The following is a 137,167-nucleotide window of genomic DNA, read 5'->3' as shown; positions in this document are numbered from 1 at the left end:
ATAATTTAATTTATAACTTTGAAAAATTCAGTCGCGACACGCATTCAGATTGTCACTCATAATTAACTGCGGTCAATTCATCGTCAGACGGAACGCATTAACATCGGAATCAAGTTCTAGAATTAACACACGTAAGGGAAATATATTATGCTTATTGATTTCATGATTTACAAAATCCTCACATGTGTAAATCTTACGTTTTTTCCGTAGATTAATTGCCGATGTGCACCGAATTCTTTCAATAGGTCCATTGAGTGTTAACCCAGGAATGGCCATCGATGGGTCTAAGACATTCTCACGTGGGAATTAATCACAAGGACTTAGATGTTTATTCTACGTTGTAAATAAATAGATAGATAGGTATGCTGTTGAAGTTAATGGTAGGAAAGGTATGGAAATCTAACTATGAGTGGAAAACTGAGTGGGTATCTCCAACTGTACAGAAATCCAAACGTAGATATATAAAAATGAAAGGGAACACGTCCGCACATTTACATATATCACGGTGTTATCAAGGAGTCTCTTTATCTGCATTTCATCCACATTTTCATATGAAACAGTTTTGTTTTCACAATAAGATTTGATACGGTGTCTCTGGAACGGTCATAATGATTTTTTTAAAATCTCTAATAAGGATTTTGGATGTTTAACAAAGTAATGATATCATATGAGATAGTCTATACATACTTTACATACCAAAGTCTAGAATTAAAGAAGGTCTTTTAGTTTCCATTATACAATACTGATAAACGTGAAGGAATCACTCCCTTATGCTGCCGATTGAGGAAACTGTCCTCGCATTGATAAATCATGAAACATAAAAATACCACGGCTAAATAGTAACCGTAGTACTAGGAATTCATGAGAAAATTAATTCAACATTTAAGTTCCTAACATCAATTAAACATTCCTAACATCAATTAAACATTCCGAACATCAATTTAAGTTCCTAACACCAATTAAACATTCCTAACATCAATTAAACATTCCTAACATCAATTAAACATTCCTAACATCAATTTAAGTTCCTAACACCAATTAAACATTCCTTACATCAATTAAACATTCCTAACATCAATTTAAGTTCCTAACACCAATTAAACATTCCTAACATCAATTAAACATTCCTAACATCAATTAAACATTCCTAACATCAATTTAAGTTCCTAACACCAATTAAACATTCCTAACATCAATTAAACATTCCTAACATCAATTAAACATTCCTAACATCAATTAAACTTCCTAATCAATTAAACATTCCTAATATCAATTTAAGTTGCTAACACCAATTTAACATTCCTAACATCAATTAAACATTCCTAAAATCAATTAAACATTCTTTACGTCAATTAAACATTCCTAACATCAATTAAACATTCTTTCATGACTTCGGCATAGATAAATTCTGTGGGAGATCAAACTGAACTTTGTAGGAATTAACCACTTGATAGAGAAATAAGACATATTTCACTGAAAAATCTCGTTCAACGATAATTTTTAATCGTAACTAATTTCATCGTTACATGTATAGTAACATCTCATCATGAAAGATGCCTTTCGCCTAGATTAAGCACATCCACCGAAATTTTCTATCTCAAATGTCTTAGAGATTTTTTTCTGTCTGTTAATTTCGTTTTGCTTAACAATAGGTAACTGAGATAATACAATGATAATTTCTGATGCTTTCAGTATTACCAGTTATACCAAATACTCAATCTACAGGGTTCATATTCCACTCAAACAAAATACATAACACAATACATTTATCCTTATACGGATTAAGATTTCACAAAAACGATTTGTATTTTAAGTGAAAGATCTAATCTGCCAAGAAATAGGTGTATATTTTGCGCTAGTTTTATTGAATTTGAGTTTTGGTTATGACAATGGCGATATGTTGGTATTTTCTTGTTGTTTTAATAGATGGTAGCTCTCATCAGATCTCATCCGTAGCAAATGTTTGTCAATTCCCTGTCTAATTTCAGTGACGGAGAAATATAATTATCCATTAGTAAACAATTTCTCTTTGTATTGAACATTTTCAGATCACTGACTTAATAATTATACAAAGCACTTTCTAACCTCGGTATATTTTACCTCTTCACCAAGACAGTATATGGATAAAGATGGGCGGAAGTTCGCTGTTTACTTTGGTTTCAAGGGTAATATTGGTTAATAGAAAAACAACGTAATGGGTTACGGTCTTTTTCCCATACCTTCCCTATAGAATCGCAATAGTGAGCTGGCATATGCATACTCTAGAACAGACCTATATTACGTACTAAGGCTTTTAATAGCATTACCATTCATAAACTATCCCTCTTTTCCACGTTTCATTGCCCCGCCAGGAGTACTTTCTGGATCGTAATTAAGAGATAAATATCTACTACGCTAATGCGATGGGTTGATGTAGATAAGGTTTGTGTTTTTTAATTACTAGACCGATAAACGTAGAGAGAGCGCAGTGACCACAGCAGATACAACCTTTACACATTAACCTATATATGATCATTGTCATTTCAGCAGAAATCGGCGCAGTGTTGTCATTATATGGGGTATCACGATGAGACGAAAGTTTTCTATACTGTAACTGCTAAATATCTGATACTAAGGGCAAATAGAACAACCATGTTTACAAAACAAAAAATTAAAATGAAAAGAAAAACATAGAAATATTTGGTAAATAATAATACTTATAATGAATACGAGAAAGTTATTTGCTTGTACATTATAGGTTTTAGATAAAAGATTGTACAGAAGACAGAAGTGAATAACATCTGTCAATAATGTAAAGTTAGATACAGTAAAGCCAAGCAATGAAGTAAATTGCATCATACAGCTGTTCCGGCCTTCTAGGACTCGTCAGTGATGCCAAGAGCCTTAATTTTGAAGAGAGGCAACTAAGGAAAATCCAAAGAAATCGAAATAAAGAGTGCAAACCAAGTTCTAAACTTCAATAAGAATTTACTCTCGATAGATCTTCGAGTGGAATCCACCAATAAATTGCACACCTGTAATATGTTGAGAACACTCTCTCTGAATGGAAGACCTGATAGTAAATAGATACAACACAGACGCTATCTCATTCCATTTTTTCCTTCAGAAACCGTAAGAAAAATGTGATATGTTGTAGTTTTCACAGATAAATTTACGAGTTTCTCATTCATTAGGTAGATGATATAATCTATATATACTTTTGCATCGCTTCAATATAAACATACTGAAACTTTTCATTATTTCAAGCACAAGAAATGACACGCACAGAGAGACATCATATCTTGCGTATGAATACACATTAAACGGACCTCCATCTATCTAATTTAATCAAACATGACACCTATATAAAGTTCTATGGTATACAAGGTACCCTGAAAGTTTGACAAATCGTGATCAAATGTTGCCTTAGTTTATCAAAGGAAACTCATGATCAGAAAACAAACAGGTATGGTGGCTTATACCTGACATTTTGTTTTTTGTTATTTCGTCTTTCCGCCGTTTTTTTTTTTTTTTTTTTGGCAACAAGTCGAAAATACTTAATGTCAGGTTTAAGCCAGCATAAACATAACGAGGTAATTAAATCGTTATAAACCATATTGCTACTTGTACAGTATATCCACAGACATTTTGCCTGTGAATAGTGAAAATCTTTGCGTTGCAATCGAGCAGCATTACGGGAAAGTATCGATGAAGAAGAAGACGCTAAGCTTACTCTTCTGGAACCCATGGTCTTTTTAGCCCTGTACTTTTCGAGAGTTTCCTTGTATATTGGTCATCGTGTTAGAGTTTAAATTAGAGATTCTGTGAAAATGTCGTCATTTTCTTTAATGTTTCGTCTACATTGTATATATATAGATTTGTATTAAAGGTTCTAACCACAAGCTCGTCGTTTGTACAAATATGGATTCAGATTTGTCGACATTGAGAAAGAAAAATATGTATCTTTCTCAGGATATTTTCAATTTGAAATTAATTTGGTTTCGATTGAATGTCAATCTCTCCACTCCAGGATTTCTTTAAGAATATCAGTATATTCTATATCTACCAGGCTACTTTATATTAGGGTTTAGTAATTTATTTCTGTTTACTCAGTAATAATGCAATAAGGACGTAAACGTATTCTACATCAATGTATTACAAAAAGTGTGATACAAAATGTAGCATTATTTTTACTTTCAGATTTAAAGTGATAAAACACACAATGCATTGAAAGCAAAGAAAATAAATCCAGACATAGAAATGTCAAGAGAGTCCCAAATATTTAGCGTCTCGTTTGAGTATCTAGAGATCTGATTATCTATTCAAAATTTAAAAAAAAACACCATCATAAAATGTGACACGGCATAGCAGACAGACATATGGCGTACTGAAACTATGTATCATCATAAAAATAAATAGGAATTAAGTACCTTTCTTTTTTGCCGTGGAGCCTGTCATATTATCACTGGTCGTTATATAAAATCGTGACACTGGAGTTGTATTATCACTGTTAGATTATACCCTTTGAACAATCTTCAGTCTCTGGACTGCCTTAAATAAAGTAATACTTCACTGGTATATGTTCTTCTTTATATAACAACTGAGACATTTATATATGCTACCTTATATTAAAAAAGTCCTGTCTATGTACTACATTATATAAAATCAGACCAGTCTTGTCTGTGTACATTATATGAAATCAGACCAGTCTTGTCTATGTACATTATATAAGAACAGGTCTGTCTTGTCTATGTACTACATTATATAAAACCAGACCAGTCTTGTCTGTGTACTACATTATATAACATCAGACCAGTCTTGTAAATTTTCTACATTATATAAAATCAGACCAGTCTTGTCTGTGTACATTATATAAAATCAGACCAATCTTGTCTGTGTACTACATTATATAAAATCAGACCAGTCTTGTCTGTGTACATTATATAAAAACAGATCAGTTTTGTCTGTGTACATTATATAAAATCAGACCAGTCTTGTCTGTGTACATTATATAAAATCAGACCAGTCTTGTCTGTGTACATTATATAAATCAGATCAGTCTTGTCTATGTACTACATTATATAAAATCAGACCAGTCTTGTCTGTGTACATTATATAAAATCAGACCAGTCTTGTCTATGTACGTTATATAAAATCAGACCAGTCTTGTCTATGTACTACATTATATAAAATCAGACCAGTCTTGTCTGTGTACATTATATAAAATCAGACCAGTCTTGTTTGTGTACATTATATAAATCAGATCAGTCTTGTCTGTGTACATTATATAAAATCAGACCAGTCTTGTCTATGTACGTTATATAAAATCAGACCAGTCTTGTCTGTGTACATTATATAAAATCAGACCAGTCTTGTTTGTGTACATTATATAAAATCAGACCAGTCTTGTCTGTGTACATTATATAAAATCAGGCCAGTCTTGTCTATGTACGTTATATAAAATCAGACCAGTCTTGTCTATGTACTACATTATATAAAATCAGACCAGTCTTGTCTGTGTACATTATATAAAATCAGACCAGTCTTGTCTGTGTACATTATATAAATCAGATCAGTCTTGTCTATGTACTACATTATATATAATCAGACCAGTCTTGTCTGTGTACATTATATAAAATCAGACCAGTCTTGTCTATGTACGTTATATAAAATCAGACCAGTCTTGTCTATGTACTACATTATATAAAATCAGACCAGTCTTGTCTGTGTACATTATATAAAATCAGACCAGTCTTGTTTGTGTACATTATATAAAATCAGACCAGTCTTGTCTGTGTACATTATATAAAATCAGACCAGTCTTGTCTGTGTACTACATTATATAAAATCAGACCAGTCTTGTCTGTGTACATTATATAAAATCAGATCAGTCTTGTCTGTGTACATTATATAAAATCAGATCAGTCTTGTCTGTGTACTACATTATATAAAATCAGACCAGTCTTGTCTGTGTACTACATTATACAAAATCAGACCAGTCTTGTCTGTGTACTACATTATATAAAATCAGACCAGTCTTGTCTGTGTACTACATTATATAAAATCAGACTAGTCTTGTTTGTGTACATTATATAAAATCAGACCAGTCTTGTTTGTGTACATTATATAAAATCAGACTAGTCTTGTCTGTGTACATTATATAAAATCAGACCAGTCTTTTCTGTGTACATTATATAAAATCAGACCAGTCTTGTCTGTGTACTACATTATATAAAATCAGACCAGTCTTGTCTGTGTACTACATTATATAAAATCAGACCAGTCTTGTCTGTGTACTACATTATATAAAATCAGACCAGTCTTGTCTGTGTACTACATTATACAAAATCAGACCAGTCTTGTCTGTGTACTACATTATACAAAATCAGACCAGTCTTGTCTGTGTACTACATTATACAAAATCAGACCAGTCTTGTCTATGTACTACATTATATAAAATCAGACCAGTCTTGTCTGTGTACTACATTATATAAAATCAGACCAGTCTTGTCTGTGTACTACATTATATAAAATCAGACCAGTCTTGTCTGTGTACTACATTATACAAAATCAGACCAGTCTTGTCTGTGTACTACATTATACAAAATCAGACCAGTCTTGTCTGTGTACTACATTATATAAAATCAGACCAGTCTTGTCTGTGTACTACATTATATAAAATCAGACCAGTCTTGTCTATGTACTACATTATATAAAATCAGACCAGTCTTGTCTGTGTACTACATTATATAAAATCAGACCAGTCTTGTCTGTGTACTACATTATATAAAATCAGACCAGTCTTGTCTGTGTACTACATTATATAAAATCAGACCAGTCTTGTCTGTGTACTACATTATATAAAATCAGACCAGTCTTGTCTATGTACTACATTATATAAAATCAGACCAGTCTTGTCTGTGTACATTATATAAAATCAGACCAGTCTTGTCTGTGTACCACATTATATAAAATCAGACCAGTCTTGTCTGTGTACTACATTATATAAAATCAGACCAGTCTTGTCTGTGTACTACATTATATAAAATCAGACCAGTCTTGTCTGTGTACTACATTATATAAAATCAGACCAGTCTTGTCTGTGTACTACATTATATAAAATCAGACCAGTCTTGTCTATGTACTACATTATATAAAATCAGACCAGTCTTGTCTGTGTACATTATATAAAATCAGACCAGTCTTGTCTGTGTACATTATATAAAATCAGACCAATCTTGTCTGTGTACATTATATAAAATCAGACCAGTCTTGTCTATGTACATTATATACAATCAGACCAGTCTTGTCTGTGTACATTATATAAAATCAGACCAGTCTTGTCTATGTACATTATATACAATCAGACCAGTCTTGTCTGTGTACTACATTATATAAAATCAGACCAGTCTTGTATGTGTACATTATATAAAATCAGACCAGTCTTGTCTGTGTACATTATATAAAATCAGACCAGTCTTGTCTGTGTACTACATTATATAAAATCAGACCAGTCTTGTCTGTGTACTACATTATATAAAATCAGACCAGTCTTGTCTATGTACTACATTATATAAAATCAGACCAGTCTTGTCTGTGTACATTATATAAAATCAGACCAGTCTTGTCTGTGTACCACATTATATAAAATCAGACCAATCTTGTCTGTGTACATTATATAAAATCAGACCAGTCTTGTCTATGTACATTATATACAATCAGACCAGTCTTGTCTGTGTACTACATTATATAAAATCAGACCAGTCTTGTCTATGTACTACATTATATAAAATCAGACCAGTCTTGTCTGTGTACTACATTATATAAAATCAGACCAGTGTTGTATGTGTACATTATATAAAATCAGACCAGTCTTGTCTGTGTACATTATATAAAATCAGACCAGTCTTGTCTGTGTACATTATATAAAATCAGACCAGTCTTGTCTGTGTACATTATATAAAATCAGACCAGTCTTGTCTATGTACTACATTATATAAAATCAGACCAGTCTTGTCTCTGACTACGTCTTTAAAACCATGCCACACTGGTTTATAATCCACTTATATAAAATCGAACAGCATTTGTAGACATCATTCCGTTAACATTGTACCTCCTTTGCCATTGAGTTTCATGAGCTACCTACAATAAAATTGAGCCACGTAGTCAGACAATACTTCACGTTAGGTGATATCTCATCACATTGACCAAATAGGTATGACGTTGAGACTCCATCAGTCCAATAAAGTCGGGCGACTTTCCTTTACACTGACACCACTGTAAATTACAAGTTCTAGGTGGAATATAAGCACTTTCACTTCATTGAATTACACACAAGTCATTAGATTAAACAGACAGTTCCCGATATTCTGAAAAAACGAGGGAAATTGCAATTTTCCCTTCATAAGTTATTGATACAGTTTCCAATAAAAAGGGATACTGTTAACGCAGAAGTTATCGTTAAATATACCAACTTTAATGTTGCAATGGAGGGTCATGGAGTAAAACGCGGTAAAACATAATTAGGAAAAGCAATCAAGATTTAATTAATAACCTGGTTAAATCCGGATATTATGTAGACGTGTACTGTTCAATATCAGAATTATTATTAAAGATTGTAGATCATGTAATGACCAGACCAGACATATTATCTAAAAAGCCAATAATGTTTTACACGGTGGACAAGCTAGAGTAAAAACAAACATCGTTTTAAGAATGGAACAATCTGGCAACAAAAACACGATCTTCAAAACAATGGAATAATCTAGTGCTATGAAAATCACAGGAAAGATCTTCTTCAGAACAAGCAAGTTAGCACTACGTGAGTACAAAAAGTTCTTCTTCAGAACAAGCAAGTTAGCACTACGTGAGTACAAAAAGTTCTTCTTCAGAACAAGCAAGTTAGCACTACGTGAGTACAAAAAGTTCTTCTTCAGAACAAGCAAGTTAGCACTACGTGAGTACAAAAAGTTCTTCTTCAGAACAAGCAAGTTAGCACTACGTGAGTACAAAAAGTTCTTCTTCAGAACAAACAAGTTAGCACTACGTGAGTACAAAAAGTTCTTCTTCAGAACAAACAAGTTAGCACTACGTGAGTACAAAAAGTTCTTCTTCAGAACAAACAAGTTAGCACTACGTGAGTACAAAAAGTTCTTCTTCAGAACAAACAAGTTAGCACTACGTGAGTACAAAAAGTTCTTCTTCAGAACAAACAAGTTAGCACTACGTGAGTACAAAAAGTTCTTCTTCAGAACAAACAAGTTAGCACTATGAAAGTACAAAAACTATCCTCTAAATATATTAACAATCTAGGGCTAAGAAATTAAAAATAAAGATCTTCTTTGGAATGGAACAAGCTAGTGCCATAATTATTGTTTTTCGGATCATTTCATGATATTACATGTATCAAGGTTTCTTAAGAATAAATAACATATTTTTTGCACTAATTTTGCCCCGTCTCGTGAGCCTAAAAATTGTGGACACCGCAATTTTGCACTTTTGATGTGCCTTGAGTATTGATGTTAGAGACCATGTTTGAATCGGTCCAGCGGTTCTTGAGAATAAGGCGATGATGATAGGTCACCTTGAGACTTTGGGTCCGGCCAACTAAATGCTTGAGGTCTCTCTTAAACAACCACTACCTTCTGTCAATATATGAGAGCAATCATCGTCTACAAGCAAAAGTGAAGTCTTTCCAAATATTCCTTAAACAACAGCGATGGAGTACTTCTCGTGTCGTCATACAAATCGTTCGCTATCTAGCACTTTTTTATACTAATATCGCTCTGCTTAAACTCACCTAAAGCTAAAAAACGACCGGTCTTTAACGAAAAGGTAGGCCACTTTCACAGTTTCATATAATAGTTATAATACTATATTCAATCCAATAAGTCAATGAAAACATTAAGCTTCTCCTTCAAAAAATTTGGCCTTGAATTTTGGTTTCATTAAAACATCTGCAGGTTGAAACACTTTGGAAGTAAACATCACAATCAACTGAGAAATTCTCTACAAAGTAAAATTGATGACAGAAGTATACCTTATATAAATATTGTCAAACAAAGAGAAGGCATAACCATTTACTTAAGTGGCACAAGAAGACTATAACCACGTGTTTTGGGAGGTTAAGTGATTTCGTAAGCGAAGGATAAACGATCCTCGTCCTGACAATCTGGCCAACCCAAATGAATTCAAAGTCACGCTTTGAATTAGGTGATCGTTATTGATTTGCGATTGCACAAAAGACACACAAATGAGTAGCACATTTCAATGCAATTTAAAATAAGATACGTTAGTGCTTAATGATGAAGTAAACTACATCATACAAATGTTTCGTCCTTCTACGACTCGGCAGCGATGCCATTGGACTATTTTTTTCAGCCTAGGAGGCGACTGAGGAAAATCCGGAGTAACCGAAAAAAGAATGTCAAAATCTAAATGGGGAAGTGCACTAGCCCCTAATTCAATAAATCTAGTAATGTTCATATGTCTGAAAATTTCAAAAGAAAGTCAAAACTTCTAGCGCATGCGTATAGTTTGAAAGGTTCTTCTAACTGAAACTTGATATGCAGGCTATAGCAAAACTCGAGAACTAAAAGACCACCAGCAGTGTCTATCTCAAAGATTTTACAAAGGACACACACGTGAGTAACACCATTTGAAATTATAACGAATTAGTTACGCTGGCGCCAAATAATGAATAGTTACATTGGTGCTAAATAATAAAATTACATTGGCGCCAAATAATGAATAGTTACGTTGGCGCCAAATAATGAATAGTTACATTGGTGCTAAATAATAAAATTACATTGGCGCCAAATAATGAATAGTTGAGTTGGCGCCAAATAATGAATAGTTACATTGGTGCTAAATAATGAATAGTTACATTGGCGCCAAATAATGAATAGTTACGTTGGCGCCAAATAATGAATAGTTACATCGGCGCCAAATAATGAATAGTTACATTGGCGCCAAATAATAAATAGTTACATTGGCGCCAAATAATGAATAGTTACATTGGCGCCAAATAATGAATAGTTACGTTGGCGCCAAATAATGAATAGTTACATTGGCGTCAAATAATGAATAGTTACATTGGCGCCAAATAATAAATAGTTACATTGGCGCCAAATAATGAATAGTTACGTTGGCGCCAAATAATGAATAGTTACATTGGTGCTAAATAATAAAATTACATTGGCGCCAAATAATGAATAGTTGAGTTGGCGCCAAATAATGAATAGTTACATCGGTGCTAAATAATAAATAGTTACATTGGCGCCAAATAATGAATAGTTACGTTGGCGCCAAATAATGAATAGTTACGTTGGCGCCAAATAATGAATAGTTACATTGGTGCTAAATAATAAAATTACATTGGCGCCAAATAATGAATAGTTGAGTTGGCGCCAAATAATGAATAGTTACATCGGTGCTAAATAATAAATAGTTACATTGGCGCCAAATAATGAATAGTTACGTTGGCGCCAAATAATGAATAGTTACATCGGCGCCAAATAATGAATAGTTACATTGGTGCCACATAATTAAACTGCATCATACAGATGTTTCTTCTAAGACTCGACAGTGATGCTAAGGTCCTATTTTTTCAAACCTATCAGGCGACTGAGGAAAATCCAAAGTGATCAAAAAAGGCAAATGCTAAATGGGAAGGTACATCAGAATTTGTCTGTTTGTTTGTTTGTTTTTGGGGTTTTTTTTTTCTTTTTTCTTTTACTAAAAACATGTTTATCCCATTTCAATAGGCAATTGATAATATTCCAAATGTGTATTACTTCGCTTGTAAATAGTCCTAACGGAAGGCAGGGAAAAATAGTTTACACAGCTGTATGATGTAGTATCATTGACAAGTCCTCGGAGGACGAAACAGCTGTATGGTGTAATATCACTGACAAGTCCTCGGAGGACGAAACAGCTGTATGATGTAATACCACTGACATGTCCTCGGAGGACGAAACAGCTGTACGATGTAGTATCACTAAAGAGTCCTAGGAGAACGAAACGGCTGTATGATGTAGTATTACTGACAAGTCCTCGGAGGAAGAAACAGTTGTATGATGTAATATCACTGAAGAATCCTCGGAGGAAGAAACAGCTGTATGATGTAATATCACTGACAAGTCCTCGGAGGACGAAAGAGCTGTATGATGTAGTATCACTGACAAGTCCTCGGAGGAAGAAACAACTGTATGATGTAGTATCACTGAAGAGTCCTCTGAGGACGAAACAGCTGTATGATGTAGTATCACTAAAGAGTCCTAGGAGAACGAAACGGCTGTTTGATGTAGTATCACTGACAAGTCCTTGGAGGAGGAAACAGTTGTATGATGTAATATCACTGACAAGTCCTCGGAGGACGAAACAGCTGTATGATGTAGCATCACTGACAAGTCCTCGGAGGAAGAAACAGCTGTATGATGTAATATCACTGACAAGTCCTCGGAGGAGGAAACAGCTGTATGATGTAATACCACTGACAAGTCCTCGGAGGAGGAAACAGCTGTATGATGTAATACCACTGACAAGTCCTCGGAGGAGGAAACAGCTATATGATGTAATACCACTGACAAGTCCTCGGAGGAGGAAACAGCTATATGATGTAGTATCACTGACAAGTCCTCGGGGGACGAAACAGCTGTATGATGTAGTATTACTGACAAGTCCTCGGAGGACGAAACAGCTATATGATGTAATACCACTGACAAGTCCTCGGAGGAGGAAACAGCTGTATGATGTAATACCACTGACATGTCCTTGGAGGACGAAACAGCTGTATGATGTAATACCACTGACAAGTCCTCGGGGGACGAAACAGCTGTATGATGTAGTATTACTGACAAGTCCTCGGAGGACGAAACAGCTATATGATGTAATACCACTGACAAGTCCTCGGAGGAGGAAACAGCTGTATGATGTAATACCACTGACATGTCCTTGGAGGACGAAACAGCTGTATGATGTAATACCACTGACAAGTCCTCGGGGGACGAAACAGCTGTATGATGTAGTATCACTGACAAGTCCTTGGAGGAGGAAACAGCTATATGATGTAGTATCACTGACAAGTCCTCGGAGGAAGAAACAGTTGTATGATGTAATATCACTGACAAGTCCTCGGAGGACGAAACAGCTGTATGATATAGTATCACTGACAAGTCCTCGGAGGAGGAAACAGCTGTAAGATGTAGCATCACTGGCAAGTCCTCGGAGGAAGAAACAGTTGTATGATGTAATATCACTGACAAGTCCTCGGAGGAGGAAACAGCTGTATGATGTAATATCACTGACAAGTCCTCGGAGGACGAAACAGCTGTATGATGTAGCATCACTGACAAGTCCTCGGAGGACGAAACAGTTGTATGATGTAATATCACTGAAGAGTCCTCTGAGGACGAAACAGCTGTATGATGTAGTATCATTAAAGAGTCCTAGGAGAACGAAACGGCTGTTTGATGTAGTATCACTGACAAGTTCTCGGAGGAGGAAACAGCTGTATGATGTAATACCACTGACAAGTCCTCGGAGGAGGAAACAGCTATATGATGTAATACCACTGACAAGTCCTCGGAGGAGGAAACAGCTATATGATGTAATACCACTGACAAGTCCTCGGAGGAGGAAACAGCTATATGATGTAATACCACTGACAAGTCCTCGGGGGACGAAACAGCTGTATGGATACAATCTGTTTCATTGTTTCATTACTTCTAAATTTGTTATGTTCTTTTCATTTCTGTATATTTTGTTCTATTCTTGGTACTAAAAATATCAAACTATCCTTTTAATAATTCCATTCCGATAAAACTTCGGCAAAATATGAACAAAAGAAAACTTACGCGGAGACTAATAGAAAAATACAAGAATAGTAAGACAATGTATTCATCAACAACTCTCGCTATGTAAAGTCATACCCCAAGTAAGCAATGTCTCGTTCCCAAGTGAGAACAATGTAAACAGTAGAGGAATAATCGGGCATCCAACCCCATATTGTACACGGATATAGAAAATTCCCAATGTGATCATAATGACAACCAGTTAGACTTTCCTGTAATCTCCATCGACTCGCATCTTTCGGAACTCCGTGTTGTGAGTTTATCTGTTTGTTACAGAAATCTTGCACGTAAATCGTGGGATTTGTTGCAATCTGTTAAAAAAGTAATAGTATCTAAATTATTGGAAACCTATTCCACAACACGTGAAGGTTGTTTTTGTTACAAGAGGCTTTAAGCAAAAGCGATTATTTTTCGCATGGTCTTGTAATGAACTATTTTTTTTTAAGATGTCTTGTCTAGTTTTTGAGTTCATTAGTCGCATTGCTATATATCACCTCTTCAATATCTAAACAGTCCAATGCTTTCATTTGTATTTCACAGAGTCAGAAGGACGAAACAAATGAGTCACACGCCTCATGACAAATTCTCATTAAATTCAGACTGGTCGTTTTCAAGAAACGTGTCTGTAACCTCACTAAACAGTGTCAAAACAATACGATCCTAATTGCAGGGTGTATTTCTGTTGCTGGCCATGTGTTGACACACTAAAATTAGTCGTTTTCCAGTGGGCAGTGAATGACATCCCTAATGATGTTATATACGTGATCAGTCGAATGGAAGTCCCAGGTAAAACACATAATTTTCTTGTGGCAAAATTAGGTTACACATATTTTGTGGCGTTGAACAGATTGGTCAGCTTTTTAACCATTTTATCCATATTTTTAAATTATTAGTTTGAACGTTGCTTCTCGTCCCACAGTCAGGTTCTATATATATTGTTAGATGTAAATTTAATGCAGACATTTGATAAGTTGTATAAGCGAGTAAGCAATTGATAAAAACTAACATAAAACAAAATACGCAAGATACATACAAATGACATGTAGGTAAGTATACATTGTATATTGAAGCTGGCGATAAAGAGCCATTGATGTATTTTGGTTTAAGTCTTACGTTTGTTTTTCAGTGAATTTCTGTACATCCCAACGAGAAGATAATATCTTTTTATAGTATTCCAGTCCGTTGAGAGTATTTGAAACATTCGTTAATGGATGCCGTAAAATGTCCGACAATTCATTTGTCGTGTCAATATCCAGAATATTTACAAAAATGATAGTTATTGTATAGTAGCACATGGCAATAACCTTCCTTTTAATTAATAGATTCGTGAGTTAGACCCCTTGTCCTCGTGCTTCTTCTCCTTAATTAGTAACAGGAGAGAGAGTGCGGTAAAACCGATCTATAACCGTAAACCGCCAGCTGACAAACAAATCTTTTTTAAGAAAGTAATGCCCTCCCCAGTTATTTGACTGATACCCGCTCAGACGTTCGGGATAGACGAAAAGTTTCAGCTGTTTCATACAATTTTGGTTTGAAATGTGTTGGGGTTGTCGATGAAGCAGAAGACGCTAACTCCGGAACACCTGGTCTTATTCTCCTTATACTTTTTCAGGATTCTCCGTGTAAATATTTCTTTTGTTCATATTTTGCCCAAGTTTTATTGAAATTGAGTTTAGATTATGTTTATATTGATATGTTAGTTTTTGTATAATTTCGTCAGGAAGTTCGATCAATAATTTCTGGATATGGTTTAGGAAAATAATCACTGCAGAATCCAAGCAACACGGCAAATTCGAAATCCAGCGAATGTTAAATCCAGAACTAAAAGATTCGTCAATTATCGAAAAGTTCAACATCTTTGTTTGTGATACAAGATCAATCACTGAAGACACAGCAAAACAGAAACAGAAAATGCCATGAACCAGCACAAACAAGGAAGCTAATATTTGTGAAAACAACAAGAACCACTTCATCTTGGATAAATATGGAAATGTTTTTATTTAACAAAACACATCAATATCATAGAAAACGGTAGATAATTGTTAAGTTAGAATGTACGCTACACATCACACAATCGATATCAAGTTCCACATACCCAAGTGCCTAACAAACGTCTGTGACGTACATTGCATCCTTGTCATACTTCCCTTACAGGATTCAGAACAATTAAACCTTAATTGTCTTCCCGTGTCTTCAACAATTTATCAATAATATCAAGTATAATTTTTGTCAATGAAGCAAATTTGGGAACTCCATTTAGCTGAGAGAAAGCGAAAGACACAATAGGGTGTATTTTTTATTATGCTTGCCATTGATTGAGAATGTAATCCATCAAGTATACATTGTACAGGTGTATATAACAGATATAGTAAACAGCCATTTTACAGAAAACATTTCACATGTACAGAAGTCGACACCAGAGGCCAAACACAAAAAAGTCCATAAATACAATTTATACATTAAAATTGCAGTAAAAAAAGTCACAAAGGAAGCATTATGATATATTGTGTCTAAAGGCAATTCAATGGAACAAGCAACAACTAAGAGGAGAAACACTTTTTTTTTAATCTTGAATTGTAATCACGGTGTAAAAATCCTAATTTTAGAGGCTACATACTTCTCGTTTTATAACATTTTACCAACAAATCAATAGTTTTGTTACTATCTAGTGAAGACTGTACCTGGTGTGACCATTGTGTTATTCTCGTATATATTCTTGTATATTTTGTAGATTTTATCGAATTCCCATTTATAAATTGTGGCGTACATGTAACACAATCTCTTGTTAACTCTATATACAGCTTCATTACACCGTTACATCGACAGTAAAAACTCTGATGTGCTACCACTCAATGTTTTAACTTATTCATAGCTTTGTCTTTACAGTTTAACAATACTGTTCCTCTTTTAAAGATACCACTAATAAAATACCTGTTATACAATGAAATTTATATACATCATCCATTTCCCAACCAAATTCCAACACTACATATCCCCATATATATGTTGATGCTTTTTAACTTCAACAAGTTATAACCACTTAATTTTAACGAGCAATTTCTATATATGGTTTCAAAAATCCATTTATCAAATACCAAAATCTGCAATTCATTCAAATTTTTATCCAGATGGTAAAACATTAGCTAATTTATTGATGTGTTTTCCAAATAAGTAAGTATTGGTAAATACATGAATCTGATTACATGACAAAAAGGAAACAGTGAAAGATAAATGTGCATTAACAGAACAAATTGCTTCCATTTCCAGAATCTACTGCTGCTTTTCATTTTTATTGGTATTTCATTTTAGCTGTATAGAACACCGTTCTATTTAAAATTCGATTTTGAATGACATTCAATTCTGAATCTAGTTCCTCTTAATGATAATTTAACAATCCTTTAATTTGATTACTTGAATTTTCCTTAAACTCTTTTAGAAAATTGAATCACTATGATTAGATTTTTCCGCTATTGTTAACTGTATAGATTGTCTTCACTACCAAAACAAAATAACAATTCTTAGTTTTGCTTTTAAAATAAATACGATTGTCAAACTACTGATGATAAACCTGAAACTTCGGAGTCAAATCGAAATAAAAATAGAACATTCTAACATCAAAACAATTAAGTAACTTCCAAGTATATTATATTATATTATATTATATTATATTATATTATATTATACAATATTATATTAACATATCTATCATACTATTTACATTACGTAACACAAATTAAGCTGAAATTCCTACCTTACTCTAATAACGTGTAAAATAAATGCATGTCTCTGGTCATCTGACAACATCCAAGTTGTATGTCATAATTCACCTGGGTTCAATATTGCGCTTTCATTTGGGCAAATTACCTTAAACATTTAGAACCGGTTTTGCAATTTCAATGTAAAATAACAACTTTAGAACCTCAATGAAATTAATAACAATCAATAATATTAAAAATAAATCCAGTTAGGAAATAAATGGGATTAGTTCAGTTAATAAACAAAAGGGATGAGAGATAATGAACTCAACCCTATATCTACCATCTCTATCACCCTGTCCATCACCAGTATAAATATTCAGTATAAGTACGGAGGGAATGATTTCTGTTGATAGATCATGTATGTATTCACAGTCTGGAATTTGTTCTGCTTGTGTAATAAACTAAGGTTTGGAAGAAAAGATTAATGGTGTTATGATTTTGTATTTTGATCATGATTTTTTTTACCATTAAATACAAAAAAAATAAATTCTGGACTGAATGCAAATGTCCGGTAAAACCACAGAAAAACAATAATATGCACAATCCTAAACAAACTGTGATATAAATTATAACATAATATCTCTGTTCCCAGCCATTATAAAATAGCCTATGAAGAACATATACACCAACATCCATTCACATATCAATATTGAGTTATGAACACATGGAAACACATCGAATACTTGTGTACACAACATGAGGAGTAGTTTTTTAAGATCAATCGGCCATATATATGTACGGAGGACAAATTTAAACATTTCGTTTCTAAATTAGATATGTAACAAAGGATAAACAATTTGCGTCATACCCCGATATCATGGATTAAATACATTACGTCAGGAAAGGATTACATCAAAACTCTGATAATGATAAACTACCTATAAGTGGATTGTGTGTAAATCGGATAGGAAGATATATCCTTAATAAGACATTCAGGAGCTCAGGTCATTAAAAAGGGATCTTTTACAAAGATAATGTTGTGACAGACGCTGACAATTACTGCAAGGTCAGAGCATCTGTTTTGAAGGTTGTAAAAAGAATTGTGGACATCTAAGGCAGGAGTCAAAACTGTCTTCCTCATGGTACCCATCTTACTTTATCAGACCATCAGACTCTCAAATAACTTCCATGTAAACACTTAAAATGTTATAACAGACATATTTTGTGTGAGGAACACATGATTTCCTATGATTTTCATACAGACATGAATATACCAAAAACATTTAACAAGGAAATTCAGGAAGAGATGTTCCATCAAATAATACAAATCCGATGCATGTAGAACACGTAAAATGTAGTGTGGAAGGAATTAAGCACATTTTACAACACAGAATATACGTGGCTCAAAATGCATGCCATTATAAAACTGAAACCTAGTGATTACAGCTGTTAAATTTCGCGTTTTTACCACATAAGATTTTAAACTCGCGAATACCATGAAAATAAACAGCACGCTAATGTTTCTAGTATGGATACCCTCTCTATCATTCCAATCTGTTTACATCTTGTATATAAAAGTACTTTTAATATGCACTTAAACTATCACTACCTCTTTTATAAATATTTACATAATTCAATAATACATATTTTGTCTATAAATAAGTATGCTATATTTGTATCTATTTACTGATCCATATATGAATATTTAGATTTTATTTTTAATACGTAGTTCTTCGTCCTCAATTCATTATCGACATAAGCACATAGAATTTTAGGGTACTACAGTTTCCTTCAGTATTTTTCTTACTAACAGTACATACAAATTTACTGTCGAATCATAAATTTTCGCGGGATATTTATTTTCACTGATTTTTGTGCTTCATCTTTATCCATCATTTCATTTGTCCACAAATTGTTAAGAAAATTAAGTTCATATATATATATATATATATATATATATATATATATATAAGTAGATTTATCAAGCTGAATTCATCCACGGAATCATGTGTCTACAAAATGATTTTGTTTTGAAAAACCACGAAAATTGAGTCCCACCAAAATAATTGGTCACATATACTAACTACATCGTACCATATAAGTACAAATATGTATGTAGGTATCTTGAACTGATACATTCACCATTATCAAACGTAAATATCATAAATACGTATCAACATTCTTCTAATGTAAATATCATAAATACGTATCAACATTCTTCTAACGTAAATATCATAAATACGTATCAACATTCTTCTAACGTAAATATCTTAAATACGTATTAACATTCTTCTACTGTAAACATCCTCTTTTCGTTTCTAACAGACCAGTATAAACATTATACTTAGTTCTACTATAGGCCAGTAATACAGTGCATCAAACAGTATCATCCGAAACTCTATTGCATGTCAAACTAAAGACCATATATATATTAACAAATTGCATGGCGTTCTACTGGAGACATTGATAGGTATGAACATTCATTGGTGATGTATAATAACATATATAAAAAAGTATATCTACCTTAAAATTCATTGTTGTATGACAAAATAAGTAACTTTCCATTCTAAAACACAGAGGTAACTAGAGAGGGCAGATAAACAATGTAACGAGATTGGAAATAATATTTGCATTTGAACTCCACAAACAACATCTGGCTGATTACACTCTAAATTACTCACTCCACAAACAACATCTGGCTGATAACACTCTAAATTTTCATTCCGCAAACATCATCTGGCTGATTACACTCTAAATTACTCACTCCACAAACAACATCATCTGGCTGATTACACTCTAAATTACTCACTCCACAAACATCATCTGCCTGATTACACTCTAAATTACTCACTCCACAAACATCACCAACATCTGCCTGATTACACTCTAAATTATTCATTCCGCAAACATCATCTGGCTGATTACTCTCTAAATTACTCACTCCACAAACATCACCAACATCTGCCTGATTACACTCTAAATTACTCACTCCACAAACAACATCTGGCTGATTACACTCTAAATTACTCACTCCACAAACATCATCTGGCTGATTACACTCTAAATTACTCACTCCACAAACATCATCTGGCTGATTACACTCTAAATTACTCACTCCACAAACATCATCTGGCTGATTACACTCTAAATTACTCACTCCACAAACATCATCTGGCTGATTACACTCTAAATTACTCACTCCACAAACATCATCTGACTGATTACACTCTAAATTACTCACTCCACAAACATCATCTGGCTGATTACACTCTAAATTACTCACTCCACAAACATCATCTGGCTGATTACACTCTAAATTACTCACTCTACAAACATCATCTGGCTGATTACACTCTAAATTACTCACTCCACAAACATCATCTGGCTGATTACACTCTAAATTACTCACTCCACAAACATCATCTGGCTGATTGCACTCTAAATTACTCACTCCACAAACATCATCTGGCTGATTACACTCTAAATTACTCACTCCACAAACATCATCTGCCTGATTACACTCTAAATTACTCACTCCACAAACATCATCTGCCTGATTACACTCTAAATTACTCACTCCACAAACATCATCTGGCTGATTACACTCTAAATTACTCACTCTACAAACATCACCAACATCTGCCTGATTACACTCTAAATTACTCACTCCACAAACATCATCTGGCTGATTACACTCTAAATTACTCACTCCACAAACAATACTGGTATCAGAAATGACACTACAAAGTTCATTTTTACAAATGCGACAGCTGAGTGAACATGAAAAAATTGCGAGAAAGAAGTTCAGCTGAAATCTTTAATTTCATATATAATATATTTTCTAACCACTTTTTTCAATTATCGATTTTGTTATTTAAGCCTTTTCCTAAACCCTTTTGGGAAAAAACACATTAAATTTTACAGGTCTTTAAACTCACTTTTAATCCCTATTACAGTACACAGTTTATCTAACCTTAGGTTATACTAGGTATAAATTTTCTACCATATATTGTAACAATTTTAATCATATTACTTATATATATATCCAGTGTTCAATGATAGCAGAAGTAGTATAAAAAAAATGACAGACATCAAACTAATGTACACAACAAAATATTTATGAAATTTGCTTAGGTAAACATTTTAGAAGAGGTACAACAGTAAAAGTCCATAGTTTAGTCATCAAGACTGAGAGAAATAAAAAGTATTACAAACCACCGGAATGTTAAAGCTAATACTGTAGTTATATACAACTTACAAAAAGTAGTTACACATATTTTACAATACTATATTGTATGTAACTTTCTTAAGTATGAGAAATTCAATTCAGTTTTGTTTCATTTACAATTAGATTAAATACTTCAGCAATTTGCAATTGAAATTAAAATTTCTTGTTTTTTTTTTTTTTTGTTTTTTTTTTTTTGTCTTTAAAGAGTATTAGTTTATGCTTTTGTTTGATACTGGCCCATATCCAAAGTCAGCACAAAACACCTTTTTCAGGCCCAAGACTTTGTGAGATATAAGGGAGGTAATCCTTATTGAATGATGGGTCCAAACGGTAAAATAACAGAATTTCTAATGTTCTATTGCTTTTCTGAGTCTGTAACCATAGAATTTTCATCCCTTTAACCGGGAATCCACAACTCTGAATGGAAAATGATTTCAACCCACCTTCCATTCCATTTCGTTGCTTAATTTTTATTGTACATGGGAAATATTCATGGTCCTACTTCACACGGAAATATTCATCCAAGGTTTCCTCACAAGGTAATATTCACCATGCTTCTTCATTGCGAAATATTCACTCAGGGTTTCTTCTCAATTAAACATTCACCCAAGATTTCCTCACAGGGAAATATTCACCGTTTCTTCTTGGGTAAATATTCACTAAGTTTCTTCTTGGGTAATATTATTCACCAGGTGTTTCTTTGCAGAATAATAGTCACTGCAGGCTTCTTCACCCTTAAGCTGACAAATATCATTTTTGTACACCAGTTTATATTTGCTATATTGAACGAAGGTTAAAAAGGGTTGATGTTCTACTGCAGTGTCTCAATATACTGTTCATGAAATATTCATAAATATTAATATATTAAAAAAATGATAAACAATTGGAGTTAAATTTAACAAGACATACATTAAGTTATAAGTTAGAAATATAGAGTAAGATATAAGCTGTTAAATGATCACTTAAAGACTTCATTTGGTCCAACATTTTAGAAAGACATTGTTATTTACGATCAGGAGAATACTATACCATTGTTCTCTGCTCAAAAGATGAGATCAATATATGGGTTATAAAATACATAAACATAGCTATAATGAAAAAGTATTAAAATATTTGTAAATGTTTGAATACTTCTGAGTTTGCTTATGGAAAAAATCAATATCTAATGAAATATGGCCGATACATGGGACGTTATCGACAGTGAAAACATTGAAGAACAAATAATACTTAACATTGTACAATCATGAAATCCAATTCATGCTAAAACAATGGTGGCTTATTAAACTTATTCAGTGATTTTAGAGTTTCATGATAATAGATGTAGTATATATTATGTACTGTAGTTATCCAACAAGACGTCCATGCCTGGTAATATCTATTGACCTTAAGTAGACTAACAAACTTACAGGTTATTGGCTGGTAAAAAGCTAACCTCTGACTCTGACACACAACCTGTGTGTTGGCCTCTTGGACTTACAGCAGGATAAAAACAGCAACAAATTTTATGTATTTCATTAAAAATCAAAACAAAGCCTTCTTTGCATTAAAAATTACTCCATTAAAATTAATGATTATCGAAATGATTTCATTTTTTAACGATAGATAAATTCAATATTACACATTCTACTAAATATGTGAATTCAAGTTGATCTACATCTTGTGTGTATGTATATATAGCACATTTAATAAACTGGGGTATTTTTTGCAAAAAAAAAAAAAAAAACATCTCTCCATCATTTCATTATTTACAAGTGATGCCAAAAAACCAATAATATTGTGTGATGCCACCAACTACTGAATCTACAAATTATGCCACCAAAAATGCATAATGAATTGCTGATGCCATCAAAAATATTGAATGTACAAGGGATCAATGATTTCAAAGATACTGAGTGTACAAAATACGAACCTGGGATTCAGACGTGGCTGCACCGAAGAAGCAACTTGCAATAAAAAGGGGCTGTACATTGGGTACCACCAAAGATAAAGACATTACAAGGGGTACCACCAAAGATAAAGACTTTACAAGGGAAGCCACCACAGATAAAGACATTACAAGCAGTGCCACCAAAGATAAAGACTTTACAAAGGGTGCAACAAAGGAAACAGACTGTACAAGGTGTGCCACAAAAGATACAGACTTTACAAGGTGTGCCACCAAAGATACAGACTGTACAAGAGGTGCCACCAAAGATACAGACTTTACAAAGTGCCACCAAAGATACATACTTTACAAGGTGTGCCACCAAAGATACAGACTGTACATGGGGTGCCACCAAAGATACAGACTTTACAAGGGGTGTCATCAAAGATTCATACTCTACAATGGGTGCCACCAAAGATACAGACTGTACAAGGGGTGCCACCAAAGATAAAGATAAAGACATTACAAGGTGTGCCACCAAAGATAAAGACTTTACAAGGGGTGCCACCAAGGATACAGACTGTACAAGAGGTGCCACCAAAGATACAGATTTTACAATGTGTGCCACCAAAGATACAGACTGTACAAGGGGTGCCACCAAAGATACAGACTTTATGAAGTGCCACCAAAGATACAGACTTTACAAGGGATGCCACCAAAGATTGATAATCTACAAGGGGTGCCACCAAAGATACAGACTGTACAAGGGGTGCCACCAAAGATTCATACTCTACAAGGGGTGCCACCAAAGATACAGACTTTACAAGGTGTGCCACCAAAGATACAGACTTTACAAGGTGTGCCACTAAAAAACCAGATTACATATATGTCTATAATCAGGATAATGATGGTAACCAGAATTGTGGTCTTTTTATTATCACGCTTTTTCATAAAGAGTTATAATAAAACAAACTTATGTAAACAAATAAAAAATCTTAACAAATTGAACAAAACAGCTGATTACTTCAGCATGAAATTCTTTTTTACCAATTGTTTCAGTATGAAACTCATGAATTCTTTTCGTTTACCCTCACTTCAATTAAGTAAGACATAGTTCCTTGTAAACTTATTATCATGATTGTTCTTTACCAATGTAAATAAAAATAACATCCAAACAAACATCCAATAAAGACAAGTAATATCTATTAACTACATTGATTCCAGTAGTCGGACATATGGCATAACAATGTCACCGTGGAGACGAATGCATCAACCACGACAGAAGACCAGTAGTAATCACCTGAAGCTTGAATTCCTAAAAGTGAGTTCTATAACCTTCACCTGGTTGCATACATGCTTTCCTTGTTCAGTAGGAGGCCATCAGGACATTTCATAAAGCAAGTTATTGGATTAGAGTGTGACAATACAGTTCCACATCACTGAAGGTGTTTAAAGAACAGTACACTGCTTTTGAAAACTTGCTTCAGGAGTCGTTAATCTTTTTATATTCTTTATTTTTTCTAGTTTTTGATGTGATCACAATTTTGATATAAAGATAAAGCAGTCAAATATTACATAGCTAAAATAACACAGATATATGTATAACAAAAAACAGAATGTTATTATGAAGCTTTACCCGAAAAATTCCTTAACAATATAGATAGCAATGTATATAAGATACTCACCATAAAAAATATACAAAAATAGTTTTAAACTGTAAACAGTTCAACAATAACATACACAGAGTAAGTGTTTTCATATACAACATGGCACCATCTGATATTTTCAAATAAAAAAGAGGTTGACGAATTGATGTCTTAGTATTAAAAGTAAATAATTCTTATCATGTACAAGTAAACATTTTTTGATAAAGTTACTATTTCTACATTTTAATAAGCCCATAACTCTACATAACTACATAACTCCACAGTCTCTAACTTAGAATCAATTTTGGCTTTATATGAGCCAATGAAAATGCAGTTGTTGGCAATTCTGCAGAACTGTGTTTAAATACAGCTGGGCTTACAACCATAGAGATATGGACTTAATGCCAAGTAAATACAATTATAAGATATGGTTTTTTAAAAAAATATTTCATAACACTTCCTACTATTCATAGTTATAGTTATTTCCAATCAACAGAAAACACAAAATGGCTGTTTCTGTGATGCGTGTTAGTGATACCCATCCATATAGCATAGTTATTGAAAATCTATATTGTAATTCATATAATGTCAATTAACAGCATTAAGAAGGAAAAAAAAAAATTCTTTGAAAATGGAATGCAACATGTAGACCTTATCATACTCTAAGCAATAAGCAATAAGAACTACAAGGATTTCTCTCTATTTTGTAAATATATAGTATTCTTTACAGTAAGTATACAACAACAGTATTTACTATACTCTATAAATCAAACAGAACAGTAACTTAAAATTTGAATATGGCAGTATTATAGGAAAAAACTCATTTCTACAGACATTCCTGCTACCTATCCTAAACTGACTCACTATAAACTTTGTCTTAACAATTTTTTAAACTTTTTTATAATGAATTATCAAATTAACATGAAATACCAAAATGCTAGTTTCAACCACAAAAACAAGTATAAAATAAGGTCAAAATATTTTAAAATCCATACCTACAAGAACCTAAAATCTAAGTTTGGTATTTAATTTCTTATTTTGATTAGAATTTTTCATATTAGCATTAGCACCTAGGTAAGAAAAGTGTTCTTATCTTGTTCAATCTAAGGAGCGATGTCGTTTAAGTTCACCAACAGGCTGTAGAGCTATATCATCTGTAGCCACAGCCCCCTGTCTAGTCAGCTGGCCATGCCGGTCAACAGACTCGCTTTTTGGCAACGTATCTGAGTTTTCTCTCTTAGAATCATTCTTTTGTATTTCCTCACTATTTTCATCCATAAGTGGCTCATTTTCTGTGCCTTCAAAGTGAGTGTTTTCATCTACCTCAATCACAGTGTTATGAGACTCTTTGTACATTTTATTCAATGGCGCGACAGCTGACCCGTCGTTATTCATCGTCATGGCACGTTGTCGAGGAGCTTGCCTGTGCTGCTCTCGGAACTGCACCTCCTCTGTATTCTCCTCAGACCAAGACATGGCTCGTTCTGGCATTTTACGAATTGTCTTCAAGCGCTCAAGCTGAAGGTTATTGTTGCGCTTGTTACTCCATTGCTCACGAATTGAGAACATCCTGGTTAGTTTACGATTCTTTATTCTGTCAGGATCCTGAAGTCCCTTCGAGAACCCGTAAACATTCTGTAAAATAATAAACAGTGTAAATAAGTCCTCTCTCTTCCCGACCACTGATACCCAATGATATGCCATGTTTAACACAATTGGACTTCAATTCAAACATCAGTGAGAACCTGGTAAAACTACATGACATCATGGAAGGAAACAAAACAAAATGTACCAACATATATTTTAGTTATATGAAATTCCGTCTTGGATTTTCAAACTTGATGGCATAATCAATTACACCTTGCACTAAAATTTGATAATATCTTAAAGGATTTTGTTAAACATTGTATACATAGGTAAGGAACAAAAACAAACTGTATCTTGATTTTACAAGCTATATGACATTGTAGCCTTATAACTTTGACCTTCAGCTAAAGAGACCTTCTCAGTAAGGCTGTGTTAACCCATAGTTTTATGCTGGCAATTATAGTCTATAGTGACCAGTAAGATGTTATATTTTCACAGAACAACAAGAACAAGCACTGGGCCATCATGAAAACTTAGAGAAAATAGCTGACCAAAACAGGAGGTTTTTTTTTTATATTTGAGCAAGATGTATAAAGAATATTAGCTTTGTTTCTTTAGAAATAACTTGGTACTGACCATATGGCTGACTGGCCTCTGGATGTGTTTATCGAAAAAGTGTCTTGCTTCAGCAGGTGTATTTGGTGTGTCTTCCAAACTAAATGTCACTTTTAATGCATCTATAATAAAACAGCATAACCATAATATTTCACAGAAATGCATTAATTTACAGTAAATGATATATTTTGATCTTAGTTGCATTAATTTGCACCTATTGACCTTGACAGTATAAACATGTAAGTACGGTGTGATGACACTAAAATCCTTGATCAATAAAGGTAGGTATCACATATCAATGACACAATTTGTTTCTAGTTCTGATTGATGAATTAATCTCAATAGAAAAAAACTGAAAATGTCTCACTCCTGTTCTAACACCTAAATCCCCTACCCATGCACACTGGATAATTTTCTATAAATAGCAAGAGTGACCTTTGAACCAAGAAACATAGTCTCATCCTAGGTTTTCTCAAAGATGCCCTCTGAAATCATTAGAGTGATGTTACTGAATTAGTTCATGATATCCTATAAATAGTAACGATGACCTAGATCTTTACTTATTTGGAACAATGTAACATGGACGTATCACATGTATTAGAAGGGTTTAATTTACCTGCTACAGGAGAATCATCATCATGTTCAGGCAAATGCATGTCATAGTCATTATCTTTTCCTGATGTGCTGCTTTTAATCTGTTGTATCAAGGCACGACTGTCAATGTTTCTCCTGTCATATAGAAACAAGACACATACAGTAAATGACAATCCCAAGAACAAGTAAACATTGATCATTGAAGGAGGCTGAGACATAAGTGTACTTGATAATGTCATCTGGGACTTTGAGACATACGTGTACTTAACAATGTCGTTTGGAACTTTCAGACATATGTGTACTTGATAATGTCATCTGGGACTTTGAGACATATGTGTACTTAACAATGTCGTTTGGAACTTTCAGACATATGTGTACTTGATAATGTCATCTGGGACTTTGAGACATATGTGTACTTAACAATGTCGTTTGGAACTTTCAGACATATGTGTACTTGATAATGTCATCTGGGACTTTGAGACATATGTGTACTTAACAATGTCGTTTGGAACTTTCAGACATATGTGTACTTAATAATGTCATTTGGCTTTGCAATCATGTACTTACAGTCTGTTTGCATCTTCGGGAAGTTGGCTTGCTCCACACAAGTGAAGGTTTTTGTAATGTTCCCTAAAATGAATGAACACCAGTTTATTAAACCTACTCAACGAAAAAACTTAAATTAATTGCAGACCTATTTACTAATTACAAAGCATAGCTAATTAAAAATTAGCAGATTACTTCATTCTAATTGTAATTAAGTCCAGACCTAGTGTGTCCAGAACTAGTGAGGATAATGTTACTCACTTCATCATGAACCAGACAGTTCTAATCGTAATTATGTCCAGAACTAGTGAGGATAGTGTTTGCTCACTTTATCATGAACCAGACAGTTCTAATCATAATTATGTCCAGAACTAGTGAGGACAACGCTACTCACTTCATCATGAGCTTCTCATAGCACTGAAGGATCTCATATTGCTCTTCATTTAAGTTGTGGTCACGTAACAAAAATCTGCGGATATATTTCTCATCCATATGGTAAAACCACTCCTGTAATCATAATCATAGGTCACATCAGATTCCTTATAAAATACATTGTAATCCAATGGTATACATTATTTACAGGTTGATAAAAAAAAATTCACCAATGAAACTAGATTTATCTCAGCTGTTACCAAGGAACTACCAGAGTGGGTTAAGTCCATTTCTTGATAAATACAAACGAAAGAACTACCAGTAACTTAGTGGAATCTGTTTAATTATCTGTAACAACTGCCAATCGGGAATCTGACACAGAGCCGACTTACCCTCATTGAATTTTTCCCCTCCTTGCCAATTAGATCTTCCATCCCTGCCATCAAGTGGTCAGTTACCTTAAAAACAAATTGTTGTTAAGAAAAATAAAAATAAATCAAAGATATGTATACAAAACAACCATCATTAAATCGTAAATATATTGACCAGCAAATAAAGATTACAGATAAACTAAAACCATATGGTAACTGTCACGCGGATGATGTAACCTGGTAACTGTCACGCGGATGATGTAACCGGTAACTGTCACGCGGATGATGTAACCAGTAACTGTCATGCTGATGATGTAATCGGTAACTGTCACGTAACTGTAACGCAGATGATGTAACCGGTAACTGCCACGCGGATGATGTAACCGGTAACTGTCAAGCCGATGATGTAACCGTTATCTGTCACGCAGATGATGAAAATGGTATCTGTCACGCGGATGATATAACTGGTAACTGTCACGCGGATGATATAACTGGTAACTGCCACGCGGATGATATAACTGGTAACTGTCACACGGATGATGTAACTGGTATCTGTCACGCGGATGATGTAACCGGTAACTGTCAAGCAGATGATGTAACCGGTATCTGTCACGCGGATGATGTAACTGGTATCTGTCACGCGGATGATATAACTGGTAACTGTCACGCGGATGATCTAACTGGTAACAGTCACACGGATGATATAACTGGTAACTGTCACGTGGATGATATTTACACTATTTTGTAATACATCAATGTGATCAGGAAAATCTAATTCATGAAATAACAAGATACATGTGTATTAGATGTTTTTTAACATCTATATCATGAAATTTAAATCTGTTGGTATATTTTGGTCGTTTTAAAAGAAAAAAAAATTCTATCAAATTACCAGCTGTACAGCATTTAATGTAATTTATATCAATATAGATTTACGAAGGTATTATTTTAGATCCTCTGATATATTGATCTTCTTTCAGACATGACACTATTTCCTTTAGAAGCCAGGTTTTTGTATGGACATTGTGAATAGGGTTTCTAGAGAATTAAGTTACTTACATGTTCTGTGAGTTCAACATACATAGACGTTTCCTTTGTCTTGGCAGCTAGCTTCACTTGTAGTAGGCGGACAAGGGGCTTGATAGTTGATCCCTGTACAAAATTAGAAGTTTCATTCACGATTCTCAAACACTGATGTCTCATAACAAAAATAAATGGTTTGGAACTAATTAATACTTTGAAACTTATTAAAACAACGTTATGAAATTCAATACCTACATATATTTATATTGTACCAACAAAATTTTGATTTGTAACAAAATATTTACCTGAATGAAAACGGTGAAGAAGATAACAAAGAGGGTTGATGTGATGAAGATGTCCTTCATTGGGAATGCTTCAATGTCCAGTAAGGCAACGAGAGAGAAACACACAGCCCCTCGAATACCACCGTAACTCTAACAGTACATAAAAGATTAAATTAATATCTAACACAACTACAATGACACAGAGAATACAAATAATGTAGCTGGCACCAGTCTGACTGGAGTCTACAATAAGCATTTCCCTGGACTCTGTATAAATGCGAGATACCATATCTGTCCTCTTGACTATAAGCCTCGGGCAGATACGGGAGTTCCAGGTTGCTACAGAGTAGATTATGGAAATGATCCTACAATCTTTCTATTATTTTATACTGTAATTTTTCAGCTCAATAAAGACAGTATTCACTAAAAAAGTTGTCACTTTTTATGTCATTCAAAACAAGTAGCCAAATTCACATACAGAACAGGATTGCCTTATCAATAATATTTCTGTGAAGGTTGATGCTCTTCTAAAAATATATCAACACACTTGCTGAAATTGTAAGAAAGCCTAGGTTTCTGGTCCAAAAGAGCTAAGTGATGTTAGAAATCTATTTTCATTCACCATCAGACTTTAACTAACAATAGTAACCAAAAGGGTTTTAACTTTAACTTTATAAATAGATTTGCACGGGACCCTTGTAAGGGCATGGCAGTGCACATGACAGGAATGTTTAAAGAAATACTTGATAACAGTTATCATATTACTGAAGTATGTAAATAATTTACAATGAATATACAAGGGACCGTTACTATTTATAGGTTGGTGAATCAATCTGCCTACCTTAAGGCATGATAAAATGTGAACAAGAGGCCCATTTGGCCTGCATCAATAACCAGATACTATTCTTATCTCAGTGAACCTCACATTGGATTCAACATATTTAGGAAAGCATACCATTCATCTTCAGATAAGGTTACATACAGGTTTTGTAGTTTTCAATTATTTAAAAATTGACAAGACTATTCCTATATACATACATGTATATGGATTCAATAATTGTAATAATAAAAATTGTGTGGTTATTCAGCAAAAGTTGATATGAGGCATTAATGCATTTGATCTATGACCTTAAAAGCTGACCAAGGTCAACAAAGGTCAAGGTCACTCATAAGAACAAAGTTGAAACTCCTTCTTCCTAACATGCTCCTGGAATAGTATAATGACTCCAGGCCTCTGGATAACTAAGAAGTTGTTTTATTACTTCATGAATTTCTATGATTCTAGTTCCAGACAAACAGATGTACGGATCTTCCAGTGAACTAAATCCCACTGATACATTACTAGAAATCATCACACTTACCACAATGAACATTTCATCATAACGGATCTTTCTCACTCTGTACTTGTCAAACCGGTTTATCAATGAAGAGGCCAAAAATGTAACTGGCAAAGAAAATAAAAAAATATCAATTGTTTTCAAAATAAAAGTCTATGTAATTTTTATAAGAAATATGTATTTAGATTCAAAACAAAGTATTGCATATAAAAATCACCTTGTACACCACTGGCATCTCCTTTAATTCAATTAGTTCATCCAATTTACACAAATAAATTCTTTGTTCAATTCTTCATTAAATATTAAATTATCTGTAAAATTTCAATTATGATAATGATAAACATGATAAATCTTTGATAAATAAAGATAAATTCTCTATTTCATTCACTTGATGCTTCATATTTGAAAACACTGACTTTATATTAAAGAAACTTTTTATTTTTAGTTTTGCTCACATGTGACAATTTTTAATGAAATAAGTTTTAGTGTTACAGTGGTGATAAAGTATACTTAAGTGTATAAAAAGTAAAACATTTGCACATTTTTTGCATTAAAAAGATTCAGACAAAACAAATCCAAAACTGTTTAAAACAAAACATGGCACTGACAGAGTTAATATTTAACAAGTCATAAACACCACACACAACACATACTAACTCCATACTCAGGGATGTCTTTTTCTCTCCATGTTTTTAACATCTGTTGAAAGGAAATTATGTTGTGTATTGCATTTTGAAATTACTGTAATTGTTTCACAATAAGCCCAGTTGACCAAAATACGAATTCTGACTGAATGTCAGGCGTTGTGTTGACTTCTGGCAGGAAAATGAATTGCTAATTTGTAATTTTACTTAACATCAACAAATATGGATGGGCTTAATACCAGACATGTGATTATGACTTGTAAACTACCATAAGGACATAAGATTCTGAACTGTGGCATGTAACATTTGTATCTCCTTTGAAAAAGAGTTCCTATTCAATCTGTTTGACAATTTTGTTATCAGAGATGTTTTTGAGGCTAGGAAAATTTTTTTATAAAATTTGAAAAGCACACCTTTGAAAGCACATCCCAGCATGCAACTCTGAATCAACATATAGCAAGTAAAGATCTGTATGAAACCAGATATATATAATGTAATAGGGATTTGTGATGTGTGTACGTACCTCCAAACCTGTACACAGTGATAAAGAGTACAGTCCACAAAGACAGTGCGGTGTTCCAGCTATGTTCTTGTACAAAAAATAAACCCAGAAACAGAAAGATGATGATCTCACTGATGGTACTGTAAAAAATATATCATCAAAATATCATTTCTTTCAAACATTCAAGCAATCAACTGAATTTTCAAAAAAATTAATTCTAAATGTTTTTCATTTTTTATCTGAATAGAAAGTAACAGATTCTTCTTATTCATTTGGAGAGAATAAGAAATTAATTGTGATGAAGGTTTAATGAAAATGTTATCATTTTTCTGAATGAATTTCTTTCTTTAATGATATACTTTAAAATCATTTCTTTAATTTTCTTGGGGGATCTATTTTCACTGATTTCATGAGGTTTCAAATTCCAAGAATTCATGTGTTCATCAACTGTTATATGAAATAGGAGAAATCTTATTGAGCTACATTTATCTACAAAATACATTATCACAAAATAGCAATTTTTTTTAAAAAACCATGAAAATTTACTCCCACAAAAATATATAATTTTACAGAAGCCATACCTGAGGACCTTGGTGAAGAATTTCACTGTAACTCTAGACTTCTTTGTGATATTGGCAAAGGCATAGGCAACTTGAACAATACCACAGGCAATGATACTGGAGAAGATAAGGATAGTAGAATTACATAAAATTTATACCTTAATAAGCCCACCCATATATGTTAAGAGTTCTGTAAAAATTCAAATAAAAATCATTTCTTTTTCCTGTATTTAGTCTATTTTATATCACCACACTGAGAGTCAGAAAATATTGTAGCTGGTATTGTCTTAGGAGTTATATATTTTGTATATTTTTTGGTACATGTACACCTACTTTAGGTTATGAACAAAATTTGAAAAATATGTCTATATATCATTTCAAATGTAACAGGATTTTAAATCCTATCCTTATCTAAATTATGTTTCGAAACATTTTTTCATACATTTTGATACAGACTGAATGAAAACATTAATAGAAACACATAATGCACTAGGATAAATCTTATGTTATCAATGATAAAACACCTACCTGATAATTCCTGAGAAGGCAAACATTTCTGCCAGCAGAAATGCTATGTAGGCTGTCCCAAATATAACCACAGGCTCAATCACTGAAATATCATACAGCTTTCATTTAATCACTCAGAAAATCATAATTTTACTATTTTTATGTAATGTGCACTTCCTCAACTTAAAGACAGCAAATTTTAACAAGTTAGGCTTGTGTCATCAGAGTTTTACCTCAAGAGACTTTTCAATTCATCATGTCACATGGTGTAATGTATTCTGTATATTTCTTTACAAGGAAGAGGTCTCCTAGTAAAATTGTTGGTATAAAGGGGTCGGTCTCTCTAGTCAGGTTTCTCAAATAAAGACACTGGAAAAGGGTCGGTCTCTCTAGTCAGGTTTCTCAATTAAAGAAACTGGAAAGGGGTCGGTCTCTCTAGTCAGGTTTCTCAAATAAAGAAACTGGAAAAGGGTGTGCTCTATCTAATCAGGTTTCTCAAGTCAGGTTTCTCAATTAAAGAAACTGGAAAGGGGTCGGTCTCTCTAGTCAGGTTTCTCAATTAAAGAAACTGGAAAGGGGGTAGTCTATTTAATCAGGTTTCTCTAATAAAGTTGGTCTCCCTAGTCAAGTTTCTCTAATAAAAGGGTTAATATCTCTAGTCAGGTTTCTCTCATAAAGCAACTGGAAAGGGGGTGGTTGCTTTAGTCAGGTTTCTCTAATAAAGTTGGTCTTCCTAGTCAAGTTTCTCTATTAAAAGGGTTAATATCTGGAAAAGCAACTGGAAAGCGGGTGTTTGATTTAATCAGGTTTCTCTAATAAAGTTGGTCTTCCTAGTCAAGTTTCTCTATTAAAAGGGTTAATGTCTCTAATCAGTTTTCTTTATCAAAGACGCCTCTCCCTCCTAACAGGTTCCATATAAAAGTTTTCCTGTGAGTCTAGTGTAACCTACCTTTAACATTATTGGTATACTTGGTGAGAATGGAGGACAGGGCTCCTATAATTACTCCGATAAACAGCCCACCAAAACACACCAAGAAGAACTTCACAAAACCAAGCACGATCTACAAAACAGTATATACATGTCACAGAGGTTTGAGGAAACTTCATATATATTTTATTTTCTCACTATAGCCAATTTCTATGGCAAAAATCTATAGATATCCAAATTTTAAAGTAAAGGTGAGCTAATTTCTACTTTGGCATTTCCCTCTGCCCCGAAATCTCTTTCTGTCCTCAGGGGTCAAATTATCTTCTTTTGTTGAAGCTTTCAGGTTAAGATCCAGGATTTGCATTTTATATCCAAATATTAGAATTTTCCCTATGAGGCCCCTCCAGGTCAAATGACCTAAGGATTCATTGTACTGGTTTGATCACACCAATTTTTCTGAACAACATCTTACATTTACTGGATACACTAAAGCAATTTATTTCACTAACAATAAAACTTTACATCAGACAAACACATAATTGATACTGATGCTATTTTTCATCTTTTTTTTTTGTTCTATATTTATCTAGTCTTTATTGTCTTTCTGTGTGACCATATTTTGTAACATTTTAAGTTTAAATGATACAAACTGATACTCAAAATCAAAATGGCTTACATCTTCTGCTGTAATATCTCGTTCCTGTAGGATCAGGTTGTAGGATTGCAGGACATGATATAGGACAACTGTTACACCATCTGGAAACAAAAGGTCAATCAAGGTCAAACATGTGATATTCAAACAACTGTTAAATAATGAGACACGAGTCTACCAAGGTGACACATTATGACTGCTAGTCAGCTTGGAAACTGTGTGCTGACACAAGATCAACCAATATTAAATACCTAATTTCTAACCAGCTGGTAAACTGTCTGTTGACACAAGATTAGCCAATGTTTAATAAATTAATTTCTAACCAGCTGGCAAGCTGTTTGCAAGACTTGAGGTCAAAAAGGTCAAACATTACCATCTCAAAACCAGCTGGTATACCATCTGTTAGAAGCAAGGTCACTCAAGGTCATATATCATGATCTTTAACCAGCTCTGTAAGACATGAAGTCTGTAAAGGTCCAACTAGATGACTGAGCTATTTTATAATTACTGACAACATGACTTCTTCTGGTCAGTCAAAATTACTCAGTGATTTAGATATATCTGTCTCGTCTAGCAAGCTCATAACGCCATCTGGTGAGTCACTGTACTTTAAAAGCAAAATTGAGTGACCCGGTAAAGAAAGGTCAATGTGCCAAGTTACATCAGAATAAGGAAAGGAAGAGCAGTCAGTTATGATAACTCACCATTGAGCAGTGACTCTCCAAAGACAAGAAAGTATAAAACTCTATTAACTCCTACTTCATTAAACACGGCCAGCACCTGAAAGGTCAAGAAATGCGATTATCTCCCTTGGGTCATCAGAACTGTTAATGCCCTGGTTAATGACCATTAGAAAAATAACTGGACAATAAAAGTTTTTTCTTTTTTATAAATGACTAAAACCATACCTTGATTTATACTTCTGTTCCATAAATTACACAGCTACATCACTAAGTGTAGTTTATGGAATGGTAATGTAAATCAAGATGTGTTTTTTTTTAAAATCAGATGAAGTTTGTTACGTCTTTGATTTGTATACCATTTTTAACTATTTTTATTAGATTTTAACTATATTTTACATCTAGCTATCTTACAACATCTCACTCCATGGATATTTAAGGAATCTAGTGTTACAGCTGTGTCCATTGTTTCATAAAAACAACAACTTCACAAAATATCACTCCATGGATATCTAAGGAATCTAGTGTAAGAGCAGCGTCCATTGTTTAAACAAAATATCTTTTTGTCACTTACAGCCACAGGATCCACAGCAACAATGAGGGCACTGAACACCAACAGCTGGACGGGTTCTCCAACATAAGGCATAGCACTAGTCATCTGTAGGCCGATCAGGGACAAACCTATCATTCATTAACAATAATGGAGATTAGTAATGAAATCACAAAAGTCTCAAAGTATGATGCTGACATTTTTCACATACTGCTAAAATGATTAATCTGTAAATTAACGTAATTAAACAAAAAAGAAAAAATATTGGTGACATGTAGTATAGAATGCATAGATTAACATATAAATCACATACTGGGCGATCATTTTGTATAATACATACATATATGTACAGTATGTATGGGTAAAACTTCAAAACTGATCTTAAAAAATTCTCATTTAAAGCAAGATCTTCATTGCTTTTAATACAGTAGTCTTCATATCTTAACCGGATTTGTATTGATAAAGTCAAACCTTTCTATAAAACCACTCAAAGGGGGCAGAGAAAAGTGGCCTTTATACACAGGTGGTCTTTATATAGAGGTTCTATAACTATGAATTGTATTACATGGGGAACTAAAAATGGCCTTTAGAGACAGGTGGCCTTATATACACAGGTGGTCTTTATATAGAGGTTCTATAACTGTGAATTGCATTACATAAGGAAACCAAAAAATGGCCTTTAGAGACAGGTGGCCTTTATACACAGGTGGTCTTTATATAGAGGTTCTATAACTATAATTGCATTACATAGGGAACAAGAAAATGGCCTTCAGAGACAGGTGGCCTTTGTATAAAGGTTATACAGTTTATTCATCAAATTAGAACTGTATCGCTACATAATGCCATTTTCAGTGACCTAGTTTGGGGAAAACATTGAGCTTCCTTCCCAGTTTTATCTAAAACTGTGAGCTGCAGACTGACGTTGTATCATGTGGATGGATAATGTAATCATACCATTTTTTATCTTGCTGAGTACAGACAATTTTTTTAATAATTAGGAAGATCATGTTAAAACTGGACAGGTCAAAAATGCAGGATAAGTTTAGAGATTATTTCTATGGAGCATGACCATACTCACCAAGCAGTAAACATGCTGCAATTGTCCCCTGTAAAACATGACAACATGCACTACGTTAGGACCACAACATGTGTACCACAAACCAGTATATAGACCACATGTACACAGATTAATGTACAACTATCCTTAAAATCAGTATTATCTCTTCAACACAACCCATGCAGTGCTGGACTTCTTTAACACATGTTAATGAATTGTGACATGTATGAAACAAATTCATAGAAGTTAGTATAACAGATCACAATTTTCTGTTAAATTTGATATCCAGAACTGACATCACTGTTATATAAATCTCAATCTCCTCGTCATTATGTTATATGAAACTGCTTTCAAATCTGTATCGCTTGAAGACTTATCAAATCCAGTTTATTCCTCTCCCCCATCCAACACCAGCCCCCTACACCTATCCTTCCCTTATAATCAAAACTGCAAGACGATAAAGAATATCTGGAGTCATGTGTTCCTTAATATCACTAATAAAGGATCTGTCTTTACTTTTTATAAAAGACTATATAAATTCAATGGTAAAACACAGTGGCTGAAAATCACCACTGAGATATAATTACATTCCCATCATCAATGTACAAGTTAACCAATGTTACTATATCTATTCAGGAATAAGCCCATGACTGGTAATAAGCCCACCCAAACCACCTATTGTTGTTCATTAAATATGTATCCATATTAAAGGGTTTATTTTGCCATAAAGGAGTTACTGCATCATATTTGCTTTGTTTTGTTTTGAATGCCTTTTTTTTATTGTTTGTATATGGTCGGATCAAGGTGCAGGAACAAATATTCTCCAAAGCAAATACTTCGCAAATGTTCAATTTTTTAACATGTTTTCATAACATGAATTTCACTGAATTCGGAATACTGACTGACCAAACATTAATTTAGAAATGCCAGAACTATCTGCCATACAAGGGTATAACGTTATTTCATGGTATGTCATAGGGTCAGTCAAATTGTCCAGTGCTGCATTCTGTGATCATCTGTTATTGTTTCTGTCTGTGTACATACACACACCAGTGCTGGTTGTCATGTGATCGTTTTGTTATTGTTGTATACTTCATCGGTTTACCTCGTTCATTAATGGTGTCCATGTGGGTAAGGTGTTGTCCCAGTCTATGTTTATCCAAAACCTGTTTGTCCAGTGTTGTAGGAGGTGTCAGCGGGTGGAAATAGTGGAATGCATGGTGTCTGAATCTGGACGTGCAAAGGGGCGTGTTTGTGTGTAATAAAAGTGGTGGGGAGGCGTGTCACATCTCGCCAGTTTAAACGACGGTGTTAGTACCTACGGGACCACGATGGACATTGCTGCAGATTTCATTAGCTTCTAACTTATATCCGACTTCGTATTACTACGACTGTCACAGGTAATTATAATGTCTAAACAAATAAGTCAAATGTAACTTATAATGCGAATTTATCATAGCGCGAGAAGACTTTTATTTACCAGTTTGAAATCTAAGCATTGTCAACTTAACGTTATTTCATTGCAGGGATTTTCGTTTATATCTCATTAATTTGTGTGTGGTGACGACCTCCTCCTAGCAATAAACTGATAGAGGTACACTGCGTGTTTATCATTTTTCCACACCCTATCTTTAAGTGGTACTTGTGTTGTCAGTTGTTCTGCATCATAAAATGAGGTTTAAAGACCTACAGTACAGCTGATGACATATTTATCTATACTGTGACAATTGTCCAATTGTGTAAGACGAAGCATACATAATTTATTTTCATAGTTTACTTTTAGTACGGTTAATTATATATATGCATGCAAACAAATACATTCCCAGGTATAATAACAAAATGATGTATGCTTTAGATAAGTGCAAGTCTAAGTTTCAATTTGAAAATTTTCGGCATGGAGTCAATCAATTAATACAAAATCTCCATACAATATTGTCACATTATTAAAATTCAAACCTGTCATGATAAGTATTAGAACAAAAAACAAATGAAAGGTGAAAAACAAGATGCATAAAATCTGAAATCATCCTCTGTTTTCGACAACAAAACCACAGTGAAGTGATTCTGAAGTATTCAGATACATGTATATGTAAGAATTATGTCCAGCTCAAGTATTGGTTGGGAGGAGAACTGTACATATGGGATATTTTGTTTAGTATCAAACATCTAACGACAAAAAGAGTCAAGGAAACTTAAAACTTTCACCCGCCACAACCAACAGTCCATACAAGGGATATTGTCAAATAGTCACACAGACAGTATTTGATCAAGGCTAACAGGTGGTCTAGCTATAATGGTGTTTTACACCACCAAATATAACCATTAATATATGGAATACACCCAGTACAGTTCATAGTAGTCTGTGAAAGAGTACAGGCTGACATCTTTGTTAGAACTGATACTCACAAATACAGCAAAGATCAGGATGCTGCCAATATTTTCTGTAAATGTTCTGTCATATAAATTAAATGCAGACTCCAGAATTATTCTGAAAAAAAGTTTGAAATTTGTTGTTTTAGTTCATATAAAGTAAGGATAGATACAATAAGTGTACAAATATTTAAACTTGAAAATAATAGGTAATTGAAAGCAAGAGCCCAGAATGTGCTGTAGTTAGTTGTATTGACTCTCAACAGTAAAACCAATATCTTTCTATTGGTTCAGTGATATTTCTCAATTCACATTAATTTATATTGTAATGCCAATGAATTTTACCCACAATGCTGATATTGTTATACACTTAACATGACAACAAAATGGAAAATTTATCAGCATCAAGAAAGTCCCATTTTCAAACACACAATTACTGCATGGGGAAGTAACTCCAGAATGTTTTACGTATCCGAAACAAAACTGCTGTAAATCATCTATTTCCCATTCAACCCTAAAAACCATTAATTTTGTCCTCATCATTGATCCAATTGTCGTGCCAACCAGTCAACACTATAACACTATTAATCTCATTTGTACTACTATTAAAGTCATTAACATACCTGTCGTTACACTATCTAGCTACCACTAATCTAATTGTCTCACCTCCCCAGTCACCACTAATCTGCTTGTCTCGCCTCCCCAGTCACCACTAATCTAATTGTCTCACCTGCCCAGTCACCACTAATCTAATTGTCTCACCTGCCCAGTCACCACTAATCTAATTGTCTCACCTGCCAAGTCACCATTAATCTGCTTGTCAAACAATCCAGTCACCACTAATCTAATTGTCTCACCTCCCCAGTCACCATTAATCTGCTTGTCAAACAATCCAGTCACCACTAATCTGCTTGTCACACAATCCAGTTACCACTAATCTGCTTGTCAAACAATCCAGTCACCACTAATCTAATTATCTCACCACCCCAGTGACCACTAATCTGTTTGTCAAACAATCCAGTCACCACTAATCTGGTTGCCCCACTATCCAGTCACCACTAATCTGGTTGTCCCACTATCCAGTCACCACTAATCTGGTTGTACCACTATCCTGTCACCACTAATCTGTTTGTCAAACAATCCAGTCACCACTAATCTGGTTGTCCCACTATCCAGTCACCACTAATCAGATTGCCCCACTATCCTGTCACCACTAATCTGGTTGTCCCACTATCTAGTCCCCACTAATCAGATTGCCCCACTATCCTGTCACCACTAATCTGGATGTCCCACTATCCAGTCACCACTAATCTGGTTGTCCAACAATCCAGTCACCACTAATCAAAAATTGACCTACTTTCCAGCCACCACTAATCTGGTTATCCCACTGTCCAGTCACCACTAATCTGGTTGTCCAACAATCCAGTCACCACTAATCTAGTTGTCCAACAATCCAGCCACCACTAATCTAGTTGTCCAACAATCCAGCCACCACTAATCTGGTTGTCCAACAATCCAGTCACCACTAATCTGGTTGTCCAACAATCCAGTCACCACTAATCTGGTTGTCCAACAATCCAGTCACCACTTATCTGGTTGTCCAACAATCCAGTCACCACTAATCTGGTTGTCCAACAATCCAGTTACCACTAATCTGATTGTCCAACAATCCAGTCACCACTTTTCTGGTTGTCTCACTGACTAGCCACCACTAATCTGGTTGTCTCACTGACTAGCCACCACTAATCTGGTTGTCCCACTATCCAGTCACCATTGATCTTTCAAGAGTTCCCTTTTGAATAACAACATTTTAATAAACTATGTCTAAATATCTAACTCTGGTCCATCAGACCTAACTTCTAAACCCTATAATTCTACTGCTGGGTGGAGCCAATGTAAACACCACTTGGTAAATCTGTTGTGTACAAATATACTTACGGGGGGAGGAGATAGTGGAAGAAAGTTTCTGGAGTAAAAAATTTCTGCAGCTCGCCACCAGAACCACTAAAGCTGGAAAAGCAAACATTACACAGTGGAAACATGGGTAGAGTATGATCTCTAAAGTCAACGGTGAATGAAATATTGGTTTAAGTTTGAACAGTCTGGTCTCAATAATTTCTTTATTTAAAGTATTTAAACCAAAGTTATCACTGGACCTTACAAATACTACCGAACCCTGGAGAGTAAATATCACCAATTTTTCCTGACATAAGGGTTGAATAAAGATAACTTCAAACTTACACAAAATAGTTGGTGTTAAACCTTCTATAATTATTTAAACAAGCTATAACTTGATGGCATGTTGTCACTAAAAAAAATTAAAAACCCTTGTAACTCAATTTTACAATTGATATTTTCTGACTAAGCATCAATCAGCCAATCAACATAACCGTATTAATCGTACAATAGGTTTTGCTACATTTATCGCCCCATGAACTGCCATGGTCGGGTGGTGCAGTGGTAACGCACTTCCTTTTCACCTAGCCGTCTGGGGTTCCATTCCCAGAATGGAAGTGAAAAGGTATGAGGTCACCTGCCCAACCACGTGGGTTTTCCCTAGGTACTCCGGTTTCCTCCCACACTAAGACCCCTCACGCGATTTTATGCGAGTCAACAAGATTGATTGATATCAGTTGGAAAAACTTGCTTTCCAATTGTGGTAAAATAAATATGCTTAAATATATAACTGCCACGGTCAATTTGAGGTGAGGTTTCCTTGTCATAGTGACTACCTCACTGAACAACATACAGGAGGTCCATTCCATACAATCCACAACAATTGGGATAATGTGTTTTGTCTGAGAACACTATAGCACTAACTGGTTAATGTTGGGTAAAAAACATTAAACAACACAACTTATATCTAGGAAGGACAATGCTTGACGGATCTGTTGCGACCTCATTAGGCTACCAAATATTATCTGACCCAGAGACATAAGGGAACATTGGCAACTATCTATATTGTAAACAGCATTTGTTAGTATATACACGTATTGACTTAAACAAGAGGCCCAAGGGGCCTTAACGGTCACCTGAGGAATATATGTCAATAATCTGGGGATTTAAAAATGTTGCAAAAATGTAACAACACTTGTGCAGGACCATGTGTAAAACATCTGTAACAAGTTTGAACATGACCCACCCAATGGTTCTTGAGAGGAAGTCCATAATGTCTTACCCAAACAGAGGCCAGGGTGGCCATCTTGGATTTTGAATCGCCCCAAAAAGTTAAAACACTTGCCAGGACCTTGTGTAGAACATTCGTATCAAGTTTCCCCTTTTTCCCCCTCATGAGGCCATGCCCTTTTTCTTCACAAACTTGAAGCGGCTTCCAATGCATATGCTTTCTGCCAAGTTTGGTCAAAATCCATCCACTGGTTCTTGAGAAGTAGTCATTTAATGAAGGTTTTTACATATGGCCCCTTTTACACCCCTTATGGGCCCCAAAGGGGACATTATTACTTTTTTCAACATGCTTTCATATGTCCTTCACTAAGGGATGCTGTCTACCAAATTTGGTTGAAATCAGTCAAAGTTGAATTTTTGACCCTTTTGAGCGCCCCCTAATGGGGCCATTTTTGACCCAATTTTTTTTTTATTCGCAAACTTTGTAGACCTTGCCATAGGGACTCTAAATATCAAATATGAACTTAATCTGACCATTGGTTCATGAGCAGAAGATTTTTAAAGATTTACCTAATTTAAACTCTTTTCCCCCCTCCTGGGGCCCCTATTGCGGCCATGCCCTTTTTCTTTGCAAACGTGAAGTGGCTTCCCATGGGGATGCTTTGTGCCAAGTTTGGTCAAAATCCATACAGTGGTTCTTGAGAAGAAGTCGAATATGTGAAAAGTTAACGACGCACGACGACAGACAAATCATGATGGCAATAGGTCACCATGAGCCTTTGGCTCAGGCGACCTAATAAATCTAACTGGACTGACATTATAACTGAGGTAGATAGTTTAAATAAAATACTGTTTGCTATACACCAAGAAGCTAGATATACCATCAGTGAATTTCAGGATTCTTGAGTCCTGGACACATAATTTTCCTGTCTGACTCAAATTTTGAGGAACCTCTATATCTCTTAGTAATGGGACTCATCAAAATTTTTTAACTATTTTCCGAAGTCGCCTCGAAAATTCTACAAAAATCTCTGCATATGTTCATCTAGGCAACACAGTGTACTGCAGAAATGGAAGTTTTCTTCAACATTGATATTTATTTTTCAAAATGCAATATCAAAAAGTAAAAATGAAACCAATTTCATATATAAAATATTAAAAAGAAATAAACTTACTAAATGATGGTTCCAAAAACAGTTCCCACGATGATGAGAAGGCTGAAAATTACAAATCAACAATATATTGGACAGAATGATGTAGAAAGAACCAAACCTGACCAAAAACAGGCCAGTGCTAAACACAGTACTTTGTTATAAAAGATACATCACCATGACAATCAAAATATAAAGTTTTGATTTTCCTAAAAAAACAGAAATTCAGGAATATTTTTTTCAACTATTTATGCAAATACTTCTTACATTTTTCTAATTAATACAAGCAGTACAGGTTATTGTAAAATTTTGGGTTTCCATTTTTAACAAACAATGGAAAGTACTGTGGTACAAGTAAATTGTTTTATAATAATGAATTAAAGTCATCTAAAATGTTCAATAATTTTATATGACAAGTTTTAACTCTATGTAAGAAAGTGTCTATTTAATTCATTGGAAAAATTAGATAAATTCTACAGTGGTTTGAAATATTCATGTATTTCACTTCTGTGACAATAACAGGAAGTTAATGGCTTAACACTACTGACTACTGCTTTTATAGTACTACATAGTAATATAAGCAGCAAATTTTATTTTATTTTAATTTTTCAGTCAGTAAAGATAGCGTGAAGTTAAATACACAGACAATTGATGTGGCAAGACGGAAAAAAGTGGTAGATTCAGTTGCTGCGACATCATAGCGAAGGCAGGCGAAAGAGATTAAGTAACAGTATACGGTTCAGACATGTTTATATCAGTCCACTGGGACATTGCTGCAATGATGGGTGACAGGGATTAACTTTTAGCAATAACATGAACTGTCACATGTTTCCTTGCTGTACATGTAAAATGTACATTTACATGTCAAACATTCGTGAATCCAGCACCACACTGATCTTCTGTTAAGTATTGCAAATTCAGCGCCACACTAATCCTCTTTTAAGTTTCTGTTAAGTCCTGTGTGAAATTTTGTGACATACAATGCGCTAAATGCTTGAAATCACCAGAAAAAAATCATTCACACTTTTGAATACAACGTTTGATAACTTAAACAAAGTTAAGTACAACTGGCTGACTGTGGAACATCCCTCTATGCCGTCACACAGTAAATCTATCTTATTCTTAGTAATCTTTCCTTTCATAAACGCGAGCTTTTTGCTGATCACCACGTACTAGAAAACACGTTACTATATTCACATAATCTCAGATGTCACTTTTTTTGCTGACATACATTTAAACACAACTTGTTAAGATGCTCAGATTGACCGTTTATGAGAGTTCCGTACTGATTTTGTTGTATCTGTATAATAATTACTCAGCCAACAACTAGATATAATATGATATGATTCAAACATAAATTTGAAATGTTTTTTCTATATCCTTCCTGTCCGTTGAATACACCAGCGCGAACCTGGAAAGAGGTCTACTAGCAAAAAAAAAAAAACGAAGAAAAAAACGTCTGGCAAGAATTTAGTATAAACAAATTCTTATTCAATATTGCAACAATATGAAAATGATGCAGTTTATTGGCACAAGGTAAAGCGAACTTTAGGATTGTCACCGTAAATGAAAGAAAAACATACGGTAAGACGGTGTAGTGAAAAAAAAAGTTAGTCAGTGCCACACGACTGAAAATGGACTGTAAACACATGTTAGGCCCATGAAGATTTTTGTAAAGTACGTACAATATCCCGAACATTTCTAAACCTGTAGATAGAAGAAAAATTTGCCTAAAAATTATCCATATCTCATCATCGTAGATGGAGCAATGTTCTCGCGACATCGCCCATATAAAAAGAAGGCTGTTTATAATCCCAATCGCTCATCATTGCTGCAGCAGTGATGTTCACACGACATCGCTCAGGTGGGATCGCGGGGTGGTTTTAATCCCTTCAGGTAATACAGCTGTATAGAAGATAAGAGATCCTAAAGGGATCTTGGCATCCACCATCGTTAGATCATTTATTGTTCTTTGAAAGTTGGATCTTTTCTCTCTCTTCTTTTCCCTTCTCTATTTTTGCTATCAATGATAAGATATTTGAACACTGTTTTGCAGAAACAGCGACGATAATCATTAATTGCCGAATCCAAGATGGTTGGCTGGAAGCCATGTTGTTACTTCCGAAAACACTCCCAAAATTAAATGGGCTAATCAGGGGCCAAAAGGAACCTACGTATGAAATTTGAGAGATCCATTCACTGCTTCTGAAGAAATAGGGATAACAAACTTTAATAGGCAAAGTCCAAGATGGCCACCTGTCGGCCATTTTGTTTTTCTGATCAGTCCCAAATTCAACCAGGCACAACTTGGGACAAAGAGGAACCTCCATCAGAAATATGATAATGATCTATGCAGCATTTGGTAAGAAATAATGATAACAAGAATTGTTTACAAACAGACGATGGACAGACTACAGACATTGGGTGATTGGAATAACCCAACACCTCATGATGGTGGGCTAAAAATTCAGTTTATTCATTACAAGGTAAATCCCATGTTCAGTCACGTAAAAATAAAATTTTCTATCAGAATAGTTAATCAATCCTGCAAATTTAACTAATTTCATTATTACCTACAATTATACTTATAAAATAACCTTGGATCCAAATTATCACCAGAAAAATACTCAGTAATACTGTTTAATGTTAACTCACCACGACTCAGGGACGATGGATGAAAGTTTGTTCGCATAGTGAAAACCTGTAAACATGTAAATAAAAACAAATTAAAGAGTCTTTAAAACCCTCTGAACCTTATGATGACTATGTTACATCGATATTTATAATATAAGCAAATTGTATATCATAGTTCCCGAATTACCTGGAGTCTAATATATTTTTAACACAACTACCCAACACATAAGTAATGCACATGTTCAATGTTTCGTTTGTATATTTCCACTGACATACCATGTAAGATAACTAAAATATACCCATGTACACTGTAGTTTTCAATATCTATGTTACAAACACAAAAAAAACAAGATTTCAACTCAGGTATAATTTCTTTTTCTAATTAAGTCTTTAATTTGTTAATATGTATTACTCAACAGATATTTAAATTAAAAATGCTTTAAACACAACTGACCATATCATTTGGAATGAATGTTAATTTAATCAACAACACAAGCTTTTTGGCAGAATTTCAGAAATGTTTTAACACATCTTTAAACATATTTTTCAAAACAATATCAATGTTCTATGCTTCTGATTCCTTGTAACAAAAGTAGTGTTGTTCAAATCGCACAACATGACCAATGTTGAACTTGAACAGTTGTTCAAATTACATCATAAATTTAATGGATAATCATGTTCAAGTTTCACTCAGAATTAAAGATTCATGACTGCAATATGTGCAAGGTGTGTTTATCCTTTAACATGAACGGAGTTTTCACAGTCTCATTATTCAATATTCTTAAGTTTTATAAAGAATAAAACAAGTTTTTATTTGCTGTTGTTTGAAGTACTAATTAAGGAATTATGCTTGCTCTAAAGTTTGCCAAGAATACCTTAATTGTAGAGTGCATGTTTCATTTTGATAAAGATTATAGGCAAATCACACTTCACAGAATGGGAGCATAAAAGTAACAAAATCCTCACCTAACAAACAGTACCAAAGAATTAGATGTGACTCATCAATCAAAATATTCTAGGAAAGGTCAAGGTGACAGGTTGGTCTATAGACATACCATTATATACAGGGACATAAATCTAACATTATCTACATATATCATTATATACAGGGACGTAAATCTAACATTATCTACATATATCATTATATACAGGGACGTAAATCTAACATTATCTACATATGTCATTATATACAGGGACGTAAATCTAACATTATCTACATATATCATTATATACAGGGACGTAAATCTAACATTATCTACATATATCATTATATACAGGGACGTAAATCTAACATTATCAACATATGTCATTTATATACAGTGACGTAAATCTAACATTATCTAAATATCATTATATACAGGGACGTAAATCTAACATTATCTACATATATCATTATATACAGGGACGTAAATCTAACGTTATCTACATACCATTATATACAGGGACGTAAATCTAACATTATCTACATATATCATTATATACAGGGACGTAAATCTAACATTATCTACATACCATTATATACAGGGACGTAAATCTAACATCTACACATATCATTATATACAGGGACGTAAATCTAACATTATCTACATATATCATTATATACAGGGATGTAAATCTAACATTATCTACATATATCATTATATACAGGGACGTAAATCTAACATTATCTACATATATCATTATATACAGGGACGTAAATCTAACATTATCTACATATATCATTATATACAGGGACGTAAATCTAACATTATCTACATATATCATTATATACAGGGACGTAAATCTAACATTATCTACATATCATTATATACAGGGACGTAAATCTAACATTATCTACATATATCATTATATACAGGGATGTAAATCTAACATTATCTACATATATCATTATATACAGGGACGTAAATCTAACATTATCTACATATATCATTATATACAGGGACGTACATTATATATATCATTATATACAGGGATGTAAATCTAACATTATCTACATATATCATTATATACAGGGACGTAAATCTAACATTATCTACATATATCATTATATACAGGGACGTATATACATATATCATTATGGGACATAAATCTAACATCTACATATCATTATATACATATATCATATATTATATACAGGGACGTAAATCTAACATCTACATATCATTATATACAGGGACGTAAATCTAACGTTATCAACACAATAAAGATTACAAGTTACTTACCCATTTTACTGATAACAGCGACCAAAACAACAACTGTAAACAGGAATGGGGAGCTTATTTCTTCATAACGGATTTCTACAACTTCCACATGGTGACCATGTGACTCCTCATGTTCGGTGTGATTTGAGCTGTGGTTAGAGGGATGCACCTCATGGTCAGGATTTGTCGTACCAGTGGAAGAGTGTGAGATTTGTTCAGTATTATAAAAAGTAGTGGTGGAAGAATTCGTAGATGAAATAATGAAGAAGAACAGAAGGACAAAAGGTAGTAATCCCAATGGATTTCTTTCCATGATTGCTAAAGCACCTGTTCGAAGGTCAGAAGTTCAAGGGTCATATGAGGGCAATAAACATCTCAGATGAAAAAATCTGAAAAGAAATGAAAACAAAGTTAACAATTTAGTTTCACAAAAATTTAGGTAAGAATCGATAAGTTCTCTGAATTCAAACATGGATAGGAAATTTGGAGCTGGATATGCTTGGCAAGAAACCGAATGCATGTTCACCCTATCATATCATTGCAACATGCAAAACATTTTAGTAATATACAAAATTTCCAAACCGCAGACATATTTTTGGTTGTTTATATGAAAGAAACATAAACTGAGGTAAATTAAAAGAGATTTGGTGAAAAGAAGTTAATCAGAAATATAATAGTGAAATGCTTTCCTAACTCGTGGCATGGAAAAATTAAGTCCCTGCCCATTCCTAGTAAATTTTCCAACCTTTTGTTATTTCTTTTTAATTTAATCATGTGTAAAGGAACACATTTATATAAAAAAAATTTAATGAAAAATTTCAATTTGAAAAATGAGGTGATGAAAATTTACCATGGGGATGGGAGGTAGTCGGGTTCATTTCACAACTATGGTATTTTAATACCAGTTCATTTCAGCACACTTAATTCACAATACCATGTTACACTGGTATATATACGGTAATGCCGATCTTAGCCGACAAAAGACATATCTAAGGGCTTCCCATTTCATTTCGTATGAAGGACAGCACATCAAAGGAGAAATGTATACATACTTGTCATAGGAAGTAGTAAAAAATATATGATTTTTTATGGGAAATTAGTAAATTTTCTTTTTATTACAATTCTACAGAAAAAAAAATGAAAAAAGTGATCCAAGAAAAAAATGGAACAGTGTTCAAAACAGTTAAGAAAATATTAGCATGTTTTAGACAACAGATAGTTAGACAATATGCTTTGACAACAAGACGTCACAATTTTGATAGGCTGCTTTTATGTTGCATTTTAAGTTGTTATCTGTTAAGATTTATTTAAAAAATCTGTTTTTTGTTAGCAAGTTAGAAAAAGCCAGAAATACACACAGGAATTATTTCATGGAATTCAACTTATTCAACCCTTGCTTTAATTTCATTTACATCTAAACAGGAAAATCAGAAAATTTCAACAAGGCAAGTGATTGGCTATCAAAATTAAGAAAGTTATATAAAAAAAAGTGGAAATATTGCATCATTAGTGACACTTATACTTCTCCGACAAAAATTGTAAATGATCAAATGACACCGTATTTACCTGTATGTCAGGTAATCACCACATAGAATATTAATATTTTTAAGTGATACATATGGTGTAAGCTACACAAGGCCTTAGCAGTGGGCACTAGCTGTAAACTCACAAGTATAACAGGCCCAGTTTGTGACTACAGTAATCTTGCTCAAGTCAGACAAAATTGTGCCCAATAACTCCATATAGTTGTATATGTATCTGTACTGTCTACAACAAGTTCCTGGTAGATGGAGGGGCTGCGAGTTTTGAAGTAACCTATTCTATTAATATACAGAACAAAATGAATAATATTACTTACCATGTACATACACACGAATTTGCTGCTGAGCAGGAACACGAATTAAAATAATTTAACTACAGGGAACTTTACAACGGAAAAGATATCAACAAGTGTGACTTGACATTTTTTTCTATTACCATATATGGAAAAAGTTATTAATTAAATCAATAAATAATGCATTCCTGTTGAGCATTACATTCCTCCGATGCATGAATGACACTTAATTAGACTCGTCTAGTTGGAATCTGGATCTCTCACTAGTCCGAGATTCTTCTGCTAAATCATCTTTCGCGTATACAAACATACGCATTACTTGATGTCCGCTTCGAAAGTGACGCAAACCTTCGTGAGCAAAAAATTCCCATTGCAACCGGATCCTACACACGCTACAGCCTAAACCTTCTGTCAGTAACTGGTACAGCTAGTCATAGATATCTATGTAGCTAGCAATGTAAATGTTGACATTGATTTTACATGGTACACTATATACGATACCCACATCATAAGTATTTTTTATATAATCACTTTCGCTATCACATCACCATCTGACATCAATAAATCCTCCATGGTCAATGTTAGATTATTGCAGAAATAACAAATTATAAAACATAAATAAAAATCTTTTCATACCAGGTCTCGATAACTGCGTTTTTACCCTGCACACCTCACCTGAGAATTTCACCGAGCACAGGATCACTCATGCTTTATTAATACTATTACACATCCGGTTTGCTTCCGTGTTTGATATTTTTATGAGAGTTATTTCCCCTACACCGTGATCACTTTCTAAAAACGGGCTAGTGCTGTGCTATGCTACCAGGAAAAGCACGAAACGTTAAGTTATATCTAAATAGTTATAAAGCTTACACGGGGGTTTTAGCTAGGTCAGTCTCTTGTAATCAACTCATATATATTTTTAAAAATGTTAAAAAAAATGAACGTTTGTAAAACAAAGATAAATAAAAAGCAGTCCAGTGTGGTATAGCGCAATTAAAGGGAATGAATGAGTATTTAACTACATGTAACTGTGATATGGACGGGAAACTATGCAAGTAATAAAAAAATACTAAGTCTTCGGTAAAACTACAAACACTGGGGTTACGCAGGACTTTACTGATACTTTCCAAATTGTGTGAAGACACTGCATTCTTTTTGGTGAAAGAACAAAGACCCGACGAAGTTCAAAATTGGTCAGAAAAGTGATCGGCAAAATTCAGTCCATCGAAAGTAAAGTTTGTTTTTGTACATTTGTGTAGATAATCATTACAGCTACCTTTAAGCTACTGTAAATGGGCTAGCCACATAGACAACACATGCAAACAAGTATCAAAGCGGGTAAGTATCCTTTGTAAACATTTATATGTAAAGTAGACGAACTTTAATAAAAATCTATAAGTCCCATATTCTTCCTTCTCTCCGGGGACTTTCTCGTGATGTCAATCATTCCAAATTTCAGATTTCAGCTAAACAACTTATCACACTCCTCCTCTTCTATGTGGCTTTGGAACTAAGTGGACTTCACATGTAATATTTGGAAAGGTGTTTCGTACCAAGTAATAAGATAAAAAAAAATAAAATTAAAAAAAAAAAATGTGTTTCATTCGTCCCAAAATCTCCGTGTTGTTAGAAAAGTGATTGAATGTGTGGTGCGTTTACAGCTTGAAATTACATACGCAGTGCAGCTAGGCCCTTTTTGAAGGCCCCTGGACTATCTGCCTCCGCTACACTGGCTGGAAGAGCTTTCCACACAGAAATCGTTCTTGGGAAGAAGAAGCTGTATTTGAGTGTGTCAGTCCTAGTGTATATTGTTCTGTATTGTTTTTTGTGCTGGGTCCTATGCTAGTGCGTTTGTTATCGTGTGCTTGCATGTATGAGTCAGGAGGGATATCTACAAGCCCATTGATGATCTTAAACATCATCATCAGCTTTGCCTTGTGCCGTCTAGTTGCAAGGGTCTCTCAATGTAGGTTATCTGGCATATCCGACACGCTTCAGGTGTTCCTATATCTGTTTGTTACATACCTAGACGCTCGGACTTTCTCGAGCTTATCTTGTTCGGTTTTGGACACTAAGATTCCAGACACATGAAGCGTACTCGATTATAGGTCTTACTAACGTCCGATATGCTGCTGACTTGGTTTCCTCACTACTGATCTTCAGGTTCCTCCGGAGAAAACCTTGGGTGCGGCTGGTCTTGCCAGATATTCTGTCAATATGGTGAGACCAAGAAAGGGTGGAAGTAAGGTCAACACCTAAGTAGGTGACGATGGTATTGTTCTCCAAGGTGGTTCCCTTCAACTTAAATGGATATCTGGGAATATTTCTCTTACACGACACATTTAACACTGAACACTTTTCTGGGTGGAATAGCATACCCCAGCAGCTCTCCCATTCAGCCAATTTGGTCAGATCTTTTTGTAACATTTGCTGATCACATGGGTCTCGAACAGTTATGTACAGAATAACATCATCTGCGAATAGGCGCATGCTTGAATCCACACACTCGGGCAAGTCATTTATAAAGATGAGGAAGAGCAAATGTCCGAGGACTGTACCCTGGGGGGACCTCACTACATACTGGAGCACTGTCAGATTTTTTCACCATCAACCACCACTTTCTGTGTCCTATCAGTGAGAAAATCCTGGATCCAGGCCTAAGTGCTCCCTCTGATGCCGTAGTGGCCAAGCTTGGCTAGGAAACGTCGATGGGGAACTCGATCAAAAGCCTTGGAAAAATCCAACACCACGAGATCTGTTTGTCGGCCCCTGTCAAGCTCCCTAGTCAGCTCATGAGCGAAAGTAAGGAGCTGAGTTTCGCAATTTCTCGCGCGTTGACAATCAACAAGGATGTTGTGCCAATCCAAGTGTGACAGAATGTTGGAAACAATGCCGTGCTCCTGCAACTTACAACAAATGTAAGTCAGTGACACCGGCCGACAATCACTCGCACGGAATCTCTCACCTTTCTTAAAAACAGCGGTGACATTTGCTGTCTTCCAATCCGATGGAATACGTCCAGTAGATAGTGCCTTATTAAAATGATGGTTAGGAAAGGAGCTACCTCTTGTGCCAACTCCTTCAATGCACGGGCTGGCATTAAGTCGGGTCCGCTTGCCTTGTGGATATTAAGTTTGTTAAAGAGATTTACAACCCCAGCATTATGAATGTGGATGTCCTCCATACTTGGGAAGGGATTACCACTCCTTGTAGTTAGTGGTCCATCATGCTCATGCGTTAACACTGAGCAGTACTGCTGATTAAGAATGGTTGCTTTGTCCTTTGTTGAGTGGTATACATGTCCCTGGTCTTTTAGTGGAGACACCCCGCTGCTGTCAGTACGGAGAGACTTGATGTAGTTGTGGCCTGTCAGATACATCCGTATCCCCTTCCTTAATGATGTTATCTACATAACGCCAGTAAGCCCGCCTCATAGCTTTCTGGGCACGAGCCTTCAGTTCCCTGTACTTAGAGATATCCCATGGTCTCCTGGTTCTCTTTTGTCGCCAGAATAGTTTATCTCTTTTAAGTAGAGCCTTAGTATGTCTGTCTATCCATGGTTTATTCTTTTTATTCCCTGAAAGGGTCTTTGGTGGTATATGAGAGTTCATAAGATGGTTGATCTCCCCTTTAACGTCATTCCATAGATCGTTTACTGACTTATCACCACTTGTACACTCAAAACCAATGAAAAAAGATGTCAGTTCTTCCTTAATTTTAGTGAAGTCCGCCCGATGGTACTGGTAAACTTTCCTAGGAGGTAGGCGTGTCTTGGCTGGTCTCAGGCTACTCTCCACAAAGACGGCTTCATGGTCGGAGATCCTCGGCATAACCTCGGCCTTATTTATCAATGCACCATTGTTGGTAATGAATAGATCCAATATATTCCGAGTTGTCTCGGTTATATGAGTTGGTAAACTGACAACCTGTTCAAGCGAAGCATCAGCCATGATGTCAATAAGGAGATTACTCAAGGTAGACTGGCAGCCCTCTTCCTTAAATCTGTTCGTATCCCAGTCAATATTTCTAAGGTTAAAGTCAACTCCAACCCATATATGTGATCCATTTCTAGAAATCATGCTGAGGTTTGGAGAACTTGTAGGCAGGTACTGTCTTTGTTGCTGGGTGGGCGATAAAAGGAAACAACATAAAGATTATTGGTACCTTTGGTGGTGATCTGGCACCAGACTAACTCATCATCCCCATCAACTTTCAACTCCTCTGGTTCTGAACTGCCAATGTCTTTGGAGACGAGGATAAATACACCGCTTCAACTTCTGTGAGCTCGGTCCTTCCGGTATGATTTGTAATTCTAGGGGAAAACTTCAGCTGACTTGATACTACTATCCAACCAGGAAACTGTGCCTATCATGATATCTGCTTTTGTGGTCTCTATCATATTGGATAACTCTGCTCTTTTATTCTGTTGATAGCCTATGGAGGATCATACATTTTCTTCTTCGTACAAATAATGCAAACCTGAGAATCAAATTATACCGTAAAATTGAATGAATTCATACCACTAGACTTGTACCTACTTCTACTACTAACATTCTCGGCCCCGTCGACTGTCAAGCTTATCATATACCATCGTGTACTGACAGAGTGAAAGAAAGGGCAGTAACTCTTGGAAATCAGAAGACCTACTACATGACAGTAATTACCTATGTATAATTCGTCTATAGTAGATCATTCATTTACTTTTCTTTATATATATATATACATGTATGTCCTATATACTACGTGTAGTATGTATTTTCGAGACGTATGTTTAGTTTTACTTTCGCTGTGTGTGATATTCTGTGCGTTGTATGTCGATGCATTGTATCTTTTACGGCATGTGTGGATGAAGTGTTAGACATTAAAGTAAAAAATATGAATAATTTAGGTCATATTTTCAATTTCGCCAGGAATTGGTTGTCCCTCTTTATCTTAATTTTGAAACTGATAAAAAAACTTTAGGAGAACCTGGCATTTTTCAGTATTTGCTATCTAGAGTTGAAAGACGTTGCAGTATTTTTCATCTCAGTATTTCATATATATCATGGCTATATATTCAAAGTGTATTTATGCAAGTGTATAAGTGAATAGTTTTGAATTTGAACAATGTTAATTAATATATTTTTGATATTTAGGTTACAGCCTTCGGTATTCTACGGTTGGGTAATGTACATACACACATACATGTTATACCACATTCGGTATAACATTTTACCATGCTTTGATTGGCTTACTGGATGAACTCTGACCGAAGGAGCGCTCACGGAAATACATGTAAGTAGACCACAATTGTTTTCGTAATAACTGATTTTTATAGGAGCTTCAGTCATTGTTTCTTTGAAGATAACAAAGCAATATATTTTTATTTTATAATTTGTAACAAGTCCAATAATAACTCGCTTTGTTTATTGATTTTTAACAACTTTTGAAAAATAATCGACTGAAAGACATATATACCACACTCAATCGCTGTGTAACCTCTATTTTTATAAGTTTTTTTTATGGCATTTGTGTAATATATCCGAGCGAAGTAATGATTAGTTCTCAATGCTTTTATTATGACGTCATAAGTGCATGGCGTTATATGCATTGTGACGTCACCATAGAAGAGAGTGATAGAGTGAGAAAATCGACGGTTTAGATTTTGAATCTGTTTGGTAAAATGGTGTTTCAATTACTTTTTACAGAAGGATCTACTTAACATGATAAAATATCTTCCATTCGTTTTCATTTCAGATGATATTTTTAAATAATCAGCGATTTTTCATTTTGTTCCAACTGAGACGCGTTTAGAATGGAAACTTATGTCAGATCTTCTTCAACGCATGGTGTTATTGACTATGTCATGGCATTAATGACTGATATTAATGCCATCTAACCTTTGCAATGGTTATGAAAAGTACATAAACCTTAAAAGAAGAAAAAAAATATATATCGTAAAATATCTTAATGGTATGCTTTTCTTTTTCATTGTTAGTATATTTGACACACTGTTTACGACAGTAGCACATATGTGTGGTCGTTATCTCTGTGTACATAGTGTACCTTGTACCTGGTCGGGCCTGTATGTACTTGCACACCTGTACAACTTTACCTGTACAAACGTTATTTGGTTATAAATGTTGTAGGGGCGTAGGGACGCTATTGTTTAACCTAATATGACTATGTTTTGGTAAAGTCGTCTCTTTTTCATCTACTTCGTATGGACACACGCTCAGCAACGCAAGATTGAATCCATATTTATGAAAACAGTTGTAAGTAGAAGGCAGTTATGATTTTCAGAAATGGACACCTGAGTCATGTGATCGACATTTAACCGACATTTTGATGAGGCACTGATGATGCAGAGCGGATAATAATAGACTGACCATGTCATGTTCACGGGATAATTTAACAAACTGACCAGGTAAGATTACATGTATACAACCGAAAGGAACAGAAAACATTATCAACTTTGAAATAAAAACTAATTGAACTTTGAACTTTTATGATACGATCGACATCCTATTGTAGTCAGGTTGTATCAGTTTCACGTTGTATCTGTCTTGTGATAATAGGATAGTCTCAACTTTCATCTTTTGATGGAGAAAATATCGATTGAATCGACATGTTGGAAACCTTTACTTTGTAAAGAAATATAAAGAGGAAAATGTATGCTAACCATACTCTTAAAACAATGACAATGGTTTTTGTCTTCTTATCTGATTTTATGAAATGTACATATTCACGTGCATTTGCACGTGCACGTGTATGCGACTTATACAGTCTCTTTTAGATATTGATAAATTAGCAATATCTACACACGTGTCTTGGAAAACTTGATTTTACAAGTTTTTGGTAATTTTAATCATTTTTAAAATCCACATATGTAAGTTGACTATACGTAATCTGTTGTACAGTGTTGTGTACACAATCTTGCAGTCTCCTAGATTACGATAGGTTACACCTTTAGATGTCTTTCCGCTACGGTGACATGCTTGTGCATGAAATATGAACTTGTTAAAACTAATCAAATATAAAGTTGGAATTAAATAGATTAAAACACATTTTACTGTCTAATCTCATCGAAAAAAAAATCATCCAGAATCCTAACATGTCTCGTAATCCCTTATTGGAAACATAACACTAAGGTAAGTACGAGAGAACGGAAACTGTAGAAAGCAAACATCGCTGATGAGCAGACAAGAAATTACCTTATTCCAGGGTTTCTTCTGTTTTTCCCCTGGACCCGATCTTTGTTATCCTTCACGCTGCTATTGTGTGATAGTTCTGCCTTGTTCCTATTTCCTCATTTCGTGATAGTTCTGCCGCGACCCTATTTCCTTCCTCATTTTTCTTCCTCGTTTTGTGTGATAGTACTACTGGATTTTCCTTCCTTTACTTTCTCGGATACATGTTGTTCTATCGCCTTTCTCGGATACATGTAGCTCTACAGTCTCTAGTGATACATGTAGTTCTACCACCTCCTTGTGATACATGTAGTTTTACCGCCTTTATTGTGATACATGTAGTTCTACCACATTTATTGTGATACATGTAGTTCTACCACCTTTATTGTGATACATGTAGTTCTACCACATTTATTGTGATACATGTAGTTCTACCACCTTTATTGTGATACATGTAGTTCTACCACCTTTATTGTGATACATGTAGTTCTACCACCTTTATTGTGATACATGTAGTTCTATCGCCTTGTGATACATGTAGTTCTACCACCTTTCGTGTGATACATGTAGTTCTACCGCCTTGTGATACATGTAGTTCTACCGCCTTTATTGTGATACATGTAGTTCTACCACCTTGTGATACATGTAGTTCTACCGCCTTTATTGTGATACATGTAGTTCTACCGCCTTGTGATACATGTAGTTCTACTGCCTTTATTTTGATACATGTAGTTCTACCACCTTTATTGTGATACATGTAGTTCTACCACCTTTATTGTGATACATGTAGTTCTACCACCTTTATTGTGATACATGTAGTTCTATCGCCTTTCTCAGATACATGTAGTTCTACCGCCTTTATTTTGATACATGTAGTTCTACCACCTTTATTGTGATACATGTAGTTCTACCACCTTTATTGTGATACATGTAGTTCTACCGCCTTGTGATACATGTAGTTCTACCACCTTTCGTGTGATACATGTAGTTCTACCGCCTTGTGATACATGTAGTTCTACCGCCTTTATTGTGATACATGTAGTTCTACCACCTTGTGATACATGTAGTTCTCCCGCCTTGTGATACATGTAGTTCTACCGCCTTTATTGTGATACATATAGTTCTATCGCCTTTCACGGATACATGTAGTTCTACCATGTTTCTTGTGATACATGTAGCTCTACCACCTTTATTGTGATACATGTAGTTCTACCACCTTCCTTGTGATACATGTAGTACTATCGCCTTTCTCGGATACATGTAGTTCTACCGCCTTTATTGTGATACATGTAGTTATATCGCCTTTTACGGATACATGTAGTTCTACCACGTTTCTTGTGATACATGTAGCTCTACCACTTTTCTTGTGATACATGTAGTTCTACCACCTTTCTCGGATACATGTAGTTCTATGGCCTTTCTCGGATACATGTAGTTCTACCGCCTTTATTGTGATACATGTAGTTCTACCACCTTTATTGTGATACATGTAGTTCTACCGCCTTTCTTGTGATACATGTAGTTCTACCACCTTTATTGTGATACATGTAGTTCTACCACCTTTATTGTGATACATGTAGCTCTATCGCCTTTCAAGGATACATGTAGTTCTACCACGTTTCTTGTGATACATGTAGCTCTACCACCTTTCTCGGATACATGTAGTTCTACCGCCTTTCTTGTGATACATGTAGTTCTATCGCCTTTCTCGGATACATGTAGTTCTTCCACCTTTATTGTGATACATGTAGTTCTACCGCCTTATGATACATGTAGTTCTACCACATTTATTGTGATACATGTAGTTCTACCGCCCTGTGATACATGTAGTTCTACCACCTTTATTGTTATACATGCAGTTCTACCACCTTGATTGTGATACATGTAGTTCTACCACCTTTATTGTGATACATGTAGTTCTACCGCCTTGTGATACATGTAGTTCTACCACCTTTATTGTGATACATGTAGTTCTACCGCCTTTATTGTGATACATGTAGTTCTACCGCCTTTATTGTGATACATGTAGTTCTACCACCTTGTGATACATGTAGTTCTCCCGCCTTTATTGTGATACATGTAGTTCTATCGCCTTTCACGGATACATGTAGTTCTACCACGTTTCTTGTGATACATGTAGCTCTACCACCTTTATTGTGATGCATGTAGTTCTATCGCCTTTATTGTGATACATGTAGTTCTACCACCTTTATTGTGATACATGTAGTTCTACCACCTTGTGATACATGTAGTTCTCCCGCCTTTATTGTGATACATGTAATTCTATCGCCTTTCACGGATACATGTAGTTCTACCACCTTGTGATACATGTAGCTCTACCACCTTTATTGTGATACATGTAGTTCTACCACCTTCCTAGTGATACATGTAGTTCTATCGCCTTTCTCGGATACATGTAGTTCTACCGCCTTTATTGTGATACATGTAGTTCTACCACTTTTCTAGTGATACATGTAGTTCTACCGCCTTTATTGTGATACATGTAGTTCTATCGCCTTTTACGGATACATGTAGCTCTACCACCTTTATTGTGATACATGTAGTTCTACCACCTTTATTGTTATACATGCAGTTCTACCACCTTGATTGTGATACATGTAGTTCTACCACCTTTATTGTGATACATGTAGTTCTACCGCCTTGTGATACATGTAGTTCTACCACCTTTATTGTGATACATGTAGTTCTACCACCTTCCTTGTGATACATGTAGTTCTACCATATTTATTGTGATACATGTAGTTCTACCACCTTTATTGTGATACATGTAGTTCTACCACCTTTATTGTGATACATGTAGTTCTACCGCCTTGTGATACATGTAGTTCTACCGCCTTTATTGTGATACATGTAGTTCTACCGCCTTTATTGTGATACATGTAGTTCTACCACCTTGTGATACATGTAGTTCTCCCGCCTTTATTGTGATACATGTAGTTCTATCGCCTTTCACGGATACATGTAGTTCTACCACGTTTCTTGTGATACATGTAGCTCTACCACCTTTATTGTGATACATGTAGGTCTACCACCTTTATTGTGATACATGTAGTTCTACCACCTTTATTGTGATACATGTCGTTCTATCGCCTTGTGATACATGTAGTTCTACCACCTTTATTGTGATACATGTAGTACTACCTTTTTTTTGCATGACGTACGAACGTGTCCATTTTTCCCTCTTCCTTTTGTGTTAGTCCTACCGAATTAAAATTATATTCAATGTGAAAAATGTACTTAGTTGAAAAAGATGAAATCTGAGTGTAAAATTGATAATTCTAGAACATTTTAAAGGAAGTACGTAAAGAGGTAGCAGGGAGGGTTGAGTGCTCTAAGGGGCACAGTTCTGTTACACTCTGACTCATCCTAGTCTACTTCTGATTGTTGAGAGTATTTACAGGAAATAAGACACATTTCAAAAAGTTGACACAGGAGGCCATAAACACTTATTTGATAAAATTATGTATTAAATTGGGACAGGACGAATCTTCTATCTGAAACAAAAAGGAAGAGATAATTAAAGTGTACTGTTTTTTTTCTGTAGGTCCTCATGAATTTATCAACAAAAGAAATTGATAAGGTCTCTTTTTATCTATTTCTAGCCCTTGAAGATAAACACCAGAAAACTTGCTTGTTTAAATCATGTATTTTAATGTATATCCTTGACCTCTGACCTTTAACTAAATGAGTTTGTATTAAATCTGCTTTATACGGTATAACACGTAGGTATTACGTCACTTCTTTCGAATTCTTTTCTCCTCGTAATTTTTATCAAAAGATTGATTTCCACAAGGTTCTATATTAAGTCCCTTACTATTTTTACCGCTTCTGACAATATTAATGATTTTATCTTCTTATGATGGATTAAACTGGCAGTCAAGATCTACATTATTCAGGTAATGAGACTAAAATCATTCAGAAGTAACAAGTTGTTTTAAACAACAAACGAACGATTTGGCTGGCGACCTTGAACAAGAACAGAAGTTAACATACAGGAAGCATTGTATTTACCAGTAAACACAATGAATTAAATAGTAAAATTTATTTCTGGTTTCGTTCTGATAACATTTAGCAGAAATTCTATTTTTAGAAGGATTGCAGAAAAAAGATGCATTTTTGTTATTGTTTAAACTACACTCGCCAGAATAGCGAATTTAACATTTTTGATTTATTATTTTTTTGGCAGGTTTGAATTCTGCATTGGTAGACTTCTGTCTCCATGTCGGTGGCAACCCCTCATGCCACGAACATATCCGATATTACTACTTCATTACCATTCAACAACACTACGTCACACATGGGTGGACTGCCGGGTAAGTACAACTTAATAAGTTGACATTAATTTGGTATGTAAACACATTGAAATACTGAAAATATGTTAATAAATGTGTTAATGAATACAAAAAAATAAAACAAAAAACAAATTAAAACAAAAAAGTCGTTCTAAATCACATGAACCAGTTCCCATTTTGGGAACATGGCATTTCTTGGATTGGTAGTGTAAATTTTACAATCGCTTTATCGAGTTTTAATATGAATTAAGATTTTGTTGAGATTTCCATATTCTGTTCTTGTATGTCTTTCATAGGAAGAGATAATGTAGAAATTGGTCAACGAGCCTAAGGATATATATATCATCTCCTATACGGTCTTTCTCTGTTATAGCTCTCTTGGCAAGTATCCTCAAACTCCGACATTAAATATCGGTAAACTAAAATAAAGAAATAAATTTTCAGCATACTTGGCAGTGAAAATGAACAGACTCAAATTAGTTTAACAGTGGGTAACTCTGTATTACTAATATTGCGGTTTCTTTGTTCCATTTCAGATGACAGTAGTAAGTCGAGTGGTGTCCTCTTGGCGATCTTTCTGAGCGTGCTGGCACTCCTGGGAATCATCCTGACAGCTATTGGGTGTACATATATGTACCGCTCGAAACGGTAAGAATATTCGATGATAATATTAATCAACGAAAAGTCCTAACAAAATTGACATGAATAGTAATATGTACATAATTACAATCACTTTTAAATATGTGGTCAAGTTACATTGTAACGAACTAATTAAAACGTCGATACATTAAAACCTGCAGTATTTGCTTACTCATAGTCTGGGTCTTACGATATGATATGGACCGGGTACTCCGGTGTCCTCCCATACTAGGACCCCTCGCGCGCTTCCATCCGAGCCAACAAGAGTGATTTATATAAGTTGGAAAAACTTGCTTCGCAATTGTCGTAAAATAAATAAAGTTATTAATATTACTATATGATATGGACTGCATGACACGAAAGGTAATCGTTTACCGTACTTGTTCATTCCTATGATTGGACTCTTTTTAATGCCCCGGATCGAAAAAATTAAGGGAGATAATCTTGTTCTGTTTGTTTATTTGTTTATCTTTCTGAGTTTGTTTGTGTGTGAGTTTGTCTGTTGTCAACTTTAACCTTGCCCATAACTATTGCACCGTGAGGGTAAGGCTTACATATCTGTTCCTAGTGACATTTTTGACCACGTGATCATTACCACAATGAAGACGTAAGTGCTTCACAAAGTGTGCATGCAATTAGCGCCTGCCTTACACAATACAGTATTGCTTGTATCCCCTGCTTTCTCTCCCGTTCAATAGACATTACGAGGAATAATACATGTAAGGTTTCAAGGTCGAGTTAGCCTTCACCTTTCGTCATGTACCTTACGCTGTACTCGAAAGTTTTCACATCTTCGAGTTTACTTTAATAACCCCCTATTTTGTAGTGCTCTAAGTGTAACAACGAGGTGCCTGCCCACAAGGACCTTCCATGGGGATACATGATCACATTAGAAGTGGATGTAATAAATGGAGCCGTGACTTATTTTGTCTGAAACGTTTGTTAATAGAAAATAAAATACGTCCAGTTCCTTGAAGAAGACAGCATTTCGGACACATTGTAACTTATAAAAGTTTCTCGTCATTGTCTGATTTTCCGTGTTTTCACACAAATATTTCAAAGCAAATAACGAATTCGCGGATTCTTATTTTAAATGAGGTACATGATGTATTTGGAGTTCTTGCTTTTTAATGGCAAAATACATTGTTCCATGAGATGTCTGACATTACCGGTTGTGAAATCAAATGACCAAATTTTGTGTTAAATCGTTAACCGATATTATATATGACAGGTACCTTAATCATTTAATGGTACATGAGTTTAGTGGTGTCCGAATGCAGTGATAGAAGTCTGATGACTGGAGGCTGATTTGTGTTATTTCGTTGTTTCGTCCTGCGAGTTTTCGTCCTTTTGGTCCTTGAGGTCTCGAAAGACAAGATTATATTAACGAGGTGCGAACATCGTCTTTCGAAATGCCATGTTCACATAGTAAAATCTTTCATCTTACTGTTTTATTATTATTGTTATTATTATTATCTACAGATTGTCTCGAATATGTGATTACTGGAATAGACAGCGCAGGCGCCGATTATCTTCCGCGAGTAGCCAACATGCTCTTGATTATGATGGTACATCTATCGACGTTCCCGGACACAGGAGAGAGGCCAACTTATTTTCGATCGATGACGAAGAGCCAAATCGAGAAAATGACGACGGATACTTTTATGATGAAGTGTTTGAGAGGTCGGCGTTTGTCGATGCTAAAACAAATGCAGCTTTAAAAGAACTTTACGTGAACCCGGAGGACGAACTTCCAGACCTAAGCTTAAGAGAACCAAGATATTGACTTGTTATGTAACTATCAAGTACAGTGTTTTACCTCGGAATAAAACTGTTTGTAATCTTACTGTGAAACTACACGTATATTGTCGACAAGGAACTATATCCTGTTCGATGTTCATCAGGTATCGGTGAAGGAACTCCATTCATATTTTCCCGTTTTTAGAATACATCACATTTTACATTTATCAAGTTATTTGATTTGATGTGTCAAGAGATGTTCACAAATTTAATTCATTTTTAAAATCAATTAACTTTTATCATTTTATCATTTCATGAAAGTAATGCGTGTTAATGACCCCATCGTTTGTATGGTTTATTCATTATCCGAGTGACTCGGATAACACATTACATTTTTTAATATCTATTTTATATGCTTTTTATAAGATAATGGCAAATATCTGTCCAAGTGATAAAAAACCCGTCATTGGAAAATGAGAAGGGAAGATTAACGTTGAGAACATGACAGGACTTGGCCGAGTAACGCTAACCCTTCCGTAACACGTGGTCGGATTGGTATTCATTCTATTCACACGATGATCTTGTTACCTCCATTTAAGTGAAAAGTACGGTTTTGTTGATGCCTAGAATTCCTTTTGTTTTTAAGTATATGTTTACGATTCTTTTAAGTTTTAAAAAATTATAATCTGTTTAAATTGTATTTAATTTGATAAGCAAAATTCCTTAAATATATTAAAATGAAATCTTAGTGATCTGTAAATCGAAAACAGTGTTGATCAAATATTTTACATTGTATTGAACATTAATTGTATAGGAAGATAAGTTATGTCTATTTATATAAGAAAACTCGGCACCTGATAATATTATCATTGTAAACGTTCCGTATTCATTTGCTAGGTACATGTACTGACAAACCGTCGAGTCCATTGTCAAGGAAAATTCTGTTTAACACTTAGAATGTGTTTGGCGAAATTATAAAACGATGTGTAGAGATCAAAATGTGAAAGGTCTGTTCACCTTTTTTTCACCGATGTTGGACCATTACTACCATTTCAATAATTTGAGGCTCCAATACAATGAACTGGCATCAACTGAATACATTTGACATAGGTCGAATTCCTGACATAGGTCGAATTCCTTTGACATAGGTCGAATTCCTGACATAGGTCGAATTCCTTTGACATAGGTCGAATTCCTGACATAGGTCGAATTCCTTTGACCTTTGACATAGGTTGAATATGTTTGACATCGGTAGAATATATTGCTTATCTGGTGCTATCTGGTATCAGTTTGAATTGTGTGTTCAGAAACGGTGCTAATCGATTCACTACAATGTAATTTGTAAAGTGGATTTTTTCCGGTCGACTGAATTATTTATCTGTACATAGTGTACAATGAGCCAAAGATTGCATTGTAAATTATGTATTATAGTCAGCTGACAATGCCGTACAGAAATAAATATTGTATTGTGTTGGTGTTGTCTGGATCAAAGGAACCGATAATTTTATATCGAGAAACATTGCATGTGTCCAAAATTAATAAAGAATTTTTAAAAAATTCACTAATTGAGCCCATTTGTCCAAAAATGAAGACAAATCAATGTGTGTTTTTTTCTTACAATTAATTTTGCATGTTTCATTGTGTCTGTCTACAAACCCAGCCGCGCACATACATTCAAATCTATATTAAGATATACAATGTATTGTAATAACCAACATTATTATTATTATTATGACATTCTTAACGGCCCGTCAACACATAAAAGGTCATTAGGGCCATCAAAAGGAAATAACATTAAACAAACCAAAAGGTAAAAGACAAATGTTAAACATCTTAAATGGGTATGTTAACACAAAAGATTAAAATGATACGTCATAGTCTATTATATAGACCAACATCTTTCAGGTAATGTAGAATTTTACAAATCTCAACAGTTTCAAAAAAGGATTTTAGACATGTAATGCTACGATGAAACCATTCTCGAGTAGACAGAAGGTCACTGCAGTCCAATAAAAAATGTTCAACGGCTCATCACATCTTATGTACCAAGGATTATCTTCGCCTTTCAACATATATGAATGTATGTATGACCCATCTGAAGACGGGCAAGGACATCTACGTCTTGGTGGTTGTCTCTGTTGCATGGAGACCATTCACCGATGATAGGTTTAACGGAGTGCAATTTGTTATTGGTATAGGTATTCCAATCCTCCTGCCACTGAGCTTTTAAAATTTATTTAATAAATGGTTTAAAATCGGTAAAATGAAGTTCAAAAACAATAGGTGGTAGCGATAAAGCTTCCTTTGCGGCACGATCTGCGTTTTCATTACCTGGTATTCCCATGTGCCCAGGAACCCAGCAAAAAGCAATACGAAAGTTAAAAGCAAGTTCATGATAAAGCATTAAGGTATTACGAATGAAAATATTTTCAATATTTCTATTGCTAAGAGTTTTTAGAACAGAAAGAGAGTCTAAATGGATAACAGCTCTCATCACTTTGTTTCTTTGAATATATTCAAGGGCGAGGTAGATAGCTCGCGCTTCTGCCGAGAATATTGAGGCGTTGTTCGGTAGCCGGCATCCATAGGTTTCATCTTGTATAACCATGGCCGCAGCAACCTTATCATTATCTTTTGAAACATCAGTATATAGATGTAGAAAAGTTTTCAACTGCAATTTCGAGAAGGATGAACGAAAGGCGTAACTGTGTCTGATTTAACCATTCCATGAAGTAAAAAGTCAACTTTAGATGAATTCATGAGCCAGGGTGGAATTTCTATCGTTCCAAATGACTGAATTTGGTTACAATCAATATTTGTGTTTTGTAACAGAGCCGAAATTCGAATACCAAATGATGGAATGGTTTTTGTTTTGCCTTGGAACAAGGTTTTATACTTTGGATCAAATACAGGAGAAAAACAGGATTTGAAGGATTTGACCTTAGCTGAATGTTGTATTGCAAAGCCAATTTATTTCGACGGCTATATAGTGATGGTTCTTTAGCCTCTACATAGAGGCTTGCTGTAGGTGTGGTCTTAAAAGCTCCGAGAGCGAGCCTGCGACCTTGGTGATGAACAGTGTCTAATAATTTTAAATAAGAAGGTCTCGCAGATCCATACACGATGGAACCGTAGTCCAGCTTTGATCTAATAAGGGCTCTGTAGAGTCTTAGCAAAACTTTTTTATGGGACACAACTTTTGTTTTATGCAAGGAATCGAACCCGACACCTACGCCATTATGTGTTCTTCACATCTCTGTTCGACTCTAAGTGGTGATGCTGAGGAAAGAGTAAAAACATGTATGACAAGTCGGTAACACAAGGATACATTAGACATTCCTATTTCAATTGATTTGCTCATGAGAGTTCGATACATTTACAATATAGATTTTCCAAGTTACCATGGAAACTTTATGGAATATTTGACGGGCTGAAGGCCCTTTATTTTTCTTAATCGATAGAAATATTATTTTTATTCAGTTTTTATATCACTATTCTATAGACCCGTCCCCGTCGCTTATTTTCTAAAAAGCAGCAATTGTTTTAGTTACAACTTCTGTTTCTAAGAAAAATAATGACATTCAACAAGAAAACGACGACTTCGCCAAAGTCATGGGTAAATACATACCATTGGCAAGAACAGGGAAACAGTCAGAAGCGCTAAGTACTGCAATATCTGTTACCGCTGAAATGGACAACGTCATTCACATAATATATCACATTGTATCATTGTCATCGATCCGCTCGGTAGAGGTGAAAGAAGCCATATGAATCAAAATTACATATACAGAACTATTCTAATGCGTAACATTGGTAAATAGACGAATGAAGCACATTACCGAAACGAATTTTGCATGTTTATGCAGCTAGTAACGAACCTAACACAAACACAAATGTTCAGAGTTGTATGATGATATGGCCTTAAATGTTCTGATCGTGTGTACCAGGATATACAGATTATTAATCTTTATTCTTGATCAGGATAAAGTGGAAAAATTGTGACACACTGATACTTCGGGAAAACAGAGCAGTCATTCAACAATAATTATAAACAAATAGAAAATACTGACATATAAACTATGCAAACTCTGACAAACTCAAAAACGATGGCATGAGGACAAATACAACCAAAAAAGTATTACTGAGGTCACGGAAAAAAACAGTGAAAATAAGACCAGGTGTTCTAAAAGAGTAAGCGTCTTCTGTTTTAAGGTCAGTCATATATGTAACCTCAATATTGGCTGCAAGTCATTGAATATCGCATGTAGCAACAGCGAGATTATTCATGGGGGTTGTGTTTCTCGGGCGGCTGAAAAATGAATCGGTCTGTGTTGTCAATGCTGTGTCCATGGAATAGGTACTTCAACCATATTGCCCTCGATGGAATGACACGGGCCTCACGTATGTTGTTCAGTGAGGTAGAACCTGATACTTTTAAGAGCAATGCCCCAAAATGACACTGGCTGTTCAAGGGACGAAAAACAAATAAAGCTATGAATAACCCATTTTCAATATTAATTGAAATTCAGTAAAGTCGAAATGTACAAGCTTCGCTCACCTAGAGGCATGACGTTTGATCGTACATTCGAGTCACAGAATGGCAAAGGAGTCTTGCTTTTCTTAAAAAAATATCCCTTCTGGTACCAAAGACATGCGATCCTACCCTGGAAAGGAGTGTCGCTGGTGAAGGATCCGCCAATTTTGACATTTCCATGAGCCTCGATCCGATCAGCAGAAATGAGATTGTGGGTTATTGGAAAGTGCAACGATTCCCCGTTGTAATTTACCTGCAAGAGGTCACAAAAATGGCATAAACATGAATGTAATTCTTCTCCAATGGTATCGCTTTGGAAAAGAGAAAATGTAAAAACATATGTTAAGGGGTTTAGCGAAGATACTTGGTAAATTGGATAATAGTTCAGTCTACTCAAGTTGTACTCAACGAAACTACCAAATTTAGCCTGATTGTATTTTCAGACCAGACCAGACTAATATTGATCTGGACGTAAGAATATATCATTTACAGATTCTGTAAGGGGAGAGAACCTTTACAAACATTTGCTGCTAAACTTTAGATTTGCAGAATATAAATTGATAAAGATAAATGATTTACAAAAAGTATATAATAATTATTAAATAAATCAATGTATGACATTATAGTAATTTTCAACAGAACAGTTTTTTTCTCATGCTTGATAGCTGCTTGTGACCTTGCAAGTGTTGTTGTCTGCTAACAAAAATTATTTAACTTTCTACTGCCTGAAAATCTCCAACAGGATAAAGACCGTCCGCTGAGCGATTTTATACAGTACGGCTTCTTGACAGAGTAGCTGATGCCATGGATACAAAGACTTCTAAAAAAGGCTACAAATCACACTGCCCATTTACAATTTAAAAAATGACTGCTACCCAGTTCAAAGCGAAGTGGGAGAAGATCGTAGAAACTTAGAATAGGCGCTATTCTTCCGCGTAGTTATCGGAAAATTTTCATAATTTCTAAAACATTTTGACAAAACTACGTCACATAATCGTATTTGCAATGTCGGACTAAACTTTTTAACACGATCCATTAGACAAACACAAGTTCTAGTGACTGCTGACTTGGATTTGTTCCAAATATTGAATGACACCAGTCTTACTTAAAATCGCATTACATAAAAAATTGTCAGAAGACATACATTAATCCACTAAATCGACAAAAGCAAGATTCGATGCTTAATCAAAAGTATTAGGCAGATGAGATAGGCACTGTTATGAGAGTGTTGAAGGTTCCCGATAGGCGCTCACTAAAATCCATACTTACATATACACAGGCTGGAGGTAGTGCCACGTGACCCCGATATAGGTCCAAATCCCTGGCGTAAGTTTGACATTACTATTTCCGGTTTCGTATACACCATGAGTGGAGTAGAAAGACACGTGCAGGTAGCCATTGATACATCGGATATTGAACCCTCGACCTCCAGGACACGCCCCTTCGTACTCTAATATGGTTGCCTCACCCACATCTGTATCGATGTTTATATAGAAGAACCACGCCCCCCATTCAGTACCGTTCAGAACGCCTTGATCGTTCGGAAACTGAATGTAGCTCGAAGGAGTTCCTAAAAACTGCAGTGCCCTATCACCGTTTGGTCCATTGTAATGTGGGTAATTTGTATCAAAGTCTGTATTCCGAATGTAGCCAGTCTCTCCTGTACTTCCGTTTAATTGGTGCTTTGATTCAGAAAATGTCCAAAACGCGTCTGGTACAATCATTGACTCCTTGGAAACACCCCCAACAACCTTTCCATATGCCTCCTGTATATCTGTCGAGGATAAAGCAATTAACATTGTAAAGCAGTGCCAGAACCTGTGGACAAACATTATGATTTGTCGTACTTATCAAAAGTTTTTTTGATTCAAATTTCATTAAAGATAGCTTGTAGAAGTAAAAAAAATCCATTCAGTCATGTATATACAGTGCGAATAAAGTAGATATTTAAAAGCAATATTGTTTACTGTCCAAAAGACACACAAGCCAATAGCATATTCCAATGCAAATTTAGAATTAGATATAATTAATACATCATATAGTTGTTTCGTCCTTCTAGGATTCGACAGTGATGCAATGGGCCTAAAGTGTGAGCCTAAAAGGAGGGTGAATGAAATCCAAAGCGATCAATACAAATGTCCAAATTTAGATGGGGTTGGGGGAGGGGGTATATGGGGTTACACTTAATTCATTATTCTAATTTTCATGTCTTATGATTTCAGAAGAATGTCTGAACAGTGCAACTATATGTACGAATTAAAACGCAGCATACAAGTGACAGCAAGCCAATAGCAGTGTCTAAGTAACAACTACAATCTCGAATAATGTATGAAAGACACACACGTAAATACCGGTATGTATCCGTTTCCCTCATTCAAGGTCATAGCAAAACTCGAAGTTTAAAATATCGTAAATGATTTAGGTTTGGCACTCGCTTGCAACCTCTCGCTGTCAAATTTCAAAACAAGCAGAGCATTTCTGAATCGTTCACTGCCAAGTAGTGCGTTCCTTCCTTATTGAGGTGATATAGAATCTTGATTTTTTATCCAATAAGAAAACAAATAAGCTAGCTAACTCCTCATTACGAATAAAATGTTCTACTTGATGTCGTGGCACTTTGAAAGCCTGTGTTAGAATGATTTTGTTGCAAAAACAGGAATTCAATAGAAAAAGGACTCACCCTTGTTGAACGCCAACAGCGACAGTAAATGCAAAATGAACATGTCCCAACTTTTCTTTCTTTCTATCCAATTTGTAGGACACAAAAGTGATCTTGTCTATATGTTTCTGTCGTTGCCGGAGGCTCTGCTTATAAGACGCTAGTATAAAAGTTGTAGTTCTTAAAGTATGGTAACAAAGGTGTTCCGAAATATAATATTTAAGGATTTCATTGATTTTACATTTGAATTGACAGATAACAACAAAGGTCTCGGTATTTACCAACGTTCTTAAATATACAATTCTAAATGGAGGGATTTAATAGTTGATATTTTTAGTATACCTGACAAAGTACCGGATGAGAACAACATCTGACCGCTCCCTTAATGGACTATTCCCGTTCATTCGGGTCTCTCAAACAAACATTCGGAATACCATTTCCGTGATTGTCTAGGAAACTGACGCTAGAGTATGCGGACTGTTGCGACTTACGAACAAATACGGATTCTTTCTAGAAATAAGCGAGATGTTGTGATTGTTTTAAGTATGTTCTTATTTGCACTTGAGTGTTTCATTATACGGTGACATTAGCTTGATAAGACATAAAATGTCGTGAGGGCGTTATTTAAACTTTACTAAATCAACCTATCGATTCAATGATAAACGACCTGAGATAAATATTAAACTTTAAATGAGGTGTTTTATTTTCATCCGTACCTAACATTATCGCGTTAACGCAGTGATTCCATCGGACTTGTTTCATTCAAAAACTAATAATCATGTAATAATAATGTAAGCTTTCATGTTATTTGTAACAGACATTAAGATACTAAAGCTTACAGCATAAGTTGTTAACCAACAATCGGACATACCATAACTCGCATTTAAGCAAAATTAAGTAAAGTCAGCCCTTCAACCGATATATGTTTGTATATATGTACGTCTACGATATGTTTATTACCACATACCAGCACGTGACATCAACGAGTGTAAATATAAAATAAGAGTAGCGTAAAGAAATAGCCATAAAATAAACTGTTTTATGTCATTTATGATCGTTATAACTGCCAGAGATTTGAAATAAAGCACCAAAGTGCAGTGTTACATGCATTTATGGAAAGGAAATGCAAGTAAATATGAAAGTTTATTTACTTCTCGAAGACGTCCATATTACAATTAAAATTTCGATGAATATGTTTTTACAGACAGTGTGATATATCAGGCGGTACAGCTATGTTTACGATGTACCATCTCTGTTTATAGACCAACAATACTTACAGTTAGATGTTATTGAATGTCATTTCTGTAGCGAACGTGACAGCCTTAAGAGAACACTTTAGAAGAGCATGTTGCTGATAAAGACCTTGACAGTAGAATGTGGTAGATCTGTTGGTAGTTATATAAATTCGAATATCTCAATCCTATTGTATGGGTGGTTATTCCGTACAATTATTATTTTAAAATGTTTTATCGTGATTTGAAAAAAAATATATATAAATCTAAAAACAGAAATCTGCTCACCATTTAGAAGACTTCAAGACGTTCGTCGCTAAAAGACGGGTGAAACACAGAGACAATGTCGGGTGAAACACGGAGACAATGTCGGGTGAAACACGGAGACAATGTCGGGTGAAACACGGAGACAATGTCGGGTGAAACACGGAGACAATGTCGGGTGAAACACGGAGACAATGTCGGGTGAAACACGGAGACAATGTGAAACACGGAGACAATGTCGGGTGAAACACAGACAATGTCGGGTGAAACACAGAGACAATGTCGGGTGAAACACGGAGACAATGTCGGGTGAAACACGGAGACAATGTCGGGTGAAACACAGAGACAATGTCGGGTGAAACACAGAGACAATGTCGGGTGAAACACAGAGACAATGTCGGGTGAAACACGGAGACAATGTCGGGTGAAACACAGAGACAATGTCGGGTGAAACACGGAGACAATGTCGGGTGAAACACGGAGACAATGTCGGGTGAAACACAGAGACAATGTCGGGTGAAACACGGAGACAATGTCGGGTGAAACACGGAGACAATGTCGGGTGAAACACGGAGACAATGTCGGGTGAAACACAGAGACAATGTCGGGTGAAACACAGAGACAATGTCGGGTGAAACACAGAGACAATGTCGGGTGAAACACAAAGACAATGTCGGGTGAAACACGGAGACAATGTCGGGTGAAACACAGAGACAATGTCGGGTGAAACACAGAGACAATGTCGGGTGAAACACAGAGACAATGTCGGGTGAAACACGGAGACAATGTCGGGTGAAACACAGAGACAATGTCGGGTGAAACACAGAGACACGGAGACAATGTCGGGTGAAACACAGAGACAATGTCGGGTGAAACACAGAGACAATGTCGGGTGAAACACGGAGACAATGTCGGGTGAAACACGGAGACAATGTCGGGTGAAACACGGAGACAATGTCGGGTGAAACACAGAGACAATGTCGGGTGAATCACAGAGACAATGTTGGGTGAAACACAGAGACAATGTCGGGTGAAACACGGAGACAATGTCGGGTGAAACACAGAGACAATGTCGGGTGAAACACAGAGACAATGTCGGGTGAATCACAGAGACAATGTTGGGTGAAACACAGAGACAATGTCGGGTGAAACACAGAGACAATGTCGGGTGAATCACAGAGACAATGTTGAGTGAAACACAGAGATAATGTCGGGTGAAACACAGAGACAATGTCGGGTGAATCACAGAGACAATGTTGGGTGAAACACAGAGACAATGTCGGGTGAAACACAGAGACAATGTCGGGTGAATCACAGAGACAATGTTGAGTGAAACACAGAGATAATGTCGGGTGAAACACAGAGACAATGTCGGGTGAATCACAGAGACAATGTTGGGTGAAACACAGAGGTAATGTTCGGTGAAACACAGACAATTTCGGGTGAAACACAGAGACAATGTCGGGTGAAACACAGAGACAATGTCGGGTGAATCACAGAGACAATGTCGGGTGAAACACGGAGACAATGTCGGGTGAAACACGGAGACAATGTCGGGTGAAACACAGAGACAATGTCGGGTGAATCACAGAGACAATGTTGGGTGAAACACAGAGACAATGTCGGGTGAAACACAGAGACAATGTCGGGTGAATCACAGAGACAATGTTGAGTGAAACACAGAGATAATGTCGGGTGAAACACAGAGACAATGTCGGGTGAAACACGGAGACAATGTCGGGTGAAACACAGAGACAATGTCGGGTGAATCACAGAGACAATGTTGGGTGAAACACAGAGGTAATGTTCGGTGAAACACAGACAATTTCGGGTGAAACACAGAGACAATGTCGGGTGAATCACAGAGACAATGTCGGGTGAAACACGGAGACAATGTCGGGTGAAACACAGAGACAATGTCGGGTGAAACACAGAGACAATGTCGGGTGAAACACAGAGACAATGTTGGGTGAAACACAGAGGTAATGTTCGGTGAAACACAGACAATTTCGGGTGAAACACAGAGACAATGTCGAGTGAAATACGGAGACTATTGTGGAGTGAAACACATAGATAATGTCGATTGAAAAAGTGAGCTTTGGACCCAAAGCGCTTACAGTTAGTTAGATAAACTAGCAACTTTCAATGTCAAAATGGATGATGTAATGTTTTGTTTTTCTCTGATATCGGATCGGTCCTTAATGGCGCGTTTTTGTGGTTGTATGATGTATCAATACACATCATAAGTATAAAAGTGATTGCATGGGAAAGTCAATAGAAATCTTACCAGTGTTTGTTTGACACTTAACAAGCAATTTGATCGCCCATTGTTACGTGTATTAAATAAACGTTTAGATGAACATCGGTATCGGGCTCGCTATATAGAGAGAGGATTACGCGCGGGTCTATATCGACTGCCAGTTGTGTTGTTGGTTACATTTAGGTTGAATCAGGTCGTTACACGCCAAACCCTTTTAAAGGTGAACACGTGAAAAAGAATACACGTGTCGTGAAATGTTATATCTGACAAAGAATTAATTGTATTTTTCAGTCGTAATTCTTTTTCAATAGAATAGTCACAGTAAGTGGTTGGATGGCGCAATAGTAAAACACTCGTCTTTTACTGACCCGACCGGGGTTCAATTCCGTAATCAGACGTATAATAGTATTGCGATCACTTGATTTCTCCTGTGTACTCAGGTTACCTCATATTTCCAGGCCAACAAAAGTGATGCTTGTAAGATGATAGACTGTTTCACGATTGTTGTTAGTTTTTAGTTTCACAGAGTGAACTATGACACATGACATGCCGCCTGGTTTGGTTTTATCTATACAGTGTTACTTGTGAAAAATGGGTCTCATTTGCATCTTTCCCAGGTGGTACCTGTCTACCCAGAAATCCTTCGTTTTATGTTTTAATATATATACATTGTATGAAATAAGATCCTTAAACACAGTCTGTTTATTCCCTTATATACTCTTATCACATTAAGCTACTATTAACACATACATGTACCTACACATACATACATACAAATAATTAACAACGATTCAGATTGAAGACCTAGTCGGTGAATTGTAGATCACGTGAAGATAACATTCGTTCCTATTATTTTTTTTCTAGTTCTTGCATTTCTTCTGCCGCTAAATCACATTTTACTTCGGTATGGTCTTGATCTACATGTAAGTAAATTGTCAAAATATATTTCACATTGTTTGTCATAATATATATTTCATACATACAAAGTTTACCTGGGTACTTCTAAATTTTTAGACCTACCGACCCTGAAAAAAAACTTGAAACCTTTAAATAAAGGTCGAGCCATTCTTTCAGCTTATACATAGGCTATATTACGCTAAACGTTGGGTATCGAAGGGAAATAACTCGTACAACCTTTTACAACAATAGCCAATGCGTCATAATCCCGATGACGTCATTACCACATACCCAAAAGCGCTGTTGCATGTTTATCTACGTGCAACCTATTTTTTCTTGGAATATTCGTTCACAGGGACGGAACCATGACATTTTGAATCGGCAAACGAGTTAATAGGGACGTTTGGGGGGTAAGTGTAGGTGAGATATATTTTGATACTCAAATAAGGTTATAATTTTCTTAATCGCTACCGTTGTCTGGCGTTAAAATCTGCCGCCTGAATTGTATTGATAAGTATAATAACATGTGGAAGACGTTGGTGAACGACAAAAATAAACCCAATACACGTCCGCTGGTGACGAAACCTCCCACCAAGACTAAGCCGAAAGCTTACAATGCTAAAATGAGGCGATTGAGCCAGTTCGACGATTATAGCGCATCCGACACACCCCGCTTATCGCTAGCAGAGGATCTCATACCGAAAGTGATCGACACTAGTTTGTTCGTGGGACCAGTATATGACTCTACCAGGAGGCGACAGAGTGTTATCAAGGAACAGCTCGGAGATATTACACAAAGGCTCCATAAGGTAACACACATTTACTCTCATTCCCAATCCAATTTGTTACATTTCTGCTTTTTTCTTTTTTTATACGAAAAACCCTTTATCAATTCTGTAGTAACCATTATACAGATATAGATATATATGTTTGCTGGATAGCCGAATGTCTCAGAGAAACACCCGTTTCAGTACATATTTATATGTAGAAACAGGTTAAGATAAATGAGCGAGTCATCACGCTCTAAAACTACAGAAATATTCTTACATTTCCTAGAATTCTAATTGTTTGTTATTTTTATTTCAAAATAGCATTTAAGAGTTTTCCGGAGAGTTCTAATCGTTTTTCCCATCCCGTACGTACATGTTTTATGTGTAAATGTTACATAGTTGAATATTGAATAAATTATTTTTTAAAGTAAGAGATTTCCAGACACAAGGTGGTATATCAACTGACATCTTATTATAATGAATTTATTTTCACCGCCAGACTCTACATCAGTATGATGTCCTGGACGATGTTGAACCCAGTCCTCCGGTAAGTTGAAATAACAGAAAGTATTCTTAGTACCACGTGCAGGCAATGGGTTATTACTGAAGACCACATTTGAAGCTGTTGTGTTTATTTGAAATACGTTTTATTGTACTGGTAACGTTGACATGGAAGTTAAGCCAAAGTTTCCCAAATCCTAAACACCATCTAAATATATGTGTTTTTAAATATTTACAGCTTCCTAATCATACTACGTTGTAGTTGGAAGCCAACAAAGGACAACTTACCCAGGCTAATTAAATTAATTCTTTGCTTCACCGGCTGAAATACTGCATGGTTAACAAGATAATTTTATCCCAATTTTTTTGACAGCACACAACGTATCATGTAAAACGACATATTTACAACCTAAAACAAAATATTTAGAATATAAGTCACGAGGTGTTGTATGTTACATGGTGTTAAGTATATGACATGGTGTGAAATATTGAAGTTGAAACATATAATCTCTTACAGCGAATGGAAATAATGGAAAGTCTCACCAGAAACATCGACACTATGGACCGAGAAGAGGTATTCCTTTTTAATTAGCCACGCTGAGTATTGCCATTTTTTTTTTTAAACTTTATTTAATATGATTTAATATGATACATAACGAACGCATGCATTAAGTCTCTATGTTCATATCAATGAATAACATAATATATGTACATAACTTCCGATGCAATTTCAAAGTGGATCAAGTTAGTAGCTTATTGTAATATTTTCCGTAATAAACTATTTACGTTGTCCTTTATAACGGAGGGAAATGAGATTAAGTCAGTCACGCGATACATGTAATCTTTCAAGTGTTCATCAAGTTTGATTTCACACTGTCTTACCGAGGTAGCATCTACCACAGACTGGGGTAAGCTATTCCACAGCTCGACTACCCTTTGTCTATATTTTTTTTTTATAAATTTTTGTGTTCTATTCAAAATTAGATTGTGTAATTCATTCAGAATATTAAGTCATAGTTTGGACCATCTAATTATCTGGGTCAGGATTATATATAAATCACCATGCACGGTTTGCTGGACAATTTTACGGTCCATTCTAAACTTCTATGGAATCTGATTTTTTTAAGGAATTATTTTAGAATAGTCATGGCCTAGTGTTAAGTTTTTCGAGTCGGTTTCAAAATTACAGTCGCTTTTGAAACTAGTTACTTGAAAAGACATTTTTTTAAAGGATTTGTTACTATGGTGATCATACACAGGATATTACAAACCAACAGGGGGAGGGGGAGGTGCTGAGGAGGTGGCGGAGACTAAATTTTCAAAACTCCATCAGAACGGGGAGACAGTGGAATTAGATTGTTTTCATTATCAGATAACGTGGAGTTGTTGGGAACATTTCACACAAATAAATAGCGAATTAACCTACTTCGAGAAGTTCGCCCACTTCAACGAATTCGCCCACTTCAAATCCGGCTCAACAAGTTCCGGTTAAATCCTGATCACCCACTGAAATTTACGCCTGATTTGATTTAGCTTATCTAAATAAAACTACGATGTAATATGCCTTAAAAACACCCCAAGAAGGGGTATCGTGTTATCATCATCGCCATGGAAAATTGAATTTGGTAGAAATATTGCCACCCCCTTTTTTAACAAACGTCCGACATGACACCTATTCTGAGACAGAACAAAATTCATATCAAAATATTTTTGTGGTAGGTTGTGTGTAATGGGAAAAAGGTACATTTTCTACCGTGTTAAGTTCTTCATCAAATCAAATGACTTTAACGGCCACTGTGTCGTTTAATATACATGTATATATGCATTCTAAAGTTCAGAGACCAAAATACAACCTTTGACCTCAAGGAGAAGCTTATATTGTACAGTATTACATGCCAATAGTAAAACATTTGTCGACATTTGTTCTGAAGTCTAAAGATATGCAGAAGATAATATTGGAGATAAATATGGTAGCATTACAATATTAAATATAACATTTATATTGTACGGAAATCTGTAAATTACATACATATATTCAATTAAACATATAACCTTTGACCTTCTGTCAGTTGAAAGGTCATCTGGAAGGTTTCATGATGGGATATAAGGATTTAACGTCTAGTGTGGAGGAGAGTAACAAGGAGAGAGAGGAGGTGAGTCCATTTTACTTTGAGGGGTGTAAAACATTATCACTAAACAAAAACAATTGAAAGTATTTTCTGATCACAAATACATTTGCAAGATGAAATAACAGTTGCATGATTGCAATGAAAAATATTTCATTTTTGATAAAGAATTCACTAAAATTTGAATCATTTGAAATTGCAACAATTTTCAGGGCATTAAACTATTTTTCTTAATCAAAGATGGTATCAGGAAGTCTTCATTCTAAAACATAATAATTACCTTTTTCAGCTTCTCATGCAAGTGGCAGATGTAAGTACATGTATAATATGCTGGTATCATTAATATGTAGTTATGAATATTCATGTATGATATTGTTTTACATTTAATTATCATTGATGATCAGGTCAATCATTGGTGACGGATAACTATTAATATTCATGTATTTTCATAATTATATTTAGATAGAGTTTAAATGTCAATCATATATATAACTGTACATTAAAAAAATGTATACTATCACATTTTTAATTGAAAAGTATCAATTAGATTGAAATTGTCAATATCTATATTTATTTTATATATATATATATATTTATATATAAAAATGTAAAGTATTACAAATAACAATATGATTATAATTTTTTCGTGGTTTTGATTTTTTCAGTGGATGACCACAGATCATGTAGGACTGGTAAGGTTTCATTATAAAAACATTTCCATTATTAAAGAGCTCAAATTTTACCAAATTTTTATACATTTTTAGGGAACTGAAAAGGCATATACCATTCTAGAGTCTTCAGTAAAGAAGTTTGGGAGGTGTAAAATAAGCAAGGTTGAAATTTAACAAATTTATTTAATATACCAAATTAATCATCAGTTTCGTTTTAAAGTGAGGTATATTTTTGTCGACAGGATGATTTAAAGATGTCATTTGATGAAGATGAAGCATCAGAAATCAGGTAAAGTATGCATTGTGAACCTTTTTTACAAGTACTTGATAAACATTTCTGACACTCCCCACTTTATGTTTACATGTACTTTACAAACATTTCTTGCACTCCCTCCTCCTACATGTATTATGTAAGACTGTACCTCATCCATATTCAATCCATATATTTGTTCCTTCTCTGAATCAATGTTTGTATGTCTCTTTACTTTTTCCACAAAAATTCCAATTTACAGTATTTGGAGTGTTTAAAGTTTTTTTATTTCATATTTTTTTTTTCAATATGATGATTTGCCGGTATGACTGTTTGAACATAATGAAACATAAAGTTATCTTGAGTAAACCTCCTTATTCTTTCAACAAATTTGTATGGACTTTCTACCACCCCTGAGCAGTCCCTATTGAGAACCGTGATCATTTTTGTTTTTAGGAACTGTTTTCGGAGTTATGTCCCTTTAAGGATGTTGCATTTGTATTTTTGTGTGTATTTTCAGTACAGGGTATGTCAACACCGTGGCTGATTTAGAAAAGTTGAAGTCGCTGAAGGAGGAAATAATTAAATGTGACTTCAATGGCAAAAATACGAAAATTCTTGAACAGTAAGTATGTATTAGCAAACACTTGGAGCTCTAAAATATAATATGTACCATTTTTTATCTGTTGATTTTTAGCATTTAGCACCAGCTTTGTTATTTTGATGTTTGAAATTTAATTCTTTGATACACTGATTCTACAAGTACAGACACCATACCTAAATTGTTTTCATAGGTATTCTTTTCAAGAATTTTTTTATGAAAAGTAAAAACAAATTGAATTGATAATTTTAAGAAATGAAATATTACATGTATACAATAATTCAGAGAAAATCAAACTTAATCACTCTTACACACAGGGAGAAAAAACGTTTAGAGAAAAGTGTGATGGAGGGCCTTGCTGAAATGAAGCAGAGTAAGTAGTAATAATTATACTGGTTGGCAACTAACAATTGTTTTTAATATTCTAAATTATAGTAGTGCATTTATGTTCAATGTGATGTTTGCCTGAGTGATATGTTACAGGTATAAAGATGTTTGACTGAGTGATATGTTACAGGTATAAAGATGTTTGACTGAGTGATATGTTACAGGTATAAAGATGTTTGAGTGATATGTTACAGGTATAAAGATGTTTATCTGAGTGATATGTTACAGGTATAAACATGATTACCTGAGTGATATGTTACAGGTATAAAGATGTTTATCTGAGTGATATGTTACGGGTATAAACATGTTTACCTGAGTGATATGTTACAGGTATAAAGATGTTTGACTGAGTGATATGTTACAGGTATAAAGATGTTTGACTGAGTGATATGTTACAGGTATAAAGATGTTTGACTGAGTGATATGTTACAGGTATAAAGATGTTTGACTGAGTGATATGTTACAGGTATAAAGATGTTTGCCTGAGTGATGTGTTACAGGTATAAAGATGTTTGCCTGAGTGATATGTTACAGGTATAAAGATGTTCGACTGAGTGATATGTTACAGGTATAAAGATGTTCGACTGAGTGATATGTTACAGGTATAAAGATGTTTGACTGAGTGATATGTTACAGGTATAAAGATGTTTGACTGAGTGATATGTTACAGGTATAAAGATGTTTGACTGAGTGATATCTTACAGGTATAAAGATGTTTACCTGAGTGATATGTTACAGGTATAAAGATGTTTGACTGAGTGATATGTTACAGGTATAAAGATGTTTGACTGAGTGATATGTTACAGGTATAAAGATGTTTGACTGAGTGATATGTTACAGGTATAAAGATGATTACCTGAGTGATATGTTACAGGTATAAAGATGTTTGACTGAGTGATGTGTTACAGGTATAAAGATGTTTACCTGAGTGATATGTTACAGGTATAAAGATGTTTGACTGAGTGATATGTTACAGGTATAAAGATGTTTGACTGAGTGATATGTTACAGGTATAAAGATGTTTGACTGAGTGATATGTTACAGGTATAAAGATGTTTGACTGAGTGATATGTTACAGGTATAAAGATGTTTACCTGAGTGATATGTTACAGGTATAAAGATGTTTGCCTGAGTGATATGTTACAGGTATAAAGATGTTCGACTGAGTGATATGTTACAGGTATAAAGATGTTTATCTGAGTGATATGTTACAGGTATAAAGATGTTTACCTGAGTGATATGTTACAGGTATAAAGATGTTTGACTGAGTGATATGTTACAGGTATAAAGATGTTTGACTGAGTGATATGTTACAGGTATAAAGATGTTTGACTGAGTGATATGTTACAGGTATAAAGATGTTTGCCTGAGTGATGTGTTACAGGTATAAAGATGTTTGCCTGAGTGATATGTTACAGGTATAAAGATGTTCGACTGATTGATATGTTACAGGTATAAAGATGTTCGACTGAGTGATATGTTACAGGTATAAAGATGTTTGACTGAGTGATATGTTACAGGTATAAAGATGTTTGACTGAGTGATATGTTACAGGTATAAAGATGTTTGACTGAGTGATATGTTACAGGTATAAAGATGTTTACCTGAGTGATATGTTACAGGTATAAAGATGTTTGACTGAGTGATATGTTACAGGTATAAAGATGTTTGACTGAGTGATATGTTACAGGTATAAAGATGTTTGACTGAGTGATATGTTACAGGTATAAAGATGTTTGACTGAGTGATATGTTACAGGTATAAAGATGTTTGACTGAGTGATGTGTTACAGGTATAAACATGTTTGCCTGAGTGATATGTTACAGGTATAAAGATGTTTGACTGAGTGATATGTTACAGGTATAAAGATGTTTGACTGAGTGATATGTTACAGGTATAAAGATGTTTGACTGAGTGATATGTTACAGGTATAAAGATGTTTGACTGAGTGATATGTTACAGGTATAAAGATGTTTGACTGAGTGATATGTTACAGGTATAAAGATGTTTACCTGAGTGATATGTTACAGGTATAAAGATGTTTGCCTGAGTGATATGTTACAGGTATAAAGATGTTCGACTGAGTGATATGTTACAGGTATAAAGATGTTTATCTGAGTGATATGTTACAGGTATAAAGATGTTTACCTGAGTGATATGTTACAGGTATAAAGATGTTTACCTGAGTGATATGTTACAGGTATAAAGATGTTTATCTGAGTGATATGTTACAGGTATAAAGATGTTACCTGAGTGATATGTTACAGGTATAAAGATGTTTGACTGAGTGATATGTTATAGGTATAAGAAGATAGAAAGAAGAAATGAATAATAATAATTATTAATTCAATTTTTTTTTGATGATTGTACGTCAACTCGAATGTGATAGTGTCAGATAAGCCTAATATAGCTGAGTATCGATGCATTATCAAATTGTTTTAATATATTGCATCTTAAGTTTATATCATGGATTGTAACAATATGTGATAAAAATATCTGTATCTGGTATGTGATGTTCACCTGAGTGAAATATTACAGCTAAGCAGAAAGGGATGGATAAATCACAAGAAGAGGCTCACTGGAAACATTCTGCGGATGAGGTTGTCCAACTCCTCAACAAAGTCCGATTGGAAAACAAAGATGGTAAGTGTTTATGGTATTATTGGATTGTAACCCTTTAAGAAAGTACAAAGTAATTTTCTTATAAAGAAAATTATAACATGCAGATTCAACTATGACCCAATACAAAGAAGACAAATATTTATGTATTCTGATGAACATGACATTTTGTCAGGAATTTATAAAAAATGAAAAAAAGAAAACAGTGATATGGGCAAGATGATTTGATGTAGAATCTGTGTATAGTCATTTATACATAGTTGTTTATTTAATTTTTTTTTACTTAACATAATGGTACATAAATATATATATATTTTGTTTTGTTTTTTACTTTTTTCTTCGAGGGAGGAAGGGGAACATCAGTATATTTTGAAAATGTTAATTAATTATTCCACAGCCGTGCATGCCTAAAACAATATTATTTACAAAGAAAGGTTGATTCTTTACAACGTTTGTAAGAGAAATTCTCTCACTTCTCAAACATTTAGCTATCACTAATGCATACTGTCTGCATGTCATGAATCATCAGTCCATCATTGTCTTCTTTTGTCTTAAGATTACTTTAAGTCCCCTCAATAACCTTTATGTGATAATATCCACCAAGCCCAGGGTACTGATGTTGAGACTATAGATTGCTGCTTGCTTTCAAATTTGATCAAATGAATGACTTTGACATACTTTTAAGGTCAAAGGAATAAAATATGTTTAAATGTTCTTCAAACTACCACTCTACCATGAAAAAAGCAAGGGTAGTGATAATGGACCTGTAACATGCTTGAATGAAGGGCTATCAAGTTTGTTGGAAATTATGACCTTGACCTATTTTCAAGGTCATATGGCATGGTTCATATGATTTAAACTCTTCAAACAACTTCTCAATAATCATAAGATACTTAGATACTGATATTGGGCTTGTGGCATGCTGGGATATAAAGGGTTGTCAAGCTTCTTAGAATTTCCCACTTCCAATGTTTTTACTTCATGTCTCTAATAGGTAATAACAATAAGCCATATGGCCAAGTCGTGGTATTTGTGTTGTAGTCTACTTGGGATGCGGGGTTTCAGGTTTACAGAAATTTTCACAGGTGAGTGATTTGTGACTATTGGGTCTCTGGTTTACTGATAGAGTGACGTTCATGAATAAATAGAAAATGAAAAAAGAAAAATAGTGATGCTGACAAGCTGGTTTGGTGTAGATTCTCAGTGTTACATATATAATATTTCTTACTACTCATCCAGGTCATCAGTTCCTATCTGTGTCATATTTTTGTTAATTTGGTCTTTTTTATTTTTTTTTTATTTTTACAGAAAAGGAAGTACTAAACAATAAGATAACAGAGCTTCTAACTCAGATCGACCGCCAGCATATTCAGATCAGAAGGTAGGGGAGACCACTCCGCTTGTTCTGTGTCTTCTTCAGCAGAACGTTTAAGAGACCAACATACACCTGTGTTAATTTTTTTGCAGAACTTGTTAAATGATGCATTTGGTATAGAACTTTTATTTTTGTGTTTCACAGCTGGCAAAGAAATGTCCAGAATATAGGAAAATCGAGAAATGTGCCAACAAAATATTCTACAATGCGTCCCATTTCAGATGTTTCTGATGTTGAAATGATTTTTAGGCTAAATGTACTCAGTATGCATAGCCTATTGCGACGGCCTTTCAGACAAAATTTACCGATCCTGACCTTCTCAATGGCTGAAATATCAAAAAGAGTTAAAGAGCTATGTTAAAAAAAGCATCCAAAATTAGTTTATTTTTTAATAACAATATGATTTCTATATATTTCGAAAAGGAAGCACAGTGTGGTTGAACTATTGATAAATTTTGAACAATATATTTTACGGAATTCTCGACATGACGTAAGCGTACAGAACACGGTACGTGCGAGTTAGCGCCATGATAAGAAGCTAGTCTGGGGACTTGGTTTGAATTATCAATTATAAACAAACAAAACTTACAAACAGAACATCAATTTTGCTTTTTTTTGGATACATTTAAATATCAAATTATCACCAACTAAATTAAGGGTTTTTGTAGGATGTTAGATATGGGATGGAACACATAGTGATATACTGTTACAGAACTACAGTATCTGTGGCACACATAATGCTGCTACAGACGTGAATATTTAGGGATTCAGATTGTTGGGTACTTCTCTAATTAAATATCTAAATGCTGTAATACTTGTCTTGTTTTGCTGGGGTTTTTTCCCACCATAACTTGGTTCACTTTACTTTCTCTCCACAGCCTTAAAGGTGATGTAAGAAAAGAAAAGAACGTAAGTATTATTTATATCAATAATTCTCTCAGTGACATTAAATAAATCAACATAGATACACTGCGGACCTGATCTACCATGATACTGATGTGGTTAACAACACATGGTTTTATAAACAGCTCTCCTTGACACTGTTGCTATGGTAACTAGCAACAATTCACCTTAACACTGTTTCCATGATTACTGGTAACAACATTATTAACACATTTTTACATACAAATGTATTCTGCCATATATGTTCTTATGGAAATGGAACATTGTGTATGACTCTGCAATCCTAAACAAAAACCGATTGATGTTATTTAGTTAGTATAAGTTGTTAGATCATTTTACAAATAGTCATGATTGTGTCTTAACAGGTTCGTATTTTATGTGTTCTAAATAAGGAAAACTTGAGAAATTGGTATTTTTTCTTTGTTTACATACACTTCTGCCTGGATTAGACAGCACGCTTTCAGTTTGTTTTCAAAATCTTTACATAATAAATCTATTATATGTAGACAGTCTAACATTGAATTAGATATGGATATTTCCATCAGTTTTGTTCTAACTGTTAGACTACAATAACATTATTTTGAATCTTAAAGTATTTTGAAAACCAATAGTAAAGTGTTCTTGAAACATATAAAACTTCAAGAAATTTACCACTTGCCAAGAATATGCCTTCAACATTGTTGCTATGGTTACAGGTAGCATCTCACTTAGCTGATGACAATGCAGACCTCACCAAGGAAGTAATGCAGCTCAGGGCAAAAATTACAAAATATGAGAATGACCTCGAGCAGGCAAAGAAGGTAAGGAAGACATGAGTAAGCTAGAAAATTAAGGAACATCTGGAAAAATTAAAAAAGGTAAATAACAATGGGGAAAAGTCAAAAAGTAAAATAACAATGGGGAAAAGTCAAAAAGTAAAATAACAATGGGGAAAAGTAAGAAAAAGGTAAATAACAATGGGGAAAAGTCAAAAAGTAAAATAACAATGGGGAAAAGTCAAAAAGTAAAATAACAATGGGGAAAAGTCAAAAAGTAAAATAACAATGGGGAAAAGTCAAAAAAGTAAAATAACTATGGGGAAAAGTCAAAAAGTAAAATAACAATGGGGAAAAGTAAAAAAGTAAAATAACAATGGGGAAAAGTCAAAAAAGTAAAATAACAATGGGGAAAAGTCAAAAAAGTAAAATAACAATGGGGAAAGTCAAAAAAGTAAAATAACAATGGGGAAAAGTCAAAAAGTAAGATAACAATGGGGAAAAGTCAAAAAAGTAAAATAACAATGGGGAAAAGTCAAAAAGTAAAATAACAATGGGGAAAAGTCAAAAAGTAAAATAACAATGGAGAAAAGTAAAACAGTAAAATAACAATGGGGAAAAGTCATAAAGTAAAATAACTATGGGGAAAAGTCAAAAAGTAAAATAAAATGGGGAAAAGTCAATGGGGAAAAGTCAAAAAGTAAAATAACAATGGGGAAAAGTCAAAAAGTAAAATAACAATGGGGAAAAGTCAAAAAGTAAAATAACAATGGGGAAAAGTCAAAAAAGTAAAATAACAATGGGGAAAAGTAAAAAAGTAAAATAACAATGGGGAAAAGTCAAAAAGTAAAATAACAATGGGGAAAAGTCAAAAAGTAAAATAACAATGGAGAAAAGTAAAACAGTAAAATAACAATGGGGAAAAGTCAAAAAGTAAAATAACAATGGGGAAAAGTCAAAAAGTAAAATAACAATGGAGAAAAGTAAAACAGTAAAATAACAATGGGGAAAAGTCAAAAAGTAAAATAACAATGGGGAAAAGTCAAAAATTAAAATAACAATGGGGAAAAGTCAAAAAGTAAAATAACAATGGGGAAAAGTCAAAAAGTAAAATAACAATGGGGAAAAGTCAAAAAAGTAAAATAACAATGGGGAAAAGTCAAAAAGTAAAATAACAATGGGGAAAAGTCAAAAAGTAAAATAACAATGGAGAAAAGTAAAACAGTAAAATAACAATGGGGAAAAGTCAAAAAGTAAAATAACAATGGGGAAAAGTCAAAAAGTAAAATAACAATGGGGAAAAGTAAAAAAAGTAAAATAACAATGGGGAAAAGTCAAAAAGTAAAATAACAATGGGGAAAAGTCAAAAAGTAAAATAACAATGGGGAAAAGTCAAAAAAGTAAAATAAAAATGGGGAAAAGTCAAACAGTAAAATAATAATAGGGAAAAGTCAAAAAAGTAAAATAACAATGGGGAAAAGTAAAAAAAGTTAAATAACAATGGGGAAAAGTAAAAAAAGTAAAATAACAATGGGGAAAAGTCAAAAAGTAAAATAACAATGGGGAAAAGTAAAAAAAGTAAAATAACAATGGGGAAAAGTCAAAAAGTAAAATAACAATGGGGAAAAGTCAAAAAAGTAAAATAACAATGGGGAAATCTCAAAAAGTAAAATAATAATAGGGAAAAGTCAAAAAGTAAAATAACAATGGGGAAAAGTCAAAAAGTAAAATAACAATGGGGAAAAGTCAAACAGTAAAATAACAATGGGAAAAAGTAAAACAGTAAAATAACAATGGGGAAAAGTCAAACAGTAAAATAACAATGGGGAAAAGTCAAACAGTAAAATAATGGGGAAAAGTCAAAAAGTAAAATAACAATGGGGAAAAGTCAAACAGTAAAATAACAATGGGGAAAAGTCAAACAGTAAAATAACAATGGGGAAAAGTCAAAAAGTAAAATAACAATGGGGAAAAGTCAAAAAAGTAAAATAACAATGGGGAAAAGTCAAAAAGTAAGATAACAATGGGGAAAAGTCAAACAGTAAAATAATGGGGAAAAGTCAAAAAGGTAAAATAACAATGGGGAAATGTCAAAAAGTAAAATAACAATGGGGAAAAGTCAAAAAGTAAAATAACAATGGGAAAAGTCAAAAAAGTAAATAACAATGTGGAAAAGTCAAAATGTAAAATAACAATGGGGAAAAGTCAAACAGTAAAATAATGGGGAAAAGTCAAAAAGTAAAATAACAATGGGGAAAAGTCAAACAGTAAAATAATAGGGAAAAGTCAAAAAGTAAAATAACAATGGGGAAAAGTCAAAAAGTAAAATAACTATGGGGAAAAGTCAAAAAGTGAAATAACAATGGGGAAAAGTCAAAAAGTAAAATAACAATGGGGAAAAGTCAAAAAGTAAAATAACAATGGAGAAAAGTCAAACAGTAAAAAAACAATGGGGAAAAGTCAAAAAGTAAAATAACAATGGAGAAAAGTCAAAAAGTAAAATAACAATGGGGAAAAGTCAAAAAGTAAAATAATAATGGGGAAAAGTCAAAAATGTAAAATAACAATGGGGAAAAGTAAAACAGTAAAATAACAATGGAGAAAAGTCAAAAAGTAAAATAACAATGGGGAAAGTCAAACAGTAAAATAACAATGGGGAAAAAGTCAAAAAGTAAAATAACAATGGGGAAAGTCAAACAGTAAAATAACAATGGAGAAAAGTCAAAAAATAAAATAACAATGGGGAAAAGTCAAAAAGTAAAATAACAATGGGAAAAAGTCAAAAAGTAAAATAACAATGGGGAAAAGTCAAAAAGTAAAATAACAATGGGGAAAACGTCAAAAAGTAAAATAACAATGGGAAAAGTCAAAAAAGTAAATAACAATGTGGAAAAGTAAAACAGTAAAATAACAATGGAGAAAAGTCAGAAAGTAAAAAAACAATGGGGAAAAGTCAAAAAGTAAAAAAACAATGGAGAAAAGTCAAAAAGTAAAATAACAATGGAGAAAAGTCAAAAAGTAAAATAACAATGGAGAAAAGTCAAAAAGTAAAATAACAATGGGGAAAAGTCAAAAAGTAAAATAACAATGGAGAAAAGTCAAAAAGTAAAATAACAATGGAGAAAAGTCAAAAAGTAAAATAACAATGGAGAAAAGTCAGAAAGTAAAAAAACAATGGAGAAAAGTCAAAAAGTAAAATAACAATGGGGAAAAGTCAAAAAGTAAAATAACAATGGGGAAAGTCAAAAAGTAAAAAAACAATGGAGAAAAGTAAAAAAGTAAAATAACACTCGGGAAAAGTAAAAAATGTAGGTAACACATTGGGAAAAATATTGGAATATAAGGAACGCCTTGACTTTATTCATGATTGGTAATGCAAACATGATTTTATGAATTTAAATTACACTTATTAATGATAAATTGATAACATATTGTTTTCAAGGTAATTGAGAGACAGCTATCAAGCTTGAGTGAAATGGACGATGATTCTGATGGTTCCTCTACCAGTGTTTTCAAGTCAGCATCTGACACCATCCATGTGAGTTTAGAATGGATAATTACTGGAATTAAGATCTCAGAATATGTAAACATAATTATTTCAAAGAAACATCAACTAATTGATAAATTAAAAAAAAAAAGTTTTAATAAAAATAACAACAGTCACAAAAGCTGGCTTCCCTGCTCAGATTTGGTTTTTCTATTTTCAACACAATATTGAAAATGTAAAAATGTTGAAATACATCCAAACAGCAATTAAAACATATACCTACATTTACATTGTAGTAGGTGATGTAAAGTTAGCCCATAGGAGCCCCATAATGCGTGAATACAGTTCTGACCATCTACTTACATGTAGCAATTGACCTATATGAAATGTAAAACCAAGGTCATACAAAAAACGAAAAAGAAACAGTTTGAAGTAGACATTTTAAAAATGATACATGCATTTGCTCTGATTTCATTCAGTACGAGTTGAGAGGAATTCAATACTTCATATCAGTATGTCATGAAATCAGCTGAAATTATTACAGTTTTATTATGCAACCATGTAAGTTAGTGTGTGGCATTGTCATGTGCCAAATGTAGGTCACTGCAACCTTTAATTTGACCTTTGATAAACTTCACAAGGAAAAATAGTTTTCTATAGATGTTTGGGGAACATTTTTCCTGAAAATTTTATGTAGAAATTCAATCAAACAGTTTATCTGTATCAGCAAATTGACCACACTACTTAAAATGTGTTTTTTTTTCACAATTTTGGGAAGGAAATGTGTCAACAATCTGCAAATAATATCACCGCAAGCTTTTATGAGTCAAAAATCCTTTTGGAAATATAATATATACTGCAATCTATTTTTTTTCTTTGAGGAAGATTTTTTTCGAAGGGATATCTCAGTTCAAATTTTCTGTAGATTACCAATATAGGGCCATTTGCTAGAATAACTTCATTTAGAGGGTATTGAGGTAATTGAATGAAGGATTTTTTTTATTTCTCCCTAAAACTTCTTTTTCAGAAAGAATCAACCTTTAGTCAGCTGGCACGAGAAACAAGCAGTGATCCTGCCATTCTTAGGTCACACCTCAGGGACCTTAAAGAAACCATTGAGGCCCTGACAAAGGTCAGCAAGCACTTGTCCTCTGTCAGAACAAGGGGTTTGACTGGTGTAGTCTCAGACATCACTGAGAAATTAACCCCAGATTCTGAACTCTCTCAAATCTTACAAGAGTCACAGAAATTTAACTGTTGCAGGTTTAGATAATGAGTATTCTTTGTTTTTTATCAGTGTATAGAAAGAGTGGAAATTATTTGGTATCAATTTTTTTCTCAAAAGAAACTGAAAAAATTATCAGGTATTTTTAAAGTAAAATACACGCATTATACTCCAGCATCAGGATATGGAAAAAAATAAACAACATAGAAAGGTGTAGTTTAATTATCACATCAAATAAAAGTTTATTTCAAAACCATTCTCAAGTTTGAAAACTGATTGTTTTGATTTTACATGCATTGAGTTCATAAGGGTCATATTTTGATTTTGAAATTCAAAGACTCAGTATCCTAAAAGAAAACCTGTCCATCTCTGAATTTACCTCCCTAGTTGTTGGTACCCATCTTTACCCCTGGGTAGACTGGTTTGACAAAGTCACCTTTCTTTATCTGATATTTGAATATGTATGTTGATAATGCTATTTACTGACCACACATTATCAATACATGTGAAATGTTGACATCAATATTTATTTGTTGAATTTGAGATTTGTTTAAAATTGTTAAATGTTGAACATGACAGGACCTTAGCAAAGCTGGATCAAAAATGAAGGAAATTGAGCTGCTGAACATGGAACTTGAAATTAAGGTGAAAGAGCTAAAATGTCTATTATTCACATTAACCTAAGTTTTTGGGGTGAATTTTCAAAGATTGTTGTGGCAAAAAATCATATCCTAGATAAACAAATTTATTGCTGCAAAAATACAGTAACCCTTCAACTCTCAAGTTTTTAAAAGTGTAATCTGATATGTAAAATAATGTGGGAAGTTTACACAGCAGAATCACAAACTACATCTGTACTAAATAACAAAGTAGAAAATAAATAATTACATTTTGGAGATGAAAAAGGAATAAAATATTATAATCTAATGTGAAAAAAACTGTCGATATATGATAACACGTTCAAATTGTTATGGTTTCCCGGACAGGTAGAAGATCTTGAGAACAGGCCACCAGAAGTTGTCACAGAAACTACCACTATTGTCAATGAGTATGTATCGATTTAGTCTGTGCCATTGTACTCACTCCTTTAATGGATCAATCTACAAAAGTCTAATTTGTGGACATTAGGTTAGAGACCACAATCAATCCCTTGCCCTATTGTACCAGGTTTTATGATCAAATTTTCCTTTTTTATTCTGCCTGTTCCCTAAACTTTTAGCTCACCTGGCCCCACTTGTATAAAACATCTCAACTTGAGATTTCCTCAAGTCGAGATTTTCCTCAGCTAATATCTCCTTGAAAATATCTTGTATGAAAATTCCTCAAGGAATTTCATGACATCCTAGCCGATGCCTTCCTCCTGTTCCTTGAGAAAATTTTATACAAGCCGTTTTTGAGGAGATATCAGCTGAGGAAAATCTCGACTTGAGGAAATCTCAAGTTGTGATGTTTTATACAAGTGGGGCCTGACCCTGAAGCATTCTTGGGTAAAAGGGAATCAATTTTGTATAAACGTTTGGTCTCAGGCTGCTGGGATCGAAGGGGGTGGAACCCCATAGAGGAAATAGTGCAAATTCTTTAAAATCCTATTCCTCCTGGAAAGATTTGATTTGAAGCATGAATGGCTTGACTGACCCCTTATGGATAAAGGGTTCGAGTCCAATAGGAAAATAGATATTTATGAAAGATTTGGTCAGAAGCATGAATCTTTTGGCTGACCCCTTGAGGACAGAGGGTTCGTGTCCAGTAAGAAGATGAATATGGTTTGTGTTGTGTGCTGAGATATATAGGATTTCTTTTCCTTTAGTTTTAATGAAGCAATTTCAGCCAAGCAAAGCCGTGTGAGCAATACAGACCCTTTGGGCCTCTTGTTATGATGACTTACACACATTCCTTCAAATATCCAGCCTCTTCACAAACCTAATGTTTGGAAGGATAAAGCCTTTATCCCATGTCTGTCCAATTTCATTTCCCTGGGCAGGGGGAAAGGGGCATAGGGCATATACAGGTGTGTTATCTGTGTCTGTCAGATTTCATATCCCTTTGCCTCTCATCCTAGTGTCTCCATTTCTTTAGGACTTTCTATTAGACTTTATGATAAGGTCATCTATGCCTTTCACCTAGCCGTCCGGGGTTCGATTCCCGGAATGAATGTGAAAAGGTATGGGTTTTCCCCGGTATTCTGGTTTCTTCCAACAATAAGACCCCTCGCACGCTTCCATCCGAGCCAACAAGAGTGATTAATATAAGTTGGAAAAACTTGCTTCGCAGTTGTTGTAAAATAAATAAAGATTATTTATTTTCATATCTATGACATTTCTGTCTTTCTGTAATAAAGAGTTATTCGCTCTTGTGAGCAGATACAGTGTATTCATTGTTACGTCATTTGTTTGTGAGAGTAATGTCATAATTTGTGAAAAAATTACAGAATTTTCTCACACAAAATAATAAGGTAACACAAAATAATGAGGTAATAATCAATACTTGGACAGACTTTTGAAATCTCCTTACACAACATGTACAATTGTATATGTATGATATTTCTGTCTTTTGTAGAGTAATAGTCACTAAGGCTCCAAGTTTCTGTGAGTGTCACCTGCCTAAAGTAGAAAAGGTAAGTGCAGGACCCCCTGGTGGTAGAATCATCATTATGTCTAGGTGCCATATTTAGTTGGAGCACAATTACACTGCACCAAACTCAGTACTGGGGATAGTTATGATTCAAGTTTAAATACCTATTTTGTAAAGTCAGCCATCCACAAATTTTCACAATTGATTTTTTTTTATTGTATACTGTGACTACTGAAAGTCTAATGCGTTTAATTATATGTTATAAAGAGTGGGTTTTCTTTCTATCTCTCTAGATGTTTAAGATGTTTATGAAAGTGTGAGATTCTGTTTATCTCTACAGAGGATTGAGATTTCCAATGTTCAGAAGTGTGAGGTTCTGTTTATCTCTCCAGGGGATTATAAAAGTCTGAGATACAGCTGTTTAACTCTCCCGATGTTTCAGACATAAAAAAAGCTTTTTCTTTTTACTGATGTTTTAGATGCTGTTAATGTGAGAGATCGTGTTCAGATTACATGCAATTTAAGTTGAGGATAACTTATTCATTCTATTACGTCGATATGTATGAGATCAATCATTTCATCATTTCTGATATTTGAACTACACAATATGACATATGTTTAATCATATGTCTCCATGTTACAGAAACCATCAGTAAACTTGGAGCTTGTTGCTGCTCAAGAAGAGGTAACAAAGCTAACAGAGAAGAACCAAACTCTGAAGAAAGCTCTGTATGACACGGAGATGAAACTCAGTGATGCTTTTAAGGACCTTGCTGAGCTGCGTGTCTTGGTCGACAAGTATGAAAATGAAACGCCAGTGATAGTCAAAGAGGTGAGTTACTTTTCATCTTTAAAAGAACTGAAAATTTTGTATCAATTTGGTTATGGTGCCCGGTTGATAGGTCAAGCTACATCTATTTCTATGTCTAGTCGAATGATATTGTTAGAAAATACTTTTGGAAAGTAGAAACAGTGTTTGAAAGTTGGCTGAATACTCTCTTCAAGTCAATTGGTTTGCCTTTTATTTTTCACAGTTATATGTTATCTATATCATGTTGTACATCATCATCATTAGAAGTCACCAGTTCAGCCCCCTCCCTCTCCAGAGCCCCCCACACCTCCTCCAGAACCTGTAGAGGAGGAAGTTATTGTGGAAGAGGTGGTCAAAGAGCCGGAGCCAGAGGAACCTGTACCTGTACCTGTACCTGTACCTGTACCCCGTGCAGAGCCAGCCAAGGTAGGGGGGATAACTCCAGATTATGACATGGTCGCTTAAATGTGTCAAATTTGCACAATCATCAAAGTAAAATGTTGAATATTAATCTTTAGTGATGATATGTGCTGGAAGGATTAATTTTCAGTTAGATAAATAAAATAAAACAAATCAGGAAGGGGAGTAACTCCTGTCACACACTTTGACTCTAAGCCCATATGTCATTACACAAGTAACATAAAGGTAAATAAATATGTTTAGTGTCTTTGATAAATTATTGTCAGTATTCCGCTGTTTCACCAAAAGTCCACAACTTGAGCTCATTTAAAGATATTTTGCATTGTTATATTCTATTATCCCTGTATTATTTCATCTAGATAAACAAAGGATCCATTGAGGAGCCACCCAAAATGAAGCCAAAACAGGCCCCTCCCAAACCAAAGCCAGTACGCAAACCTGTGGCCAGGAAACAACCACAGAAGGTATATATATCAATGGTGTAATGTGTCTCGCTGATCTTTGTGGCATGTTTTTCTACTAGTACTTCAGATCTTTACTCCTCCTCCTTCCTGACTGATTCCGTACCATCTCATATACTACGTACGTCAGGACTAGTATGCTCCATACTTGTCATTTGTCTAATGAAGGTGATTGTGTTGTCAGTTGCTAAGTCACAATCACATCTTCTACTTGTGTTACAAGAACTCCTGTTCTTTTGGTTGTCCATGTTATTAACACTATAATGTTATTTCATGGCTGACCATTAAATAACATTGTTGGTAGTGGATTAATTCACATTAGGCAATGTTTCATATATTTTTTCTAACATGAAAATAACGGAATCTGTCTCTGTATTTAATCTATTTATAGAAAAGTGTCCTGCCACCTATCCGTCAGAAGAATCCCCCGCCACCGATACCTGATATGGATGATGTTGCTCGCAATGAACGTGAACAGATATTGTGGACTGTAGGAGAGCTACAGGCAATGGTAAATGTCTTATATCATCAACATGTTTTAAATAGTAAAATCTGTCTCTCAACCATGATATCTTCCTCTTTATATAGTAGAATCTGTCTTGTGTGAACACCTGTTTTCTCTATACAGTAGAACCTGTCTTGTGTGAACATCCTTCCTCTCAATATATTAGAGCTGTCTTGTGTGACCGTTTTTCCTTTCTGTACAGTAGAACCTGTCTTGTGTGACCATATTTCCTTTCTGTACAGTAGAACCTGTCTTGTGTGACCGTTTTTCCTTTCTGTACAGTAGAACCTGTCTTGTGTGACCAGTTTTCCTTTCTGTACAGTAGAACCTGTCTTGTGTGACCATATTTCCTTTCTGTACAGTAGAACCTGTCTTGTGTGACCAGTTTTCCTTTCTGTACAGTAGAACCTGTCTTGTGTGACCATATTTCCTTTCTGTACAGTAGAACCTGTCTTGTGTGACCATATTTCCTTCGTTCTTTACAGTAGATTTGATAAATATATCATCTCTTCTGTCTTATATATCAGTTTTGTATTATATGGCAGTAATCCAATGCAGGACCGTCCATGCTGTCTATAATTGAATTTTTTTGTTAATGTAGCATTTAACTTGCTTCTTTTATCTTGCAGTTAAATGGAATTGTACAGGACATTATGGAGTTTTCAACACTGGTGGGCAACATGATTTATAAAGAGAGAGATGAGGTAAGCTAATTAGGGTGTGGCATTCTAGTACTTACAACTTAATTTTCTTGGAGAAATCTGTATACATAAGTAATACTTACATACTTAAATACAGCTACCAAATTTGGTCAAATGAGTGACCTTGATCCACTTTCATGATTAGTGATCTGATACATACATCTTGAACTCTGCAAACAATTTCTTCTTGATGCCAAAAACGCCCAGGATACTGTCACTGGTCCTGTAGTATGGTAAAAATCTATAATGTTCATTCAAACAAATGACCCAGTTTCAAGTTATACGTCAAATGTGATTGAATCTTTATGGATTCCCAATAGGCATCTCTAGAGTCAAGGTGCCTGACCAATCATGGTGGTATGTGCTGGGCACCACATTTATACAATAATGTTTGACCTTTACCACATTACAAGATCTCAAGGGTCAAATATGCTAAGACATTCAAGCTTCTTTTCAATAACACATAAACCCAATCGGTCATGATGTTTGTAAAGTAACATTCTGGAGAAAGGGGCTTTCAGATTTGCAAAAATTTAATGACCTGACAAAGTCCTCTTTCTAAGCTACAGACCAGGTGAGCAAAAAAACTTATGACCTGACAAAGTCCTCTTTCTAAGCTACCGACTAGGTGAGCAATTCTGATCCATATGACCTCTTATGTATCAAAATTTATTCTACATTTTATATCATCCTACCTATACATGTGGTCTGCTTTATGATCAATCATTTCTATTAAATTTTCAGGAACAAGTCCAGCAGCCATCTCTTAAAACTTTTGACTTTGCACAAACTTCCATTGCTCCCAAGGTCAAGGGAAAAAAACCAATCACTGACCGCAAAGAACTGGAGGCAAAGGACAAAAAGAGTCAAGTGTTCTTCCTTGGTCAGCGAGCAGTTGGCACTGTCCGAGAAATCTACGACATTTTGTCTTCTTCCCTTGAGTTGTTGGTATGTCATCTTCATTAAAGGATTGAAAATATTATTCTTTACATATATAAGACTACATGTATTCATTCATAAACATGTATATGAACATGTGTGAATGTATTCTACAGTAGTTTGGGCCCTTGAGTTGAAAATGCAGCTGTCCTATGGTGAGCAGGTACATAAATGTTTACATTTTTTAATTCTGTTAGATTGCACTCAAATTTACCCAATGTATTTTTAAAAGAGGAGCTGGCGTGTGAGTGATTTTTGGGTCCTTAAGTCAAATGCTGAGCTCACTGCTACTATAGATAAAAAAAAGTGTTTCTGCAAAATATTTTCAGTTCTGTTTGATTAATTATACACTCAGACTCTACTCAGCATTTTCACAGGAAGTGCCATGACTTAATTGCTCTGCATATTTAGAGGTAAAAGGTCAAGGTCACCATTACTATAAATAGGTAACTGGTGAATAAATTACATGAATCAATTGAGAAGACATTCAAGCACAGGTCAAGGTCATCAGGTCAAATGTCTGTTAAATTTGAAATAAGATTTAAAGACTAAAATATCAGGTGAATGTTTCAGGTCAAATGTGAAATGTTCCTTAATATTTCATTGGTGAATTCTTGTGTCTGTAAATCAATAAACAAAAATGCAATATCAGTGTTACACTCAAGTTTAGAGTCTAAGACAGTGTGGAGCCAGCTCTTCCTAACTTGCAACAGTACTTTTGTTTATACAATCTTTGACAGGAGTGTTAAGGTTCTCTACATCAAAAAATGTATCTCTTTAGAAATAGTATCCTCTCTGTGATGTTAGGTCATGTGTCCTATTCTGTGTTGCAAAACAATCGCAAGACAACAAATGAATGGACCTGCTGTCTTTTTTAGCATGAAGAATTCGAAATGATATATCGCTCCTTCAAGGATGTCCAACAGCGTAAAGCCATCGAGAAAGCACTGTTGTCTGGTCAACTGCCAGAAAACATCAAACTTCCTGGACACGAGGCCAGTGGAGGACCTGGTCAGGCCAGTATGAAGTTCCATGGAGCCACCACAGAGTCACTCCTCACCTACTACATTCACGCCTACGGTCAACTTCAAAAGACTCAGAGGCAGAAACGGGCTGGTCCCAATGATACCAGTGGTCCTGAACGTGGTTACATGCTCTCGGAGAACATCACAACCGAACATCGTACTAAGACCCTGTCCGTCACCAGTATTACATCAGACACAGTAAGTTTAACCTTGTGTTTGAAATCAAATTGAAAGTCTCAGTATTTACATTACTGTGACTTTCTACTTATACACAAATATCAGACAGAACTGGCAATAACTAGAATCTATCAAACAGATGTGTTAGCTAATAATGAATGATTTCTTTTGTTATCTTCAATTTTCAGAAACTTTATTTTCATGACCTCATAATAACACTCTGCTATAGATTAATTAATTTTCATGAAGGTTTTTTGTTGTTGACTTTGTGGGTACTCCACATATATCTACGAATTGTTATAATCAGTACAAGTTGATTTATTGAGTATTTCAATCCACAAAATTATGTGTCCACACAAATTAAGCCCCACAAAAAAGTATGATTTTACAGATAAATGTAAAAAGCAAACAATGTGATCAGCAGAATCCATTATATATAACTGTCTTAGTTTCTCGTGTACACCTCCAAAAATTTTAATTCTTATTGATTTTTACTACATTTTTACAACATGTATAATAACACTGTGTTTGATCTCTTACATTATTTTCATATGTTTTTGAAAATATGTTACTTAAAAGCACTTCGACTTTTCTTATATTGTTAATATACAAATAACAGGTTAAAGTATATAACACATTCACACAATGTGTTCATACAGAGACTTGTAACAATAGCCATTCTGTCTGAAACCTGGAGGAAAACCATGGTACAGTTTTCCACTAAGTCTCATGTCACAGGGGTCGTTCAGGTCTCGAACCAACCCTGGAATTTGAGGTCTGCATTGAAAACCTCTTGAAAATGAGTTTGAGCCTTAAAAACCTTAAAACTAACAGCAGATGCTTTAAAAATCCTTAAATCCTTAAATAAAATAAAATTTTCTTCAGAAAAGGTTCAATGTTTGAAACAAAGAGAGACACAAAGAGACATGTGTTAACTCTGGATTAAAGGTAATTTTGATGATTCAATTTTTTTTACTAAAAGTCCTGTACAATATGAATGCAGTTTTTAGTGGAATCATCAAACAGATCATTTTCTTTTAGTTCTAATTTCAAGATAAATATTTCACAATTTTAGTGTAAGATAGAACCTCTCAAAAATGTCACTGTTTACAGTACATGTGAAATGTCTGTCACAATAAACATATTATTTGAAATCAAATAAACGAAACAGAAAAGGTCATAAATTACATTATATTGGATGTCTTGAATGAAAATAATAATTTATAGATAAATAAAACCAATTGATTGCAATGAAAACAACTTGAATGTTTAGTTAAGGTATGAAAATCAGTACAGTTACTATGTACAGGGTGATTGTGAGGTACTTTGTCAAATGTTAATATTTATATACCTTATTGACATGCTGTAACAGAGTCGTACCTGTGTGACCTCGTCTACAGGTGTTCTATTGATTATTCTTCTGTAAACTAAAAACTGTGGATATAGTTTCACAACAATATGTTTGAAATAGTTAATAGATTCTACACGACTTGGAAAGGATCTCAATGTGTGTGAAACTGATCAAACTTTGGGACTGATACAAGACTTCGTTGTCAGTATGGATTTTAGGTGTAGAGTTAGATATATACAGGTGTAGGATAGGACAGGGATTATAGGGGTAAGGAGAAGTTAGGAAGGAAAGAAAATGGAGATAGGACTGTAATAGTAACAGAGGGATAATTAGGATATGGATAAGGAAACAAGATGGCTTTGGTTGGAGGAAAGTGCTAACAAGATTGTGTAATAAAAGATATTATCAAGGTTAAAAGAACAAGGATTAAAAGTGACAAAGAGAGGTTTGGGAGGGAAAAGACAAAGATGAGTCGCAAGGGCAGGTTTGGGAGAGGAAAGGACAAGGAATAATGGCAAGGGGAAGTTTGGGAGGGGACAGGACAAGGATGAGTTGCAAGGGGGAGTTTTGGAAGTGGCTAGCCAAGGATTGGTGGCAAGGGGAGGTTTGGGTAAGGGCAGGACAAGGATAAGTGGCAAGGGGAAGTTTGGGAGGGGGCTGGCCAAGGATTGGTGGCAAGGGGAGGTTTGGGAGAGGACAGGACAAGGATAAGTGGCAAAGGGAAGTTTGGGAGAGAACAGGACAAGGTTAAGTGGTAAGGGCAGGTTTGGGAGAGGGCTGGACAAGGATGAGTGGCAAAGAAAAGTTTCAAAGGAAAAAGGCTGAGAAAAAAAGATGAATGGTAAGGTGATTTTATGGATTTAACGAATGGGACGGGACAAAAATTATTGACATGGAGATGTTTAGAAGGAGGTAGGAGAGAGGATATGAATGAATGCAACTTGCAAGGGTAGTTTGAATGAACTGCAATGGAGGATATATGTTAGCTTCACTGCAAATATTATGATCAGTGTTCAGGATATCATGGGCCATAGATATGCATGCAGGTTTTTTGGAGTCTTTTTTCCTGAAAATTTTGGTGTCCTCAGTGCCTTCTTAATGGGGTCACTGTACATATCTACTTATGCTATGGCCCATAGCTCATAAGGCCTTGGAACTGTATTGTTCATACATAATTAATTTCATAACATATCAAAGCCTATAAATTGATCACATATCAGAAGTTTCCAGAATGGTTACTATTGAAACATAACAGAGGCTCCTGATTGGATAGAATTGTGGTATTGTCTGATTAAGCTGAAAATTGGTGCATTGGATGGCAAATATATATATTCTTTTGTCCAAAATAGACGTCAGGAGTAGGCACAACACGAAGCAGTTCCAGTCCAATCCACGATTTAAAGCTGAAATCCAGGCCGCCTATCTTTTGTCCAAAATGTTGGTTCTTCTTTAATCTTTTAATAATTGCTACTACTAATGAAACTATTTATTAGGAGCCAAATGAAACTGAAACATTAATGTGTAGTTTAATCTCTGTATCGGTTGGGGGGGGAGGGTATTTGTTATCTTCAGGATGAGAGTTCTAACCAGAGATTGATGGTTTAATATTGATTAATTAACAGTGTTTAATCAAATATTGCTGCCATCAAAAGGCAATGATAAATATTTGTACATCGATGATCACCACTCTGGCCGTGATTGTTACATGTATTGATGAATCCTCCTAGGACCTAAGTGCTGAGAACATAAAGTGAAGTCATTTGAAAGCTGTCGCAAAAGCTCCTTTTTATATGGAAGTACTAGGTAATGCTGTGATTTTAATTCATCAATAAATACTCTATTGTCTGTGTTAATAGATGGCTCTTAAATTAATCAGTAGAGCAGGAGAATGGTTGAAGCATTAGTTTGTGTCTCTGTTAATTGATTTATAATATTACATGTACATGTACCTAATTCGTCAGCAATAGATATAATGTGTAAGGTAGCATACATCCTTAAGTACAGGGCTACTTTTGGATACCTTTAAAATTTAATTGTCATCCTCTCATAAATTTTCATTAGTTTAGTAGAAATATTGACCCAATTGCATTTTGATAGAATAAAGAGTGTTTGAATACATCTGTGTATATAGTTTTGGAAAATCTTTTATTTCCACAACAAATTCTATGAAAATGCATATGGCTTGTCCATACTGTACACAATATGGAATATAGACATATAGATGTCCCGCAATATTACACCAGTCAATCAATAATGGCCACAGTTCACCTACCTGTATAGATAGATAGTGGTATATGTGATAGACTGGTGTTTCCTTGTACATATGCTTGAGGAATCATACACTATTAACTATAGGACACACAGGCCCTGGAAATGCACAAGGATGCAGACTGTGTCGTGTCCTTTTTACCATTTCTATCAGCCTTCATACAGCTTGGTGACTGTCAACATTGACTGCCATCATGATAATTTTGGAAATTATCTCTCAATTTTCTTCAAACTGTGCCTGATGTCATTATATAATCCTAACACTACTAAACATTAAATTGTCAATTTGATTCCATACAGAACTATGAGAGTTCCACTCTATAATTATCTTTGGTTTTCACACACTGATGGATGAACAGTTGATAAATATGCTTGCAATTACAAGGAAAATATATATTTAGGCTTATGGAAACTGTATTTTTGTCTGTGTTTATAAAGATGAATCCAGAATGCAAGCTTAAAATGAAGAAATATATACTAAAGTATTGTGTGAAGTTTATCAAGTTTCCAACATTCCTAATGCTAAAGTTGTGCTTTAGTTATAAGGGGGTATATAATATCTCCACTCCTTGAGATAAAAAAATGAAAACTATAAATGGTTTGAAGTTTTCAGCTGTATTGGCTATTTCTGATCTACAAAGTTACTATATATCATAACATGATGTTATGGTGAGTAAGTGAAACAGTTGCTTTCCAACTTTAATTGATATGCATTTATAAGGCTTTACTAGACATTCTAATCATTCTAAGTGGTGTACACAGTCATATGAAGATATTTTTGCCAGAAAATCACTTTAACAGGTGAACCTCCTGCTGTGAAATTCTTATTTGTTTATCAAAGTTGAAGTGCAAATATTGAACGTTGCCATATGATATAAAATTGATAAGCCAAGTAATGCTCGGTTTTAAGGTCTTAATGTGGAAACATGCCTCATCAACCCCTGTCTGGTGCAGTTGGTCTTAGATATCAGAAATTTTCTTGCACATCACCTTGTCCAAAATAGAATATGTATCATTGTAAATGTTTGTTGTTGTTTAGTGATAAGTATGTAATGAACTTGCAACAGGTAAGGTTGTATGCTAACTTCTTGTGTCTATAAAGAATATCATATTATAATACCTGTAGTAGATTATCTTTAATTGTCAAAATTTACAAATTTAATTCATATTTTAATATGTTTAATATAAAATGATAAAGACTGTATTGTTATTTTCTGAATACAGTGTACAATGTAGCTGACAGAATGACATACACATTAATGGAGTATTTTATCAATGATGTAAGCCTTTTGGTCACCAATGAGCCCATTCCCTTTTATTAATTTTATTTTATTAAAAAGTCTTTGAAATTAAAAATGAAAATATATCATTCCCAATCTGTAAAAATTTAATGAGAAATTAAAAATGAAAATATATTCCTTCCCAAGCTGTAAAAATTTAATGAGAAAAAATTAAATCAGAGAATATTATTTTTAGTATGTTTTACTCCCATTCCTCGGTTTGTCACAGGATATCATATCTACCTGGCAATTAGCCCATACAAGTTCACCCATAGATATACATTGCCTTTCAGGAGAGTTCCCATTAATTGCTTTTTTAGCCTATACCCTGACTTTGAGTTAAGCTGGCAAGAAAAGTATGCATTGATAAATAATTAGATAAAGTGATTCATGGTCAGAGAAAGGCTTTGAGATAGTGTTTTTATCTACATTGTAGTCTTATGGAATATAACAGCATTACAGCTGGAGTATTGTAAACTTAAAGCATTGAACTTATATAGAGTTTCATGTTTTCTAATCCCAATGATTCATTTCTTTCACATTTAAGTCCGATCAAGATTTATTAATGCTGAGGAGGGGATGGGGCTCAAAATGTGTTTTGGTTGTCAGCTTCAGAAAATACAAGGAATGAAGAGAGGTTACAGAGACAAAAATATCATTGTTTTCCGATCATTTTCAAGGTCACCAGACTTGTGGGGTATAGGTCAGTCAGAGGGAGATATATCAGTGAGGGAGATATAATTGGTCTGTACCCATCAGACAGATATTAGTTAGCCTGTTCTTAGACAGTCTAATCACTAGTATTGAAGGATAGTGTATTGATAAAATGCTGAGATTTTTATTTCAGTTTTAGTAAGAGGCTTTAATCTACTTTGGGGTATACCTGTATGTAATAATAATCATACTTAAACACTTAAAGAATTTAAAGTCCAGGTAGAATGCATTTGTATATACACAACAGGTGAGACGAGCTAGAAACGCGAGGTAACACTCCTCAAGCTCGGAGCTGCAGGTGAAAAATTAATGCTCTTATCGTGATACTCGGTGTGTTTCTCTCGTCAAACTTACCACAATGTTTTTTCGTTGGTTTGTATCATTATATGCTTAATCAATAGTTTTGGAGAGAAATGCTTGAAACACTAAGGAATAGTGACTTCAGTTGTGGTAAAATGTCACATGTTAGGATACTTCATTCTCAAATCATGTAAGTATTTCTACATTTCACTTAATTTGCATTTAATTAATTGGGTATTATTTTATTTTTGCTATATTTAAAGTAAAATTCTGAGAGGAATTATTTAGTTTTTACAAGGTTTTTGTGAAAAGTTGTGTGCATTGTTGCAAATCAAACTATCTCTCTTTCAGATTTTACACTTGAGAATATCAATTTGCCTATCAAATCAATCACAGGTTCTTTCTGGCACAGTTTTTGTCTTGAATTTTGGTTTTAAGGAGAAGATAAATCAAACATACTCTGCAATACCTTTATGCAAATTTTGTTTACCATACAAAGTGATAAGTATACCATATGTACAAACAAACAAGAAGTATACACTATACACATAGACTGTTTACAATAAACAGAGTAGGTACAAAAGATGGATATTTTTTTAAAGTATTGATACCTGAGGATAATGGTTTGGTATAATCACCTGTTTAACTACGATTCTGCCTTTGTTAGTGTTATCAGTTATACCTATGAGAAAATCTGAAAACAAAAAGAATTTCATTGTTAAAATTTTTGAATGAAAATAAACAATTATATTTAAACTATAAAACCTGTGTAAGACATTATAGGTAATTATACTGAAAGACTTTAAACTTTAAAGCCAGGTGACTGCCAATTTTGAAGATCCATAGTGGATCAGCCCCATGTGATTGTTTACCATATTGTTCACTCTTTAAGCATTAAGTTATTCTGAAATTCAAATTAATGTTTTCTTAAAACTGTTTATGCATGTAGATTATGCAGCGTTTTCATGATAATGAGCTTATCAAATATTTCTTCAACCTGAGTAGTCCACCTGCCATATAACTTTTGTCTGTGACAGAGGAGGGGTGATCTGTAAACACAATACTTGTTACCTCCTGTAAACACAACCACTACTTACAATATAGCTAGGGTTTAGATTGTTGGCTGGAAAAGACAAGTCCTGTTCAGGTTTAGTTTGTTTTCTGATCTGAACAGATGTTTGTTTAACACATGTGTTGACTGTTCAGAACAGTTTCTACTGCTTAGGATAAGACAGGTGTCTGATTAAGTCAAATGTATGCTTCAATGGATTTGTAGAAAGTTTAGACATGTGTTTATTTTACACTGGTGTCTAGCTTTGACAGGTGTCTGCTTCCTTACAATGGAAGTCACTTTGGACAGGTGTCTAGTTTACTCAAGTGTCTAACATGGAAATATGACTGCTTCTTCAGACTGGCACATGTATCAACTTTACAAAGGTATCTAAGTAGGAACAGATGTCTTTTATTTTGATTTGTAGCCAGTTAAGACAGGATTCCATTTTATAAAGGTATCTAGTATGGAGAAGTGTCTGTTGTTTTGTATTGGTAGCGGGTTAGGCAGATGTCTAGTGTGGAGAAGTGTCTGTTGTTTTGTTTTTGGTAGCCAGTTAGGCAGATGTCTAGTTTGGAGAAGTGTCTGTTGTTTTGTATTGGTAGCCAGTTAGGCAGATGTCTAGTTTGGAGAAGTGTCTGTTGTTTTGTATTGGTAGCCAGTTAGGCAGGTGTCTAGTTTGGAGAAGTGTCTGCTGTTTTGTTTTTGGTAGCCAGTTAGGCAGATGTCTAGTTTGGAGAAGTGTCTGTTGTTTTGTATTGGTAGCCAGTTAGGCAGATGTCTAGTTTGGAGAAGTGTCTGTTGTTTTGTATTGGTAGCCAGTTAGGCAGGTGTCTAGTTTGGAGAAGTGTCTGCTGTTTTGTTTTTGGTAGCCAGTTAGGCAGATGTCTAGTTTGGAGAAGTGTCTGTTGTTTTGTATTGGTAGCCAGTTAGGCAGATGTCTAGTTTGGAGAAGTGTCTGTTGTTTTGTATTGGTAGCCAGTTAGGCAGATGTCTAGTTTGGAGAAGTGTCTGTTGTTTTGTATTGGTAGCCAGTTAGGCAGATGTCTAGTGTGGAGAAGTGTCTGTTGTTTTGTTTTTGGTAGCCAGTTAGGCAGATGTCTAGTTTGGAGAAGTGTCTGTTGTTTTGTATTGGTAGCTGGTTAGGCAGGTGTCTAGTTTGGAGTGTCTTCTATTTTGTATTAATAACCAGTTAGGCAGGTGTCTTTTTGGGGAAGTGTCTGCTGTTTTGTATTGGTAGCCAGTTAGGCAGGTATCTTTTTGGGGAAGTGTCTGCTGTTTTGTATTGGTAACAGTTAGATAGGTTTCTAGCTAAGGATTAGGTTCAACAGTTGTATTTACAGGGAGATTTTTGTTAAAAAAATATCAAATGGTGAACAGAATGACTTGTTTAGACAGGTTTCTAGATAACTGAGAATGTATTGTGTTGAGATGTACATAGATAGATATTTACTGTAAGTATCCAATGGCAACATTGGTACAGAAGGATGTCAAACACTATAAGTCACACCATTATATATACCAACATTAATGTCATCCACAATCTGTCAGAACCTTTAGTCCCACCAGTATGGATGACTGACTGCTCTAGGACGACAATTGATTGCTAGTATCCATTTCACTGTGGCATGATAACATTAACTTATGTGGATCATATTTATCATGAAACAACAATAGTTATAGTCATCAGGCTCAGAGGAATTCAGAACCGAGGATAATGATAATATTTCATAGTAGATGTATGCATAAATCATATTGATTATTAGTCTCAATATCAACTAATTAATATATAATTTTTCTGTCCTAATCACATCTACATAAGTAGAAAAAATCATGTAAATAGATAACAAGTTATACAGAAAGTTCCACAATCCAACAACACACTTCTTTTCCCCATTTACTCCTCCCCACCCTCCTCTATCTTTACTCTCCACCCTTTCCCTCCCTCCCTTTTTCTTCTTCTTCCCTCCTGTACTTCTCATTCTCTTTCCCTGCAAATGTCTTCCTTTTATCCCTTTGTCCCTTTCCTTCCCCGCTCTACTTCCCCTCAATTATTCCCCTTTCCTGCCCTTCTCCCTTCCCATCTCCACTCTATTTCCCCTCAATTATCCCCTTTTCCTGCCCTTCTCCCTTCCCTTTCCCCACTCTACTTCCCCTCATTTATCCCGCTTTCCTCCTTTCACCTTCCCATCTCTGCTCTTCTTCCCCTCATTTATCCCCCTTTCCTCCCTTCACCCTCCCTTCCCCGCTCTACTTCCACTCATTTATCCCCCTTTCCTGCCCTTCTCCCTTCCCTGCTCTACTTCCCCTCATTTATCCCCCTTTCCTGCCCTTTTCCCTTCCCTTCCCCCGCTCTACTTCCCCTCAGTTCTCCCCTGCTCCTCCTCTGTCAGTGATCCCCCTTTCCCCCCTTCTTCCTTCCTTCTTTACTTCCCCTCAGTTATCCTTCTTTTTCCGCTTCTTCCTTCCCTATCTACTTCTACTCAGTTATCCTCACCACCTATTGGTTACAGCTATACTAGGGTTTTCTCTTCCCCAAAACCTACTGGTAACAGGTTCACTAGCTTATTGTCTTCCCCACCACCTACTGAGTACAGGTATACTTGGTTATTCCTGTCCCACTTCCCCTATTTGGCACAGATATACTGGGTTATTCCCCCTACCTTTCACCTACTGGGTACAGATATACTGGGTTATTCCCCTACCTTTCACCTACTGAGTAAATATATACTGGGTTATTCCCCTTCCTACCACCTACTGAGTACAGATATACTGGGTTATTCCCCCTACCTTTCACCTACTGAGTAAATATATACTGGGTTATTCCCCTCCCTACCACTTATTGGGAACAGATATACTGGGTTATTCCCCTTTCCTATCCCCTACTGGGTACAGATATACTGGCTTTTTCCCCTTTCCTACCCTCTTCTGGGTACAGATATACTGGGTTATTCCCCTCACTACCTCCTACTGGGTACAGATATACTGGGTTAATCCCCTCACTACCACCTACAGAGTACAGATATACTGGGTTATTCCCTTCCCTACCACCTCCTGGGTACAGATATAATGGATTATTCCCCTTCCCTACCACCTACTGGGTACATATATACTGGGTTATTCCCCTCCCTACCAACTACTGGGTAAAGATATACTGGGATATTCCCCTTCCTACCCCCTACTGGGTACAGATATACTGGGTAATTCCCCTCCCTGCCAACTACTGGGCACTGATATACTGGGTGGGTTATTTCCCTCACTACCACCTACTAGGTACATATATACTGGGTTATTCTTCTCACTACCCCCTACTGGGTACAGATATACTGGGTTATTCCCTTCACAACCACCTACTGGGTACAGATATACTGGGTTATTCCCTTCACAACCACCTACTGGGTACAGATATACTGGGATATTCCCCTTCCTACCCCCTACTGGGTACAGATATACTGGGTTATTCCCCTCCCTACCACCTACCTGGTACAGATATACTGGGTTATTCCCTTCACAACCACCTACTGGGTACAGATATACTGGGTTATTCCCTTCACAACCACCTTCTGGGTACAGCTATACTGTGATATTCCCCTTCCTACCCCCTACTGGATACAGATATACTGGGTTATTCCCCTCCCTACCACCTACCTGGTACAGATATACTGGGTTATTCCCTTCACAACCACCTACTGGGTACAGATATAGTGGGTTATTCCCTTCACAACCACCTACTAGGTACAGATATACTGGGTTATTCCCTTCACAACCACCGACTGGGTACAGATATACTGGGTTATTCCCTTCACAACCACCTACTGGGTACAGATATACTGGGTTATTCCCCTCCCTACCCCCTACTGAGTACAGATATACTGGGTTATTCCCCTCACAACCACTTACTAGGTACAGATATACTGGGTTATTCCCTTCACAACCACCTACTGGGTACAGATATACTGGGTTATTCCCTTCACAACCACCTACTGGGTACAGATATACTGGGTTATTCCCCTCCCTACCCCCTACTGAGTACAGATATGCTGGGTTATTCCCCTCACAACCACTTACTAGGTACAGATATACTGGGTTATTCCCCTCACCACCACTTACTAGGTACAGATATACTGGGTTATTCCCTTCACAACCACCTACTGGGTACAGATATTCTGTGTTATTCCCTATCCCCTAATTGATACATGGGTATATGTATATTGAGAATATTCTCCTTTAGGTATCTGATTACTCTCCCTCACTATAATGGGCCATTTGACACTCTTTATGATATATTGATCAGAAAAGACCTCTTAGTGGTTCATTTCAATTTAATTGTGAACACTTACTTCGAATGTAGTCCACGGTACTAATATCGTTTAAAATTAAACTTGATACCTATAATTACAAGTTGTCTGTATTGAGATGATTGGCTATTTAACTAATTTTCTTTGATGTAAAGATATGTATATGTCTTTGAATAACTTCTCAGTATGAAACAGAGGCAATACTTCAAGGACATCTTATATCATATATATACCTGGTTATAGAGGAATCATCATGCTTATTAAAAGCCCGAAGGTCAGTTGGTCTTGTGAAATAATTTACCTATACACTTTGTATTTGATGTTACTTTGTGAAAATTCAACAACACTTATAGGACATGAAGTTAAAAATCGATAATGAAACAAATAATGTTTTAGCATGGTTTGATAAGTCTTGTATAAAAATACGAAAAATTCCTCTATTTCCTATTAAACATATTAATTGATAAATGACGAGAACTTCAGGAATAAGTGGACTTTTTTATTCTGAATTTTACAGATATTGATGTTTTATCTATACCTACATGGAATACCTGTAACATAAAAAGGGCTATCACAGTCACTTATAATATCAATTTTAGCTAAATGTATTTAACTTTCCTAAAAACACAAAAGAAATTCAATTTGATCATTAATTGGTTTTTTCATTAATGAATAGTTATGTCAATAAGTTTCCAATTCAAAACACGAAAGAGCATTCCATCCCTGTATCAAAGTAGAGCTGTTTTATCTGGTGTAAGGGAGTGTCAAGGGATTAAGTCTTGTCAATATTGGATCCAGCGGTTGTCTGGGGATTTTGTCCCATCAATATTTTATTCCTTCGGAACTATTCGAGATAATTGTTCCACGACATGTAGAGGAGGATGGTTGGTTTGATCTCTTGTAGAGAAATTGATTTTACCTGACAAGTTTTGTGTGTAGTTGTCATGGTCTGATTACAGAACATGCAGTTATTGCAGGTATGCTAATTACGGACAGGTAAGTTAATGAGGACAGATACATTGATGAATGTTTAGGTCTTAAAATGAATATCGATACAGTTAAGAAAAGTTAATGTAGCTGAGATCTAGGTTTTAATATCGTAAATTAGGTGATACACAAGATGTAGTAGAACAGAATATATACCGGAATAGCTAGATACAAGTTCATACAGATGTCAAACTTTGAGACAGTAACTAGAACGTAATGATAGAGGCTTGAAAGATTAATCAGATTGATGAGATGAGAACCAGATTAATTGTAACCAAGTCAACAGGTACGAACTTCTGTATGTGGCAGGTGTGGCCAGGTACCAGGCAATATTGTTAATAGTCATTACATTTTTTTTTACAAATTTATTATATCAAAGAGATGATGGAATGAGGGCATAACATTAAATTTTCATCCAAAAATTCCTAGAATGAATTGGATGCTGACAGCAAGTAACAGATCAGTCAATTTCCAGATTTGTACACATGAAATGGACAGACTTCATCCTAATTTAATTATGTCTTGATCATTTATTTATTTATTTATGTTTGGGGTTTTGTTTTCCTCAATTCTCATGCCAGGAGTGATTTTGTTTTATATCTGACTTCACCATTAAATGTAGTCAGTGTTTACATTGTAAGTATAAATCTAAGACAAATTTGTTTTAATCCTTGCCTTTGTCTACAGACAATCGAGGGCTTTAAAATGTCTCTTATGTTACAGCTATGTTTTAAAGTTTCGTGTATTCATGTTCCAGGAGTCTATATCTGAAATGTGTGTACTTGATTCAGCTGTGTTAACCGTGCTCTGTACAGTCATACAAAGATGACTTCTTCAGTGAATAGCACACCGTCTGAGTAGTAATGGATACTTGGCAATGGTGTCTTCTCCGTTCTTTAAAGATCTGTTGCATAATGATACATGTACACAAAGCCAGTTTAGACTTTTGGAATGACGGGACAATATGGACCGGTACAATCTGACATGACAGGCTGATTTTAAAGTCACCTGATTTTTGATGAACAGAATAAAAGAACGGGAAAAAAAGCATTGGAAATATTTACAGTGAACCTGCAACATACATATTTTATTTTGTGAACACAGTAAGCCAACTTATGTATCAGCACAAATATTGTGCTGATTTGATTAAGCACTGGGCTAACCTCACAGGTGAGGCTTAGAAACGCCACAAATTTTCTTCTGGAATTCTATATGTTCACGGTGATACAGGAAAATGAATTCAGATGTTCTTTTTTTGTGAATACTTTGAGTTGAGTCAAAGAAGTGTTTATATATAAGCATAAAAACTATACAGGGAGACAAGCATCTATCCAAAATTTGTGGAGTATACTTTATCTGTGCTGAAATTCAGAGCTGGACATGGATTATTCATATCATTGTAGTTTGGAGGAATTCTATGCAGGAGAAAAAAAAAATCAAATCATGTACCAAGTTCTTGTTGGATCAGTGTTTTGAATTGAGGCTGTGGATTTGATATGGAATTTCATGAACAGAAAGTTTTTGGTGTGAATTACTTTTCTCTGTAAAGAAATGATAGAGGAGTATTACCGTGAAAGTGCTTGATAGGAATTGTGTAATAAAACTAGCAACCACCTGGAACTTGTATAATACATGTAGCCATGAGTGCCAAATCTAGGCTCGTTCCAAATCGTCGTTGTAAGACTGCAGCCGCGTATAGGCCGAGGCGGTCAACATGTGATACTTATTACACTAACTATGTCCGCCAGACAGGTGGGAGAAACTTTGAGGTAAGTAATCATGTCCATCACATTCAGGCTGTCAGGTGTTGTAATAATGTTTCTATGTGGACTCAACCATTCCCAATGGTACAAACAAAGGTCGCACAGCTTTCAGGCCACATGTGTAACAAATACCTACATGCAGTCTTTAAAGGTTGACCTCATTACATTTATATGAACCTGTCTATAAAGATTACCTCTATATAGCAAATACCTGTCTATAAAACCCAGTGGTTTTTAGACAGTGCATAATTCTTGAACCTCTATATAAAGGCCCCCTGCCTATAGAGGTCACGTTTTCCCCTCTCTTTAGTAGAAATTGGAGACATGTTTGACTAGTAAAAAAGATTCGTCGTTGTATTATTTAATAAACAACCTATATTACTACAATATATTCAGCTGGAGTCCATGGATCAGACCGGTGGTATAATCCTGAAATGTCATTCATTATTGGGCTCTCCTGTATCTACTTCTAAATTGGTATTGATAGGTGCTGATCATTTGTGTCATTTGGACAATCTTTCTTCATTAATTCATTAATTGTCCACTTTCCGATGTTGAGTATAAGAATTTTGTACATGGTGCTCTTGTAAGTGAAAAAACAGGTGAAGTCATTTCTTGAGTCAATTAAATTTTTATCTGGTTTGTCAGTGTTTTGACCAGGTCTCTTTAGACATCTCTCCAATCGACCATAACTGTAGTTTTGTTTCCACAGAAAACGTGTTACTAAATATACTGTACTTATGTCATTCTACTATAACACCTAATGTCATATCACTGTAACACCTAAGAATTCAGATGTCATTCATATCTGCTATGAATAACATGTACATTATCATTTTAACAATCATTGTATACTAGTTGAGACCATCTCTTGAACTGATGACCGTTCTTTTTATCAAATGTACCTACAGAACTTTATTACTAGATTACAGGCTACAAAACTATTCAAAATAGATGAACTTAAAAGAAAGATAATCATGGTTTTGTTTGTGATAGGAATATTTTCAAATCACTTTATGAACTGCCTGATAAAACATTCCATTTGTTATCCTATAAGAGTAAACAGAACACTGATTACCTGTATAAGTATAAATTATCTTAGATCTGTCTTTTTTAACCTACCGTCATTAGTTGGCTATTCAAATCCTTATTGGGAAACACTGTTAGGCTCTCCACAGCAACTGGTTCAGTGCCTGTTTAATTTTGGGACTGATCAACAAAATATCTGACAATTAGCCATCTTCAATTTTGACAATAAATGTTTGTTATCTCTATTTCTTGGTAAGTATGAATGGATATTTTTCTAATTACATATGTAGGTTCCCTTTGGTCCCTAGTTGGGTCTGTTTCACTTTCTGACTGATCAGTGGAAAAAAATAGATGACAGACAGTCATCTTAAATTTTGACAGCGAAAGTTCATTATAGCTATTTCTTGAAAATTGCAGAATGGATTTTTCTCATCTTTCATAGTTAAGTTCCCCTTGGTCCTTAGTTATGTCTGTTTGATTTTGGGTCTGACAAGAAAGACCAGACATCTAACAGGTGACCATCTTGGAGAAAAGATTAATTTTGTCCTATCTGCCTCTCCTGTTCCATTTTGTCTTATCTGCCTCTCCAGTTCCTTTTTGTCCTGTCTGCCTCTCCTGTTCCATTTTGTCCTGTCTGCCTCTCCTGTTCCATTTTGTCATATCTGCCTCTCCTGTTCCATTTTGTCCTATCTGCCTCTCCTGTTCCATCTTGTCCTATCTGTCCTGTTCCATTATGTTCTATCTGCCTCTCCAGTTCCTTTTTGTCCTGTTCCATTATGTTCTATCTGCCTCTCCAGTTCCTTTTTGTCCTGTCTGCCTATCCTGTTCCATTTTGTCCTGTCTGCCTCTCCTGTTCCATTTTGTCCTATCTGCCTCTCCTGTTCCATTTTGTCCTATCTGCCTCTCCTGTTCCATTTTGTCCTATCTGCCTATCCTGTTCCATTTTGTCCTATCTGCCTCTCCTGTTCCATTATTTTCTATCTGCCTCTCCTGTTCCATTTTGTCCTATCTGATTCTCCTGTTCCATTTTGTCCTGTCTGTCCTGTTCCATTTTGTCCTATCTGCCTCTCCTGTTCCATTATGTTCTATCTTCCTCTCCTGTTCCATTTTGTCCTGTCTGTCCTGTTCCATTATGTCCTATCTGCCTCTCCTGTTCCATTATGTTCTATCTGCCTCTCCTGTTCCATTTTGTCCTATCTGCCTCTCCTGTTCTATTTTGTCCTATCTGCCTGTCCTGTTCCATATTTGTCCTGTCCATCCAGTCTTGTTCCATTTTATCCTGTTTTGTCCTGTCCATCCTGTCCTGGTCCATTTTATCCTGTTTTGTCCTGTTCATCCCGTCCTGGTCCATTTTATCCTGTTGTGTCCTGTCCATTCTGTCCTGGTCCAATTTGTTCTCTTTTGTCCTGCTCCATTTTATCAATGTCTGTTCTATCCCGTCATGTGCTATCATATCCTTTCCCATCCTGAATTGCTCTAGCAACTTAATTTCATTGGAGATTTTGAGTTTGTGTTCCAGTACTTGACAATGTGCCAATTGGTAATTATAGATAGTAATTGATCAATTCAGTAAAATCTATTTATAACTTTGTTTCCCAAATTTTTTTTTATAAAACTATTTACAAATCTTATGTATAAGAATACCTTTGTTGTGTTCTTGTTTGAGGGTTTCAAGGTCAATGCTGTTTCCATTTATAGACCATCAACATAATTTCTAAAAAGGTTTTGATCGTTAGATAAACTTTGATTGCGATTGTATTTTAGAGTTCCAAGATCATTATTATTACTATTAACAGAAGTTTGACAAGTAGTGATTCATATCGTACATACACTTACTTGGGCTACATTATTTTTAGGCTAACACAATGCAGAATGCTGTCATGGTGCTGGGAATTCATCGCTCGAAGTCCGAAGTAGACATCAACAGTATTATTTCCAATGATTCTACAACTTCTTTGAAGGTAAGAATGAGTAGTAATATATTTTGATTTCTTTTTTTTCTGTTTTGATGTAATGAATGAAGCAGTTTCTATTCTGTAAATATCAACATTAATTTCTAATTATCTTTATCCAGTTCATCTGTATACTTAAATACATACAATGAAAAAATCCTATAGGGTGACAGAATAGACAGGTTTATGTTTCAAATAGTCTGTCGATAAGGATGTCAGATTAGACAAGTTAGTCTGTCCAATATCTTGTCTCACAGGGTGTCAGATAAGACAGGTTGATCTGTCCAACAGCTTGTCTCACAGGGTATCAGATAAGATAGGTTAATCTGTCCAACAGCTTGTCCCACAGGGTGTCAGATAAGACAGGTTAATCTGTCCAACAGCTTGTCCTACAGGGTGTCAGATTAGTGTCCAACAGCTTGTCCTACAGAGTGTCAGATAAGACAGGTTAATCTGTCCAACAGCTTGTCCCACAGGTGTCAGATTAGACAGGTTAATCTGTCCAACAGCTTGTCCTACAGAGTGTCAGATAAGACAGGTTAATCTGTCCAACAGCTTGTCCCACAGGGTGTCAGATTAGTTAAGACAGGGTAATCTGTCCAACAGCTTGTCCTTCATAGTGTCAGATAAAAGAGGTCGATCTTGTCAATCTGATCAAATGTGACTGAAAATATTTTCAGACAGAATCAGAGATACAGAGAAGGTTAAGGTAGAAAATTGTAAGGAATCATCTTTTGTGATATTTTGTGTTATTTCAGCGGTCACAGACACATGTGTTTGTGTCAACAAAAGGCGGTGAACATATCAAACCAGAGACAATGTCGTTCATGCGGGAGGAGGCAAGGGTTGCAACAACAACTGTACCCAAGAAAGGCCTGATCAAATTGACAGCCCTAGAAAACGAACTCGATGGAACATTCAATTTTGGTATACATGAGCGTGATGGTAAGGCCACCGAGATATACTTTAATAATAAGAACAATATATTTTTGTTAAATATGAGATATGGAAATCTGATCTTAGAGATCCTCATTTTTCATTTGTATTTCTGTATATGATTGGGGGAATATATATTTACTTTCACCATTTTTGAAAAAGAAACACCTTTCTTCAATCTTACAAGTTTACGACTCAAAATACGGTCAAAGCTTATAACCATCTAACTATTTTGTCTCATATTCATTGTATTGTTCATCCATCACATGTAATACTTAAAAGATAATAATTAAATTCAGGTCAAAACGAGGTCAAGGTAATATGTTGAAATTCTGATTACAGACCTAATGAAAAAAGATGCTTGGAGAAAATAATTACATGAACTTACCAAAGGATAAAGTGATTTGGACTAGATCTTTGTCAAATTCTATATCTTTAAATATGATGTAAATATCGTTAGCAAGGTTTAAAATTCGCACTTTGGTATTTTTGAAAGATACGTCAGATTTAGAGGAGATTGAGCGCCAAAGACGTAAACACAGTGTGACTCTAGGCAAACAGAAGATGCTGATCCGACGAAAGAACATTCAGGAACAGATATTGGCCGGGAAGCAAATCTTGGAAGCGGAGGAAAGACAGAAGGAAGAGGAGGTAGACATGGAGAAAGCACTGGAGGAGTACACAATGGGGGAGCTATCCCAGAATATCACACAGTATATTGTAAGTAGGGAGGTTCACCATGGGGACTAGCCCAAAACATTTCACAGCATATTGTAAGTAGGTAGTTCACCATGGGGAAACTATCACTGAACATTTCACAGGATATTGTATGTAGGGGGTTCACCATGGGGACTAGCCCAAAACGTTTCACAGGATATTGTAAGTAGGGGGTTCACCATGGGGACTATCCCTAAACATTTCACAGCATATTGTAAGTAGGGGGTTCACCATGGGGAAACTATCGCTGAACGTTTAACAGCATATTGTAAGTAGGGGGTTCACCATGGGGAAACTATCACTGAACGTTTCACAGGATATTGTAAGTAGGGGGTTCACCATGGGGAAACTATCACTGAACGTTTCACAGGATATTGTAAGCAGGGGGTTCACCATGGGGAAACTATCACTGAACGTTTCACAGGATATTGTAAGTAGGGGGTTCACCATGGGGAAACTATCACTGAACGTTTCACAGGATATTGTAAGTAGGGGGTTAAACATGGGGAAAATATCCCAGAACATCATGTAGTATATTGTAAGTAGTAGGCTCATCATTGGGAGACCATCTGAAACATCCCATCGTAAATTGTTAGGTTTGCTTGTTTTGTTTCCTAGGTTTATCCCCCTGTGAACAATGAAATGATTGTTTTGAGACAAAGTCTCCTTGAATGTATAGTAGCTGGTGGCTTCCGCACTGAACAACATTTGGGAGGACCATCACATGCCATCCAGAGCAATTTGGGTCCATTGTAATGCCACAACCATGGCAGCACACACCGGCCTGTTTTTCAGCCTCTGGAGAAATACAGCTGGGAAGTAAATCTGAGTAGCTGATCAGTTTTGTGTTTCTTAGGCAGCTCAGCATGGTCTCATATATTAATTTGCAAGTCTAAATTGCTGACTATTTGTGCTATTAGGAAACCAAACTATCAACTATACCAGAAAATCACAACGATTATGATTAAGGTGTCGGACAAAAAAATCATCAATACTAGATTAATTATCAAGCATCTACTTTTATTTCATTATATTAAGGCAGTATGTTATGTGTTTACAGGGTAGTCATAAGAAGAGAGTTGGGTCAAGCTTGATGAATGAAAAATCTAAGTCCAAAGTATATGAACAAGAAGAGGAACAGAAGCAACAAAGGGCAATAACTCTACCTGCTATAAACACACTAAATATCAATGTGTTTGGGAGCTAGTGGTGTGAAAATGCACACCATGTGTGAACTGTGTAAGGACATTTGTTTGGTAATCCAGTCATCGTCTTCAGAGAGACACATTTTGTGCCTCTATTTGGTTGGCAACTGGTTAATTTACGCAATATTTAACTGCCATTCCAATAGGGATAATGGACTTCAAGTGGAACTTGTTTTGAAAATTTTATTACAAACTACATCTGGACTTTTTCATGTAAGCATGTACAGATATATTTGTCCATTATAAGAATCCTATAATTATGTTAACTTTTACAGTTGTATTACATGCCTTAACTAAGTTCTAAAGTTTGTTTCTAAAATTGTTTATCAATTTTAGTTGTTGTTTTTTTACCTACAATTTTTGTCTATTACTTTTTTTCTGTGTACGGGTCAGAGGTCACCAAGAGGTGAGGCCACCATCAAAAAGGAGAATTTATAATGATAGTTAGATACATATCACATATGGATGTAAATGTAAATTTTGAGAAAGCAATGACATCCTCACATTTTGGTGAATACATGTATAGTTAAATCAATTGTAAGATTCTGAATAAGGAATCTTCTAAGGCTGTTTCTGTTGAAATTAAACTTTGAAAAGTTCTTTTATTTTAAATCTCTTAGGTGGAATTCAGTATTTCAATAGTTTGGGGAAATTCATTAAATAGGGTTTACCTGGAATAACAGAAATAATTACATTTAATTTAGAAATATGTGGATAAGATGTGATTAATAACCTGTCAATTTCATTGTAATTTATTCAGTTTTGTTTGCTTTCGAAAGGTTTTGGGGTTTTTTTGTTTTTTTGTTTTTTTTTATTGATGAATGAATTGGTGAGTGATAATTGGCAGTTATGTACATAAAGATTTGTTGATTTGAAATTAGAAAGAAAGAAGATTAAACAAGCAATTATGTTAGTGTCCTGTATATACGATGTAGTTACCACAGAGCAAAGGTGAGAGAAAGAAAAACCATAAGCATCCTTTATTTTCATTCTGTTTTATTTATAGTTGTCTATAAAGGGAAACAACCCAAATAGTCTGCAGCAGACTTCTTTTTAAAAGTAAGTAGAATCATGGGATTTTTTTAAATGAGATCTGTTTTAAAGGAGTAATGTTATTATGTTCCAATAATTTTATATCATTTTGTGCCGGATTTTTTTTTTAACAGTTTTCAATTTTAGTTGTTTATTCTCTAGAATCTGATCTTATAGGATTCTACTTCAAAACATGAAACAACATATTTTTTTTATCTAGTCAAAATGTTTTAAGATATTTACATTTCAGGATGTGATGTTTTGAAAACACTTTTTTACATATATGTAGGTACACATTTAAGGAATTTTGTTGTAGGGATTATGTTTTGAAAGGAAATTATCCAAACAAAGAATTAAGTTATATTAAAGCATATGATAGGTTTTACAGTACATTTTGATGATGTTGAGTTAGAGTGGCAAATCATTTTTGAAGGGGAAATTTTCAAGTTTCGTAATTTATACAAGAAGGTGAATGACATTTTTTGTACTTTTTCTTCTTTTTTCTGGTATGTATTTTCAACTTATTTTCAATTTTTAGGAATTACGGATAAGATTTTTGTTCTACAAATATATTGAAATTTAGGATAAGAAGGGAATGACACTTTCAAATGAGAATTAACCGTATTTTTTTGTATCTTTTTGTTTTTCTATTTGGTTGTGTTCAGAATTAGAAATTTGTTTAGAGAACTCTATAGGATATTAGTCAAAATGTTTTCCTTAGTATTGTTAATTATCCAACTTAATGGTGACAAGGTGTTTTACTGCATGCAAGAAAAGGTGTGAGTTCCTTATATATACAACAGACCAGTATTGTGGTACAATGATAATTGTATGTTTGAGATCTGGTGTCAAGAGAGAGAAATTTTATGTACTTTTGTATAAAAGCAACTGTGAATGAGATTAAGTTGTTGTGTTTGAGGTAGATACGTGTGTGACTATCAGTGGAAATGAAATGTGTGTGTTAGGGGGTTCGGGTGGGGTGGGGGGGATAGACATTCTGTGATACAGTTAACCCTTTTAATAATGATATGGTATACATTTTCAGAATGCTGTTTAACAGATTAACAAGTTGATAATAGTTCAGTAATGGTCTCTGGATTTTATTAGGACTCTACTGTACATGTGTAAACACTACTACATGACCTCGCTACATAATCTCTCTCAGCAATTATATATATACCTAACTTAAATTGGCTGTTCTTCCACCAGGAAACATTGTAATTTCATAATCTGATTTTTTATGATATATCATGCAGAATTTTGATTCCATCAAATCATGAATATAAATATTTGAAAATTCACTAATAATATATGACATCTTCCTTAACTGTTTCAATGACTGTTATATCATTTCAAATGCTAGCTAGCATAAATTTTTATTTCATCCCATCTTAAATAATATTTATGTCCTATTGTTTACTCTTATTTCAAGATATATAATAATATTGTCTGTTTATATATAATGTATTGTCTGAAGACAATAATAGTTAACAATTAAGAATTTAAATTAATAATGGTTAACCTGTTGTGTCCACGTTGAATTGGTTGAAATATTGTTTATTTATACAGTCACTAAACTTATTGACTGACTATTAAAAGATCAGTTAATATATACATTGTTATTTATAAAAACATCCGTTAACCATTCAAGTTACTATATTAATACCTATCCATTATTTTTCTATGTTTATATGTACAATTTTAGATCTGGGTGTGTTATATAATACTGTGTGTACTACATACATGTAGATGCTAGTCATCATGTGTATATTGTTATGAACTCCATGTGGCATAATGTTGTTATTGTTGTCCGTTTACCTGAATTTAATTCACAACACGTGCATGATTATTAATAAAATGCATTAAAACGAGATTGTGTTTTGTATTGCAATACAATACATCTTGATAAAGGGAGCTAACCCTGTTTGCTTTGTGGTAGATTTCTTCGTCTAGCCACATTTTAGTTGCATATACTAAGTTCTAATATAAATATAAATGCTTTTGAATTTAAATATAAAAAAAACTATATCAACCGAAAAGTAATATCTGATTCTAGTACTGGGGACAACAAATACACCTCTATTTCAATACACTGTACTAGTTGAATATATTTCATAATTAAAATTTTAAAATCCATCCCGGTGAGCTACATATTTCGTGAGTTATCAATAAAGCAAGAAAAAAACTGCACTGCACGTGCAAGGAAAAAATATACATTTGCATATTATATATATTGTAAACCAGGTACATGAAACACATTCGTTCTACGTGCAAACGTATTGTCTTGGTAATGTCGTGCGTATACTTAATGCTACTGTACATTGCGTTTTACGTGTAGTCAATATATACTCAGTATATACTGGTAAATTTGTACGTTGTTTCAAGGCCAATGCTTTGTACAAAGAATACAAATACAGATAGCTTACTTTCTGTCCTCGACTGTGTAGATTATAACTGATACGCCGGACCCTGACTAATCAGGGTCAGTTACCCGGCATGGTGCTCGTGTTGGTGTATCCTTTATAGGTTTATCAGTCGAGGCCAAGTTCAAGTTCATGTGGACCAGAGTTCGAACGCATGTAATTTTGTTAATGATCTTTGACTTTCTAGAACAGACGTCCTCTATGTGGACGATCACGTGGTATTTTAATATATACATATTTTAATCCGAGTTTAATCGGCCGTTATTCCGATCTAATATGTACATTTTGTAATGTTAAAAAATTACCGCGTTTATACAATCATGTGCTTGATGAGAAATTCCATATAATCTCCCGAAAAGTAGAGAAGGAAATTAGAATATTCTCATATAAAGGTGCTTATATATTCCTTGTTGTATGTATCCATGTATTTACATTAAGATGGCCACAGATTATCATAAAAAGCATGACGATAACAGATTATCTTACACAACATCGTCGTAATATCGGAAGCAGTAGATGGCGCCACCTGGGCGTCACTGACAGCGCGAATAACAACAAAATAGTTCCAAAAGCATTTCGTTTAATTGATGAATTTTAAGTTATTTTTATGAAAACATATATATTGTTACATTACAATTAAATATCTTGCATGTCTGTTCACATTTGAACCACGTTTATGTAATGTTATAGATGTACAGAAGCAAACATAGCACATTTCTAATCAGTATAAACAATAATAACACCATATACTCTTAGAAAAGCCTGACTGCCAGGCGTAAATATCGATAAATACAAACATTGCGGTTGGTACCTTGTAAACTTCATCTTCAGACTAGTGTCAATGGTTATGTATAGTCTTCGTTTCATTCGTTCAGATGACATTTCTGTAATACACGAATTCCATAATAGTGATGAGTACTGACACGGACGACTGACAGACTGCAATGTATATAGAACTAATAAAGATTTCGAACAAGCACGTGTTATATAGAAATTTAATGTCAGATGTAGAGTGGAACGAGTGAACACCTCACACTAAATTAGTACGTACGTGTTGGGCACTATATCATGTCACTTACTATGATTATCTAGCGTCTAGAAATTTTAAAGAAATGCAAAGCTATGATTCCATTTTCCGATATATCATCTGCAGTCCCTAACGCATTGGCCGCCTCTAATTACGAACATCGTGATTGATGATCCTTCCCAGAACGAGTTTTGGATTGTGACGTCACATTCATTGTGACGTCAGAAATTCTTTATCTTAGATACTGCGAAGCAGACTCTAAACACATCTTTAACTCTCACTAAAACTTCCTCAATTCTCCAGAAAACCACTATGACAATCAATGTACTCAAAAAGATTTCAAGCTTCAAGGTGGCGCCACTACTTGTATATGAGTACATTAAGGGATTGGATTCACGACGATGTCCAGAGGAGCTTTTCCGAGCCAGGAGGGGATACGAACAATGTAAACTGAAATTTTTGACCACCGTAGTGGACAGCTGGGATGGCCATGTCTCAGTTAATGGATTACTTTCCCAACAGGACGGATATCCAATGAAGACCGCCGCAGACAAAGGGACATCTGACCAGGACAGCCTGAAACTCGGCTGTAACTATCACGGTCCTTCCGGGCAGGTAATAAAACCACGGAAATTCAGGCCACGGAAAATTATACGAAAGCTTGTCGGAAAGAGCAGGAAATAAGTTCAATAAACATCATGTCGGGAAGCCGGGATCACGCGAATACATGGAGACAATTTTGTACATCAACAAACTTCAAGTTTAAACGGACGATAACAACACAAGGTACTGGAAAACACTGACTTTGTCATTGAAATAACTGACAACAATATGTGTGAACATTTAGTAATTCTGTATTAGATAAGATGGAAATTAGCTATACTTACAGATAAATAAATGTTATTTATAATACATAATAAAATTTTGAAAACTTACAAAGTATTTGGATTGAAACTCAACGCCATAACCACCAATAATTTGCGCCAGTTTTACGGTCAGTAAGCATCGATACTTTCACCATTCTGCACAATATGATAATACTCTCATTCGATGTCCTCCCAAGAAAGATCATACTTATCATCTGTTACTTACATAAATACGTTTAGATAAGAATTCAAAATATTTTTTTTTAATTTCCGAATATTAACGTACCGGGGGTACACTGAGGGATTGGGGTGCTTCGGCGTCACCCAGCACATTAAGCGTGTTCCGTCCCGATTATTTCTTTTAAATTTAAAATATTTATGTCAACAATGACAGAATGAACAATATACATCTACCTTATAACTGATAAATGACAAACTTATTTTGTAGCCTAGATAAATGTTTGGACAATATACACATGTACTATTGTTTGTAAGGAGTTTTCAGTAAAAGCTGGTATTATCCTAAATTCCTACCACATATACATGTACATGTCCCCTTTATCCATTACAAAATTATCTACGGGATTTGTCTGAAAATCCTGGTTCGATTCTTGCGTTACGATAAACAAGTCTTCAGGAATCGTACACATATCACTGTTTGACGTTTTAGTTATATGGTTTCGTTTAATTCTCCCTAATTTATGGTATATTTGGTAAAGGCAGTCAGTTGCAAAATGTCAACAAGAAATTTTGAAGTAGTTCTTGTCCTTGTATCGCCGCATCTTAATTTATTTTAGTTTAAGTACACAAGGTAACTCAATCGTATTTAAATAGCTATCGGTGCTAAAACCTAAAATAGTGATTATTATTTACACGTACTGTTGATATATGAAATATAAATAAGACTTGCTCCTCGTCACGTAGAACATGTTAACTTATCAGGAATTTTAGCTTTAGATAAATGTGTTCTAAAGACCAAAAAGCTATCTCACAACCATTTATTTCTATAAATACAACGCGATCATCTTCATACTTTAAAACGCCCACCTGACTCGTCAAGTCATACTTGGCCTGTATATTAGGTTCCAATGAATGGCGCCTGACAACGTTTATGTCAAATATGAAAAAAAAAAAAAAAAACATAATCTTAAAAAGTATGCAAGGCAACATTAACCGTCTTCCGTAAATAAATCCCTCAGTTGAAGTGAACATTAGTGTATAATCTTGCAAGATTTTTAAGTTCATTTAATACGAGGTTTAAAAGTATTTAGAGTAACAGAGAAACCCGGTTAAGTGATGCGGGCCCTTTAGGCCTCTTGCACTATCATAGAAAGTCTCGCTTAATGTTTAAACCTTTGCTCACTTATTTTCCATATCTGGGTCAGGTATGAACGTTCGTATTGACATGACCGACTTAGTAGGTCAAGTTCAGGTCGCCTCATTACATCAGTCCGTCGGTGTTTACAACCGTCCCCATAGCGTTTAATAACAAACAGCTCTCGCTCCTGGACTTTAAAGCCTAACCATTACACTTCGAACCGAGAGGTTTGTCATAACGCTCCCGATATTAATTGCCCAGTGTGACCGAGTGTGTGACAATTACTATTATTCTACTTAGAGCTAGAAAATCAATTCATTACTAATCTCGGAACAGCTGTTTACGTAAAATCTGGATGAAATCGAATGTGAGTGAAAATACCTATGTTATACGTATGTACATGTATAACAGTTGAAATTAGTATCACATAAGAAGCCCTATACTGATTCAATCTTTGCATGTTTTTATTTAGTTTCAAATTCACAGGAAGCTGGGACACGACCCGTCTTATTCTCCTTCGCCCAAATTGTATCCGGTAGCATTCGGCGGGGCTCCTGTACAATGTTCATCGGCATTTAATAATAATAATAATAATAATAATAATAATAATAATAGTATATTTTATTTCATCACCCATGGAATTATAATGACTGTTCACAGCATGATAAATTTAATAAACAAAGAAAACACATTCTTTATTATAAATCCTTTCCAGTATTTTTACTTTTTCTGTAACTTTCCGTGTAGATTGGATCAGTCTAAGAGAGCCAACCTTTTGTTTGTCTATTGCGATCGTTTTGTATGCGCCTCTCGTTCCTTTGAAATTGCTGTGTAAATTCGGTGAACATTGTGTACCTTGGATACAAACACTACAAGCGTAGTCAATATATTAGGAGAGTGAATGTAATCAACTCTGAATAATAAGAGTGACTACAGACACTGTACTTGCATCCATTTACTAGAAATCGACTTTTCGCTAAAATTTTAATAATCATTTTCTCGGAAAAAGAAATTGTGTAAGAAAATTTAGTTAGTGTACCCAGCTCATAAATAGTAGATTTAACATCACAATGTACATGTCCTATCAATTTGTTCTATCTACTGAATGTACACAGCCCATAAATAGTAGATTTAATATCACAATGTACCCGTCCTATCTACTGAGTGTACACAGCCCATAAATAGTAGATTTAATATCACAAAGTACCTGTCCTATCTACTGAGTGTACACAGCCCATAAATAGTAGATTTAATATCACAATGTACCTGTCCTATCAATTTGTTCCATCTACTGAGTGTACACAGCCCATAAATAGTAGATTTAATATCACAATGTACCTGTCCTATCAATTTGTCCCATCTACTGAGTGTACACAGCTCATAAATAGTAGATTTAATATCACAATGTACATATCCTATCTACAGAGTTTACACAGACCATAAAAGTAGATTTAACATCATAATGTACCTGTCCTATCTACTGACTGTACACAGTCCATAAATAGTAGATTTAACATCACAATATTCCTGTCCTATCAATTTGTCCTATCTACCGAGAGTTCACAGTCCATAAATAGTAGATTTAATATCACAATGTACATGTCCTATCAATTTGTCCTATCTACCGAGTGTACACAGCCCATAAATAGTAGATTTAATATCACAAAGTACCTGTCCTATCAATTTGTCCCATCTACTGAGTGTACACAGCCCATAAATAGTAGATTTAACATCAAAATATTCCTGTCCTATCAATTTGTCCTATCTACCGAGTGTACAGTCCATAAATAGTAGATTTAATATCACAAAGTACCTGTCCTATCTACTGAGTGTACACCGTCCATAAATAGTATATTAGTATGTACCTGTACTATCAATTTGTCCTATCTACATAGTGTACACAGTCCATAAATAGTAGATTTAATATCACAATGTACCTGTCCTATCTATGAGTGTATACAGCCCATAAATAGTATATTAGTATGTACCTGTACTATCTATTTGGAGAAGTATTATATCTGCCCTTATAAATGATATATCTAGTAGATGCAGGTGAAACTAACCAGAGATTCAGGTGATATGGTTGATACTGGTCATGTGACTCAGTGATTCACGTCCCGCCTTCCTTTGTCAGAAGTGATAAGTGGTAGTCTCCATTCGCTCCACATTATAGATTAAAATGAGTTTGATTTAATTGTTTCACATTTTGCTGTAAAATAAAACAGTGCTCGTTCGCTTTAATTCTGCAAGAGTTGATAGAAATTGTTGTGCGTGTTTGGTTCTGATGAACCGTTTAATGCCTTCCTTGACAATCTATCCTGTTTAAACCAAATGGAAACATTAACCAAGACAGGGGTGCAGAAAGATGAATCGGATGTGAATCCCGTGTTTGTCATACTACTTCAATATCTAGATTTTTTCATTACTATTGCATATATATGCATGTATCATACAAATACCTTGTCTCTTCTACATAACACATATCCCCTATCTCTTCTCCGTCCTACACACAGTATTTCTTCTCAATCCTACACATACTATATCTTTTTACCATCACACATGTATCACTTCTGCATCTCAACCATATAATTTCTCTTCTGTATTAAAAAAATCTTCTCTTTCCTCAATTATATCTTCCCACTATCAAGCATGCATCTACATCACTGCATGTGCGATCTTATTAATAAAACGTCAGTCGCATACACCTTCATTATGTACGAAAAAGTGGTTTATATAAATGTTAAGTAAGCTATAGCTATAAATAATCACAGGGGCTTACAACAATATAGCAGCGTGTAGAGTATAGACCAGCGCGAGGTGTAATCGATTATTATGATTATTATTCTAAAACACCGATATACCTACATGTCATCTTCGGCAGTGTGACGAGAGCTACATACCTGACATTTCTTAGTACATGCAGTGTTGAATATAAAATATTGGCGACTATCTTACTCGAATGTACTTGTAAGAACGAGTCAATTCTCACCACGTGGTAGGTGTGTCTCACCCCAAGAGTCATCGAAAAACCACGTGCGTCTGTTTTGATTTCGAACCATCCCATGCGACAAGGTGATGTTATACGACCAATCAAAACGTAGCATTACTAGCCGACCTTGACTACCATTCGACTGTTCTGCTTGGGGACAATAGGTAAGTGTATAGATTTTAAAACAATATTATTAATGTTTCAAATTTTGTACTGCCAGTTTCAAATATTTCATGGCATTTTACTGTGATACTAACTATAAAAATGTGTTTCAAACTTAAATTTGATTTAATATTAGTTGTGTGTAATGAACCTGTTCTACCTAGAGATGGTATTGCCTAAACAGGAAGTGTAATGCTTTACATACATATTAATCAGTACGGTACAGTCATAGCCGGCGAGTTGAGCCGTGGTCTTACTGAAGATACATCAAAACATTACTAAACCACAGTTATTCGGACTTACTCAACAAAATGGACAACCGAAGTTTAATCCTGAACAATAGCGTTGTCAACCAAGACTCGCTTATGTCGGCGCTGAACAAATTTGTGCATGCTGTAGATTCGATGGACGATACAGTTATGATTCCAAATCGACTAAAAGATATGGAAGTTACTGCCTCAAATATACCTGTGGTAGCCGAGGAGAACAACAACAAGGCACTATTACCAACTGTGAAACAAGGCACAGACTTGTATAGTTTTTATTCTCTACTCAAAACAGTTAAAACGGACTTGACAGTGGGAACACATGGAGTGCATTCAGCTGTGTTCAGCGACCCAGAAGAGGCCATCGAGGGGGAAATCGAAAATAATCATGCAGATGAATCGGCAAAAAAAACTGCTGCAGCTTTCCGACATCATTTGTCAGGTATCTTTAGATTATTACATCAAATGACAGACACTGCCAACTATCTAACAAATCGGTATGAATCTGAAGTGGGTGGAAAATCAGCACAAAACCCCTCCTTTGCACCCTTTGCAATATGACCGTGAAGACAACACCCCAAAAAATCCTTGACGACCCGGAGAATGTGTGAAAAAATTCCTCGGAATGTATTATACTGACAGTTATTTATCAGAGCGTATCACTATGGTAGTAAACTTTATAAAGAAACCAGTGATTTTCGCGACTCTTTGAATTCCCACCGGAACATGGTGAACTGTAGATTCTAGATAATACATTGTCAGCATCTCCTCGCCTCGGGCCTTTTGGAACTGGTAAAATGTCAATGTGGCTCAATGTGATGTGATCATGTTCTCTCGTGTCTTCGTTCAGAAGCGATGGACGACTTTTTATATTTTTCTTTAAATTGACAATGTTCACAGGTTTGCTCAAAAATAAGCCATGCTAATATATTTCTCCTATTTCCTGTGCTATTAACCGTGCCACCTCGATCTCTGTTTTGCAATATGTAATGTTATTTTTTTTATGGTGCCATATAATGGTAAGCGAACGTATAAAGAAGAATCTGTAGGGATAATTACCAGAATCATTTAACCATGACGGATCATCGAATCGGCTGTAGCTAGGACTTGTTTACTGTTTACAAGGAGCTTGTTGCCAAAATAAGACTTGTATATGATTTGAAATGAATGTGGAGTGAGTGAGCATGTTTGTTATACGGATATTTAATACGAGCGTGAATGTTTATTTATATGTTAATGAGGGTTTCGAAGACTGAATTAGCAAACTTCATGATTCACATACCGATTTATGGTAATTTCATATAAAATTAAATATAAATTTTATATCGTTGCCATTTTCTTAATTATTAGAAAGTAGAAATCAAATTTCTAGGAGTTAATTGGGGAAGCTTTGCTTCTGTATTTGAGCGTGAGGAAACATAAAATTCGCAACATGTGATTGAGATATTTATATTTACACTGTATAATGACGTAAAACTGACCCAAATTGGCCAAAATGCCCTGTTTCCAACATATAACCTTTTCCATAATAGTTTTGTCTTTGAGCAGCTGCGTGATACGATGTAGGTATAATTTATTTACTTATAAAATTGAGTTGTGTTCATATTTTACGTGATGATGTGATAAGGGTACATGTTTTATTAAAAAGAATAAATGTTTGAGAGCGACTTTATATGTTAGTATACACATTTAGTTAGTTCTCAACTTCGCCTTATAAATGAAAATATTTATGTCTACATTAAAATATTAAAACTAATATCATGGTGGATTTGTATGTTGTCTCCACGGCCTGGAAATATGGTCTGATGTTTTGGAGTGGTTGGTGTGACCACAGGTAAATAAGCGGTTCATTCTACAGGATCGGTATACACTCCATGACACCCCGGAGTCGTAGGTGCTATCTCGGCCACCTCTGTACGAATCTGTACGTGTCCCAAACCTATACGTAGCAACATCTGTGTGATGAAGTGCCGATTTCATCAGGGTTTCTTTTGTTGCCGATTTCATCACGTGGTGATTAAGATATAGGTCAGATTGTTGAGGAAACAGTCATATATTTTCACCTTGCTCTGATCACAGAGGCTAGCAACGATATATGCACGAAAATAGTAATAAAAATGGGTTTTATGCTAGTTTACAGCTGGTGGTTGTGGGGTTACATCTATTCCTATGTACGAATTTCTAGAAGCAACATCTGCCGATTTCATCAGGTTTTCCTGGCAATGGATGAGATATACGCCAAATTGTTGAAAAAGCTGAGTATCAATATTGCTTTTGGTGGTGGATATGAAGTTGTTACTATATAAATTTATAAACGCATGTAAGAGGATGGACGTGAAACCAGTTAAAAAGAATAAATAAGATGGAGGGAACCACGTAGTGTTCCAAAACAATGACTAAGATTTTCTGAGAAAAGACTCGGCTATTGTGGTTCTGGTGTATTTTCCAGTTGTCTGATCTACTTTCGAAACTATATCCAGATGACAGGAAAATTCTGAGAAATGACTTCAGCTGAACTGCGTATCGCAGCTACAGACTGCATCAAATTCCGAAAAACCCAAGCAGGACCAGAACGTGCCAAATCCGTTGACTTGAATTTGGCTTTATATCGCAAAACAGGATATTACGTCATGTGAAAAGTACATGTTACATCGGATATAACTAGAGTACTGATATTTTGACGGTTTATCAGAAATACTTGACCCACTCTTTATCCTGACGTCAAATCTACAACGATAGGTCATCAGTTCGTTAGTAAACGGAAAAGTCCATGGTTATCGAGATACTATTGGGGATTTTTTTTTGGTCTTAAAACAAGAACACAGGAACTTGATACGAATTCCATGTGAAAACCGTTGTAGCATTGTCGTTAGTCATATGGCCTTGAATCCATAAATGTGTACACCTGTCACAAAGTGCTTAGCCCGAGTCAAGCTTAAGGTTTTTTTTTTATAAAATGGACTACTTTATAAATGTCTTAATGTATCAAATTTCACTATAATATTTATGAAATTGAAACATACAGACTGTTCTGTAGATCTGCTTTCAACAAATTTTATTCATGGGTCCAATCGTGTCGTAAAGTTAATTTCATAATTATGTGCGATCATTCTATCGGAAATTACCGAGTAGTTTCCAATACGCTATCCTAATCATGATCAAAGAATAATATTAGCTTATAGTAATATCACACAACATCGAATTAAAACATAGTTACCGGTATCTGTTTAGAAAGGTAAAAATAGACAAACTGTCATTACTAAACATAGACTACCTACCAGATATCGGGACATCTACTTCAGCCGCTATCAGAACGATTTTTATCAAAGCTTGACAATATCAAACCAGTGGTTCGTGAAATTTTAACAAATATGAATGAAACCTAATTTAGAATATTCTCTGGCGTCATTCCACGGCTATATATTTGATGAGACGGGTTATATTGATTTATTTTGAGTGTCGTTTTCGCTTTCAAAGTCCTTTTTTATTTCAGCGACTGAAATATGTTTTCCCAGTAACCACTGTTTGCTGTAAATCTAACGAACCTTGGAGCAACTGGACCGGAAGGTCTTGTTTCAAAGGTTATGTTCCCATTGTCTTATGAATTTGACGTCACGTAATTGAACCGAACAGTTGTGGTTAGTATCCAAGGACTACAAGAAAATGTCAATATGTCTACTGTTTGTCAGTCTAGAGGGTTGGAGTACTTTGAACGTACATCAGTATTGAAATTCGACCCACTCTCTCTGGCCCGGCTAACAAACAGGTATCAACATGTAGACGGATGCTTGTTTCATTGGAACTGACATTTTCCTTTATTGACTTGATTTCAAACAAAGCACAGGGATTTGTTACGAATTCCGAACCCTGATGACTTACGCCGTGTAATACATAATTCTATCTATGGACCGAAAAGTGAGGAATTGTGCCATGTCCCTGTGTCAACCGACGCAATCATTCAAAATCACAATAGCCAAAGATTTTAAGTCAACTATAATACACGTTTTCACTGCAGGAGATGTTTGGGAAATTTATTAATAATTAATTTCAACAATTAATCTACTTTATATGACTGGAAATTTTATACAAGATCCCCCTATTTTCGAAATCCATGAACATACATGTATATATGTTGTACGCAAAATATATCTGATTTCACTTTGATAAGTGGTCAGGCAAGTGGTAGGTGTCTCTTTGTTATGATAGAAATTCCGGATATATCTACGTATGACAGTACGTTTATGATATGACAAGTGTGTAATAATGAATTATCTTTATACATGACGAAATTACTGAAACTCCGAATAACGAAAGATCCATAATGTGTCTCCATCCTTCAAAACGAGAAAAATTATCGTTGATAAAAATGCCTTTCGTTGTAGAAATAAAAAGTTGTGTCAAAGTTTTTTAATGAAATTGTATATTTCCTCTGTTGTAGGTTTAATTAATTTCAACATTTTTTCCTCCGAGATATTTCGTCATAGACATGCCTTTTTCTTAATAATGAGCAATTTATAATATACCGAGTTCGTTTTCTTCCGGCTTGCTGATCTTAATGATGTATCATACTACTGTGGATAGGTCAGAGCTGGTGAGGTATATATGTATTTATGTATCTGCCATGTCTTACCTAAGTATATGTAAGTATGCGTGATCTGCTAAATCGATAGATACCGAAAGTAGGGGGATGTGCTGGGGGTAGAAAGGGGTGTATAAAATGATGAGTCACTACCATAGCAATAAACAGAGCACGTGTATCTTCATGGCCTAGACTAATCAAATGTCTCTCCCTATATAACCTTGATGACAGACCAGATTGATAACATTTCTCTCCCTATAACCCTGACGACAGACCAGATAAGTCACATGGCTCTCCCTATAACCCTGACGACAGACCAGATAAGTCACATGACTCTCCCTATAACCCTGACGACAGACCAGGTTAGTCACATGTCTCTCCGTATAACCCTGATGACAGACCAGGTTAGTCACATGTCTCTCCGTATAACCGTGACGACAGACCAGGTTAGTCACATGGCTCTCCCTATAACCATGACGACAGACAAGGTTAGTCACATGTCTCTTCGTATAACCCTGTCTCTCTCTATAACCGTGACAGCAGGCCAGACTAGTCCTATCTCTTCGTAAAACCCCGATAAATGACCAGTCTAATCGTATATCTCCCTATAACCTTCACAACATACCACACTAGTCACATGTCTGTCTCAATAAACTGCAGACCAGTCTACTCACGTGTCTCTCCCTATAACCTTGACGACAGACCAGTCTAGTCATGCGTCTATCTCTACAATCCATACAACCGACCAGTTTAGTCGCATGTTTCTACTTACTATGTTACCCTGAAAGCACATCAGACGAGTCACGTGCCCCTCCCTATAACCTTGACAACTGTCGAGTCTAGTCACTTATCTCTCCCTTTAACCTTCAGAATATACCAGACGAGTCACGCGCCCCTCCCTTTAACCCTGACAACTGTCCAGTCTAGTCACTTATCTCTCCCTATAACCTTCAGAATAAACCAGACGAGTCACGCGCCCCTCCCTTTAAGCCTAACAAAAGTCCAAACTAGTCACATAACTCTTCCTACAACCTTGACACCAGATCAGACTAGTCACGTGTCTCCTTGTAACCCTGGCAACACTCAAGACTAGTCGACTGACTCTCCCTACAACCTTGACACCGGACCAGACTAGTCAAGTGTCTCCCTGTAACCCTGGCAACACTCAAGACTAGTCACATAACACTTCCTACAACCTTGACACCAGACCAGACTAGTCACGTGTCTCCTGGTAACCCTGACAACAGTCCAGACTAGTCTTTGATGACAGACCAGTCTTGTCACCTGTCCCTTCGACACCAGACCAGAATAGTCGCGTATTTCTACAAATAAGCGTGACAACATACTAGACTAGTCAATTGTCTCTTTCAATTACAAGACAAAGTAAATATCGTTTGTATTTTCCCTTATGTCATTCTTACAACAATCAGACTGGATACATCGGTCTCAATCTCGGTAATCTTACGCCACAAAATTTTCTGACATATTTTTTTTTTAAATCAAAACAACAGGTGCATATTGAAACGTGTCAGATCTGGATAAGTCTAGGCCCATGACCTATTAGTTCTTAGCCTCACACTCTTTCAAATTTGACGATAGATTTGTACATGTGTGTATATCAAAAGAGTAACCCTTAGATTCTGGAATTGACCTCATCCAGTAAAATGACGGTCGCTATTTGCAATCACAGAATACTTATTTCGCCTCTGAGTCATTGTTGAACGAGATCTTGTCACTAACGCTGACTTAGTGTTTGACAATTAGTAACTATCCTTAGGTCTTATTGAAGCTCGGAGTGCAAATTATTCATAGTCACGCTGCTAATACATTCAATAATACTACACATGTTTATTTTTTTAAATATGGAATTTATCTCCGTTTCCAAATGTTTCTTCTTTTTTTCTTTAACAATCAAATGTCTTCGTTTTTATCCCTTACCGACCATGATAACACCCTTTAAGCTGTCAGGTCAGAAATATCTTTTCTATTTACACCTATACATTTCATTTAACAAAAATGACGAAATGATGTAATTAATTTTGTTAACAATAATCGCTGTTTCGAGCGTGTACTTAAGCATACATTATTGCTACGCCGCTGATGGCTACAATTTGAGAAGGCCTGGTGTTAGTTTCTAGATTATTTCCATACTTTTTTATCATGTATTGGTTGGAAATAAAATATCACTTAAGCTAAGTTTGGTAAAGATGTCAGATCCATATAACATAAACCGTCGATGTTTCGGTTTTGTGATAGCATAATTGTATTTCA

General features: G+C 35.0%; 6 protein-coding genes and 1 pseudogene across 6 annotated transcripts; 4 read left to right on the top strand and 3 right to left on the bottom strand.

The window, feature by feature from the left end:
* Positions 1-20,240: 20,240 nt before the first annotated feature.
* LOC132544448 (uncharacterized) lies at positions 20,241-21,805 on the bottom strand. The gene is made up of 3 exons (XM_060208046.1): positions 21,789-21,805; positions 21,164-21,252; positions 20,241-21,121 (listed from the first exon to the last, which is right to left on the bottom strand). The coding sequence occupies exons 1-3, from the start codon at positions 21,803-21,805 to the stop codon at positions 20,241-20,243; spliced, it is 987 nt and encodes a 328-aa protein (XP_060064029.1).
* A 4,561-nt stretch (positions 21,806-26,366) lies between these two features.
* LOC132544445 (Na(+)/H(+) exchanger protein 7-like) lies at positions 26,367-53,886 on the bottom strand. The gene is made up of 24 exons (XM_060208045.1): positions 53,516-53,886; positions 53,073-53,158; positions 49,581-49,886; positions 47,380-47,425; positions 44,749-44,790; positions 42,386-42,457; positions 40,484-40,565; positions 38,099-38,126; positions 37,045-37,151; positions 36,495-36,570; positions 35,815-35,894; positions 35,160-35,271; positions 34,232-34,313; positions 33,725-33,820; positions 33,165-33,283; positions 32,022-32,104; positions 30,682-30,810; positions 30,413-30,505; positions 29,375-29,440; positions 29,005-29,117; positions 28,632-28,694; positions 28,087-28,199; positions 27,492-27,592; positions 26,367-26,903 (listed from the first exon to the last, which is right to left on the bottom strand). Exons 1-24 carry the CDS (start codon positions 53,884-53,886, stop codon positions 26,367-26,369), a joined length of 3,003 nt encoding a protein of 1,000 aa, XP_060064028.1.
* Positions 53,887-62,805: 8,919 nt separating this feature from the next.
* LOC132544415 (uncharacterized) lies at positions 62,806-65,303 on the top strand. The gene is made up of 3 exons (XM_060208006.1): positions 62,806-62,903; positions 63,422-63,526; positions 65,000-65,303. The coding sequence occupies exons 1-3, from the start codon at positions 62,806-62,808 to the stop codon at positions 65,301-65,303; spliced, it is 507 nt and encodes a 168-aa protein (XP_060063989.1).
* Positions 65,304-68,486: 3,183 nt separating this feature from the next.
* On the bottom strand, positions 68,487-72,514 carry LOC132544444 (uncharacterized; annotated as a pseudogene).
* Positions 72,515-77,627: 5,113 nt separating this feature from the next.
* Positions 77,628-97,060, top strand: LOC132544443 (tropomyosin-1, isoforms 33/34-like). Its single transcript, XM_060208044.1, has 21 exons — positions 77,628-77,912; positions 78,373-78,420; positions 78,892-78,948; positions 80,444-80,527; positions 80,790-80,810; positions 81,166-81,192; positions 81,414-81,460; positions 81,942-82,046; positions 82,340-82,395; positions 84,948-85,052; positions 86,337-86,409; positions 87,282-87,312; positions 88,002-88,106; positions 91,504-91,599; positions 92,576-92,680; positions 93,353-93,418; positions 93,760-93,821; positions 95,330-95,387; positions 95,988-96,176; positions 96,420-96,581; positions 96,935-97,060. The coding sequence occupies exons 1-21, from the start codon at positions 77,628-77,630 to the stop codon at positions 97,058-97,060; spliced, it is 1,908 nt and encodes a 635-aa protein (XP_060064027.1).
* Positions 97,061-97,481: 421 nt separating this feature from the next.
* LOC132544416 (uncharacterized) lies at positions 97,482-120,236 on the top strand. The gene is made up of 8 exons (XM_060208007.1): positions 97,482-97,547; positions 98,171-98,245; positions 98,987-99,190; positions 100,060-100,404; positions 117,281-117,385; positions 118,135-118,321; positions 118,809-119,032; positions 120,090-120,236. Exons 1-8 carry the CDS (start codon positions 97,482-97,484, stop codon positions 120,234-120,236), a joined length of 1,353 nt encoding a protein of 450 aa, XP_060063990.1.
* Positions 120,237-130,265: 10,029 nt separating this feature from the next.
* Positions 130,266-132,073, top strand: LOC132544422 (mid1-interacting protein 1-like). Its single transcript, XM_060208015.1, has one exon. It carries the CDS (start codon positions 130,363-130,365, stop codon positions 130,876-130,878), a length of 516 nt encoding a protein of 171 aa, XP_060063998.1. The 5' UTR covers positions 130,266-130,362; the 3' UTR covers positions 130,879-132,073.
* Positions 132,074-137,167: the final 5,094 nt, after the last annotated feature.

The sequence above is a fragment of the Ylistrum balloti genome, unplaced genomic scaffold, assembly GCF_031769215.1.
Source record: "Ylistrum balloti isolate Yb309-2 unplaced genomic scaffold, AGI_CSIRO_Ybal_v1 Utg369798, whole genome shotgun sequence".
Lineage (NCBI taxonomy): Eukaryota > Metazoa > Mollusca > Bivalvia > Pectinida > Pectinidae > Ylistrum > Ylistrum balloti.
This window is presented reverse-complemented; position numbering and strand designations above follow the sequence as displayed.

Coding starts and splice junctions, on each gene's coding strand:
- LOC132544448 (XM_060208046.1), bottom strand. Junction 21,122..21,163: donor GTGTAATCAGGCAGATGTTG/GTGATGTTTGTA, acceptor GTAATCAGCCAG/ATGATGTTTGTGGAGTGAGT.
- LOC132544445 (XM_060208045.1), bottom strand. CDS start 53,886: ATGCGCCTATTCGCAGATGATGTTATTCTGTACATAACTGTTCGAGAC. Junction 44,791..47,379: donor TCCATCGTCCCTGAGTCGTG/GTGAGTTAACAT, acceptor TGTAATTTTCAG/CCTTCTCATCATCGTGGGAA. Junction 34,314..35,159: donor GTATACCAATAATGTTAAAG/GTAGGTTACACT, acceptor ATGATATTTCAG/TGATTGAGCCTGTGGTTATA.
- LOC132544415 (XM_060208006.1), top strand. CDS start 62,806: ATGTCGGTGGCAACCCCTCATGCCACGAACATATCCGATATTACTACT. Junction 62,904..63,421: donor ATGGGTGGACTGCCGGGTAA/GTACAACTTAAT, acceptor TTCAGATGACAG/TAGTAAGTCGAGTGGTGTCC. Junction 63,527..64,999: donor TATATGTACCGCTCGAAACG/GTAAGAATATTC, acceptor TATTATCTACAG/ATTGTCTCGAATATGTGATT.
- LOC132544443 (XM_060208044.1), top strand. CDS start 77,628: ATGTGGAAGACGTTGGTGAACGACAAAAATAAACCCAATACACGTCCG. Junction 78,421..78,891: donor ATGTTGAACCCAGTCCTCCG/GTAAGTTGAAAT, acceptor AATCTCTTACAG/CGAATGGAAATAATGGAAAG. Junction 86,410..87,281: donor CAGCATATTCAGATCAGAAG/GTAGGGGAGACC, acceptor TTCTCTCCACAG/CCTTAAAGGTGATGTAAGAA.
- LOC132544416 (XM_060208007.1), top strand. CDS start 97,482: ATGGATGATGTTGCTCGCAATGAACGTGAACAGATATTGTGGACTGTA. Junction 100,405..117,280: donor CCAGTATTACATCAGACACA/GTAAGTTTAACC, acceptor CATTATTTTTAG/GCTAACACAATGCAGAATGC. Junction 118,322..118,808: donor TGGTATACATGAGCGTGATG/GTAAGGCCACCG, acceptor TATTTTTGAAAG/ATACGTCAGATTTAGAGGAG.
- LOC132544422 (XM_060208015.1), top strand. CDS start 130,363: ATGGACAACCGAAGTTTAATCCTGAACAATAGCGTTGTCAACCAAGAC.